The following is a 144,179-nucleotide window of genomic DNA, read 5'->3' as shown; positions in this document are numbered from 1 at the left end:
CACTGGCCTAAAATAACATCAAATAAAAAAAAAAATTAAAAAAAATGTAGAATGAAGAATGTGTACATCATGGTGTAGTAAAGTATTTATTGTAAAATTAATCAAAACAAAACCAGCAACTTTGCAATGTGCCTGGTGTATTTTACGGAGCGCCACACATGACATGCAAGAAAAAATATATTTTTCATGCCATTTTTTTCCATTTAGCCAACTGTTTTTTTCCCTGCATGTACAGGGCTATGTATTATTTCTTCTTTGTTCTTCTGAGTTTGGGCTAAAAATGTGGTGTTGTTTACCACTTGGTGTTATATACCCAGCCAAACCAAGGTGTTTGTGAAATTTTTGTGGATAAAGAGCATCTTGTTCACCCCAGGTGAACATCTTTTCCATGCAGCCTTGAATGAAGAAGCGGTCTGTGGGAATCAAAAAGGAAGAATCTTTGATTTCATGATGTGCACACCTGAGACGGCCAGACTGTGACTGAAATAACATTTTCTTCTACACTGCTCTGCTTGGAGAAGTCTACCTTTAAACCTGCAGCATTACTGTGACAGCATAGACATTTTGTCTCTGCCACACTGTCAAACATGATGTAGATGTGGTGGCAATTAAGTCAGAGTGTATTTCATATTCTAGCTATTTTACTCTCCATGGTAATATATTATTGACTACATTGTAAGGCTGCATGCTACAGGTCATGGCCTGTAGGTTGATCAAAGCAAGGTTTCCAGGCTCAGAGGAGTTTCAAAGTCACCATATTCTCTTTTTTTAAAATGTCTTTTTTTGAATATAAATTAGTTTAGTTTTCACTGAAAATGAAAAATTCCATCAGAAGAAACATTTTCTATACTCACAATCAGTGATTAGTGTTTATTTTTACATCATTTTGCTCTTCTGTTATAGGCTTTGCATGAATGTAAAGCATTTTCAAAGCAATTTTCTTAAAATGGTTTTTGTTTCTGAAGGTCAGGGTGTTGAACATGATGAATTCTCAATACTCAAAACAGATAAGGATAAAACGCTGTGGCCTGAGGGGAAAACGTGGACTAAATAAAGTGTTTACTCAAAAAAACCTATGAAGAGAAGACAATGCTGACGTGCCAGGTTGCATTTTTCACAAGCTTGTTTTTTTTCACAAATTTGCCTTGCTGAAATGCTAAATGGCATATCGTTTGTATTTTACTACAGCTTCTGATAAAAACTAAAATTAAAAAAATTGCACAGTAAAGAGCTATATCATTCAAATGACTGCATTACCATAATGCTCATCAGAGACCATCATAAATATGTTTTTCAAAATCCAAGCACCCCAGCCTACTTATAGATTATTTTATCCTTTATTGTGTCTGTCATCAATGTGAATATTCATGAAATATGCCTTGAACTATAGGAACAGGCAAATGAGTCAGTTTACCCTGTGGGCTTGTCTCTGTATTTTGCTTTTAAAGAGGTCTTACGTATTACTGCATTTACAAGTAAACACTTTGCAAATGTATCTCTTAAATCTGCAAATGGAAACAGCACATTTCATTTCCGTGTCTTGGAGAAGGAAAAGTGCACATAATTGCTGAACACTCAACTCAAAAATAATTCCAATTAGCAAAATTGCCTCCTTCAAGAAGAAACTGTGTCAAAATAAATTGTTGTTAATTATACCCATGGAGAATATTTTTTTGGTAAAGAATCTAATTAATTCTGCTTTTTGTCCCCATCCCTTTGTCTTTAAAGTGTGGTGGAAAAAACTCTGAATGAGACGCTCTGCCAGATCCATCAAAAATGCCATTCATTAAAACATGACAAGGAGTCAGTCTTTCAAGATGGCTTCTTAATAAGCCTGTGTTCGCATGCCACCCAAAGCTTGTTTAAAAGTGAGAGCAAGTCTTTGATGAATAAATACCCTGATGAAGAAAAGGTCACGTCACACCTAAGCAGCCCTGCTGAGAGTCATGATGCTTCTTGCCCTTGTTTTCTCCACTGCTAACCTGTTTCAACTGCTATCACTGCCTCTTTTTATTTTTTTTCCTGTTCAGTCATCTTAGAATAAGATACTGTAAGGTGCATAAAAATCATTGATCCCATGTCATTCTGTTAGTTTAATCTCTGACAAGAATGAGGGCAAGATCAACATCAGAACATATTGATTTTTCCTCCCATCAGCTCTATTTTTCATTAAAAAAAAAAATAAAAATAATAATAATAATAATAATAATAATAATAATATATATTTATATATATATATATATATATATATATATATATATATATATATATATATATATATATATATATATATATATATATATATATATATATATATATATATATATACTAAGTAAGAAGGGGTTCCAAATACGTACAGCTGATAGAACCTTTTGAGGTTCTATATATAACCTTTTCTTCTAAGAGAATACAACATGTTATAAAAGCCTGGAGTGTATAACAAAAAAACTAGTCAACCCTGCTTCAATGGAGCGTAAATTTAACATTGATCTATTTATATTGTTTACTCTTTTGGAAAGTAGTGGTCATACAATAGTGTGTTCTTCTGACTATGCTAAAATAAAATTATGGATGCATATGTAATTTTATTTTGCTACTGTATATGAAAGTTGGCAATATACTTGTTTGACGATTTAATACAACAGACTGAGCTTGAAAATAACCAAATATTATGAGATTCATCAGCCTGTCTGGCTTTGCGAGCCCTGGCCCATACGTGTCTGAGACCAGCGTGTGAAAGGTATGTTTCTGTTAGACACGTACACATTAGCAACACAATGATCTATAACAATGCAATACTACTACATACTGTATAAAAACCTTTTATCGCGGGAACTTGCACTGCGTCATCGTAGATGACACATCGGGGTACCGCTCCTGAAGCTTGAATAAAAAATAGCGTCATGGCGTAGCTAGTGACGGCATACCCGGAAGGTACAAAGGGACGCCGGCACATAACACAGATAGCTTTTCTGCTCTTCAGCGTTAGCGCTCTGTGTTTGTTGTAAAAGGCAGGGGCTGAGGCCCGGGGAGTGGCGTCTCCATCCAGAGGTGGTGGAGGCCATGTGCAAGAGGTTCGTCCCGGTGGAGGTGGATCTGTTTGCGTCTCGATAGATGTCCCACTGTCCACTGTGGTTCTCCATCAGGCATTCGGCTCCGTAAAAAAAAGTGGGCCTGGATGCCATGACACAGACATGACCGAGACTACGTCTGTATGCATTTCCCCCAATCACTCTACTCCCAGGAGTTCTGTAGCGAGTCCGCTGGGACACACTCAAGGTGTACGTGGCTGCCATAGGGGCTTTCCACACAACTATAGGTGATGGACCGCTGGGAAGGCACCTTTTGGTTGTACGGTTCCTCCGAGGGGCGCGGAGGATGAGGCCTGTGGCTCATTCCAGGGTCCCAACCTGGGACCTGACAGTAGTGCTCGAGGGGTTGGCTGAGGCACCCTGAACCTGACCCTCAAGGTGGCCTTTCTCCTTGCCATCACTTCTCTGAGGAGAGTGGGGGACTTCCAGGCGTTGGCAATCACGCCAAACTGCTTGGAGTTTGCCCCGGGCGGAGTTAAGGCAATCTTGCATCCGACCCCGGGCTATGTGCCCAAGGTGCCATCCAATGTGGCACGGTCGGTGGTTCTCCAGGCATTCCATCCCCCGCCTCATGTGACAGCGGAAGAGAGCAGACTTCACTTCCTCCGATGTCAGACCAGTTGTTGGTGTGTTTTAGTCCACCTAAGAAAGGGCTGCTTGTGGCAAAACAGACGATCAGTAACTGGTTTGTCCAGGCAATAGCCACGGCTTATTAAGTGCGCAACTTGCCTATAGCCGTGAGGGATTATTCTACCAGGGGCATGGCCTCCTCGGTAGCCCTCCTTCGGAAGCCTCTTTGCAGGATATCTACGAAGCAGCTGGATGGGCCACTCTGCACACCTTCATCAGATATTACAGTCTGCACCTCCCGGCGCCTCCAGGCGCCAGTGCTTGCCTCCTGAGTATGCCCAGTTTGGCGTCACACCAGGGGGTTACGATTGGTGTGGCATAGTGGGTATTCGTTCCCCGAAATGTCATCTACAATGACACAGTGAGAGTTCCCTCGATAAAGGTCTTGCTCCCTCTCAGGGAACATGGGTTATATTTATAGACTGAGACACTTTACTCACATAAGTGTGTTGCTCCATTCCTCCTGTCTTATCCAAATCCAGCATCGACCGGAGATTTTTTTTTACAAACGATTCCAAAGTGAAAGGAAGTGAACATGTATTCCCCACGTGAGCTGGAACTTCATTAAAAATAAAGTTCAACCACACATTTCTAATATTAGGATCTGAAGGTATAGCTTATGCAGTGACTGTGTTCTTCCACAACCAGAAATTGGTTATGATCTTCCTATGCATGTTTATTGTTGTTGGCTAGCTAGCATGAGCCGATCACCTCCATGAGTCAGTGGGCGGGGCTACTGGATTAGATGTTCTGAAGCGTTGTGTTTTGTATCGCTATGACGTAAGTATGAGGGATAAAACCTTTTCTTTGACTTACAAGGAAGTTTTCAGCTCTGAAACTTAGAGGATTCTTATATTACCATGACCTTTTATATATCAAAAGCTCAAGGGAAAGTTTATTTCTCAATTCATCACCCCTTTGAACAACGTTGCACTGGACCTAAAAATGCTAACTGCGTCGGGCTGAAACTAGACAGGCTAAACATTGTATGATAGGGCTCACAGACTGATTGTCAGGAACAAACACAGACAAGTGGAGTGATATAAACAGCGGAAAATCTCAGTGTTGTTTCGACTGTATGCCAGAACTAACTGTATAATATACAAAATCTCCATCTTACTATGAGGCAGTTGTAAATGGGCAGTAAATTCCCAGAACCACTTCCGTCAACAAAATCCACATTTGGCAATGATCCTAAAAAATGTGCTACTGGAATAAATTGCCCTGAGCTCCTTCTGAAAGCAGTGTATCATTTTCAGCTGCATAGTATTGATGGGAGATTCTAAAATACAAAAACCATATTGATTTCCATTGCCTATTCAAAGACGGAGAGAATAGGGTAGAAAAACTAAGCTATGCACATTCTTTCTCCTGTCTGTTAGGCACACAACTGAAGAATAGCAGACCAAATGTGTCTTATTAAAAAAGAAAGAGAGAAAGACATAGATGCAGAGGCTGTTTTATGAGGGGAGCTTATTTAATTAAAGGTGTTTTTGTGAGGTATCAACCATATGCTTTTTCTTCAGCTAGAGATGAGTCTGTGTCGTCCATGCTTGGATAGAACAGACACGAAGGGAGTATTGATATGCTAATGTTGCTCCTCATTAGCTGCAATTAATTAGAACTGGCAGACTGGGCACCACTGTGTTAGTGGGCCGGTGAGCCATGCTGTTTATCTGGAAATAAGAGGCACTGCACCGTGATGCAAAAAAAGACTGACTGAATGACACAGAGGAGATGATGATGGGAAAGAAAGAAATACCAAGCACCAGACCTATTAATCTTGAGTACCTACAAAGTAGTTTTGCATCCTTCATATCTCAAAAAAGTCTTAGTCTTAGAGTTATAAAAGACAGATAAGCTCTACCAACTCTTTCCAAAAAAGCTGAGCTCTTGGAGGCGTGATGTGCATGGTGCTAAAGAATCAGGTCACACACACACACACACACACACACACACACACACACACACACACACACACACACACACACACACACACACACACACACACACACACACAAACACATATGTTGGTCTATGTGGTTTACAGGGACTCTCCATAGGCTTAATGGTTTTTATACTGTACAAACTGTATTTTCTATCCCCTTACACTGCCCCTGCCCCTAAACCTACCCATCACAGGAAACATTCTGCATTTTTACTTTCTCAAAAAAACATCATTTAGTATGTTTTTAAGGCCATTTGAATTATGAGGACATTTGATATGTCCTCATAAACCACATTTATAGTGTAATACCAGTGTAATACCCATGTAGTTATACAAATTTGTGTCCTCATAAACCACATAAACAGGCTCACACACACACACACACACACACACACACACACACACACACACACACACACACACACACACACACACACTGCCCCTGCCCCTAAACAAAAAACCTCCTGTATGATTTATAAGCCTTTTGAAAAGTGGGGACATGGGAAAATGTCCTCATAAGTCTCTCTCTCTCTCTCTCTCTCTCTCTCTCTCTCTCTCTCTCTCTCTCTCTCTCTCTCTCTCTCTCTCTCTCTCTCTCTCTCTCTCTCTCTCTCTCTCTCTCTCTCTCTCTCTCTCTCTCTCTCTCTCTCTCTCTCTCTCTCTCTCTCTCTCTCTCTCTCTCTCTCTCTCTCTCTCTCTCTCTCTCTCACACACACACACAAGTCACCTCACGCACACATACACACACAGGCCTACGTATAGGATGCGGAGATTGCGTTGCATTCAGGAGCACAGAAACTTGTTATCAACACCACCCCGTGACTTTTAGCAATAAAATAGCTAAGCTACTGGATCACTACATTATATTTCTCAGCAACTAGTAATAGATGCACATCTTCATTGAGAGACTCTGAACAGATGTATTCACAAAGGGTACGAATCTCTCTCTCTCTCTGGATAATTAATTCAAATGCTATGATTCATTCATTCAAATAAATGTAACTTTACGCACTAGTTTCTCTGTGTCTGATTCAAAGCGGGCATAATGCTGGATCTAACAAGCCATAACAGATGAAAATAACCATCATTTGCTGCAAAAATCAGTAACAGATTTAAGATGTCAGTAGCTCCTTTTTAGGTACTAAATCGTCATCGGAGGCTGACATGCTGCTCTTAAGCCCAATTTATACTTCTTCATGAATGTACGCCATTGCTACGTTGTAGCAAGCACTGTGATTGGTCTGCCAGGGGTACACATGCTCCCTCTGATTGTGTTCAATCCACTATAAAACTAATTTAAGTTTACTTAATCCATTTGTGTTGAGATTACATCAATGAATTGTGTTGTATTAACTGAATCTGGACGGGGCTTGTTAGTTCCCAGCATGCTTTACATATGGCTAAATCAAGAAAGAGTAAATTTTGTTATTTTATATGTTAAAGTCATATAAAGTCATATCCTATTTTATGTATTTTTGAACAAAATTAGAAAGGGGAGACTTGATTTTGGACTAAAACAATGTTTTTATGGTTGGCAGAAGGAACTTTTAATGCTAAGCATTTAAGATGAGAATGTGTGCTATTGCTAAAAGTTTACCAACTAGCTAGTGCAGTTTAATAAGTCAGATGTGAATCATTCAAATATATGAAATTAAAGAGGATGAATGAGTATATGATACTAAATACCTGAATCATGTCAGAGAGCCATAAATTAACTTTGAGACTACTTAATTGGGTCACTTAAAATGTATTAATTCCATGGTGTTGAAGTTACATGAACAAATTATGTTTGTTTAGTTTAATTGATTCATGTGGGACTAATTAAATCATGTAAATCCAATGTGTGTGTGTGTGTGTGTGTGTGTGTGTGTGTGTGTGTGTGTGTGTGTGTGTGTGTGTGTGTGTGTGTGTGTGTGTGTGTGTGTTTGGGAAGCTGCACTCTAAATAATGCTGGGTTGTTTTTTAACCCAAAATGCTGGGTTGAGACTGTCGGATAATTTTTGTTGGTATGTTTGATCACATTTTAAACACCATTGGGTAGTTTCAAATGTCCAGTTGTTGGGTTAAACCTGCTGAGTCGCAATGCTTGGTTGTTTTGCTTCTGCCCAGCGCTTGGTTTTTTCATGAGCTTCGCGCCTTGAAGATGTTTAAATTCACTCCCAAACTGTGTTTTTTTTGGCTAATTGATTAACATTACTATTAATATAACCAAAGTTTTACCACAATACCATGGTTAAGCTGTGGTTAGAGTAGCACATTTATGGTAATTTGTGGTTACTATTGTTTAACTAATAAAGGAGCAAAGCCACTGGTTGCAGATGTTTTAAGTTACGTTCATATAATGTTTTCATTAATAATCATTATAATTAGTATAATTATAGTTATTGTTTTTTTTTCTCTCACTGCAACAAGACTTAAGCTTACATACTAAAGTCATATACTTTAACTTAACATCAGTACTTTAAATATTTACCTCAGAATCCGATGACATGCACTTACACATAGTCATGTTTGATAGCATAATACAGTTTGCATTATTTATTACACAGAACTCTAATCCTTGAACCATGATTTTATTATTGTAAAAGTGTAGAAAACATGTAGTTGTTGTTTTGTTTTTTGTTTTGTTTTTTTGGCTAATTGATTAACATTACTATTTATATAACCAAAGTTTTACCACAATACCATGGTTAAGCTGTGGTTAGAGTAGCACATTTATGGTAATTTGTGGTTACCATTGTTTAACTATAATAACATTTTTTTTTGTTTTTGTTTTTATTTGTAGTAAAACCATGGTTCATTTTCATAAGGGGAAATATGTGGATATCTGTGAAAACAAAGGAAAGTCATTTCTAGTAATTTTTATCACTGTAAATTGAACAAGTGACTCAAATGCATCAAAACAAGTGACATGACTCACTTGTCTAATTTAAAATGCATTCAGTTGTCCCTATTGATGAGTACTTGATATTAATATGTTAAACACATACAAAGAATGTGAATGTCACGGGACCACAGGTCTCAAAGAACTGACGATCCGGTAAAAATAAACCAGTTCGACAATTTTGAAAAAAAAATGATTCCCAGGAATGAATCGACTTCTCAGGACCGTGATAACACTCAAAGTTTAATGTTGCCTTCACATGCTATCGAAATGTCCTACTTCCCAGATCAGAGGTGACAAGCTTGTTGCATTCAAGTGCTTTGTTATCAGAATGAACAGGAATCATGGAGGACACCTATTATTCTTGCATTGGGAAAATCTTATTAAAACCAACATGTTATGTAGTGTCACATGCACTGACAACCACAACCATAAACATTTCCGATGCCAGATAATGTAATTTTAGTCAAATGCAGGCAATTTCCATTGTGTATAAAACATACAATAGCCTATGCTTCAAATGATTACTCTACAAGTATATGATGTTTTGCCCAAAAACAGCTAGATTGTCTAGTCTTGTTGTTAATTACATTACATTACATTACATTAACAACAAGACTAGACGATCTAGCTGTTTTTGGGCAAAACATCATATACCTGTCACATCAGTAGTTCCCTATCTCGAGGGAACTTCGAGCTGTGTCAAAACGCTAGGGGACGCCTCTGCGTGCCATGTCATGAAGCACTTGTGTAATCAGTCCAATAGCGGGACGATACGTCACGGGCGGGTGACGTCATCGACCAGGAAGCTATAAAGCATGCCCGGACCAAACAGTCACTAGCTTCTGTGTCTTCACAAAGCGCTCTGTGTGATATTGTATGTCCATTTATTGTGTGTGTGTCAAAAGAGAAAAGAGAATGTCTAGTCAGTTCAGGCGTTGTGTTCCTCCCTGCCCTCGTTACATCACGGGTGGGGATACACACGACCTGTGCGTAATGTGTTTGGGGCTCGAGCATGCCCAGTCAGCTCTCGAGGGGGTTGGCTGTGAGCATTGCGAGAGTCTCCCAATGCGTACATTAAGATCACGCCGGGCACTCTTTGAGGAGAGTGCTTTGGCTCGCGGTCCTCAGGGCTCGGGTCCCGCTGTTGCCGAGGCACAGCAAAGGTCCTCATATACACAACCTCCTAAGCGGGGCTTGCCATTTTTCCCGGACCTCCACACCGAGGTGTCGAGGTCCTGGGCTAAACCAGCGTTAGCCAGAGTTTTCAACCCGTCAACATCTGAATATTCAAACATAAACGGATTGAAGGCTCATGGTTATGCGGCGATGCCGCGGGTGGAAGAGACGCTCGCGAGCTATCTCTCCCCCGAGTCAGCATCGTCGCTTCAAGCCCCGCAGCTGCCCACCAAGCCCGTAAGAACGACATCAGCGCTGGTGGGCAGGGCGTACTCGGCGGCCGGGCAGGCGGCCGCCTGTTTACATACGGTGGCCGTTCTGCAAGCATATCAGGCAGATTTATTGGGGGATATAAATGAGGAAACTGAGGAAGTGGGGAGAGAGACGATAGCTGAAATTAGACGGGAGGCAGATTTGTCTCTTCGTGCCACCAGGAGAGACATTTATGGTTAAACCTATCTGACATAAAGGAGAGGGATAAAAAATTCCTACTGGACGCGCCCGTCTCGCCTTCTGGTCTCTTTGGTGACGCAGTAACCACAGACGTCGACCGTTACCAAGAGGCCAGAAGGCAGGCTGCAGCCTTTCAAAAATTTCTCCCCTGAAAAACATATCCCCCAGGGGCTGCCGGGCGGGGGCAGCCCCAGCCGAGTCAACCTCCTCCGTAGCGCATCGAGCGCAGCAAAAGCAGAGCGTGGCCGCTCGGGCCCCCCCGCAGAGAGAACGGGGGTCCGGGCGACGCGCTCAGCCGGGACCTTCCCGCGGTAGGACGGTTCTGAGGACCGTCCTTATCGCTAGGAAGGCCTCGGCTAAGAAGTCCTGACGCCAAGAGCGCAGGTCTTCCGATGGCAGTCCCCTCCGGGAAAGTGCGGCTCGCCGAGGCGCCCGCTCTTTCCCGGTGCCATCGGGGGGCCGGTCTGCCTACCCTGCCACCATTGGTGCTTCAGGGCGCGGCGGTCCCCGGCAAACGCATATATCCATGTCCGCCCGGAAACATAGCGGCTTGGGGATGTTCGCGCCCTCTCGGGAGGGCCCCTGGGCGGTCAGTTCGGTTGCTACCTGCCGGTTATCCGTTACAGGACACCGGGCTGACCACACAGGAAAATCCAGAGACCAGCCTCGAGAGGCTGGTTCCCTTAGTAGATTTTCTGGCAGCGTGGAAACTTCTGCCGAATGTCTCAGAATGGGTCCTGCGTACAATAGAAAAAGGGTACAGAACTCAATTCGGGTTACACCCGCCCGTGTTCAACGGGGTTACTGCCACGGTAGTAAGCCCCGAGCAGGCTCTGGTAATGGAACAAGAGGTACAGACTCTTCTGCGAAAAGAGGCTATAGAACGGGTCCCTCCCCACTGCAGAGAGTTGGGGTTTTACAGCCGGTACTTCATAGTTCCAAAGAAGGATGGGGGGTTAAGGCCTATCTTAGATCTGCGTCATCTAAACAGAGCAGTAAAAAGAATAAAATTCAAAATGCTCACGATAAAACAGATCGTGTGTCACATCAGGTCCGAGGACTGGTGTGTCACGATAGATTTAAAAGATGCGTACTTCCACATCTCCATCCTTCCGCAGCACAGACAGTTCCTCAGGTTCGCTTTTGGGGGAAAAGCGTACCAATATCGAGTGCTGCCATTCGGTCTAGCTTTATCGCCCCGCACTTTCACGAAGTGCGTGGATGCAGCTCTGGCTCCGCTGCGACTCCAGGGCATCCGCGTGCTAAATTACATCGAGGATTGGCTAGTGTTAGCACAGTCGAAACAACTGGCGGTTCAGCATCGAGATGCTGTTCTCGCCCACATGAAGGTGTTGGGGCTAAGGTTGAACGAAAAGAAAAGTATGTTGGCACCACAGCAGAGCATTACTTTTCTGGGGGTAGTTTGGGACACGAGAACGATGTCGGCTCGGCTATCTCCGCCCAGGGTAAAAACGATCCTGAATACCGTCAACCAGATAAAGCTAGGCCAGTCACTTACTGTCAAACACTTTCAAAGAGTGTTGGGTTTGATGGCAGCAGCGTCCAACGTGATACCTTTTGGCCTGCTGTACATGAGACCCTTGCAGTGGTGGCTCAGGACCAAGGGGTTCTCCCCGAGGGGAAACCCTTTTCGCCTAATCAAGGTCACGCGGCGCTCCCTACGTGCCTTGGTGAAGTGGAAAGATCCTTGGTTCCTTTCCCAAGGTCCAGTTCTGGGGGCTCCTTGTCGTCGCGTAATGCTAACGACGGATGCCTCCCTAACTGGCTGGGGAGCGGTCATGAGTGGCCGCTCGGCCCAAGGTCTGTGGAGGGGCCATCAGCTCTCCTGGCACATAAACCAGCTGGAGCTGATGGCTGTGTTTCAAGCACTCAAACACTTCCTCCCAGACCTACGGGGCCGCCATGTGTTAGTTCAGTCAGACAACACTTCGGTGGTCTCGTATATAAATCACCAGGGGGGATTGAGATCGCGTCGGTTGTGGAAGCTCACGCATCACATTCTGATATGGGCCCAAGGCAAGATACTCTCGCTCAGGGCGATGTACATCCCGGGGGTCCTGAATGTAGCGGCAGACTCCCTGTTGAGGCAGGGAGTGGTGCCGGGTGAATGGAGGCTCCACCCCGAGGTGGTGCAACCAGCCCCACTGGGGCTGGACGCAATGGTACAGACGTGGCCGAGGCTGCGTCTGTACGCCTTTCCCCCTCTGGCGTTGCTCCCAGGAGTGCTGGAGAGAGTCCGCCGGGACGGGGTTCAGCTCTTATTGGTAGCCCCGTTCTGGCCGGGCCGAGTATGGCTCTCAGACATCATGTCTCTCCTAGAGGGTCCTCCCTGGGAAATCCCATTCAGGAGGGATCTTCTTTCACAGGCCGGGGGGTCAGTACTGCACCCGCGCCCGGAACTGTGGAAACTGTGGGCTTGGCCCCTGAGGGGGCCCAGTTCATAAACACGGGTCTATCGACTGAGGTGATAGAGACCATGTTGCACTCCAGAGCACCATCCACAAGGAGACTTTACGCACTCAAATGGAGAGTTTTTGTCGCCTGGTGTACGCACCAGACTTTGGACCCTGTTAACTGCCCGGTCGGTTCAGTTCTCGAGTTCTTGCAAGAAAAATTCTCCGCAGGGTTATCCCCGTCGACTCTGAAAGTGTATGTGTCGGCGATATCTGCGTATCATAATCCATTAGATAACGCATCATTAGGGAGACACCCGTGGGTCACGCGTTTCCTCCGTGGTACCTTGAGGCTCAGACCTGCGGCACGCTCCAGGGTGCCGACTTGGGACCTGGCCATAGTGCTGGAAGGCCTTATATTGGCTCCCTTCGAGCCGTTAGAGGAAGTGTCAGAAAAGTTCCTCACACTAAAAACAGTGTTTCTCCTAGCGATTTCATCACTGAAAAGAGTAGGAGACCTACAGGCTCTATCAGTAGCACCTTCTTGCCTTGAATTTGCACCAGAATTGGTGAAAGCATTTCTCTTCCCGAGGGAAGGATATGTTCCCAAGGTCCCGACCAACGTGCCGGGACCAGTAATGCTGCAGGCTTTCTGTCCGCCTCCGTTCACTAGTCAAGACCAAGAGAAGCTAAATCTGCTATGTCCGGTCAGGGCCCTAGATGCATATGTCCACAGAGCTGCCCTGTGGCGAAAGTCAGAACAGTTGTTCGTATGTTTTGGGTCCTCCAGTAAGGGAAAACCGGCTTCAAAGCAGACGCTTAGCAAGTGGATAGTCGAGGCTATTTCACTCGCTTATGAGTCGGTCGGACATCCTTCACCTATGAGGGTCCGCGCCCACTCTACTAGGAGTATGGCTGCCTCTATGGCTCTTATTTCAGGAGTTTCACTGTCAGAGGTTTGTGATGCGGCTGGGTGGTCCTCTCCGCATACGTTTGTGAGGTTTTACAATCTGGACGTAGCCTCTACTCCGGGGTCCCGGGTGTTTCTGGGTTAAATCACACATACAGACATTTGGGACTCTGGCGGCGTGGGTATTGAGGTCCCCTAGCGTTTCGACGCAGCTCGAAGTTCCCTCGAGATAGGGAACGTCTCAGGTTACGTATGTAACCATGGTTCCCTGAGAGGGAACAAGACGCTGCGTCGAGATGCCATACTCCCGGCATGCCTGTGATCGATTTGTTCGACTTTTTCAGAAGCTAGTGACTGTTTGGTCCGGGCATGCTTTATAGCTTCCTGGTCGATGACGTCACCCGCCCGTGACGTATCGTCCCGCTATTGGACTGATTACACAAGTGCTTCATGACATGGCACGCAGAGGCGTCCCCTAGCGTTTCGACGCAGCGTCTCGTTCCCTCTCAGGGAACCATGGTTACATACGTAACCTGAGACGTTCTCCCCACCACCATGTTTAAAGTTTATGGCACACCCATCTCAGGAAATTGGGTATCAAAATCAAATCGTACGATAATTCCGATATCACATGACGGCAGCATAACTTTCAACGATTGCCGAGTGCTGGGCCAGTGAGGTCATTACATATTTTTTGTTAAGTGATGTTATTCAAAATGCAGTTTTGTTTTTTGTCAAAAAAGCACATGGATACATTCATTCATGAGTCTTATCAAAAATGTTAAACGTAAGTTCATGTTTCTTATACATTTTTGCAGTTTTTACACTAAATTTAGTATATATTTGTTATTGTTGGTCCTGTTTCTGAGATGTCATCTCTTTTTTCTGCAGAGATTAGAGGTGATGTTGCTCTTTTGGTCCTTCACCTTATTCTTCCTGCCATGGTGTACAGAATTGGTCAGAAGGTCCATCTATTGACAAAGTATAAAACTGCATAACTGCTATTCAAATTGCATTGTTTAATGTTTATTTGCTACATTTTATTCAGTGCATCAATTGAGAATGTTGATTAGACTTGATTGGAAATTAAACAAAGGATAGGCTAATGTACATCCAGCCATTTGATATTGCAGGAGACGTTTATTTTGTGGTAATAACTGGCTGGAGATTATAAAATCTATATGTTGCATAGATTTTGGCTTGTAGCATCGGAATGCGCACTGTTATCTCCTTTACTTGACATCAGATTATGCGTCACTATCTCCTTTGTTTACATGAGGCGAGTCTTTGCAATGGTGGACATATTTATAACATATGTACAGATTCTGTAACATAACTGTTCTGAGACAGAAGATTTAGAACCCTAACCGCATCTGTATTTTAAAGGGTAATCCACACTTGTTCATCAACAAACGGGCAAGAGGTCATAACAGGTAATCAGTCCAATCAGGCGAACAATACAGCAGAGGCAGGCAAACGGGTATTCCACAGAACAGGCAAGAAATCCCAAAATCACGAGACAAGAAACCAGGGAAAATGCTCAGAAACGCAGTTGTTACACTAAACAAGACTTTGCAATGAATGACAGCGTAAACAAGGTGTATATAGGCAGAGGCAATGAGGTGAGAAGACACAAGTGTAAACAGTGAGTGCTAATGAGTCTAGGCAAAGGACTGTGGGTAATGTAGTCTATGATAGAATGACAGTATGGGTTGGAGTGCCCTTTGGTAGAGATCATAGGCACTCGCACTGGTGAATTGTGACAGATACATGCACATGTACATTTATATACTGATATATGAACTGGTCATAACCTTATTTTCATGCCTCTAATTGGCCTTCATGGCTTTACATTTAGAGTTTTATTGCCTGTTGGTTTTGGCCATGCACATTTTAGTTTTGCTTTCAAATTAGTGCCAACTTGGGGGCGGAAATTGCTTGAATGGTGAGTTCATTATTTTTCTTAAAGGGTCATTATTTTTCTTAAAGGTCCTTTTTTAACTTTAGTTAGTGTGTAATGTTGCTGCTCAAGCATAAACAGTATCTGCAAAGTTACAGTGCTGAAAGTTCAATTCAAATAGAGATATTAGGTGTTTATCAATGTCAAGGATGCTTCCTTGGAAGGACGGATCCTTCAAAGTCACTTCCTTCAGAGGCTAGGCGAGGCTCCTCTTTAGCATTCGGAGAACACGTAAATGGAACAGGCTAGCAAGTGCACGTCATTGCGTCATTACGTCAGTGAAAAGGTCCGTTGGCCATCAATAACGTTATGTGTAACGTAATTTGTATTTTTTTAATATCAATACAGTTGTAATTTGTACCGGTATTTAAACGTTAAACTTTACTTATATTTACTACGGTTATAGCAAATGTTTGGTAACGTAAATAAAAGCATTGTGGCAAACAGCGAGGTGAGGGTCCGTGAGAGCGGGCCGGTGGAGTGATAATGAGCGGCAGCTGATCGTCACACCGGTCTCGGCTCACGGCAGTGACGGGGAGTATAATTGGAAGAGCATGGAAGACGAGAGAGGACTAGGCCTGGACTTTATGTTATGGTTTGTTTATGTTTTATTATGTGTGTGCGGGCAGTCGCCCGTGAGGGGGCTATTATAAAGTTGTTGAACGTTTGCCGGTTCCCGCCTCCTTCCTTCCCATCTACAAACCCCGATACAAGCATATTTGCCCCGTTCACGCTCCGAGTCCGACTCCGGGAACGTCTGATAGCAAAGCTGCGTGCATAGGATTGTGGGTGATTTGAGAACACGAAGTGCGCGAAGGCTACTCATATGCATCCTTTCCTGTATATGACATATTTTTCGAACGAAGGACTCAGTCCTTGGTTGAATTCCGAGGATCCTCGACATTGGAACAGTCCTTCGTCGGATGTTGATGACGTAGCATCCTTAGAATTCTGGCTTCCGAGGATCCTTCCTTGACACTGAGAAACGCCTTCTGTCTTTTAAAGTTATGGCAGTTTATTGCCTACAAAAACGGCCGGTTTGGACTACAACGAGCTTCTTCCCGGGTTGGTGACATCATAAACCCTTGCTAGTCACCGCAGATGTGACTTTTGCCCGTAATGGTAAGGGGCGTGGCGTTTCCAGACAAACTATGCTTGGCACTTCAGCCAATACAAATACATCAAACTACATTTGGCCATCTAACCAATCTAACCAATTCAGAGAAGCAGGAAGCAAATGAGCCATTCAAAGGACAGTGCAGAGAGAGCAGTGTGGAATAAAAGTAAAATATAAGAAAAATACGGTTTAAAAAAGAAGTATTAAGACGTGTTATACTGCGCCCCATAAACACAACCAAGCCTAGAAAAAAAAACACTGAATCACCCCTTTAATGAAAAACACAACAAAACAGTAAAGTGACAAACTCGCTTACATTTTGCTTTGAAACCGAATCTTCCCGCATCATCTTGTCAGTCAGCTCCTCACTCTCATGATGCTTTTCCACGCTGCGGATCTCGTTCGGCTCACACTTGGTGGTGGTGGTGGTGGTGGGGTGGGGCAGTTCTGCGGTGGGCAACTGATGTAACAAGTGTTGTGGCTGAACACCTGTGACACTGTCAACACTGACTATCGCAGCAAGCCTAATCAACACTGACCTGACTTCAATCGAATAATGACACTTTTGCCATTTGAAATAATCTGTATTGTATTTACTTTCAGTGACGGGTTGGAACAAACATAGTTGGATTTCTCAACCGGACAGAGTCCACAAGCCCATCCTTTTGTCATGGCCATGGGCAACACCAAGCAGATATCCAAATCATTTGTCATCATCAATAGACAGGCTCTGGAACAAAGCAAACTGCTTGCAGCTGTTGATGAATGCTTCAAAGCATTCTATGTGTTTGACATCAACTATCCCAAGCAGTGTGCTTCTGCATGGGAGTTCTTGCAGCAGGTTGTTTTCCAAATGGATTCCTTGTTTGCTGAAGAGAAACTTTCAATTAAGGTACATTTATTTATGTACCTTGTTTAAACATTTTAAAGAACTAACTATGTATTTTTCTTTCTTTCTTTAAACTGCATATTAACTAACTATATTTGATGCAATTTTTTATTATTTTTTATGAATTTCAGGGTTGAAAACTTCCCTATTAGTCAAAGAAAAGAAAAACACCTGAATCTTTAGCCCTGCCCACCGTCTCATGCCACTAACATGACATAGGCCTACATAGAGCTAAACTGCATCAAATTTCTATCTAAGCAGTAAACTTACCACATAAGCTTCATTTGGATTATAATATTATGAATGCATGGATAACCTTTATTTTTAATAATTTCCAGCTCACGTGGGGAAGACATTGCACGTTTGTTCCTTAATTTAACCATTTAACCAGCTCCAAAACTTACAGGATATTCTTATATTACCATGACCTTTTATATATCAAAGTCTCAAGGGAAAGTTGATTTCTCATTTTATCACCCCTTTAAATAGTGAAATATTATTTATTTCTTGATATGCATTGTTCACTCTCTTGACTTGATATTTGAAGGGCAAGCGCTGTGTGTTCGTATGGTTCACAGATATATTCACAGATTGGGCAGGCCAAGTAACGTTAATAATAAATAAAAGCATTCCAGTCAATCGCGGGTGGATGAGAGATGAATCGTGTTTGTTTAATAAAGACGTTTTGTGAGCCCTCGTGGCATCTGGGTGATTAATTCCAGTTGCCGTTTCCCCACTGACCACAGGGGAGCTGAAGCTCATTAAATATGTAAATCTTATCCAATCCAAGCCACGGGCAATTACTTCCAAGTTTTCAGTGCCCCACGCCCATTAAAACTGAGCGTTCAGGAGAGAGCCTCAAAACCATGGCAGAAAATCCATTATGACGTTTTTGAATGTACAAAAACACATAAACGTCAAATGTTTTATACCTCAGACAACAGTATAAATTTTTTTTTTTTTAAATTCCTGACCCCTTTAAAACACACTGCCTTTCACTGTTCTTATTATGTATTTTCTTTATTCTCTGTACCAAACAATTAGATCCTTGGGCCTGCAGAGAACAACACCACATCATTTACCAAGCAAACAAAAGTTGACAATACAATGTAATTAACCCAAAACATAACAGAATTAGTTCACAACCCCACTGAAGCATTTTGCCCCAAAACAGCAATAATATTTGTAATTGTTTAATGCCACAGCTGATATTTTGTTGAATTCTTGCATTTGCATTTCTTCATTCCTAGTTTGCCCTTACTCCACAATTTCATATCTATCATTATTAATTTTGGTGCATTCATTTTCTGTACACATAAATGACAGAGAAAATAGAGATAGAAAATAGAGATAGCCTGGAGGTGCATATGTATCCCACCTGATTCGGGAATAACATTGATTTACTTACACTGAGATGTATATAGAAATTAATAGAGATAATCCAGTTACAGTTCAGTCACAAAGAACAGGTGCAGCCAGTATTTTTACACTGTTCTCTGGAATACCTGACTTTGATTGGTCAGTAATGACATTCCTTGTTCACATATTGCTCTGAAATCACTGCTAAACTGAAGGCCAGCGTATTCATGATCTTCATCTATTTGAAGTATGATCATGCATTATTTATTTATTTATTAATTAATTTGATAAGTAGCTGCTGTATAACAAGTGGGAAGCATTTCTGGCATTAATGACCAAGTGTGCATTATGGCTCAGGTTGTTTTTTGTTTTTTTGCAGAATATTCTATATTCAGATTCTGTATATGTGTTGAAAAATGATTGTAAGTTTTTCTTATTTATAATTTGAAATGTAAAGATTTTTAACAGTTTTGGTGATCAAAAACAAAAAGAGACACTTCTCAAGATATTTATTTTATGTTCCACAGAAGAAAGTGATACAGTCTTAGAATGACATGAGAGTGAGTAAATGACGGGTGAACTATCCCTTTTATGATCAAGTTCTCCTTAACAGAAAATGTTTACAATTAAATGCATGTTTGAAATGTGTGTCATATATATATATATATATATATATATATATATATATATATATATATATATATATATATATATATATATATATATATATATGACACACATTTCAAACATGCATTTAATTGTAAACATTTTTTTTTTTTAAGTGTACATGCTTGAGAATACAGTCAGATCAGTAGCCAAGTTAAAAGCTGTTTTACTTTATATGAAGCCGAGGGTTGCCTTGTCCCTATAACAAATCAAACTGTCTGCAAGGTCCTAGAGCACACAGGGCCCGAGTTACACTTTCAAAGATGAATTTATATATAAAAAAAAAAAATAATAAACTTTTTTTTTTTTCAAATAATTCAATCAAAATCAAATCAGATTCAATCAAATTAAATCAAACCTAATTTTTTTTTTTTTGGGGGGGGGTTATAACGGCTTAGACAACATATACTTACATGTTTATCACTTTTAGCATTGTTTTATGTAACTTCAAGGTTTCCTGTAAAATTACACCAACATTTTGAACCTAGACCACTGTATGTGCGTATGGGAGGCTTTTCAATTTGGGTAGGCCAAATCCAGGTGGAAATGGCAGTAATTAGTAATTAGAGTAATTTAGTGTAAATACATTACTTTTGTGTAAAACAAATGCCAAAGTGATGCATATCTCCAGAAAGTAGAGACTCTAAGCTTTCATATGGTACCACATACCACATGACATCATAGCTCTTGAAAGTCTATATACATGACGATGTCATTCCAGACCCTGTACAGGGTCCAGGAGTTTAAGCGGTTAATTTCACAATAATAATAATAATAATAATAATAATAATAATAATAATAATAATAATAATAATAATGTTCTTTGTTCTCTATTCATCAAATAATCCTGTTTCCCCCATTTATGATCATGGCAAATGCTTCATGAGCACCAGATCAGCATATTAGAGTGATTACTGAAGGATCATGTGACACTGATGACTGGAGTAATGATGCTGAAAATTCAGCTTTGTTATCACAGGAATATATGATATTTAAAAGAAAATTAAAATGGAAAACATGCGATTTCACAATATTACTGTTTTTTACTGTATTTTCATTGAAGAAATTCAGCCTTAGTGAGACATCTCTCTCTCAAAAAATAAAAATAAATAAATATATATATATATAGAACTGACCACAAAACTGAATGGTGTATAAATTATGCTATTGAAATTCAATCGACACTCTACAGTGATCCTCAACTTTAAACCAGATACAGTCTGGTTCCCTCATTTAGTGTCATTTCTATATCATTGAAGTAGCGACCCCAAACCTGTCCTGAAGAGATAGTGGATAAGAGGAAGCACTGAGTCATAAGACTGATTCTCAGAGCAGAAGATGCAGGTGATGATGATGAAGGTTGTCAGAGCAACAAATCCCATGACTGCAGACAGGCAGCCACACCCCAAGGGCTTCCTCTGCCGTCTGTCTCAACCTATGTGCTCTCTCTAACTTCGCCACACTGTTCTCGCATTCTGGCCATTATTTTCTCTTCTCATTTTTCACACTGTCACAACCCTTCACATTCTCTCCTCGTTGCCGTTTTCCTCCAGCAGCACAAAAGATTGATAATCGCTTGGCATATCGATGTGGACATTCTTTCAAATGTCCACATCAAAGGTTTCCCTCCCAAAGGTTTCATCTCCATTTGTCTTACAAAATGTATACATTTATACATGTCATCCTGTCATCTCATTTGAGCATGTCAACCCTCAGCATATCACAATGATAATCAGACCCTGCTGTCTGCGCCCCTACATCCGTGTAATTGGAATTCAGCGTTATCAAACCAAAATTTTCAGTTGCTCATAACAATTCCAACTGTCTGAAAGGCTGCAAAATAACTCATGTAGTAATAATAATAATAAAAAAAGTGTCTGTTTACTTATAACAGATGGCTGTTCTTTGTAAAGAGCATTGACATGCAGTGGAAGCACATACTGAAGAGCTTCACTTCTCTTCTTTTATTAATTCCACCACATCCTTCCTGCACAGCATTCATTTGCTTTCTTATCTTCACACTCAGAGGGACATCCAGTGTGGGGGTTTTATCAGGCGCACATCTTAACCTCTTATCTAGTTTAATAACTTTGTAATGCCAGCAACGGGGTGAATAGCTGTGATGGAATAAATAATGTTGGCAAGGGTGCATTGTGATAGAATAAGTTAAAAACATTTGTAAATCTTAATAGAATAAAAAGGCATGGAGGGTCATGCATCATTCCTCCTAATTTAACTTTAAAATGTAACTGTAAGTTGTAAGTTTTATTATGATGTAATAAAGGTGCAGTAAGATGAAAAATAAATAAAAACACTGTTGAAAAGTTGGTCGGAGTGAGTGCCACAACAAACATGTAGCAATTCAGCATTAGGGGGTAATGGTGGAAAAGAGACAGTGAGCAAAATGGAGATTTGAAGGAAGACTGTTAAAAGAGAGATGACAGACCATTCAAAAGAGAAACTCTCGGAGCAATATCACTGGAAAAAGAAGGGTTATAATTAGGGATGTCCCGATCCGATCATGTGATCGGAAATCGGGCCCGATCACGTGATTTCAGACTCGATTGGAATCGGACGTTGCATCCCGATCAGGACTCGGATATATATATATGTATATTATGGGGTGAGGTGAGCAGGGGTGCCGTTTAAAAGGAGTGCACTTGCACCGTGGTTCATCTCACATCTGATGACGCATCAATAATATGGGTTGTAACTTGAAATTAAATCTTTATGTATGTTTCTGTAGATGGATACACGTGCTGACTCCTCATGCATTACAACAGCGCTAATAAAAGAAAAACTTGGGCAAAACGGTCTATCTGTGTAAACTTTGTTCAATTCATTTTCACCGTCATCACCCGTGTATATTCGCCAGAAGACGTGAATGAGAAGGCGCGCGCTGATATGTCTCTGTGCATCATCCGAAAGCGCGCACTGGTCTCACAGCGCGCAAATATTGAGTTCTATTTCAAGTCTTATGCTTAAACGGACCAACTCACACAAGAAGTATGTCAACATATCCATCTTGATGAGTATCCAAGCAGACATAGTCTGAATATGCCTTAAGAGGACTTTATATTAGTGTCTCCTCCGAATTTGCCTCACTGGCACGACATGCTCAAAACCCGTCTTCGGCGCAATAATTCCGATCTTTCATGTATTCATACTCTTGTGTAATCGACGTCCCATCCTAAATAAATCCGTCTCTTCCGTGATACCCTGAAATTTTGAATATTCCAATCTAATATGATTTCTGACCTGTAAGGTTGCCAGAATAATAATCTTACACGGTGTGTTAATAGGCCAGAGGAGAACTGGCACCCCGACTGAGTCTGGTTTCTCCCAAGGTTTATTTTTCTCCATCATGCCCCGATGGAGTTTTGGTTCCTTGCCACTGTCGCCTTTGGCTTGGCTTGCTCAGTTGGGGACACTAAAAATATGATTAAAGTTATTCAACTTATTATACAAATAAAATTTATGAATTAGGTTTTATTTAATTCTATAAACTATAATACTGATCTGCCAACATTGTCGCTATATGATAAATTAAAATAAGCTGATAACATCCCTATTTTCTCCAGAACGACTGTACAGCCAAATCTAATTTTGTTGCAATATTATCCTGTTTGACACTGTGAAGCTGCTTTGACACAATCGTGATTGTAAAAGCGCTATATAAATAAAGTTGATTGATTGATTGATTGATTGATTGATTGATTATACAGTCGAGAAAGACGACCCAGAGCCTTCCATTAGGTCTTAAAGGGGCAGTAACCTTTACTGCTGTCTGTTTAATGTCAAACAAAAGAAAAGGAATCACTCACTGCTCTTGATTGAATACCTTTTGTAAGGATTAGTCAGTTAGTCAGATTAAAACAGTTGCAGCTATTTTACATTTGATTAGCCTACTTTATTCAATTTCTCTACCTAAAAACGAATGTTAGACCTATAAAAACCTGAAAAGCATTGTTAATTACACTTCAATCAAATTACACTTCAAATATTTTTTCATTTGATTTCATTTTAAGTGTTCGTTTTTTTAAATAAGTTTAGTTTTAGTTAGTTATTTGATGCTATAAAAACGGCTATGTGATGTCATGATTGACAGCTGAGATCGACTCTGAGTGAAGTTGTCACTTAGGCACTAACAGACTTTTTTCTGGATTTTTGGGAGCAGATTATTTAATTTAATTTCCATAACTGTTTATTTCACACCAACTTTATTAATTGTTCTGCATCTGTGAGAGTAGGCCTATGGGTGTGCTTTTGATATCGCCATTGTACTTCCTGCTCTGCTCAACTCCGGTCCCGGACTTTTTTATATTTACTGTAGCACTAAAATCCAAAAGTGAAGAATTTGTTATTTATTACTTGATTGTTCAAGCTACGTCACAGAAGTGCTCTGTTTGTTAGAGTTGTTGAATGTTAAAATAAGGTGAATAAAATAAAAAATAAGGAACATCCTGGTTCGTTTTTCGCTCTTCTTTATTCTTTTTTTATGTATTATAGAAGTATCGGATCGGGACTCGGTATCGGCAGATACTCAAAATCTAATGATTCGGACTCGGACTCTAAGGCAAAAAAACCTGATCGGGACATTCCTAGTTATAGTCAGGCAAGAGCTTTAGGACCCACGTTAATATTAGAAAAGCTTTCCAGCCCTGCGAGACCTGCGCAGAAAGGTCTATAAAAAGACACAGATGTTGCGATGTTTCTGCTCTATACGTGAGTAACTTTTTTTTGAGTAACGGTTTTGTGGTTTTACAAGGAATTCTGTTGTTGTAATGTTAACCATTAGCCTGGATGCCAGCCGAACTCAGCCCCGCCCCCAAAATTTTTAGTTCGGGCAGTTCGGTCTGGCCTTGCTCCATAGAGGAGTAATTATCTCCAAACAGAAACTGTTCGGACCAATGAAATCATCAGGGCGGGCTTTAGACGATGATGGACAGATGATCAACAGTAACGTAATCATGCACGTCATCAAAGGGACTTGGATTATATTCACTCGAATCCTAAACGGAGAGCTTGTTTCTATATGCATTCACACTGTAAAAAGTAATTCAGGGTGTTGTCTGTAGGAATTTATTTTAAAAAGTATATTTATTCCAATAAATTGATTTTCTTTTATTTTTGAATTAATTTAAGTTTTACATAAGTAAAAAGTGTGAATGTTTTTGCAACTTATTATTACCTATCAAAAAAATGATTTCCCTGACCTTCACAATAAATTGTTTCTACAAAACTCTATTTAAGTGTTTATATCTGAAGTAAAACGTCACGACACGCCCACATGCTGCAGCAGAACAACGAACGAGATCGTTGCGCGTTGTCACCTGGCTGTACCGGACCAGTTTCGGGTTTCTGTGGAGTTTTTGAGGATCTTACAACGTGCAACCGATGTAAGTATAGCTATTTACATTGCAAGTTAGGTTTTAGCCGAATGAGCACGCATTTTTTAACTAAAATGTAAAAGCGTCGCCTGTTTCAGACAGCATTAAGTTTGTCAGTTTTGCTGGCGCCGCATGAGGCCTACCGAAGGTCGTGAAATTAACAATAAAAGTTACGTTAACTGTTAGGTTTGTAGTTACTGTTATCCCCGCATGGCTGAAAAATATGAGGAAATGACATAATATATTCCTGGTGTCTCTCTGCAACGTGGTATCATGAAAATTCGTAAATGTGTTGTTGTGTTGCAAAGCAGCTGTTTATGGACCTAACGTTAGTCCGCTTCAACATTGTTTAATCAGTTTTTAAATGCTTTAACTTAATCTGTTGATATATTTGTCTGAAATATTTTGAAACCATTTGATCTAGTAAAAAGATTATATATTTATTTTGCGTTGCATTAACATCAATGATCCTGATATTTTCCTAAATAAACTTTTGTTTCATCTGTGTTGCTTCTTTAGAAGACCATCAAATCTATTGGGAGGAAAAGTTCATGGAGTAGGTAAGCTTTTTAGTAGGTTGAATTGAGATAAATGTTTCAGAGGTTTATTGTTATCTGTCATTTAAAGGAATTAAGGTAACCAAAAGTCAGTTATTGAGTGTCAGGAAAAAAGGAACGGAAAAAAAAGTATCATCCCTTTCTGATTTTTGGATTGCATTAAAATGAAAGGTTGTCAATTCTTGTGTTCCAAATAACAGTTAAACAATTGATGTATTACAGGTAAATGAAGAATTCCGAAGGTGTGCTGCAGTTCCACTAGAATCAGTGTTTATGTCCCAGCTGGACAAGTACTCCAAAACTTCTCGACCTGTTTAGTGCGAAGGGTGGAGCGGTTGGTCAACGCATCAATAACTTGTTAATGGAACTGATACAGGTGAGGCGAAAGTGGTAACAATGTTGCAGGGGCATATTCATACAATACGTACTTTATTCTCTTGTCTTGCCTATAGATGAATATTGCAAAAAACATTTTTGTTTACAGCTGCTAATTAATTTTAAATATAAAAGAAAGAAATATGCCGGTAAGCTCTGTTAAATAGGTAGTACAGACCCACACTGATAATTGCATTGTAGTCATATTGCCTGCAAGATTCAGTTTTTCATTATTCATTTGCCAACTATAGGATCCAAGTACCTCTGTGGTGAATGAGAGATTCTGAGATGTGAAAACATGGGAGAGAGTGGGCAAGAGCTCATCTCTGACTACTATGTAAGTATTGTTTATAAAACATAGTTTTAATTTTTTTGGGGGGGAAGCATTTATTCCTCAGATATCAATCTTATGTCTGTCTGAGTTTAATACGGAGCTGGAGTTGAGGATTGGTTAGCTTGTCTAAGAACAAATACTATAATTGGGTGGAAATGGCTTGTCTGATGGCTCAGTCAAAAGTTCAAAAACACACCTACAAACAACCAAATGTCTGCACAGGAACCAGTTATCAAAATTAATCTTTTGGTCTTCCAGTGGCTAGTAAACTTGATTTAAAATATACTGTCATATTTTTCAACTGCAGCTTCACAGAAGTAAAATCCTTGTTTACATGAATGCAGGAGTCATTATTTATCTGCTGATATAACTGTAAGAGTGGCATTTTCAGATACTTTTACTTAACCACACCTATGTGTTACCAGCTGAACCCCTCTCCCCTTTAAGGATTTAGGCCTTGGAGGTGACTTGTGTATGTGATTTAGTCTCGCAGGTTTGTTGTGTCAAGTGAGACTGTACTGAAAGTTGTACTATGAAGCCATTTCAACAGGCCAGGCTTACTGTGCAGGAGCTGGCTCGACCAAACTTAAAACCTTTTGTGAACTTTTAATGTGTGATTTTATTGAAGGCTTTTGAAGATTGTTCTCTGTTGCCATTTATTGTTCTGTTTATGTCTCACACAGGGAAAAACAGAGAGCAGTGTGCACAAGGACTTGCGCAATATGCAGATATATGTCTGTCGTGAACCAGATGCAGTGGGCATCATCGTTGAGGGAATCCTAGGGCATGTTGCCTGCTTCTGGGTATGACATATGCTCTGAACCTGCAGTATCCACCAAAACTCTGCAAAACATCTGAGATGTTCCAAAGACTTTTTGTGGGACTTGACACACTGCGCCCAAAACCTTCCTCTTGATTCATGACATTAAAAAACAAACTTCTGATTTAGTTGGTCAAATGCCAGCCTCACACTCATAAATGGCAATCTTGTGTTTTTCAGAAGATTGTTCTGAATGTTTAATTGTTAATTGGCTAGTAGAATATGGCACAGATTGTACTTAAAATGTGTTCTTGTATTAATTTATTATGTTTTAATAAATATGAAAAGGTAATGTACTGTACATTTTATGTATCGCTCAGGTGAAGAGTCACTGTATTTTAATGTCAGTGTTAAGAGTACACAGATTGAACTTTGAAGGTGTTCAATGCTGCACTTAAAGATGAGGTCAGAAGTTTCTGTAATTTTTTATGTTACAAATGTTTACATTACCATTATTGTTACATTAAAATTGATTACAGAAAATGTACCCAATTGTTTATGACAGCTGTTATAGAGCAATAAACGTTGGAAACGAATACATCGCTTTCCTTATTTATTAAAGTTATGGCAATGGTAACTAATTATTTAAAGTGGATTAAGAAATAATTTGTCTAAATTAATAATAATAATAATAAATTAATTAATTTGAGTAAATTAATTAATTAAAATAAAAACAATTTTTATTTTAAATTTTACTTATTTTAACTAAGTATGATTTGGTCGATATGCTGCTCATTAACACAATGGTTAAACTCAAATGTTTTACTTTATCTTGTAGACTCTACTTAATTTTTTAGCATACAGTAAAATAGATAATACTGATTTTTACCAACTCAAAAAACCAAGAAGTTCACTAAACTTACAAAAAGTAGTTGGAAAATGTTGCCTTAATTTTTTTGAGTTTTATTTAAGTAACAGTTTTTACAGTGCACCTTCACAATTTCTCTCAGAAATGATGATCATGTTGGGTAAGTACTCTGGGTATCAATAAATTATTTTATATTTTTACAACACCGCCAACATCCGCCAACTACTAGCCCTAAACAATAGCTTCTTGGGGGGTTCTCCGGGGGGAAATGGCGTTTGGAGGGTAAAATGTGTTATTTTGGCAAGGTTGCCTGGAAAAATTCGTACTCATGGGTCTATATATCACATAATAGTCGCTTCAACCCACGGACATATAAAACAACCGCAGAAAAAATCGCGGACTTGGCAACACAGTGCAGTTGAGCTCTGTTGGCGTCGCTTCGTTGCTCTGATTGGTTGTAGGTCTGTCCAATTGATGTCTTTCCTTGTTCGGTTGAAACACGCCCCATAATCACAGCCCAATGGAGCAGTTTCAGACTCATATTCTGACTAGAATTGAGTATGACCACGTCAGACTAGTTAACCATACTTACAGGACAGTTTTGAGTATCATTGTTTGAAGCTGCTGTGCTCCCAACTCTTGCTTGTATTTACTCTTATGTACTGGCTATGTTCATTGTTTGTGCTTCCTTGTCATTTTTTTATCATCTTTGCTTAATTTTTTCGTGAAGCATTATTTTCCTTTGCTTCTGCTATGATAAATATACATCCACTCTTGCATTGTGTGTGTAACGGAGGCCAACTAGTGACGCTAGACTAGAGAATGGGCTGTTTAGCATCCTTGTTAGCGCTCCACCCTCACATGCCGGCGATCGGGGAGGCGGTTATGTGCGGACTGGAAAGTGTTTGTGCATTTTGGAGGCGTAGCAATTAAGAGAGGGAGTGGGTTTGTTTGGGTTGATTTTAAATATCAACAGTTTTCAACAGCAATCCAGCAATAAACTGCACCTTTATGACTGATTTACTCATATATTATTTGTGATCTACACCAGTGCTTCTCAAACCTGTCCTGGGGACCCCCCACCACCACACATTTGGGAGCCCGATCTTATATAAATAGTATAAATAGTATGAGTGTGCAATCCCGTTGAATGTATACGCCAAAATGGGTTTTGGCGTGCATATGATACGCACTTTATGGCGTATTATACGAACCACTCACCACCACCACCCCCATCCTACCCAAATGCATGTGATAAGCACGCCATGAAGTGCGTATCATATGCACATGAAAAGCTGCGTAGTATATGCAAACCAAAACACATTTTGGCGTATACATTCCATGAGATTGCACACTCGTACTATTGATACGCATTACCATGTAATCATGCTGCATTTGGATGTCTCCCTCATCTGACACGCCTGATTCAACTCTTCAGTTGATTGGTAGAGACTGCAAGCAGAGAGTGACTTATTATAAGGAGATGAGGAGATATCTGTATCTCTAACCATTGAAGTGTAACAGCTACCTTAGATCACATCAGTCCATCTTGTAATGGCAACGTCAGTGCCCACCATTCACCATTCGTTTTATGAAAGTTAGATACAGTTCACGTTAATCAGTTCCTTGTGGATTTGTATCTTACTTGAGTATTATTTTTTTTCTAGAAACATATAACTTTAATTTCACTACATTTGGAAGACAAGTATCATGCTTTTTACACCACTACATTTCTATCAAGGTCCTCAAAGCTGAAAGTAGTTTCTGTAGCAGCTGTCAGTGGGTTATTTTTAATTAATTTTTCAGACAGCCTATCAATAATCACTCTTGTAGGATCATGTGAAGTTTCCCAACGTTTTTTTTTTTTTTTAACACTGGTCGGTGTATAGCTAAATGGAAGAAGACTAAAGACATGATTACCATGTATCTGAAAAAGATGTCCAGGACCTCCAGCAAAATATAGGCATTAAAGATCCAGCTGTATTTTTTAACCATGGGCATGGGGTACTTTTTATCCATGTTTGCTTTGCACCAAACCCATCTGGTGGGTTTGCTGCCAAAAAGCTCTTTTTATAGTTTCACCTGACCATCAGGTCCCTTTTAAAGTTTCAGTTGTGTCTGACAACTGAATATGCTGGAGATTGTTTCTTTATGAGCAAGAATGATTTTTCTTGTAACAGATGGCTGTTCTTTGCAAAGAGCATTGACATGCATTTTTCATAGTACATTTCAACACATTGTCCATTAATCAGATGCACAACTCTAGATCACTTGTTGACAATTTAACCCCAGAATTAGGCACGTAGTGACCTTCCAGTTCTGGAGCAGGCGCCAGCTTGCCCATAAAACAAGTCCACCTCCAAAACTGATCTACAATACAGAATACTGGCACTGATACATAGTTTCTCCAAGTTTGGAGTTGGTGGATCATCAACCGAAAGCAACATAGTTATCCAAAACATACAGACAACATGTTCTTCTCCTCAGGCAAGAGTACAGACAACATTCATCTTTATTCTTTAGGTTAGTGTTACGGTAAAATGAAATAATGTAAAATTAATAAAATATAAAATAAATAAAAACATATAATTCAGTCATAAGGAATGAAACCAACTAAGAAATAATTTAAATCATCTTATTATGTAGGAGGCTAGAAATTAAGGCTTTGCTTTTAAATGTAATTGATTCCAGTGGCTTTGCTGCAAGATTGAATTGTGTGTTAGTAATGAGGGACACATCCAAAATGTGCAATGTTTAGGGCTACCTAGGACAGGTTTGAGAAGCACTGATACACAACAAAATTGTTTCTCTTCTAAATTTGATTGCTTTGTTTTCAATTAATGTAATTATCTAAAATGTGCAGTCTAGTTATGTAGGCCGAATGCGGACCAACTGAACACTTGAAGATTTTTTTCAACCCAGGCTCTTTGGAAATACGTGACTCTGCCTACATTTTTGCAACACCCGAATTATGTACCTCACACATTTACCTGCACTTTTGGGGTAAAATGTCCAACGGAGGCGCTAAGTGGTAATATTTTTTTTTTCCATTCCAGATGCACAACATGACATCATGACTGATCTCACAGAATTAATATTTATAGCGTAATTTTATATTTTGGAGTTACTACCCTAAACCTACCCACTCTCAACAATATAAAACACGTCACAGTCACAGGTAAATAAACGTACAGTCACATGTATGCAAAAACTGACCAAAAAACTGTATAAAAGTATTAACTCACGTTGCATTCCAAGTCTTCTGAAGTCATACGATATCTTCATGTGAAGAACAGAGTTGATCTCAATGTTTTAGTCGTTGAAATGATGATCACACTCCTTTGCGAACAGAACACACACGCACTCGTTCATTCATTCATTTTTCTGATTCAAATGATACACACAAGTTGAATGACGCGATCATTCACGAGACACACGAGAGCCAATGGTATTTTACAATCGAAGCTGACGTAATGACGCAATTGGTCACGAGACACACGACAGCCAATGCTGTCAAAGCTGACGTGACGTTTCTTCTGGCGGCAATATTTGAAATGTATTATTAATCTTTGGCGGATGGATTCGACGTTACTGATCGCTTTTGGGGATTTTCTTCACACAAATCAATCGTTTGGCCTCGGAACACTTTATACTTGGAATATTTGTACTTTCTGAATAAATTATGTTTGTATTCGTATCTGCCTGTTTTTTTATGTTTTTTATAATACACAAATGGGTAGGTTTAGGGAAGGGATTGAGTTACGCTTTCAAAATATGTCTGAATATGTGTGTGTGTCCACAAGTTAAATGGATTTATAAACATACTAAATTGTTTTTTTGAAAATGTAAAAATGTAAAACTGCAGAATGTTTCTTGTGATAGGTAGGTTTAGGGGCTGTGTGTGTGCTGTGTGTGTGTGATGGGTAGGTTTAGGGGCTGTGTGTGTGCTGTGTGTGTGTGTGTGATGGGTAGGTTTAGGGGTAGGGGCAGTGTAGGGGGATATAATTTAATGGCGTTGATAAACACGCTAAAAAACGATTATGCGTCTTTATAGCACGCCAAAATGGCATACGAATTGGCGCGTCATATATACGCCATTTCATGAGTTCAGTCTGGGAATGGAGAAAAAATATTACCACTTAGCGCCTTCAGTGGACGTTTCACCCAAGAAGTGCAGGTAAACGTACCTGGAGGTACATAATTAGGGTGTTGCAAAAATGTAGGCAGAGTCACGTATTTCCAACGAGCCTGGGTTGATTTTTTTTTGTGATGTTGACATAACTGAAAGTGTAATTCCCTGCATGCTTTGCAATCGGAAAAGTTAAGTATTTTTATGTGTGTGTTATGTGTGGGGATGTCACCATGGGCTTTTTTTTGGGGGGGGGGGGGGGTGAATGTAAAAAATACTTAAAGTTTTCTGTGATGGTAGGTATAAGGGTAGGATTTGTGTAAAGAGAGTTAACATATGTACAGTATAAAAAACATTATGTCATGGAGAGTCCTCACAAAGATAGTGAACCAGAAAACTTGTTTAGCATCAGGGAACAATATAAAATCCCTGGTCAATTCAAAGCAGAAAAACAGGTCAACATGCGTGGCTATAGCTTAAGCAGGCCAAATCATAACTCTGACTCATTTAAGTTGTCAAGAATGTTCCTCATAATGCCCCATTTCCCGAAACAGGCATAACCATCAAGAAAGATTTGAACTGCAATTCTTGTAAATAAATGAAAACCTTGACTGAAATGTGCACTGTCTAGTAAAAGCCTATAGGAATGTTGATTGAAAGAAAAAAAATACTTACATTGAAATAGCTATGAATGATTTGTTGGCATTGAGAATTCAAATATTGGACAAGATGGAAAGATCAGGCATAACATTATGAATATTATGAAGTGAACTGTTAGTGGGTGGGATATTTAGTGCATCCAGAAAGTTTTCACAACACTTCATTTTTTACAGCATTATTCCAAAATGGATTAAATTCTACAAGCTATTTTCAGATCTCTCCAGAGATGTTCAGTCAGGTTCAAGTCTGGGCTCTGGGACACAAAGTTGTCTTGTAGCCACACCTTTGTTACCTTGGCTGTGTTCTTAGCGTCATTTTCCTGTTGGAAGATAAACCTTCACACCAGTCTGAGGTCCAGAGTAGGGGTTGCACCAACCAGTCGACTAATCGACTAGTTAACTTTAATGCTCTACCGTGACGCTTGTATCTTGACGTCGACTAGTCACTGGCCTATAGAGGGCGCAACAGGATAAGCAATTTCCAGACACCCAGGCTCTGTTTTTAATAGTTAAAAAATACTAATAAATGCATACTCTGAGAGCTCTCCACAAGACATGTTTGAGTATACCATCTGATGCTGAAAATTGATCGGGAGAATGCACGCTTATTGTACACGTAAGTTAATCATCGCGTTAAATTAATGCGTGCTGCATTGCAACGCACACACATAGCCGATCACACATCACATTCAGTAATGCAGAAATGTACTGTCAACACTGTTTTGTGATTTATCAATAAAATAGCTTAGAAACTGAAAAGTTCTAGCATATATTTATTGATAACTAAAACTCACAGCTTCACTATTAGTAGAGAGATGCTGACAGGTAGAATTAATATCTTTATTGTGCTACTTTATGTGTATCTTATTCAGAACGAGCAGAAATCTGTGAGAAGTATAATGACCATAAGACCAAAGAACTGATACAAAAGCTGTTATGTAGGAGCAATAACCTTATGGGCCGCACTGTGTCATGCCATAGCTGTCCTGTGCACAAGAAGACCCGTGTTCGCGTCTCAGCTCAACCTCAGGCTTATCTGTTCATTAATGACGTCATCAGCGACTAGTCGATGTCGACTCAACTTTTATCGAGTTGTCCTACCCCTAGTCCAGAGCGCTCTCTGTACATGGCTGCATTCATCTTTCCAGCTATCATGATTTGTCTCCCAATTCCTACTGCCGAAAAACATCCCTACAGCATGATGCTGCCACCACCATGCTTAACTGTAGGAATGGTATTGTCCAGGTGATGAGCGATGCATGGTTAACTCTAGACATGTCACTTGCCATTCAGGCCAAATAGTTCAGTCTTTGTTTCATCAGACCATAAATACCAGGCCTGATTGGTAGAGTGCTGCAGAGATAGTTGTTCTTCTGGAAGGTTGTTCTCTCTCCACAGAGAAATGCTGGAGCTCTCGTCAGAATGACCATGGTGTTCTTGGTCACCTCCCTGACTAAGGCCCTTCTCCTCTAATCGCTCAGTTTGGCTGGACGGCCAGTTCTAGGAAGAGTCCTGGTGGTTCCAAGCTTTCTCTTTAATCTACGGATGATTTTGGCAACTTATTGGGATCTTCAATGCTGTAGAAATTTTGCTGTACCCTTCCCCAAATCTGTGCCTCAACACAATCCTGTCTTGGAGGTCAAAATACGATCAATGGAGACCCAATTTCTCAACTTAAAGGACTTAAATGATCTACTGCTAACATCTTGGTGCCAGATACCACAGGACACCTGTAGGGGTCTAGTGGAGTCCATGTCTCGGTGGCTTAGGACAGTTTTGGTAGCAAAAGAGGGGAGGGACCAACAAAATATTAGGAAGGTGGGCATTATGTCATGCCTGATCAGTGTATATATACATGCTAAATTATTTGTGGAAAATATAAAATCTGTATTTAGTAGATTTTCAGAAATGTCAATACCTTCAAAAACACATTCTTCCTCTCCTTTTCTTCCTAACTGCTCTGGATCGTGTAGGTGAAACAGAGGCATGAATAATCCTTTTTTTGAGTCCTGTGCCAGCTCTCTGTGTTTTTTTGGGATAAATAGCGGGATAATAAGGCACAGACTGGACAAGAATTTAATTTCACATTTTATTGAACACATCCACACATGTGGGAGAAGGGTGGACGGCAATAGATATAAATGTATTACAGGCAATAAGAGCAGTCAGGGGGTGTGAGGGGCAGATTAGTGGATCCTCTTGTCATGGTGGGAGAACGCATACCTTTGAAAAGCTCTCAGTTATCTGAAGTAAGGGGGTCAAGCGTGGAAGGGCTTCTCTCTCATGTGTTCCGCATCACCAGGTTTGCTATGAGGGATTCTTCAAATGAAGGAGATTTCAGTAATTCCAAAAGGAACGTTTGGGAACCGGCTATCACCAGACCAAGCTCAATTTAATATTGAACATTAGTCTGGGGAGTCTGCTCTGTATTTTCTTCTGCACAAGAGGCATGATCAATGAGCATTATTCGAATAACTCTGTATGCAATTGGATAGTCCTTCAACCAACCAGACCACAAGAGGTGTGATCAACGGGCAATGACTCATTGCTTCTCTATCTGTCATTGTGTTAAATCCACCAATAGTGGGCCAGGTAGATTAGCCAGTCTGTGATTGGTTCCCACAAAAGTGTAACAGAAGCAGTAGAAATGAATGTACAGGTTTCCAGACTGAGTTGCCGGGCGAAATCAAATCGCCGGCAGATCAGGCTGGGTTTACCCAGTCTAGTGCTAGGGATTAACTAACTTGAATAGCGACATTAAAGCGTAACTTCACCCAAAAATTAAAATTACTGAATTAATCACTCACCCTCATGTCGTTGGACACCCGTAAGACCTTCGTTCATCTTCGGAACACAAATGAAGATATTTTTGTTGAAAGCTGATGACTGAGAAAGGCTTTAGATAGGCCTCCATTGACATTAACTCATAAAAGGCACTAAACACTTCGATACATCGTCCATCTCAAGTCCATCTCACTACAGTGGCTGAACAATAATTCTAAAATGCGACAAGTTATTGCGTGCACAAAAATCTAAATAATGACTTTATCCACCAAGTTACTGATGTGAATTCAACGCATGCGCGAGAATATGACGCAGATCCGCCGTTCCGATACATGACCCAGAAGCGAGGAGGAGCGCCGCTATCGCGTGAGGTCTAGGTGAGTCAACGTCCGAGACCTACACGGAAGACAATAACTTGGCGTATAAAGTCATTATATAGATTATTTAGAAAGTCATTATTTTTTTTCATATAAAAGTCTGGTTAGTTGACCTAAGAGACCTTCCAGAATTTCGAATGGATAGTAAATCTGATACCAGAGCTGATCTATTCAATGATTTAAAAACCAGCATTAAAACTTTAAAATCAATTCTACAATGAATGGGGAGCCAATGCAGGGATTTCAGAACTGGAGTAATGTGCTCACGTTTATGAACACCGGTGAGGAGCCGAGCAGCTGCATTTTGTACCATCTGCAGACGGTTCAGTGATGCTTGATTAATACCCATATAAATGGAATTACAGTAGTCCAGCCTTGTAGAAATAAAAGCATGAATCACCCGTCCAAAATCCTTAGAAGAAATAATTTTACTTTAGAAAGTATTGAAAAGAAATGAAAAAAAAAAATGGTTTTGACAATGGTATTAACCTGTTTGTCAAATTGAAAAGCACTATCCAAAAACACTGGCAAATTTTTAACTTGAGGTTTCACAAATGTAGACAAATAACCAAAATTATCACTAGGAGAGCTAGCAGCTTCTGAGGATTTACAAATTATAATCTCTGTTTTGCCTTCAATAAGGTGAAGAAAATTCAGGGACATCCAGGCCTTTACCCCTGCTAGACAAGTCAACAGGGTATCCACACCAACGCTATTCTTTCCTAGAGGTAGATAGATTTGGGTATTGTCTTGGGATTGATTGGGTATAGCAATGAAAGGAGATGCCATGTTTCCTGAAAATCGCCCCCAGGGGGAGCATATACAAGGAGAACAAAACCGGAGCAAGAATATAACCTTGAGGGACACCACACATAGGAGGAGCCACATTGGAAGTAGATTCACCAATCCTAACAGAGAATCCTCTATCAATCAAATAGGATTAGAACCATTTAAGGGCATTTCCCCGAATACCCACCCAGTGCTCTAAACGTGAGATGAGAACAGAGTGGTCAATCATGTCAAACGCCGCACTCAAATCCAACAACACTAACACAGTGGACTTGCCAGAGTCCAGAGTCAGTACAACTTCATTTAAAACTTTTACCACAGCTGTTTCTGAGGAGTGGTATTTCCTAAAACCTGATTGGAACACCTCAATAATCAGTTTTTTATCTAGAAAGCTCTGTACTATTTTCTCCAAGATCTTAGACATAAAAGTTAGATTTGAGACTGGCCTAAAATTTGACAAAACTGTACATAAATTAGACATAAATTAGTTTTTTTGAGTAGTGGACAAACAATGGCATGCTTCATGTCATCTGGTACCATAGCCGTTTCAAGGCAGCCGTTCATAATCTTTAGAACAGGTGGTCCAATTACCTCAAAAATATGTTTAAAAAAACCTTGGTGGAAGAACATCATGTGGTGATCCAGAAGATTTGAGCTGGTCTACCTCTTGTAAGTCAGGCGGCGTTAGAGGTTCAAATTGACTCTGTTGGTGTTGGTGTAAAGCAAAGGTATATCATGAAAAGAAAACGAAGAAGAAGAAGAGGGGATATTTGACCTAATAACCCTTATCTTGTCCATATTATTATTTATTTTTTTAAATAAAGAAATTTGTCACACATACCCAAGACTCGCAGTGGAAAAGTTCAGCAGAGGGGTTAACAGCAACATTTATAGTGGCAATATTATAATATAATAATAATAATAATAATAATAATAATAATAATAATAATAATAATAATAATAATGTTGGTGGAAATAGTATTGAACTGATTAAAATAATCCACACCACTATAATCCTCACAAAATATAGATGATTGAGACACCTCCTTAAAAGCAGCAGAAAATTCAATACCCGTAGTTGGAGTAATCATACGAGACCAGTGAACAGTCTTAGTGGGTCAGACAATTTACATGTGCATCTTTATAAAAAAGTGAATGATTTGGAAAGTGCTGAGGCAAGGTTTTGTGCCATGTAATGGATAAGAGGAAAAGAAAGAAGGAGCCTTTTACCCTGTGAAGCCTTTAGCCCCGTTGTACCCTAATTAGCTACTAGGACTGGACGATTAATTGAAATCAAACCAATTCACAATTGCGATCTGGTTTATGTGCGATTATGAAAGTTTAAAAGCTGCAATATTAATTAAATAAATATATGCTAAGTGTCTAGTGAGCACAGTAAACACTGCTCCATCTGAAAGCACTCCATCTGAAAGCACACGTGTTTGACTCGCTTATAATGTGTTTGAAAAAACAACAAAAACAAGTTTAATATGTTTTCACTCACTTCATATCGATTGTTTGATATTTCTTTTTTGTGAGGGGATGTGGCTTCATATCACAGAATGAGGCAGAAAAATATTTTTTATAGTATTATATACAGTGATAAAGTCTATGTTGATTAGCATTGCATTATAATATGCTTTATTATAAAGAAAATATCAGAAAAGGCTTAAAGAACTAAAATACACCATATCTTGATGCAGTCCTGTTTATTGACTTAAAGGGGTGATGAATTGAGAAGTCCAGCAAATGCTCAATCTCAGATCATGCCAGGCTGTGACGTCAGAGTGACCGCCTCAAGCCTACCCACCGACCCGTGGAGATAGCTTACGTGCATAAGACATTGTAAGCTTGTTTGCTTCATTTCACTGCGGAATCGTTTGTAAACAAAACACAGGTCGAGACTGGATTTGCTGAGAATCCTTTATTTGAGCTGTTGTCATTGTGTGGTCAGACTCGGACATGTGTGGCCCAGGCCTCGGGGACATGTCTTTTTCAAACAGGCTATTAAAATCTTGAATAGTGAAATAACTTTGTGAGCATTCACTGCGTTGTTCTCTCTTGACTTGATATTTGAAGGGTGCTTGCTTATATCCACCTTTTGGGCCGGCCAAGTAATAAAAATAATAATATTCTAATCAATCACTGGTGGATGAGAGATGAATCATTGTTTGTTTGATAAAGACATTTTTCGAGCCCTGTGAGCATTTCCCTACACGCTTTCAAAACAATTCCCACATGTGTTCTGACAAGGGAGCTGAAGTTCATTAAATATGCAAATCTTATCCAATCCTTGCCGGAGGTGTTTACATCCAAGTCTCCAGTGCGGCACACCCATCAAAACTGAGCGTTCAGGAGAGAGCCTCAAAACCATTGTAGAAAATAGCCTATTATTACTTATTCATTATGATGTTTTTGAATGCAAAAAACAAAACAAAAACAAAAAACACATAATGGTCATATGTTGACCTCAGACAACAGTATACATTTTAAAAAAGCCAGTTCATGTCACCTTTAATGTTTAATCAAAGCAATTTCTATCTACAGTGCTAGCTTCACATTAGAGATTTCCTGCAAACATATTACTTCTCTCTGAGGCAAATGTGCCATTTCTGCTCAAGGGTGCCCTCTGGCCTCAAGTATGAACGAAAAATGAGTGTGTTTAGTGCCCAGCAGTGCTCACTCCATCCTATTTTGGGTAAAAAAAATTGGAAAAATAATACTTCCCTAAATTAATACATATGACAATCCAATGTTTTTTTCTTCAGTGTACATGAGTTTTTCCCTCACAGTGGATGCCTAAGAGGCTCATATTTCTTAAAGACAAAGACTTCTTGATGTAGCATACCTCCTGACAAAAAATAAATAAAATTGATATCACAGATTTTTTATTGTAATAATACCAATACTAATAATATATTTTATAATAAATTCTTAGACATTTCTAGTGATTTTTAGTCATAGGGTGACTGCATGTTAATATATAGATTATATAGGTCTTTTGTTTCTTATTAATATTATGTATTAGTATGTATATATGTCTGTGTGTGTATATGTATCAGTTCAGTGAGGATCTCTGAATGATCCAATGTCTGAATGATCCAATGTTGACCTAAATGACTAATGATGATAAATAGAATCCACCTGTGTGTAATCAAGTCTCCGTATAAATGCACCTGCACTGTGATAGTCTCAGGGGTCTGTTTAAAGCACAGAGAGCATCGTGAAGAACAAGGAACACACCAGGCAGGTCCGAGATACTGTTGTGGAGAAGTTTAAAGCCGGATTTGGATACAAAAAGATTTCCCAAGCTTTAAACATCCAAAGGAGCACTGTGTAAGTGATCATTTTGAAATGGAAGGAGTATCAGACCACTGCAAATCTACCAAGACCAGGACCGTCCCTCTAAACTTTCAGCTCAAGGAGAAGACCGATCAGAGATGCAGCCAAGAGGCCCATGATCACTCTGGATGAACTGCAGAGATCTACAGCTGAGGTGGGAGACTCTGTCCATAGGACAACAATCAGTCGTATACTGCACAAATCTGGCCTTTATGGAAGAGTGGCAAGAAGAAAGCCATTTCGTTTAAAGTTTGCCACAAGCCACCTGGGAGACACACCAAACATGTGGAAGAAGGTGCTCTCGTCTGGCGTAAAAGCAACACAGCTCATCACCCTGAACACACCATCCCCACTGTCAAACATGGTGGTGGCAGCATCATGGTTTGGGCCTGCTTTACTTCAGCAGGGACAGGGAAGATGGTTAAAATTGATGGGAAGATGGATGGAGCCAAATACAGGACCATTCTGGAAGAAAACCTGATGGAGTCTGCAAAAGACCTGAGACTGGGACGGAGATTTGTCTTCCAACAAGACAATGATCCAAAACATAAAGCAAAATCTACAATGGAATGGTTCAAAAAGAAACATATCCAAGTGTTAGAATGGCCAAGTCAAAGTCCAGACCTGAATCCAATCGAGAATCTGTGGAAAGAACTGAAAACTGCTGTTCACAAACGCTCTCCATCCAACCTCACTGAGCTCGAGCTGTTCTGCGAGGAGGAATGGGCAAAAATGTCACTCTCTCGATGTGCAAAACTGATAGAGACATACCCCACACACAATCACAGCAAAAGGTGGCGCTACAAAGTATTAACTTAAGGGGGGCGAATAATTTTGCACGCCCAATTTTTCTGTTTTTTATTTGTTAAAAAAGTTTGAAATATCCAATACATTTTGTTCCATTTCGAGGTATCCCACTTGTTGTTGATTCTTCACAAAAAAATTACAGTTTTATATCTTTATGTTTGAAGCCTGAAATGTGGCAAAAGGTTGCAAAGTTCAAGGGGGCCGAATACTTTCGCAAGGCACTCTCTTCTCTTCTCTCTCTCTCTCTCTCTCTCTCTCTCTCTCTCTCTCTCTCTCTCTCTCTCTCTCTCTCTCTCTCTCTATATATATATATATATATATATATAAAGTATCGCATTTTATCATATTTCACATTTAAAATCACAAATCGCAATTTTAAATAGAATAATCGCAAATAGATATTTTCCCCAAATTGTGCCGCCAATTAGCTAGGGTACTTCACGGTAAACTTCGCATAATTATTTTTTAAAAATTGTGTTAAAAATGTATGACCTATATAGTATGAATGTGTGTAGTAACTATTTAGGCATAGTTATTTTGTCACATAGGCTACTGTTCTGTTTTCCACTTTCTATATATTATGGAAGTAGCCCAGCATTCCCGCAAGCTATAGGAGGATATAGACAACTGGTTTGGAGAATAATTGGATAGACTGACTGTTGACCTTTCAATAGCTCCAGAAATACTTAACAGTTTAGGCTACTCAGATGATAAATCAAGATCATATTCACTCACCTGCAGGTCATAGCCACATGATATCCAGGCTGTTAGCCTCAATCCTCCATTAAAACGATGGTAAACTGAATGAGCTCGAGCACTCGTTCTCGTTCTAAACTCTCTAATCCCTTTATTGTACCATTGAATATCATTGTTAGGCATTCTTAAATTAATCGTGGCCTACTTATTTTTAATTAAAGTTGCATTCGTGTGGTTTAAGAACACTCAGGAGAGATGATGAGCTCAGAAGACGTTCTAATTAAGTTGCGGAAGTGTTTTCTATAGATGAAGTGACTTGACTATCATTAAAGATACACATTTGAGCTCTGAGCAGTCCAGTGCGCAGCTGGGACTGTCTTATACACCTTCAGGGGCTTTCTCAGCAAATAACACAACGCTGAATTGCTAATCTCCGTCTTTCTCTCCACTGTTGAAAGATGTTATTATAAAGCTGATAAGCACAAGATTGGCGCTTAGAGGCTGACTTTTGATTTTAATTACAGGGGTTTTGCAAGTTGTTTATTTTCAGTGTAAAAGACATGATTTATTTGTGTTTCAACTTCGGATTCTAAACATATTATTGAAAAATTAGAACAAACTTTCTGTCTGGTAGAGTTGCAGTAACAATCGCTTTGACGCCCCCTGGCGTCTGAAATAAACATCGCACGCTGTAAATGGGAACGTTTATGAGATTGATCTTTTCTTACCTGCTGTGCACCTTCATTAAAGCCGCTTACACTATCAATTGAACTTCAATCACACCGTTTCCGTTGTGTGTGTGCATGGCATCTTTCATGTGTATACCTTATGCATAATAACACTTGCTTGTTTTTATATGCATCTGTGATCAACCAGTATCTGTAGGTATAATAGCTATAATTTATAAAGGACTCTCGTGGATTAATATATAGGCATATGTAGAACAGAATCAGTTTTATATTATTATTACTATTATATTAGCCTAATATGAATTATGGCATAGGCTAGGCTACTAAAAAGTAACTGGCATAAAAGTCAGAAAAATGTAAAAAGTTAGAAATGTTGAAATTATGACATGAATAGGCCTATTAGTCTAAAATTGAACTAGTCGCTTTGTGTCACAACATTTTTGTCATTAATTAAACTTCTTATTTCATATTTATCACTTTTATATAATAATTTCGACTTTTTTATCCCATAATTTGAGCTTTTGCACCCTCACACACAGGACTTTTATTTTCTTATAGGCCTACTTTTTTTTTTCACTCAAAAAAAAAAAAAAGGTTTACACAATACAAATTAATATTCTTCACTTCACACGGTTTAAGTACAACTTTTATTAATACTGAAATCATCACAGTGTGTTTTGTTACATTAGCTGTGACTAAACTTAACAAAAATTAGAAGGATAAATATTACCAAAAAGGAAATGATGTTATCAGCAACAGTGGCAATTTAGCCTTAGGAAAACAGCACAATAAATTAAAGCAGAAGAGTAAGCGAGAAAGCAGAAATAAGAAAGACAGAGACAACAGAACCTGTAGCGTTACTCAACTTCAGTCTGAGGATGAAGGAGGGGACGATGGGGTCGGACGAAAACAAAATGCTCACGTCATAAATACACAAGAATGAAATGATGGGGGAGAAACAAATCAAGTACACCGGCTAAGTGTCGAGCTGTAGAGCTTGCTGTTTAGGGTCTCTTGTGAGGCATGTGCATGCTGCTACTTCTATGCGAGGGGAAAAGAAAATACTAAACTCAGGCTAATGGCATAAGACACACGGCTCAGTTTCCATGACACCCGGTTGCCTAGCCCTCCCTCCACGAGCGCGCGGCGGAGATGACAGCGAGAGGAAATCGCAGTGTTGTGGCTGAACGAGCGTGGGAGACTGGTGTCTTCCAGTGCATTTCTCCATTCTTGAGAAACGGGGTTGGTAAGGAAGATGGTTGCTGCACGCGCTTCGGTCTAAATGAGCATTCCGGCCCTCTGTCGCGCGCACCACAATCATTTAATGTATGTAGCCATTTTAGAGATAACAACGCGTAAGGAAATGAGATGATGCCAGAGGAAAGGCTAGAGTGCAGCTTGACTGAGTGAATATCAAAAAGGCATAAAGTTGCATAAGGCTAACATTATACTCATTGATTGTGCTAACTCTGTAGGATTTGGTCAAAATAGTAAGCCTACTTAATGTAAATATAAAGGATAGAGGATAGCCAATTCACTTCTTTTTTTTTGGCATTCACTTGGCTTACCAACATATAAAATGTAAAGGCAGAACTGAAGACACTTGTTTAGTTTTAAATAATGTCCAATGTGCTACTTACTAATGGTTCTCCTGGTAAATACCCTCAAAATGATCATCTGAAAGGGACGCATTTATCTATTTTATTTTTAGGTGAGAGTGGGAGACTGTCGAGATAGCTCTAAGAGCAAAGGAAGAAGCTGTGAGATAATTTTAGGATTAAAATCAAATCAAAATTGCCCTAAAAAAATCACATTTACACATCAAAGCACATATATTTCTAAACCACTTTCAAATTCCCTGATACTACCTAAAATAACCAGAGGTGCTTCAGGAACAAACTAACCGGATCTCATGAGAAAACGTAACTATTTTACGGGGTAGTTTGCACAATGTGATTCGTATGGAAATGTATGATTTTTAGAAGAAGAAAAACAAACAAGCATGAATGTTCCAGTCTAAACCTAATCATCGGTGGGGTGTAAACAGATTGTATGAATTCATATAATTAGCCAAAACGTAAAATAGTTACGAATTTCCATGAGATTGTTTTGGGCAAACTGAATTCCGAGCTTCACAAATAGCAGGTGTAAGATAACAGGCCAATGAGATCATATTTTCTCAGCTGATTTGTTTTTGTTGCCTTCTAGTGAGCATATCATGACATTCAGCGGGAGACAAATGAACATGAGTAATGTTAAACACTGCAAAACAAAGAGAAAATGTGTTTATAATCACCTGAGAACCAAAATAGTCTATCTGCGGTGTGAGTATGTGGGTATTGAGAAGCTGAAGGCTAAGCTCACAAGTGACAGTGATAGTTTTTTCTATCCGCTAGTTTCCTCTAGAGGGGCTTTTAACTGTCATCTTGCTTCATGACCTCGGGAGCAGAAACCTGCAGAGACTGACGTTACAATAAAGAGACAACAGTAAGCCAACTACCTGCAATCAAGCTTTTGTGTCTTTTTTCCCTCTCACTTCTTCTCCGCTTCGCTTCCCACCTGTTTCTTTCAGCAATTATTCTCTGCTGGCCTTGTCTTTCTCACGCTTACTCATCTCATTCTTCTTTCTCTTTCACTTCTCGTCCACAATCTTGCTTCCTTTTGAACTTGCCTGCCTGTGTGCTTAATGCTGTGAATTGAACTTCTGAGAGCTGCATGTTTGTGATTTTCAGGCAATGAAGATTCACATGAAATATGTGGATATGTAACAGATTTTTTTTCCCCGTTCATCCAGCAAACTTCACTATATTGCTGCCAAGGTCAATGCACTTGTCGTTGATTCTTTACCAGCTCCATTGCAAGACAACATTTATGGAGGACATTTGTTTTTAGTCAAGCTACTAGTACTGTTTAACTTCTTAAACAGTATATCCATATATATATATATATATATATATATATATATATATATATATATATATATATATATATATATATATATATATATATATATATATATATATATACATACATACAAAGTTCTGACCTGCTATTTCATTGGCTGGCAGTTTGGGCTTTGAATTGCAGTAACCCTGTTCTTTCCTTCCGGCCTGCTCTCAATACGGCCTCTGTGTTCCAGATCGGCGGCACTATTTTCGGTGAGATAATACTGTTGTCACAAAGCAGACATACGTTTTCCTTTTGAACACGCTACAGGCATTCCTAAAACAGAGTGCTCTATGCAAAATAAATAATAAAAAACAACAACCCAAAAGTCAGAGTAAGGACCAAGTGTCTGGCACAACAGCACTATTTATGCCTGCAGGGGTTTTAGGGAGTCTTGGGAGAACAGAAAGTCACTCACAAACAGACACTACATGACTAAAACTATGTATTGACCTCCTACATATTAACTCCACATCCAGTATCATCACAGAGCATTGTTTTTCTTCACGTCGGGTGAACCGGGGTAACCAGCGACCTTTCGCGTCATAGGTATTTACTCCTATATAATCTATAACAGGCAGTGGAATGCTTTTATCATAAACAACTGGATGAGTTTCTTCCCAGAGTTCATTCTCTCCACCTCCTTTATTCATCCCTTTCTTCCCTCTGCAGATCCAAAGTTCATTCTTATGTCCCAAAAAAATGGCAGCCAGGTGTGTGCCTTCATTTCAGCTCATTCTCTCCACCCCGCCTACAGATAAACCAGAGGACTGGCTTGAGGCTTGACAAGTAAAAGAACATTCCTGAAAAACTCAAATCCGAAATTAAATATAATGTATCAACCAATTCCTTTCAAGATCATTAGTCACATTTTACAAAAAGGTTCAATTGGTTAACAGTTAATGCAATAGTTATCATAAGCTAACAATGAACAACATATATTGTCTAGGTTAATGCTAATTTATAAATACATACTACTGTTCAAAAGTTTGGGGTTAGTAAGATTTGTTAATGTTTTTGAAAAGTCTCTGCTCACCAAAAGCTGCATTGATTAAAAATACAGAAAATGTAAAATAACCGTTTTCTATTTTAATATATCTTAAATTGATAATTTATTAGTGTGATGGCAAACATTTTCATTAGCTATTACTCCAGTCTTCAGTATCACATTATCTACGATCTATCCTGGTTAATATTTTTTTTATGGAAACCATGACATTTTTTCAGGATTATTATATGAATAGAGAGTTCAAAATAAAAGTATTTATTTGAAATAGAAATCTTTTGATACATTATAAAAGTCTTTACTGTCACTTTTGATCAGACTAATGTGTCCTTAATGAATAAAATTGCTACTTTAAACTGCTTGAAATATTACAAATTAATTAAAGTATAACTTAACATTAACCTAGATTAATTAATGCTGTTCAGTGCTAGTTCCTAATAGCTAATGCATCAATTAATAACGTTAAGAAATTGAACCCCAGTGTAAAGAACTTCCAAGTCATTCTTCATACCTCCTTCACATCCTATCACACTCTTTTTCCCACATCATGACATTGCTACGCACATTTGTCTCCCTAAGTACCAGGGCACATGACCACAGCGTCTCACAGCATTTACCACACATAGTGTGGCCACAGTGAAAACTAGCGGTCTACACAACTGAAAGTGCTCTGCATCCGTTCTATTTCTCCTTTTCTTTTAAAATAAGCCATAATTAGACTCGACAAGAAGTCTTCGAAAGACACCTGAACATCAAAAACGTACAGCTTTAGTAAAAGCTGATCTTTAAAACCTTCCCCCATCAAAGGAAAAAAAGCATTATTGCTCCACATTATCATGGTGGTTTTTAAACCCTAATTCTACAAAAATCCACATACCTGACATTAACATTTCCTACTCATAGGAGCTAGGATGCGATTACCTGCTCGTAAATAATCCAAAACCACGGAAGTGTACAAATAAAAGACAAATCCCTTCCCTCTACGCAACCACGAGCTGACCTGCAGCAGAGCCCTGCTCACCTCCAGACTGCAGACCAACACACAACAAACAGCGATACCACTAGATTTTCAGGATGTGATGTCAAATTTACTGGAGGTGAGGGTGGGGTTAGAGAGAGCATTGTGGAGGGCAAGGTTTTTTAAAGATCCCCTGCGTACCCCATGAGCTTCTCCAGCACTGATTCCTGGGGTCCATAATTCGAGGAGGGAAGTTATTCTTAGAGGGACCATGCGAAGATCTGGAGCAGACCACAAAAATCCCCCAAACATCCTGGACCCTTGTTCTTTCAGTAGTTAATTGTCTCACTACAGATCAACTATCCCGCGGTGATGGGCGTGTTAATAAGACAAACATGCGTTCGGACACGCTAAGAGTTATAGTGGCCTGAGCCTGCTGTTACATATCATTTACTTTTTTTCATTACTGTTATTCATTATTTCTATAATGACTTTAAACATTTAATTTTTTAATCCTCTTTTCATATCTCGTTTTCTAAAGAGAGTCATTGTTTTGTTTTTTTATGGGTTACTTCGCTCTTATTCTCCCATCTCTCCGGGAGGCATCACAAAATCCGGGGCGCTGAGCGATCGTTGGAGACGGTTTTGCGCAGTCGCACCCCTCGACGAATAGACCTCAGCATGTCCTCACCCTCCCGGGGCACTTCGGGGTCCGGCCCGGCCTCGGGACCTGGCGGGGGCTGGTCCGGGAGCGAGGGGAAAGGGAACTGGCCCTCACCCAAGGCGTGAGCGCTGGCCACAAGCTCTCCGATTTTCTCCACCAGACTGTGGCGATTTGCAGCCAGCAGGTGATCTTCTTCACCCTGCTGGCCGTACACGCTCATCTCTAATCCGCCCACGCCCCCTGAACCCCAGGCTGTGTTAGGCAGGCTCAGCCGCTTTGGAGAGGCCTTCACATACTCCAGCGCTCCCGGGGAAGCGTCATCCGGCACATAAAAGACACATTCTTCGCTGCCCACACGTGCGGGAGGGCCTGCATTCCCGCCGGGTGAGTCAGGCACAGTGGGGGTCTTGACTGGCACGATGGGTGGGCGTATAGGAATAGGGCCAGCGTTGGAGAGGGTACGCCTCACCCCGGGCTTCGTAGATGGTGTTCGGCGGATGGTGGCCGTACCGGGGATACCGCCCCCTCCTCCGGGAGGTCCGCCCAGAGCTCCCACTCCGCTGGGAAGGCCTGCTGTGCTGGCGGGACGCTTAGTCTGTATCATGCGGCGGTAGTTCTGGGCGATGTTACTGTGGCGGGGAATTGTGGAGGATTTATCGAATTCAGCCTGGCCGTCAGCCTCAGTGTCTCCATTCACTGAGTAACCATCATAATCGGAGCCTGAAGAACAAAAAAAACGAAAAGAAAAAAATCCCACTTGTCCAATCTCATAAGTTGTTTTTAAATTAATAATAAATACTGGTGATTTCTAACTGTGTATTACCCTGTGAGGGGATGGTATCTTCTGAGCAGGAGGGAGTGGTTGTCTGAGTGCTGTATCCACTAGAGTACTGAAGGGAGTCTCGGCTGCTCTTCTGCTGCTCCATGCTGAGGCCTCGTGTCAGCACCATGGCCAAGTCACTAGCAGCTGGAGAGATCTCCTCACCATGCTACATCATAACACAACACAACACATACAGTTACATCAAGCACAAACTCCACAAATTCAGTTTAGTGTGTGTGTGTGTGTGTGTGTGTGTGTGTGTGTGTGTGTGTGTGTGTGTGTGTGTGTGTGTGTGTGTGTGTGTGTGTGTGTGTGTGTGTGTGTGTGTGTGTGTGTGTGTAAGATAAATAAATAATTGTGTTTGTTTGCTAAAGACATTTACGAGCCCTGTGATCGAGAAAATCACGCTTGATTCACACATACTCCGTCTGCAGTGCGTATGCGGTGCGTATTGCGTTGCGTATGCGGTACCGCACTGCCGTGTTGTGGTGTCACATATGCTATGTTTGCAGCGCGAAACTGATCCGCTGTTTCGTGTCAGGATTTGGACATTCGTGCTCCGAGTGTTTGTCTTTTGTTGTGAGCGCACGGGATGAACATTTGCTTGTTCTCTTGTCATGTGAGCAATCGCTCTTTTGTCTGTGCTTTCATGTTGTCATGTTTTGTGAACATGCATCTTATGAGTTTTCATAAGCTGCATGTTCATGTCACGTTTGGTGTGAGCACATGTCTGTCATTGTGCCATGTGCTCTTGTCTGTTGCCTAACTCTGCCCACCTTGTTTCCTGATTATTGCTTCACTGTCCAGTAGGGTGCAATGTATTGCTTCACCTGATTATTGCTTTACTGCCCACCTGTCTTCCCTCGTTACCCTCTTTTGTTTGCTCCCTATTTAGTGCAGTCGATCCTGTGCTGGATTGTCGCCAAACATTCCTCCTGTTTTCCTGCTCCTAAAGTCAAGTCAAGCCAAGTCTAGTCAAGTCAGTTTTTTTCCAATTCAGGGTTGTTTTTGTTTGTCTTGTTTTATTTTATTGTTTATAATAAAAGCCCATTTCTTCTGCATCTTTGAGTCCTCACGTATCCCTTCAACCAACCCTGACAGATACTATATTAAATGAAGAACACCAAAAGAGGATAATAGATTTTAAACAAATTATTTAGATTGTGGCCATTTCCAATCATTTATGTAAAAACTGTGAAAGTATAAATGAAATGTTTATTTATTATACATAATTTGCTCATTGTGAAGATGCTCTGAACATGCTTAAAATGAAATACATCAATAAACCAATGCGGTGAGGTGGAAATCACACTGTGATTAAAATGTTCATGATGTTGCAAAAAGTTATTAAATAGTTTCTGATGAATGTATGTCAAGGTTGTTAATGTACAAACTAAACAAGCTAGTGAGAGTGTGAAGAGTGTTAAGACTTTAAAAAATATATATATTTAAGAATTTGTGTTAGAATTGTTTTACTCTACAAACTTTTGAAGGCATTTTCAAACTTTTTATTTTACAGAAAGTAGGAGTGGCAGTGTATTAAAATTAAATAATTACATTTTTATAATTCCCGACGTTTCAATAATAGAATGGTGTTTCTACCCTTTATCACAGCTTGAAATAAAAAGCTTGACATTTTTATTATGTTTGTTTGTTTATTTATTTATTTATTTATTTATTTATTTATTTATTTATTTATTTATTTATTTATTTATTTATTTATTTATTTCATGACTTCCAGGTATATAAATCACACTTTTAAAATGTTGTCTTATATCCAGGTTTACAAGACCATGATAACTTCTTATGGCAACAAATTGAAATAAATATGATGTAAGTTTACATTTCAATGTTTAACCATCTTAGCTTAATTTGAAGTAATTAAACATACTAATAATAATATTTTTAAGCCATCTTTTGGCCCCTTAGAAGTGTGCTGTTTTGTACCCACTGCCTTATTAATTTCTCAAGGCCAGAACCATTGATATTTGAATGAAAAAAACAGCCCTAAGCAAACAGGCACATTATGTCTTTGCCAAATAAAAAACGCTTGGCATTTTCAAAATTAAAATCTGCATGATGAATGTTTCATATGGTTAAAGTTACCTTGGCAGCTATAGTAGCCGGGGTCATCCTTGGCCTCTGGGGGTCTTCCGAATGCATCCCAGAATACCCCTGTGACTGAGGAGAAGTTTCTGCCTCCCTCAGCCTATCAAGAGGCTCCTTCCTCCTCTGAAGCGTGCTGGCTAGCGGTTGCTCACTGGAACCTACCTTGGACCAATCCTGAGGAAGTACAAGCGGTTACAAGTTCAAAGCAGTGTAAAGCAACAAATGCAACGGTCTCAGGGGCGGGGGAAGAAGACTGGCCCACGATCCAGCAGTTTGAGTGTCCTTTCAACAGAGAGTCTTAGTACGAGTCTTATGTGCTTTAGAAAATGCCCAATTTCAGTGTTTGTTTCACTGTTTGAGTTGGATAATCTAACAGGTACCTTCCGTGGCCTGCTCGGTTTGGCAAATCTCACAGCCAGAGATTTGAAACCAGGATCAAACAGCCAACAGAAAAGGTGCGTGTTAAAAAGCAAAATGAGGTAATGAATGAGGTTAAGCAAAATGAAACCAAAACGGAGCACTGTCAAGAAGTGTTGATTAGGAGGCACATATTCAACAGACAAGAACGCACACAAAAGAAGAGAAATGAACAAAACTGCAATGAAAAGTGCCAATGAAGACAAACCTTCCAGCAAGGAACCTTGGATGTGGGAGAGGGTGTGTTGGATCCAGGGGAGCGGTTATAGGGTGGGGACGCAGGAAGTATGACAGAGAAAGGCCTGATGGAGCCAGTGTGAGAGAGAGCAGGGCGGAAGGTAGCGAAGGACGAGCCAAACTGCGGAATGGAGAGATAAGATCGAGACCGTCAGAGTAGCGAGGGACCCCCTGCCCTTTACACAGTGCTATGGGAGCCTTTATGTGTGCCTTTGCAGATACATGCTGAGAGTGGCAGGGATGATCAGACCTGATGACAGCACAAAGCTGATACCCGCAAGAAAGAAAGAGAAGACCCCAACCTGCCAGTCAGCATTAAAAGCATCATCATGGGTCACATGGACGGTACAAAATATGACTGACAGTTTCAGCACGTGTATGTCTGATGGACAGAGTGCTCTGGACTTACTGTGGTTGGAGAGCTACACTCACTAACTGACTGGCAGGTCTCAGATGCTTCTGAGGACGCTGAACTTGAGGACTTCTGTAAAAGAGATAATAAAAAACAGGCTATTAGCAGGGGACCCTTTTCAGGGGCTCTGTCAAAGTTTGAATTCCTTGGAAATTTTGGGGTATTATGCTTATAATAATAAATGCACAATTCATAAACAGATAAAATACATTTTAAACTTATAACAGTTTTTATGTCCTACAGCTTGTCATATTTAGTGTTGGCATATGAATTACTACTTTTTTGAATGAAATTCATGTTTATTAATTAATTAACTAATTAATTACTTTTATTTAGTAGGGTGCATTAAATCGATGACAAAAAAGTATTACAAATAAATGCTCTTTTGAACGTTCTACTCAAAGTATCCTGAAAAAAAAATGTATCACGTTTGCCCCAAAAAGCAGCAACTAATGAGCACCAAATCATGTGACATTGCTGACAAATTAGCTGTCATAAAAAAGACAACTAATATTTATTAGTTATTAATATTGTTTTTTTAACTAAATGCATCCTCAAAAGCATTTTAAAAATGTTACCGTGCTTCTTTTTCAGAGCTACAGTGGAGCACATTACTATCTCTCTCTCTCTCTCTCTCTCTCTCTCTCTCTCTCTCTCTCTCTCTCTCTCTCTCTCTCTCTCTCTCTCTCTCTCTCTCTCATTTAAAGGGTATGTTGCCATCTGCTGGTTATTTTCATATCTATAGTATTTTTTTAATACTTTAAGAGCCTGGTTAAATTAAAACGATTTAAAGGGTTATGTATTCCGGTGCTTATGCTACCATCTTAAAAAAAATATGGTAACCCTTTAAAATAATGGTCACTAGTTAATATTAGTTAACTACATTAGTTAACATTAACAAATGTACTGCTCATGGTTAGTTCATGTTAGGTAATACATTAACTAATGTAAACTAATGACCATTATTCTGAAGTGTTATCAAAAATATATGCATGAATTGCCTGGTGTGTTTCTTAAATTTCTATACTAGGTTGGCCTTCAAAATGCTCATTCTTCAGTGTCACATTACGGCCATGTATTTGGTAGATTCACAGGTAGGAAAAAATCCCATGGCTTTTTATCCCATGGTGAGAGAGAAGCATGTGAGCTCCGAGACGAGTGCATTTAACTTGCTTTACTCCAAGAAACGTGCTTAGCAAAGTACCTTGTCTGTGTACATAATGCAAAGCCTATGTTCCACATTCAAAGCTGCACAAGCACATTTCAAACTCTTTCTATAACACATTTTCCAGAGAATGTAAAAAATCTGCCTCACCCACATTCTGGTCAAGAGGGAATGTTTGATATACAATAGCTTCCTGGTAACACTTTACAATAAGTTTGTATTAGCTAACATTAGTTAATGCATTAGTTATCATGAACTAACCATGCACAATGCATCTGTTCAGCATTAGTTCATCTTATTGTTAACTCACACATAAACAGTATTAATGCATCTATTCACGTTAACAATGTAATTAGTTAACTTTAGCTAATGCATTAGTTAACATAAACTAACCATTAACAATGCCTCTGTTCATCATTAGTTAATCTTTGTATTACATAATATTATACTTATATATTACATAATAATATAATCACATTTATTAATGCATCTATTCATGCTAACAGCCCAATTAGTTAATATTAGTTAATGCATTAGTTAAACATGAAACCATGAACAATTCCTGTAGCTTTACAGTTTTTGTAAGGTTGTTTTACTGTACATATTTACATTAGTTTACGTAGAAGTTGACACACATTAAGGATGAACATTTCTAGCTCGCCATCTTACTCAGAAGGTAAAAATGCTGTTGTGTACTTTATCAATATTATTTAATAATAAGGAATTAATAGCTGTATTAATATATGTGTGAGTTAAGATACATTAATGCTGAACAGACGCATTGTTCATGGTTAGTTCATGTTAACTAATGTATTAACTAATGTTAACTAATACAATCTTATTGTAAAGCATTACCCGTTTAGGATACATAATTGAATCTTGTCCACAAGAGGTCACTATAATCTTTCAGATGCAGGGAATCTTGCTACAGTTTTAAAACTCGGAAACAGATATGTGGTAACAATGTGGCTTCTTCAAATGATTATTTGGGGCGTCAACTTCATTTTGTACCAGCCCCCCCCCCCCCCACCCCCCCCCCCCCCCACACACACACACACACACTTGCAACCTTATTTTTAAACAAATTACATATACAGAGCTTGCATTATTAATAGTATTACATAATTGACATAAGTTGATATCCTGATCATATTTTTCCAAACACATTTTACCAATTCCAAAACACAGTCTTAATAATTACTATTAATGTAGTTTATTTATCATTTATAAGTGATATATAATTGTGAAGGAAGGCTGAAAAAAAAAAAACATTTTATATTCAAGTGTGAATAATTAAGTAGGTTGTCTTTTGGGTAAAAAAAAAAGCAAAGAGAATGAACTCACACTGAAAAGTCAAAAACTATTACATGGTCATGAGCAGAATGCAATACTAATGCAAAATGAAGGCATGACCAATGGATAGCAAAATGCTGATTGGTTCAGCAGGGTCATACGAAAACCGGCCAAGTAAAAATGTGACACGTTAACTGCAAAACATTTAAACAATTAAGGTGAAGAATTAGGTGTGAAGCCATCAGGAACGCTGTATTCTTCAGTGGCACCATTTTCCAGAATGGCAACCTACCGGGAGTCCGGGAACGGCAAGCTGTCAGGATCTCAGAGACATTGCTATGGTAAAGAATCCTGAAATATGACCCACACTTAATAAGAACCACAAGCTAAAGTGTTATGAAATACATGAAGACTGTTTAAAGACAACATAATGTATTTATAACCTGCAGCCTTCCTTGACAATTATATATCACTTATGATAAAAATACAAAAGGAATAGTAGGTATTATGGTTAATGTGGTTTGGAATTGGTAAAATTTGCTTGGAAGAAAAATCTGAATATCAACTTGCATAATAATTATGCACACACTGTACATTTGCATTAAATTGATAAAAATGTCAGTTAAAGACTTTTAATTTAGATTTAATTTAGTCTTTATTTACATATAGGATCATGAATTTAGGATCATGTGACACTAAAGACTGGAGTAATGATGCTGAAAATTCAGCTTTGAATCACAGGAATAAATTACATTTTAAAATATATTAGACAATATTTAATAAAGTTGTAGTAATATACAATAATAATAATAATAATAATAATAATAATAATAATAATTATTATTATTATTATTATTATTATTATTATTATTATTATTAATATTATTATTATTATTATAATAGTAAATGATATTACTATAAATATATAGTAATATAGTCATCTGTTTTTACTGTATTTTTGATAAAATGAATGAAGCCTTGGTGAACATTACAGACTTCTTTCAAAGCATCTTACTGACCACAAACTTTTAATCAGTAGTGTGTAAAAAATAAACCAAAGACAAGACAAACGAGTCAGCCATTTTATCCATCTATTACATCAATTGATATACTGTAGTTGCTCTATTGTTTTACATGGGTCAGATTGTATGATATATCAAACCAGAGAAAATGAGTTACTATATTGCTTCTATTTACCAACATTTCTTTAAGACAACAGGAAACACACAAAGCCCAAATAAACCGAAAATAAATACCTGACTGGTTATATCGGAGGGCATGGGTGAGGGGGGTTTGGAGTAGACGTTGGCATCCTGGGAGATGAAGCCAGAGTCGTGGGAGGAGACGCTGCTGAGGCGGTGTGCAGCGGTTGTTAGCGGTTGGGCCAGGCTGCGGTAGCGACAGGACGAACTGGGTGAGTGAGTCTGAGAGCCACCAGAGGATCGAGAGGCACTACTATGGGCGCTGTTTACACTGCTGCAGGGGCAAGGGAAAGTGTGACAGGGCAAAGGACCAGGGTACAAGGGTGGGGTACGGAGGGTCAAATATGGGTAGGTTATATGGTGATAAGTGTGAACAACAATCCCAAGGTCAGAATGAGCATGAGAGGGTTTTACAGGATGACAGATGAGGTCAAGCATTTTGTGATTAATGTAAAGGAAAATTATGTGATGATAACAAAAGTTGTCAGTGAAAAGGAGAAGGAGCAACAAAGGTCTCAAGCAGGGGTTGATGGGTAAGAGTGGAGGTCAGGGTGGGGGGGGGGGGAGAGGGAGAACATATGTAAGACAAAGTTTGACAGGTGTGACACAGGGGGCCTAGTATGGAGACTGAAGGCTCTGTTCAGATGTGTTGGCGCTTCGCAGCCGACACACTTGAATCAGCCCACATGACTCCATGCGAGGCGGCACACACAAACACAAACAGGTACTAAATGACACTATTATAAAACAAAGCTATAACTGGCCCTGGAGCCAGAGAAAATTGCTAATGGTCTAATCAAAAACTCTAAAGGGGCTGGTTATGTAAAAGCGATCTTGAAATGCTTTCACTTCTTACTGAAGTAATTGTTTCATCATATTCCAGGTTCGAAACAGTACAGCAATATTAGAGATTCTGCTAATGGTGTTTAAAATGGATTAATTGATTGAATATATTCATTTTAAAAGAGTACAGCACTGAAGTTACGTTCATCAGACAAACTAATTACTAGAGAATTAGAAAAGCGATCATATTAAAGAAGCTACTTTAGTCTAATTTTGTTAATTGTAATCACAAGGACTCAATGGATGAATAACATGAATCAATAAGCATTAAACTTTTGCCGTTGAAAGCAAGGCTTTTACAGGAATGCAAAATAACATTGTAATGGCCGCGGTGTCTTACGACTAATATGCAGTCAGGGGGTTACATGTGATGTCACATACAGTGAGATTGTGTAGAGCAGCAGCAGTAGCCTCTTTCTTGTACTACACACATGCTTCCATTCAAAATATACACACACTATTGTATAACACACAAAATATAATCCTGTTGGAAAATTAAGTTATTAGCTAGTTTCTAGCTAGTCATTTAGCTTATACAAGATGGACATCCACTTAAAGTTGTTAGTTCACCAAAATTCTGTCATCATTTACTCACCCTCTTGTCGTCCCAAACCCGTAAGACTTTGCAGATGCAAATTAAGATAGTTTTAATGAAACCTGGGAGATTTATGTCCCATTGAAGGTCCATTCAGCCAAAATGTTGATGCTTCAAAAGGTTCATAAAGACATGCAAGTATTGTTTACCATATTTTATGTGCTCAATATATGTACAGTTAATATGTGAATAAAAGCCTACATTAAAAATAAAAAGCGATTACAAAAGTGTTTTTCTCTAAAAGAGAACTTGGATTAAAAATGGTTTACTTTTATAATGTCTTTATGAACTTTTTGAAAAGTAATAGTTTTGCTGTAATGTGTCTTCAATAAAGGGACTGGAATATTTTAGGTTTTGTTTAAAAATATCTTGATTTGTGTTTTAAAGATGTAAAAAGTCTTAAGGCCCCGATATACACTACCGTTCAAAAGTTTGGAAACATTAATACTACAAATGTTTTTGAAAGAAGACTCTTCTGCTCACCAAGCCTGCATTTATTTGATTTTTACAATTTAAAATAACTTTTTTCTATTTGAATATTTTAAAACGCAGTTTATTCCTGGGATCAAAGCTGAATTTTCAGCATCATTACTTTAGTTACAACATCATGTCTTCAGTCACATGATCCTTCACAAATCATTCTAATATGCCGATTTAATAAAGAAACATTTGTTATTATTATTATCAACAATGTTGAAAACAGTTGTGTGCAATTTTTGGTTTCAGTATTATTTAATGAATAGAAGAACAAAAGAACAGCATTTAAGCTTTGGAAACATTATAAATGTCTATACTGTCACTTGATCAATCATTGATCATCCTTGCTGAATAAATGTAATAATTTCTTTAAAATTCCCCCAAAAAATTCTTAGTAGTACAATTTTACAAAAGCTTTCCATTTCAGATAAATTGAACTTTAATCTTTTGAACTTTCTATTCATAAAATAATCTTTATTTGTTTTACATAAACTGCTTTCAACATTGATAATAATAATACATGTTTCTTGAGCATCCAATCACCATATTAGAATGATTTCTGAAGGATCATGTGACACTAAAGACTGTATTAATAATGCTGAAAATTACTCTTTGCATCACAGGAATGGGGGGAGTCTAGGGAGTCTGCTCTGTATTTTCTTTAGCACAAGAGGCGTGATCAATGAGCATTATTCAAATGACTCTGTACGCAATTGGATAGTCCTTCAACCAATCAGACCACAAGATCAAGGGGCGCCATCCATAATCTATCAGGTGGATAAGCCAATCTGTGATTGGTTCCCGCAAAAGTGTAACAGCAGCAGTAGAAATAAATGTACAGGTTTCCAGACTAACATTGTTTTTCACGTTTATTATGATGAACTGCTTGATTTTAAGCAGTCTATTGTATAACATGCTATAAACGGAACGTGGATTTAATAGAGTGCCGAATTGTAGAGCTTGTGCAAACATAACTTCGTTGCTATGATCAGATGCTTTTCTTATGCTTAATAAAAAATCCTTGCTGTTTTCTCAATGTTATTGTGTTTGTTATTGAGAGGAAAGCACGCAAGCAAATATTTACACATTCATCTAAACGTCGCTCTCAGCAGTGTGTGCGCCATTTAATGTTCGCTAACAGTATATCGCTAGTCACGTATTTCAAACCTTGTTTTACCCCTAAACGAAGAACAAAAAAGAACTTCACTTAGTAGGTGAAATCAATATGGGGGGGAGTAAATGATGACAGAATATTCGTTATTAGGTGAATCATCGCTTTAAGATGGTATGACCAGCTGGTATCTGGTGTGTTTGCTGGTCAAGGATGCCCTACCAGGCTATTTAGCTATTTATATGTTGCAGTAAACTGTAGCTACTGTATTTTAAAACAGCAATTTGTAAAGCAATTACAACAATGAAAAGCCAAGCAACAAATATATCCAGCAGAAAAAAAGGCTAATAAACAGAAATAAAGATTGAATAAGTGTGCTAACATCACTCTCTCTTTTTTTTCTTTAACAATCTTGCTCTCACCTGCACATGCTGCTTTTCCTGGAGCCAGAGCTGCTGGGAGAGGAGGGGGGAGTCTGGTAGGACCAAGAGTAGTCAGAACCCTTAAGGTCTTTTATTACCTGAAAGAAAGAGAGACATACAAATGTAATATTAATGGTCTTACTTTGGTTTGTTTCTGTAAAGCACTGCACATGTTACATGATGACTGAAGCATATAAGGAGAATGTGCACCTGCTCGCTGGCTGGGGGCAGTTTGTGGGGGTCTGAGGTTAACACGGTGAGGTCATCGATAATGGCCTGGAGATGAGTGATCTCTCCCAACATGGCAATTTCCCCATTCTGACATTTACACAAAGGCAAATAATAAACAGTTAATAGATCAAAATTTCTATTTCAAGAAGTAATTAATCATCACACACTGTACACACAAAGTAGTAGCCTGCAATTGTTACCATAAAGAGCTATTTCTACCTAATTTAATTAAAAAAAATTGGCGCAGTAAAAAGTTCCAGCTGAAACATCCTCCCCTTAAATGATTATTTAGCTCCGCCCACATGATAAGCCTTCGTCCACTCTGTTTTATTTCGGAAAGACTCGGTACAGCCAATCTTTCTTTTATAAATATGATCAAACTAAATACTTTTCAGAGATATAAAAGATGCAATACTACTCTACAGGTACTAAATATTGACATGAGATTGACGGAAACTGTGTTTGATAACCCCTCTCATTATTTTTTCATCCTGTCTTTTGCATTAAAGGGGTAATGAATTGAGAAATCAACTTTCCCTTTTGATATATAAAAGGTCATAGTAACATAAGATTATCATGTAAGTTTCAGAGCTGAAAACTTCCTGTTTAGTCAAAGAAAAGCTTTTAAAGTCACCAGGCCCAGAAAACGATCTTGGGCTTCATTCTTTCTTACGTCATCGTGCTACGAAACACGCCTCTACAGAACGTGTAATTCAGTAGCCCTGCTCACCGACTCATGGAGCTGTTTGGTCGATCACAAGCCAGCAGCAAAGAACATGCAAAGAATATTGCAAGATATTGTGGAAGAACACAGTCGCTGCATAAGCTTCCTTCAGATCATAATATTAGGAATGTATGATTTATTTTGAATGAAGTTCCAGCTCATTTGGAGAAGAACGTTTGTGTGTTTGCAATCGCTTCATTTCACTGCGGAATCGTAGACACAATGTTGTGCCTTCTATATTGGATCCAACAGGATTGGTGCAACAAACGTATGTGAGTAAAATGTAGTAGTCCCGGGGCTGTGTGGTTTCTAGACGGGCTATACCAAAGTGTATGCCAGTCGGTAGAAATTCCTTCTTGACCTGGGTGCGCACGTGTGTGTGTGTGTGTGTGTGTGTGTGTGTGTGTGTGTGTGTGTTAGTGTGCTTGTTATTGTGACATATCAGGACAAAAATGTGTATAATGACATGTGTATGACATAGGTATTACAGAAAAGGGTGACATATGAGGACATTACCCCATGTCCCCACTTTTCAAAATGCTTATAAATCATACAGGATGAGTTTTTTTGAAAAAGTAAAATTGCAGAATGTTTCCTGTGATGGGTAGGTTTAGGGGCAGAGGCAGTGGCAGTGTAAGGGGGATAAAAAATACAGTTTGTACAGTATAAAAACTATCACGCCTATGCGGGCGGGCCATGTAATATAGAAATACTATTGAAATCAATCAAGGGTGGATGAGACTTAAATCATTGTGTTTGTTTGATAAAGATGTTTACGAGCCCTGTGATCAAGAAAATCATTGCAATACGTAGCAGCTTTAATAATCTCTCCTTCATGTGAACTGGCACTGGGCTATAGATATGACAGCAGAGCCGAAGCTTATTAAATATGCAAATCTTATCCAATCCTAGCATTGGGCGTTTACTTCCAAGTCTCCAGTGCAGCACACCCATCAAAACCCAGCGTTCAGAAGAGAGCCTCAAAACCAGTGTAATAAATAAATAAATAAAAGTGTAAAAAATAGCCTATTATTTATTAGTTATGATGTTTTTTGATGTCTTTTTAAACACCACATGAACGTCATTAGTTGACCTCAGACAACAGTATAAAAAAAGAAAAAAAGCCAGTTCATGACACCTTTAATAAATGTTATATAGTATTTTCCTCCAAACAAGCTTTAATAAAAAGTAAACTGAGGATGAAATTAAATGTGCTCTCAAATTCTCTTAACTCTTTCGCACCAGCATTTTTTTTAAAGTTGCTAGCCACCATCACCTTTTTCGATTATTTTCACAAAAATGTAATGGCCCCCAGAATTTTTTGTTGTATGAATATCTGACCATGCAATACATCAAAAGAAAGTACAGAGCCTCTGCTTTAAAAAAATATATATTCTATAGCTTCAAGCATTCTTTTTTTATCATAATCAAGTTTCATAAAAAAAGCAACATTTTGAACAAAAAGTTGAGAAAATAAAGTTTTTATTTTTCAAAGACTACAATTTGCATAGGCAATTCTATTATCACTTGTTTCTGCTCCTTTTTCGTCTGTGTTTTGATCCGGAGATGCTCTACTCTTTCAGAAAACATGTAATAGTGCTCCCTACCGTATAACAGTGAAAACACGGAAAATGTCAGGGAGACAATGTCTCATAAATGTAAAATTTCCTTTCTATGGCGGAGAAAGAGTTCATGAGCGGAGCTCTGAACAACTGAGCAACTGTACAGTTGTAAGTGTAAGTGATGTTGAGTTGAACTGTACCACTACAGGCTGCAGGAAGCCAATGAAGGTGCAGAAGCGCCCTCTCTCCTCCACAAGAGCTCGCCGCACCGCCTGCTTCTCTGTCTCCTCCATCAGCAGGTACATGTCATTCACATCCTGCATGGCACTGTCCAGCTGAGGCTGAAGGTCCCCCCGGCCTAAAGGGGGCAACAGAGAGCATAACAGAAAAGAAGGGAAGGAAGACAGGGAGAGGGATGAAACAAGGTGGAGAATGGACAGAATGAAATATGGCCAAAGTATCAGACAAAATAAAAGGTCAAATGGAAAAATAAGAAGATTGCAAAGGCCAATCAGAAGTAAAAAAGTGACACAAGAGGGAATGCACCATTAGAACAGAGGATCATTCTCTCTTCCAGCATCCAACAATACAAACATAATGTGAACACAGAACAAAACAGACTACTCCGACTAGCACCTACACAACAGATGGAGACAGACGCCTCTGAACTCTGCGATTGAACATCTTCTACTCTTAATGAAACACATGGAACCTCCCAGAGGAAGTTTAAAGGTTAACTCATGCAGACTAGGTTGTTAGAGATGGTTGTGACCTTTGCTGAGGAAGCAAAGTCTGTTACCCGCAGTAGAACTGCTTCCAGGAACACAGGCAGCATGCATGCTGGGACGGCATCAGCAAAATCATGCACAAAGCAAACCCTCAGGAGTTATAATGAGAGAAATCACTTGTAAGTTGTCAAGCTAAAGAGTCATGTAGGGGGTTAAATCCGACGGCCACAGAACTGTCTGCATACGTGTTGAGGTCTTTTTCGAGTTGAGGCCGGGTTAAAGGGCCATGCAGAGAAACGAGTGAGAAGAATCTAAGTGAGCCACATCTTTGCATGGAAAAAAACATACTTACCCTGTAGCTCTATAGAGGGAGAGTAGATGAAAGAGAGAGAGAGAACGCAACACAGGGGAATCCAAGAACAGAGAGGGTAAAGAACAGAGAGAAAGAGATACAGAGAAAGAGAGGAGGGAGAGCACTGTGTTAGGGTTAGTATTAGGAAGCAATTCAGCTCATTTCACGGCCAAATTGTTTCAGAAAAGCCAAACCACCACAGCAAATTGAATCAAAACAAAATAAAATAAAAAACAGCCAAAAACATACGATTTAATGCGCAATGGATCCAAAAGAAAATCAAATATGTAGTCTTATCAAACTGAATGGTCTTAGAAGAAATGAGATGCCGGACTTGTAACAAAATAATAAAAGGGAGCTTTTGCTTTAACACTGGACTCTTCCTAGTAACACATAGGATTGTCATCCTATCTTCAAAAGCAGAAATTATTGGCTGCCGGGGTACGAACACAAACTGCTTAGCAAATGAGGTGAGAGTTGCAGTTCTGCATTTCAGCCAGCAGAGGGGGTTGCTTACATTACAGAGGATTGTTTGCCTGCTATAAAAGGGATCAGTAATTTCACCAAGCACATTCGCATTGTGCACTCTATGCAGTCTATGCGTCTTTAACATCAGCTCCGAAATTCAACTGTCCATCATCGACCATTAGAGCCACTAAAAACACAGTGAACGCTGATGGCATCCAATCAGCTGGTTGTTCTTAACGTCTTATAAGACAGCCAGGTTTGACCTTGAGGAAATGTCCTTGAATCATTCCCAACACATTTCTGCTTTGTAATACGGCAATGTTATGTAATATTGAACCGATCCATCAAGTTCACTGACACTGTTTAAAACACTGTTATGCATAGTTGTGTGCTACTATAACAATATTTCATATAATAAATAAAACAATTTGTTTGTCATGTTTCATTTCTTACTGAAAAGAATGTGTGTTACCTTTCCTGGCTTTTTTCTGTAATTTCACGGTGTCCGAAGATTTTTTCTTTATTTCATGACGAGACCGTTTGTACTCTGTGAAAACAGAAATGTGTGAAAATTGTCTACTTTTTAAGAGCTGACATACTGTGCATATGGACAAAAAAGTGCTTAGTCACCTTTGGCATGGTCCTTGTCCAGTTGATTGGCTGTCTTCTTCCAGTCTTCAATGCGGTCCTGTAGAGGCGTGATCAGGCTCTCCATCAAAGCACTGAGAGCAATGGAGAAAGGATCATGTTCTCATACGTTCATAGCTGAGTCAGGATTCCCATTCAATTACAGAGAAATATGAACAATCACAAGGAAATATCATCAACCCTGTGGGGGGTTCTGATCATGCGAAATGAAAGCTTTGGTTTACAGTGTGGCTTAGAGTTTGAGGCTACCATTCATCAGACTGTCAGAGGGAATTGTCTGCAGATGTCCACTAATGACGTGGGAAAAGTGTGAGTATCAGACTTTGAGAGTGAGTCTCCGATTATAGTGTGCAAAACAAATATGAAATAAAATAGGCATTTAATATTGATTGATTTACTGATCAAACTGCATTGAAAATAAAGTTAGAAAAATTATTTGACCACTAAATGTCACAATAAACCAATCGGAATCAACCATTCACATATGATTTGCATATAAAATCTACAGCTATTACTTTTGGCCCTTGTTTGTATGTTCTTGTGTTGTGTATAATCATATGTATAAGTATATTTGTATTGTATATAGACTACTAAACTATAACACACAGGAAGTAGTAACAGGAGGAGTGTGGCCTTACTTAGTAAAATGGCGTAGTTTCGCCTCAATGCTGCGATGCCTCATACACATGCGGGTCAGCGCTGATCCGATATCTCTGGTGGCACCTAGAGGATGCACAAGTGAAAGAAAACCTGTCAGAACAACACTGAAATTATTCCATTGAAATTACTTTACTCACTCTTTACGCACTTTAATCACTCATTTTAAAGATCATCAAGTGTACAACTTCAAGTCATGCAAATATTTAATTCATGACAACTCACAGAATAGTTCTAGCATGTTATCGGTAATGACAATGTTAATGTATTTGGTACTGGTGGACTAGGTATGCTGTACACTGCTGCTGCAGAGTAAGTACGCCCTTGCTACTACTTATAAATACACAGACACGCTGCTGACATCGCCATATGGAAAATATGCTTCTGCTGCTGCTGCATAAATAGACATACATACATCCTAGGGAGGTGGAGCTGGGGAGGTGGAGGGTTTCAGAGGATATCTGTTGCAGGACTAACTTACAGCAAACATTGAACCATACTATTTAAATGTTGAACAAGCAATCTCATTATATTATGGTAATGCCATACGGTAATTATGTAATTACATGCAGACTGTATTTAATATACCTTTTAGCCTCCACCCTCTAGAGTTTCATGACTGAATTAGGTATTTATCATAAACACGGACCAGTAATTTATGCTTACTTCAGTCCAAATAAAGCGGTTTAATCTATCAGATTCCCCAAAGTGTGTCTGTAGCCGCAGTATAATTTAGGCTATTTTTAGTAGCAGGTTGGAAGAAAAAAAGAAAAGAAAAAAAAAAAACGTTTGGAAAATCCTGACCCCAGTATTTATAAGAGGCAGTGTGCTTTCTTCCAAAGAAGGTGGCCTGGACAGCTATTATTTTCCTTAAGTGTTAAAGATGTCAAACTGAATTGTTGAACTGAGAAGTCTGTAAGCGTTGCCTGGAACCACACAAGCATGTTAGATTTAACTGTATCATGGCCTTACAAAATAGGATATATTTTTTATTTACAATATAAAAATCAGCTTATTTCAAATGACTGTCACAACTTAATATGAAAAAAAGAAAGAATACAATTTTTAAAGATGATATTTTGAAATATGACTGGCAATCTAATGCAGTGTCATCATATCAATAAACATTAAAGCTGCATGTTTTGTTTTTTCACGGTGTGGCTGCGGGGAATGGTTTACCCGTCTATTCTCCGCATTAGTATTTTCAGCTTATTCTCAGGGTGATGAAAACCTACATTCCAGCATCAAATCCTGGTCTGTACCGACCTCAGATCTCCAGTACCAGAGGGATGAGATTCAGTCCGATTAGAGCAGTTCAGTAATCTAGGCTTTACAGGGTTAATCTAGGCCTGTCAAAGAGGCACACACCCCAAATCAACCCTGGCCCTTAAAAGGTAAAAGCTGTGCCTTAAACATTGGGTTGAAGAGTGTCACAAAGCTACTACGTGACTATGTAAGGACTATGGGGCATGTTCCCACATTTCACATGTGCACACACATATTGTGCATTTAAATTGATATATTGATAATTTAATATTATGTTGGGTATAATATATTTAAGAGTATTGTGTAAACGTGTGTTTAAAATGTAGTGTAATTGTTTGTGTAATTGTTTGGTGTTTGTTCCGTAGGCATGGTGTAGTGTAGGCACTGTAATACTCAGTATGGGGGTGGCATGAGTGTGTGTGAGGTACCGCCACTTTGTATGTGTGCAGTGTGTAGTTCAACAATAGACTGTTGCAATTTGGCACAAACCTGTCCTGTATTGTCTAATTTTTTTTAAATGTACCAAAAAAAAAAAAAAATTGTAACGTTATTTTTTCGGCACCGTGGGATTTTGTTCTACTTTATTGTGTGAAATGAATTTAGCATTCAGATTCCTGTTGTCCCAGTCACCTCATTGCCTCTAAACATAATGCTTGTTCTCATTTATATTTCTTAATTATCTACACTGTCTCAGATGTTTCTCCTACAATTTGAGGAGAGATAAAGACATTAATGTGGCTTGAAATGAACTGTTGACAATTGAGAGTATAGGGATATAAAATAAATCTGAATACCATAGCTCAGATTGCTTAGAAGAAGTTGATGAGAAACATTTGAGTTATTATTGAAACATCAGACTTTTTTTGTTAGTGTCTTGAGTCTTGACTTTGTTGAGACCTTTTGACAGAAAAAAATGGAACATGTTCCTGGAATATCCACATCCGTATTGATCCCGAAACAACATTCCAATTAGATTTGAGGGATAGGTTAGTGGTTAGGTAATTATTTAATGTCAAGTTTAGGCTTACAACACAGGCTAGGTGCTTCACTATTCTTATCCTTAAATTAAGGGGAAATGATAGATGAATAAGTTATGGGTAGGAATAGGGTGACTATTCAACAAAAGATGTTGAATCAGGAACATATCTTCCTTGGCAAAATCACACCAACTTGCATTGTCATGCCTTTGACTCATATTGCCAGTTATCTATTATCCATTGCCAGCTAACTATTGTCATTTTCCAATAGCAGTAAGGTGTTCACTAACACAGATTTTCTACATGGCTGATCTGAGCGCAGTAAGTTAAACATGCATGCATGCAGACACACACACACACACACACACACACACACACACACACACACACACACACACACACACACACACACACACCGTGTTTCTCCAATGAGAGCCTCCAGTAAGCCACGAGAGAAGCTCCATTCATAATTAACACATTCCTGCCTCATGCCTCCTGTTCTACCCAGCAACCATTCATTAATCCATCCAACAAACACACACAGCAGAGTGAGATGATACAGTGTCTAATGTCAAAGTGCCACCATACCTTACGATAGTGAGAAAACTACAAAAAGACAAAAACCAGGAATGAGTAAGCGTGAGAACGGAAAGAGCAAGTGAGGTTGCACATTTGAATTACCTCTGAAATTAGATGTTCTTTAGTGTTTGTGTCTTTTTGCAGTGTTTCTGTTTGTTTTTACCTTCCGCTATATCCCCCCCCCCCCCCCCCCCCCCCAAAAAAAAAAAAACTTTAGTAAAATTTTTGGATTTTATTGGAAATGATTAACCCGTTTCATTTCAAATTAAAATACCTTGTAATTTTTATTTTAAAAATCAACTCTTCAAGTCTTCCAATGAAAATGACAGACTTCTCCTTCCAAACATTTTGTTTTCCCTTAAACCCTTCACTAATTGTCTGCAAGCTGACATTCATATCCGCCTCCATCCTATTAACAATCGATGGATATTTTTCAATAATTTGGATGTCCACTGAAATACAGAAGAAAAGATCTGATGCCACTTCCATTTTATGACGACTTTAACATAATGAGACAGCTAACATCTGGATAATGACACAAGTTCTCCCGTCACATACTTAGTCATACCCAATGAGTGTCTCACGCAAACCAGATTTATCTGACGACCACTTAAGAATGTCCGGATCAGCGTATGCTCCGAAGCAGTGTACTGTTGTTACCGCAGTAATCTGGACAAAGTGGCAGTATTCACACAGTGCTGTCGCCTCCATCTGTTACAGCAGCCTGTGTTTACTATTGTCCTCATCGCTAAGACCCACACTGCCACACTAGCCCCCACATATTGATTTTCCCCATGACATTTAGTCACCACAATGTGAAAAACGACCATCCTGGGGAAAGATGAGTTGAAAGTGTTGACAAACTGGTGGACTGTTGTAAAAGAGTGACTAAATTCATCTTCCTCATGAATGACTTTATTTCACTAATCAATCTCTCAGTGCCAAAACATTCACTTACCAAGTCTAAAATTTTCTAAAAAAAAAAAAAAGACATTGTCAATACAATGAATAAATCAATATAAATTTAATGTCTCATAACAAGTCAAGGCATTGATAAAATAGCTCATCTGCAGATACAAAATTACTACTATATCATTTTTAATTTAAAGCCGTGTATTTTTCGATATTGGATATGCACTACTGATCAAAAGTTTTATTTTTATTTTTTTATTTTTTATGAAACTAATTACCGAGGATGCATTAAAGTTGATCAACAGTGACAGTAAATACATTTATAATATACTGTTACAAAAAAATACTGTTCTTTTAAACTTTTTATTCACCAAAGAGTCCTGAAAAAAAAAACATCAAGGTTTTCACAAAAATGTTAAGAAGCACAACAAGATTTCTTGAGCAGCAAATAAGCATATCAAAATTATTTCTGAACAACAAATATGACTGAATTTAGTTTTTAGTGTATTATTTTTTTATTATTCAAACAAAATAGACTGTACTTTTTTTTTTTTTTGTTGGTTTAACTTAAAAAAGTAAGTAACCTGGTTGCCTAAAAATTTTGAGTTTATTGAAAATAACACTATTTGGCATGTTTCACTGCGCCATCACAAATAAAACACACAATTACCCAATATGCTTACAAAATCTCTTAATAATATTTTAATAAAAGTTATCGAATCTAACTCAAAATTTTAATTCCAATGAGTTCAAAATTTTAAAGGCAGCCAGGTAACTTTTTTTCTAAATATTTTTTTTACAGTGTAGCATATACATTTTATATCAGGCATTTATTGGTTATTGGCCATAACATGGGGTGGGGTGGGGGACACACCTTCTAGACTTACTAACATTCTGGCTGATACCAATTTCGATGCATCCCTACTGGTGCATCATGACCCATATTGCCCAACAAAATCACTCTTCCAGCAGTGCGCTCCATATACACCAAAAGTTACTCATGGCAGAATATTTGCTCACTCACCAACACCTGATAATAACCGTGCGTGTGTTTCTGTGTCAGCTTTATCTTCCATCATTTTACATTTGAGACAAAAATGAAATGCCTGTTGGGAATTCCTTCTGTGGCTTCGGGAACTTAATTGAATAGAGTAACTGGATAAACAGGGCTATTTACTTGGCTGAGGACCAGCAGAAAGGCATACAAATCGCTTACGAGAGAGAGAGAGAGAGAGAGAGAGAGAGAGAGAGAGAGAGAGAGAGAGAGAGAGAGAGAGAGAGAGAGAGAGAGAGAGAGAGAGAGAGAGAGAGAGAGGGGTCTACTCTATAATGTTGAGTTGGGTTTTCAGAAACAGCTGATGTACAGCTACATTTACTTGCCGCTATAATTGTTATTTTGACTTGCCATCTCACTGTAAACAAAGCAAATCTGAACTTGGTGGCAGTCAATGCATAAAAAAACAGCTAGCAAGATGAACATAGAAAAGTGATTCTCTATTAAACCAACACTGAATACATTCCAAATGCAAAGCCATGTATATCCATATATAGTTACAAAATCAAAATATTAATAACTTGGCAGCTCTACGTGAGCAAAATTAGGCCAACACAAAAAGTATGTACCCTTATAAACCAAAAAAGAAAAAAACATTCAGCCAATTTCACTCATGTTAATCAAATGCCATTTTTTATTGTATCAGTAAACAAGCAGAGGTGGACAAAGTACACAACTCTATTACTTGAGTAAAAGTAAAAGTACTACTGGTCAAAAATTACTCCGTTACAAGTGAAAGTTGTAAAAACAGATTTTTACTCAAGTAAAAGTACAGAAGTATTTGTTTTCAAAAGTACTTAAGTATAAAAGTAAATTTCCTTTTTTATGCCAATGCATTATTTTATTATTGTTGTATTAATGCACACTGTCATCATGGTTTAAGCCATTCAGTGATGCTCCATCTGACATACTAGCATACGACTAACTTAAACTCATTTAAATACTTGTTGTGGCATGCAGCGGGGCGAGGGACCGTGAGAGCGGGCCAGTGACGAGTGGTAATGAGTACCAGCTGCGCGACACAACGGTCTCGTCCGCCGGCCAAGTGACGGGAGCATATAAGGAGGAGCGAAGGCAGCGGAAGACGAGAGAGGACCAGGCCTGGACTTTATGTTGAGTTTTGTTTGTTTTGTTATGTATGTGCGGGCAGTCGTCCGTGAGGGGCTGCCCGCGGTTTACTTTCGTTTTGTTTATTTATTTATTTTGAAATTAAAAAGTTGTTGAACGTTCGCCAGTTCCCGCCTCGTTCCTTCAAATCTACAAACTTTATTACACTTGTTACAAAGCTCTTTACAAAGCTGCTGTCACTTTAAGGACGAATGCACAAATCCAAATAACTTAAATCAACTTAAATAATAATATTCACGAATGCACAAATCCAAATAACTGAAATCAACTTAAATAATAATATTCTGGCATAATACAGATAATCTGAAATGTTTAAGTTATGGCCAATAACTGATAAATATTTGCTATACAGTAAAAAAGTATGATAAACTTATGATACACACTATTTTGCCTACATAAATTAAAAATTAATAACGCACAAAAAATGGCATCACAACATTGTAATGTACAGTATAAAAAACATATTATGACTTTTTATCATATAATGACTGTGGTGGTACCACCACAGTCTGGGCTTAAAGGAAATATCGGAATATTAAATATTTCTCTGCCTATATATTTCTTCCCCTCCTCTCCCTCTCCCACCATTTCTCCTACTGTCAGCATTCTCACTACTCACCAAACCCCGCACCACCCCTTTCCTAGAAGTAATTCAGACATCCCTTTTTTCTCCGTCACGAGACCTGATGATGTGTGGCGCATGTTGCCTCATGACTCCCCGTTGAGCTGCTGAACATGAAAGTCTGTCAGAGAGACTTCAGCCTGCAGGGCTTCAAACCCGCACACAGACCAGCCTTCACCTCTACAGAACATTCCTGCCCTTATTTCACCAGACATAACCTTTGGCGTACAATATGTTTTTCTGCTAATAAGTACGAATAATGCAGGTGCTTTAATATCTAAATCTAAAAAAAAAACCTGATAGTTACAGACAGAGTCAGCAAGGATTCTGACAGACATGAAAACTATAGTGTGAATAGGACTGAATTTAATTCACACTGAATTTACTAGTAAAGCATTTTAGCGTTTTGGTAGCATGGTCTCAAATCAATGGCCACCAACAGTAAAGAAGTATTAATTTACATTATAATACACTGCTGATTTATTGGCAGTTCTGTGAGCTGAAAGTCTAAAAATGAAATCTGAAAAATAAAATAAAATAAACAAAAACACGCACACAATTCCAGTATTACTTAAATACACACATGCAGGGTACCAAATGATCATTTATTTTACATTAGTATTATTATTAGACCTTCAAATCAATTCAATAATTCAGCGAGAGAACTGAGCTTATATAACTCACATCAAGCAATTTTTTTTCTAAACTATCAGTTAACCTCAATGAGGCAAAGGTGCTATCATTATTTCCACTTGATGCAAATATACCATACGCGAGTGTTTTCTTTGCCGTGTTCCTATGGCTGTATGCCCTTCATGCTTTGCCATAGCAACAGGAAATCTTCTGAAGGATTTGTGCCCGCCAATGTTCTTCTCTCTGCACCATTCATATAATGCAGCCATGCTCTCACACAAACACACAAGGTTTTATTGTTATATAACAACATGAACATACTAATTTACTTTATGTATTCAGCTCACATATATAAGAAAATGCTAATGGGGCTTTTTCATTATTTACACTGAGCACAGACTAGGATCAGATGATCTTCATTTGAAGATTAGAAGTGTGATTATGTTTGTTTATGGAACAAACATTCCTTGAGCACAGTATGAGTTTATGTAGAGACACTAGTACTGACACAAATACAGGCCACATTAAGAACTATAGATTAAAGAACTGGGTCCAAGGGTCAAATGGGGTATAGTGGGTGCTTCTTTGTTTGTTTACAGTAAGCCTAGTAGTGTAAACAACAAAAGATGTCTCTTTGCATCAGACATTTCTAGACAGAGAGCCCTGATTACACAAATTATACAAGAAAAAAACAATAACAAAAATAAAGCAGAAATATTCTATTACTCAAAAACTTATTTTACGTAATTTTTATTCTCTGGTGCTGCTTGCAAAGCATTCAAAAATTGTCCATTTCCACAAGATGAACTTTGTTTTCCATTCGTTTTCCAAATGTGGCCATTTTTGACTGCAAACAGTACAAGTGTGACAATTTTTTTAGTATAATTGAACCATTATGAATTATCTCTATGATTTTTTTTTGTGTGTGTGTGTTCACAGAGCAAGTGCCAAAACCTTTTCGTACCATTCCGATGAAGTAAAACATCCTTAAAGCTTTCCTGTAGCTCAACAAGTAGAGCATGGCGCTAGCAACGCCAAGGCCAAGGGTTTGATTCCCAGGGAAAGCAAGAATTGAAGAATTGACAAAAATGTAAAATGTGAATGCAATGTAAGTCGCTTTGGATAAAAGCGTCTGCCAAATGCAATGTAAAATGTAAAACAACACAAAACAGAGGGTTCCGTAAATATAATTTAACATAAGTGACATGTAGAGATTTGAAGCGTTTGACGCCTCTGTACAAGTCATTCCATAGATCAGTATCGAGGACTGAATTTTACACACTATGCTAACAAAATGTCAACCAACTTTCATCTTAAAGCCTCTTGTTAATTTGTTTTGTATCCCATAACCGAGGCAAATTCATTTCCTAAGGCAGTACTCAAAATCAGTCTGAGGACAAAAGATTCATTTCAGGCGATTTAGTGTGCCAAGGTTGGGGCGTGTTAACATTATTCTGAGACTGAACTGAAGACAGGAAAAAATGCGTATAACAATGTTTGAATCACAGCAAAACATAATTTTGCCAAAATCGTCGAAGATAATAATTCTTATACATTTTTCTTTAACTATTTTCTTACCCTAGTTGTTTTAAAGTCGGTATGGAATGGAAATCCACCCTATCTATTTTATAGACGCATGTTATTAATCTTGTTGCAAACAATTCATCCATGCATGTCTCATAAAAAATAAAACACTTAATTTTGAATTAAAATACCACAACTCTTTCGGTGAAAACAACAGACTATTTACATGGCAGAGTAACAACATCTCTTTAGTGACGGATGTTTCACTCAGATGTAAGAAATTCTACTTCTGTTACATTGCGAATTTAAAAAGAAATAGCCCTTAAAACAAGTAAAGCAATGAAGGTAAATATTGTCCCCACATCACTTCATAAATTTGCAGACACTAGTGCGGTTATTGTAAAAGAGGAATGAATATACAATTGAACAACAGTACTGTGCTGTTGAAGGGCACATGCTGAAGCAAAGAAAAGCTAACGGAAGAAGAGGAAAGACAACAAACGATGACTGCAGCAGCACATGAAATAGCATAATTCATGCAAGCCTTGATTCTCCTCTCAGCATGCGTCTGTACCTCAGAGCTTCTGCCCCAAAACTGCTTCTGATTAGACTCAGAATGCACAGCAGAGAGAGAATCGCTGACAATTACTGACACCAAAATCTACGTCAAACCTGACGCCGCATGAATTTCATCAAATAAATAAAAGAGGGAGTACATGCATAAAAACATGAAATGAAAAGACTGTTGAGACCATCGGGTAAGGAAGCGGGGACAAGTTGACCCAATTTGCATTGATAATCATTCATAATCAGTAACCCAACGGAGCTGGATAGGGAATGTGGACGTGAAAGAGAGCATGCCTGTGCACAAAAGCATCAACTCTAGCAAGTGAAGAAATTAAGAAATTTTGCTACTGTAATGTAAAATAAATAATATACAGTACTTTCTAAGAAATAATCTTAAATAATCTTAAACTTAAAACTTAAACTTAAATAAAAAGAACAAACTTTTTTTTACAATGCAGCTGTGTCCCAATAGCATAGATTTCAGTCTTAGATAATAATAATTATTACAACTGCTACTACTATCTTTGTAATCTTAAAAGATCATCATCATCATCATCATCATCATCATCATCATCATCATCATCATCATCATCATCATCATCATCATATTTAAATTGCTAGGCTTCCTAAAATCATCAGGGTAAATACAATGTGGACTGAGAAAATATCACAACTGAAAAGAGGTTTGAGTCCACTTTTAAAGTCCAGGTACAAATCAATGCAAATATTTTATTCTCTTTTCTTCTGTCACTGAAAGGGGGTGGGGGCTCTTAATTTTGCTCTCAGGGAGTGATGCGTTTAAATTAAAAATGTGCAAAATTCCTTACCAGCCGAGCATGTTCAACATTTAACCCCTTCAAACTGGGTCATAGTTGCCCTGCACTTGGGCCGTCCATTTTTGACCCACATTTTTGTTGAGTGTTCAGCAGTTTTTGCTTTTATTAAAACAACTTTCAGTCCATTCAAGGTTACGTTAACCCTATATGGATTGTGGGTTATATTACGCTGTTGCTTGTTCTGCCAGTAAAGATCCCTAATACTAATAATTATCATGCAAGTCAGTGACATGTATATGCATGTATATATTTTGCTCTAGTCTAGCAGATGAAAAAAATTACATATGCAGTGTTGCAGTGCAGAGCCACTGGCTGAGCTCAATTTCTGGACAGTGACACTTAAGGTCAGGTGAGGCGATGTGTTGAGTCAGAGTGTGTGTGTCACTTTGCATTACAGTATCTAGGCTGACTACAGCGGTGAACTGTACCTCACGCCATGGTCGACACCTGGTCCCGCTCACTCAGATCTCACACTTAAGTCATTCTGTGATTTAGCCATGACAAATTTAACACATTAAGCATCCGAAAAGGAGATCTGGATAATCTAAAACTGGTCTTAATCCTATACGTTCACCTAAAATATTGTATTGGAAGTATTCAACATTTTGCAATGACTGACATTTTGTATTGACTGACATGCAGACAGTGGGCTGACATGCAGGGACATGTAGATAGGCTGTCTCTCTGGATGATGCTGTTTGGATATTTTATTGGCTTATCCTCAGAGAACACTTATACAATGGTTGGGTTGCACCAGCTATAAGATCTTCCTTAAACTGATGCATTAAGCTCCCATTATGTTACTGTTGTTTATTAAGTTTGAAACTAACTCTATCAGCATTTTGGATGTATGACAGAGATACAAATATATATATATATTATTTTGTTTATATATAAATATATAATATATATATATAGGAGTTGCTAGGCAACGTGGGGGAGAGGACGCTGGCGTTGTCTGTTCGCCGCTTCTCCACCCACAACAAATCATGTTAATGTACTATTAGATTTACATTTTATTTTATTTCCTTATGTTTGTGACTAGTCTAACAGTCAGAGCTACAATTGGGACTGTTGCTGATTGCTGGCAGCCACTGAGAGGTCGTTGTTCGTCGTTTCGCCGTTTTCAACCGCTTCTCTAATGTTTACGTTTGAATTGCTGCGGTTGGTTTCTGGTTTGGAGGACATTTGATGTTTCTCGCCGCGGGTGCTCACTGGTGGTCTCCCTTGGGCTTGGGCTGCATGGTGGCTGAAGTTTGCACCGGGCTAGCGTCATCCGGGCTCTCGTCGTCGGCGTCCGGCATGATGTTGGGATGTTCTGCTTCTCGGCTGCGCCGCTGTTCCGTCCTGCATTGCGACCGTGGAGCGGCTTGGACATCTGCGCCGGCCCCGGTGTGTCCACAGAAGTGCCCGGAGGAATGTTCTGCCTCCTGCATGGTGCTGCAGCGATCCCCATCGTTTGAATCATCATGAAGAAGACCCATCATCTGGTCTTCAGCTGTCGTGCCTCGGCGATGTCATCGGGACACTGCCGCTGGGAGAAATCTGAAACATGGAGTGGACCACAGTGTGCTGCGGAGCTAACAGTGTGCTGCGGAGCTAACAGAGACTTCCACCATCAGCTGTTTTCTGTCCACCATCAGCTCTGTTTCTGTTCACCATCAGCTCTGTTTCTGTTCACCATCAGCTCTGTTTCTGTTCACCATCAGCTCTGTTTCTGTTCACCATCAGCTCTGTTTCTGTTCACCATCAGCTCTGTTTCTGTTCACCATCAGCTCTGTTTCTGTTCTGTTTTCTGTGTTGGTTGATTGTTTGTAGTATTCTATATTTTTACTTGTTATTCATTTTTTGTTGTTATTCCCCCCCCCCCCCCCCCCCCTTTGTTGCACTTTGAGATTCTTCGGAATGAAAAGTGCATTATAAATAAAATCTATTATATATATATATATATATATATATATATATATATATATATATATATATATATATATATATATATATACATATATATATACACACACACACACATATACACACACTGTAAAAAAAGGTCTGTAAAGGGCAAAATGTTTACTTTTATTGTATTTTATGAATACTGTATAAATATGAAGAAATTTTCTGTAGTTTTTTTACAGGTGTTTATCTCTACATATACCACAATGCAACACGACTGTGATGTCACCGCATATCGTGTTTAATTTACCCCACCACAAACAACTCTATGATATTTTAAATATTTTTACACACACACACACACACACACACACATATATATATATATATATATATATATATATATATATATATATATATATATATATATATATATATATATATATATATATATATATATATATATATATATATATATATATATATACATATAGAATGTTGCATTAAACAATTTCGTAAAGAAAAAAAAAAAAAAAAAAAACAATTCCATAGTGGATTCAAAGTGATCAAGGGCTTAGGGCGTTCCAGTTCAGTCCATTGCAAATGTTCGGCCAGTAGTGGACGCTCATGCAACGTAAGCAATGACGCACATCTGAGTGAAAGAGACGGAGGGAAGTAGGCGAGTGAAGGGCATAATAAAAACAAACTGGAATGCAGAAGTATGAGCTCAGAATCTTGGGACATGTGGTCTTCACCTCACAGCCGGTGAAAAAGAATCAGGATAGGACTCGGGCAGAAATCATGTCCATGGATGCGGTTAATAAACGTTACTGTCGTATGAAGCAGATCAGGACAGAGCGTTGAGGGTGCTGCGCAAGGCAGAACACAGCTGCCGGCGCCATTTCCGCTCATGAGTATGAGGTAACGCAGCACTGTTTATCATATTACATACATTTAAGTGTGTTGAAAGTTATATTATGGCATTACTCTGTGCGTTCGCTCAGCAGCTGCGGTGACACTTGTTCACACTGCTAAGAGTAAAGTGATTCTGCCAAATAAAACCAGAAACCGAAGGTAACGCAGATATGACGCAATTGATAGGCGACCCCCTCATACGTCCCAGTTCCTTGGTTAAAATAGCAATTTTCTCACAATTTACAAATAGTTGGAAACATTTGGGATATTATAAGAACTCAGCCTTGTGGTTTTTGGATATTTTACTGTAAAATACTACATAGTGCATCTTTAACGTATGTGAGGTAAAGTATGAATTGATTCAGCTGTTTTTTCCTGTTTGGAGGCTTATGCAAATTAAAGTAACTGTGAAATCAAAATTGACAATTCTCTTGCTGATAATATGTGCAGGGACGCTAGGGTGGGACAACCTGTCATTCACATGAGATCACAGCAATATCTGAGCACAGCAACAACCTAATCTATTCACGATGAACAAAAACATGTCCTGGGCTACTTTTTTCTCATTCAAGCCGTTTTTTTCAGCACAAGAAAAGATGATCAACTTCCATTTAATCCTGATTTATTCGTTTTTTAAAGTTACGTTTTAAAAGTTTAATGGTACAATGCTAAAACATTCAAAAGTGTACGTCTTTTTTGTTTCCATTTATGCTAAGTAACTTCATAGCTGGGTTAACAGGCCCCTGAACGCAAATATCCACAAAGCGCCATTCTATTTACATAACATTTGTGCATTTAATGTACGGTGCGCAATCATCTTACTGCCGTCCGCATGGATAAACTCTGTTGAAAATCCCAAATGTGAGTGAGATTCCAAAAATATCAACAATCCATATTCTTTCAGCCCCAAGAGGAAATCTGTGTCTAAATAGCGAGGTCAGTTCATATCTGAGAGGAGCCAAGAGTTTCCAATCTTCCATCAAGCCATACTGTCCATTAACACACATCAGCAGTTAAAAAAAAAAGTCTAATTATGAAGGAAAGTAGGTCTGCAGGCCTCAATGTCCCTCTGATTGAGGCCAACAAACCCTCAGAGACATTAACGCACCAATCATGTGCCATCTAATCGAGACATGAAACTTTCCATCACCAAAGTTAGAAGCGTAGATCCAGATCAGCCAGGCCCTCTGGTCATTCATTACCACACAACACTAGGTCAGTGTGCTCCTCTCGCAACCTTCTGGTCTCCCCGACCAGGCCTTTTTTTTTTTTAGATGTGAGAAAGCCTTATTCAGCATCTGTCACGAAATCCCTTTATATCACAGCAGCTCAATGCAAATCACCACTGTCATCCCAGGCACCCCCCAAAAAAACATAATTGACCACTTTCAAAAACTCAACGTGGATATTCATTGACCTGAAAGATGAACAAAACCAAACAAGACTCCTCAATTGCTTAGTTGAGTGTGTGAGATTACATCAGTTGTGTTGATGTGCACATTGTTCGTTTTAACACTCCAAAGAGAACTCGCATTAAACACATTAACCTCCTAGTCACGTCTTATCAACACTCTTGAGCATCAGAAAAAATGTCTAACTCTAAACCATCATAAGGCTTTGGGTTTGATGCTTCCCAGATTTTAAACGCAATGCAAAGAACAAAGCATCCATGGACAAAGTCAGCAAGAGTTTAAAGGCATTATTGGATTGTTTTAAGGTGAATGCTGGATGAGCCTTTTCATTAGCTGGTCTAGCAGCTTTATGAACTATGCTGTAACGCAGATAATCAGGAATGTTGGCTTAGCTTATGGCTAGCACTTCAAAGCTTCTGATCACCTGCTTTAATGTGAACCGAAACAGACGATTGGCCCCGAGGTGCAAGACAAATTCCAGTGGGCCAATCAGAGCAGCTGTTAACTATGGTGGTGTAATGGAGGGTGATTGGAATCAGCTGGGCTGCGGGCCATGACAGGGTCTGGGTTTGATTAGCAAGCGCTTACCCAGCCCTCCTGAGGCTGAAGGGAGAATGAAACAGACAGAGGGCAAGAAATATTTACTCTAAAAGGAAGTTCTTGGCAAAGGACACCGCTATGGCTAAAAATACTCCAACGCCACTGCTGACACCAGATGTCCTTTTCATTAAAAATATAAAGTACGGGGGAAAATGAGGGGGACAAAATAGAAGTTTTAGCCAAACAAGATTTTCATAGCACAACCCCTGCCAATTTCTTGGCTCTGTCTTAACCCTTCCACATTTGAACTTTTTTCTTTAATCTTCTCTTGGATCACTCCACCCCAACTTGTTCACTCTTTCTCTTTTCGTTCTGGCTCTTTCGGATATTTGCCAAAGTATTTCAGGAAACATGATGACCTCATGGCAGACGGATCCATGTACAGTAGGCGGTAAAAACAGCATTCGGAGGACATGAGCTCACCAGCACTAAACAATACAAACGCTCACTTATTTGAGCTGTTGCCATAGCATACAGTCCAAAGTTTCTATTTTCTTCACCCATTCCCACAGTCTTTGGAGACACTTTTGGAGATAGAAGAACAAATTTTCATCAGTATGGATAGTGTGAAATGCTGAACTTCTTGAGAGGAAGGATCTTGAAATATGACCCTTTTTACCAGGAAACGAGGCTCCAGTAAAATATTTCTTATCAATTTTTACGGGATGATGAAAATTACTGAATAAAGATTAGAAGATCATTTCCAGTAATATTATTTCAGCAATCGTATAACATGTTCCCAATCGTTCCCAATACAGCTTTGTATGGTTATAAGTATGAAAAGCACTCTGGAGATAAAGGATTTGGTGGAAATCTCACCCAATCTCAAGGGACAGAAAATGACTAGTTAAAAGGATGTGACCCACTGATGTTTCATGTCAAGCTTCCTGATGCACAGATAATGACTGAGGAATGGTGCTGAGATGAGATCAGGAAAGACTGTGTATGTTGTATGCATGGGAATGAGAAAAGAGGAAGTGTGTTTCTGCATCTATCAGGACAGGACAAGTGCTGACGGGATGGAAAGAGGAAGACTCACAGACAGTCTCCAGGGCAAGAGAGGCCAAACCAGGGGTAGAGGTTTGGGTGGTCATCTCTAGCATCTAGCATGGGCTGGTTGATGAAGAAACCACACCATTATTTAGGTAAAAATCATGTTTCACCATTAACGAACATTCAAATAAAGCCGTGTACCTATGTTGAATAATAATAATAATATTTCACTAGTGACATGTTTAATGGAGGGCTATTTACAGTATGAAATTTATCAGCTACTGCAGTCATGTTGGAAAATTACATCAATAACACAATGTCAGTCACATGACATTTACGGCTCAGCTGACAGGCTCAAAAAAAAGTGTTTCCAAAAGCAGCTTCCAATTCACATACTTCTGAGGCTGAAGACACCGGCCAAGCAACTGCCACTGAGATGAATGGGACATTAATGGATAGCTTTTCCCAAATCTATTAGAACTAGGTAAAAGCCTCCAGACTACACATATGGAGAGCAGCTCTGAGAAGGAAGAAAAACAAGCCAAAAACTGTTTTACCTAGAGACACAAGATGAACAGATTGATAAAAAACAGACGCATAAATGAAGCATTAAAAAAAATAAAATAAGATAAGGCTAATAAATTTATTCGAATTTGGTTTACTATTATTATTATTATTATTATTATTATTATTATTATTATTATTATTATTATTATTATTATTATTATTATTATTATTATTATTATTAATAATAATAATAATACTAATAATATTGTGCTATGAAACAGTAATGAACCCCTAATAATGAGCAATTCATCAGCTAACAGGGAAACTTATCAAAACTTTGGCTAACATTACAAAGTTCTATTAAAGTTATGAACAAATATTATTCCAATAGCCTTAATATTATTGATGTTCAAAGATATCTGGTCTTTAATAATGTTCTCAAAACTTAAGCACAAAAACATTATTTATACATTGTTCATTGAAAGTTTTACTTTTTCTGAACCATTTAGGTTGGATGTTCATCTAACATTTTTTAAACATTACAACTTGCTTCAGAACGTTAAAAACATTAAAGAGAAATGTCTTCAAGTTTGCAAAATGGTATAATGCAATGTTCTATTAACATTCATATAACCAAAAAATAAAAATAAAACGTATTAAAACATTAAAATAGCGTTTTTATAACTTAACTAAATGTTTTTTAAGAAAATCATTTTGTTAGCTGGGTCAGATGAGAGAAGCTTTACTGTGCAGAAAAATCTAATAATCTACAAAAGGCAAAATTATACACACATTTATACTACATACTTTACACTCTTATTTTATTTTACTTTACACGCTTACTTTACACTCTTATATATATATATATATATATATATATATATATATATATATATATATATATATATATATATATATATATATATATATATATATATATATATATAAATATATATATATATATATATATATATATATATATATATATATATATATATATATATATATATATATAAATATATATATATATATGTTATGAGATGGTGCATTGATTGGTGTATTTATAGTTATGCTATTGTGGGAATTTTCTCAATGAAATATATTTTTCATGAAGTCACTAACAATCTGGCTAAAGCAGCATGCGTCAGTATGTTTTTTGTGTGTTTAAAATACCACATGGGTTAGAGTTAAGATCACCACAGTCAGTTACAGTGGGATTATAGCAAAGCTAATAGTTAGTGGATATTACAGCACTATGGCAAGTGTGTGTGTGTGTGTATTACTATGTCTGTGGTTGTATATGTAATCCTCTTTGTCACTGTGACACACAGACTGAGTTTTTATGAGACCTGGCATGCCTCTACTTATATACGCCTGTGTGTATGGGGCAAAGTTCAGCAGATGGTGCGTAATCATGGCAGCCATCAGGTTTTGAAGTAGACGGCACATGTGTGACGTGTGAAAGAGGCATGCGTATCCATGTGCATTTACACTCACATACAATGCTGAACTGATCATGCAGAGCTGCAGCTAGTTGCAGTGTATAGAGTTATATATATATATATATATATATATATATATATATATATATATATATATATATATATGTTCTGGTAGGTCGTGTTAGTCAAGATCGCAGCAGCTGACTGTCAGCTGATCACTTATACCTAAAGGAATACGATGTCTATCACAGCATATGCACACACACACACACACACACACACACACACACACACACACACACACACACACATATGCTGCATATATGTCACATTTCTCCTGAGCTAATTACCCTACTCCATCCCTAACTAGCATCAGACTCGCATCAGTCAGGATTTCACATTCTGATTCCCCCTGAATCAGACTAAATTCCCAAGTTGGGTTATACATTTAAACATTGGCATTAATGCTATCTGCAATTGTTGGTTCTGTTTCTGTTCTGGTTCTGGGGGGGTGCAATCCATTCTTGGCTGCATGGATGCACAGGGAGTTGTTGCCCAGAACAGAACCATACCGCCAATCTAAACTATATCTAAACAATATCTAAACTATTTGACGATAGTGGTTCTGACAGAAATAAAGATTCTGGGAATTTGTCTGATTGTTCAGAAGAATAAAGTCAAATTATGTTAGGGTTATTAAAGCAATTGTTAAATATATGAACTACTCAAGTAAACAAAAAGTTGCTGTCAGCGAGTTCATTACAAGGAAGCAGAATATAATTCTGGGTATTTCAGGCATTCCAGACAATCCACAGGGTTAATGGGATTCTTGCAACTCCTTCAATTTTGGTAAATCCTTGACATCTGCAAAGCAAGTACTGTAGAATTATTTGCAATAGTGTTAAAAGGACAAGAGTTGACGATCTAATAACATGGGGTATTTAAGTCTCTATAGCCTACTCCATATCAAAAGACAAAAATGGTAGGTGACAATAAATGCAACAAGAAACTGAAGAATATACATGAGAGATTTTATTTGAAAGAATAGGAAGCAGCTGATGAATAAGCAGAGGAAGACAAAAACAAGACATTTGATATAAGTTCAGTCTGGGAAAATGGTGAAATGCCAACATGTTTTTAAATGCTGCTGTGGAAAGCAGCGAGGCGAGGGACCGTGAGAGCGGGCCGGTAGAGTATTAATGAGCGCCAGCTGCGCACCACACCGGTCTCGTCTCACGGCGGAGTGATGGAAGCATAAAAGGAGGAGTGACCACGGTGCAAGACAAGAGAGGAGGACAGGGCCTGGACTTTACGTTGAGTTTTGTTTGTTTTATTATGTGTGTGTGGGCAGACGTCTGTGAGGGGCTGCCCACGTTACTTTTGTTTAGTTTATTATTTGATTAAAGTCTTTGTTGAACGTTCGCCGGTTCCCGCCTCCTTCCTTCCCATATTTATGAACTTTATTACAGCTGCTATTTTGTGTAAATTTAGCATCATTGCAACATAAGTTTTAAACACTTTCCCCTCTGTCATGGTTCCAGATTTCCCTCTTGCACTGGGCGGAGGGGGCTCCCTGAGAATGGCCTTGCTAACAGCAATCCCATCTGGCTGAGCTCCAGCTCTCCTTTTTCTACAGGCTGTGGGAAAAAGTTTCCGGCACTGCAGAGCTCTGTAATCATTTCACCAGGACTGAAAACCCAGAGCTCTTGCTGACCTTTTCCGTGTCCAGCGTTTCAAACTTGACAAGACAATGGTACCAAACCAGACAAACACACCAATGGCCAAAAAGACCATTCACAGGAAAACTTAAGGGACACAAAATCTGCACCCTATTGCGCTACATGTGGAGAGATTCCCCGCAAACCCTGCAGAGTGAAAAGAGCTGCCAAACTCCAACCTATCCCACTCTCTCTGGGTCTAATCAGTATGCTTTGATATATGATGGGGTCATGTTTTATGGGGACATTCCCTAGACAATGATTGTAATACTGTACAAACATTATATTATCTCCTCTAACCCCTCATCATTCTATAAGGCGTTTTCCTCATGGGGACCAAAACATTTTCATTTTGTTTATGGTTTACCTGTAACACACACACACACACACACACACACACACACACACACACACACACACACACACACACACACACACACACACACACACACACACACACACACACACACACACACACGTGCGTGTAGTAGGTTATGTCATTTTGAGTATTGCTGTAAAAATTCTCAATTCTAAGACGATTTGAAATGTTATGTTATGCTGATGACAATAATCTGATAATTTGTAATAATTAAAAAAAAAACATTTTCTGTTTTAGATGTTTGATGCCTACTGAATATTCAGCTTCAAGTATCCCAGTAGTGTCTGTGCATTAGAGATGTGTATTTCTAGACATGAACACATGCAGCAAAAGAAGCCAAGTAAAACCAAGATATGATCTCACACACACACACACACACACACACACACACACACACACACACACACACACACACACACACACACACACACACACACACACACACACACACACGGGCATAAAAAACAACAAAGCCCAAATCAGGACTGTGAACTGCAGAGGCGATTGCCTTGCCAACACACCCAAAGAACTAACAGAAATAGAAGGGAAATTCAGTGAGAGACAGAGAGAGATAGGTAAAATCAGAGAGAAACAACAGGAAAAAGTAAAAATAACAACACACATATTAAAAAGAGAGAGGAGTTGCCCAAAGACATAGGGAGAAGCACTACAAATGTGCTCCTTCCGCTGGGAACAAGATAAAGAGGACAGGAAAGAGACAATAATAGTAAAAGATGAGGGAGGTTAGCGATTGAGAGAGCAGAATTGGGATTACAGTACAGCCACTTCACATATCCATCAATAAACCTGTCAATGTCTATTCATTTTGTCTCCATTCATGCTCTAATGATCTCATCATACAGATCTATATTCATTCTCTCTGTCCATCAGACCCTGTCTTCTCTCAATCCACAATGCACAGTGCTAATGTAGTGTGTGGACTCTGAACTTCATGACTTAAACAGTTTATAGCTTTTCAAGACAATAACAGGCACTGTTAGAGAAGCACACGACCCTTCAATACATTATTTTGCTCTCTGGGGTGCAGGGGTAGGGTGTAGAAATATATGACACACTTATTGTGGTGGATTGACATGTACATGTAGTGAGAAGAACACAAAGGGCACAGTGCAGACAAAGCAGAGGTAGATCAAAAGCTCCCTGATTGACATATTCAGTTCGTGGATGGCACAGACGAGGAGGAGACATAAACACAAGACGGAGAGAGAGAGAGAGAGAGAGAGAGAGAGAGAGAGAGAGAGAGAGAGAGAGAGAGAGAGAGAGAGAGAGAGAGAGAGAGAGAGAGAGAGAGAGAGAGAGAATGCCAATGTAGGGTTAATCAAATGTGTGATGATTGCACCAGCTGAGCCAGCAGTAGAGCCTGTAGAGATAGATCACGCCTGAATGCTGATTCTTAATAGCAGGGATTATGCTCAGTCCGGCCTGGGCTCATCCACTGATCACCCTTTAACACTCATGCCCCACGTACACACAGATATAATCATATACATTCTGAACATAACCCATCACGGTCATCTGTCATTATCAGTGGACTCATACAGTGTAGAAGCTTTTAAAATTGGTTGTTAGGCAGTTTGATCCTGTAAGTTCCATGGCAACATTACAAGGCATACACACAAACTCCACTGGCACAAACAAATGAGATTTTTTAATGTGAAACGTTGCTGTGGAATACACACTTACAGTGCTCTGAAGACTAAAAAGGAAACAGCACCTCCTCAAAGAAAATAATTAAAAACACAACAAATAAAACAGAACAAAGTGTACAAAGCACAACGTGAAATTCTTCCAACTGGAGGTAGCGTCTCTTTTGCTTCCTTAGAACTCATTGTATTGTATTCTCAAGGCGTATTCACAACATAACATAATAAAATTCAGCCTGATTTTAGCATGCTAAAGTGCAATGAACTCTTTTATTTCAAAAGATCAATGGAATCTCCTTATGATCTGACCCATATAACTGTTTTAAATGTAAGTTTTATCTGCACTGTCTTCTCACATTGGTTAAAGTTAAAGAGATAGTTCATCCAAAAATGAACATTCTGTCATCAATTACTCAACCACATGACATTTCAAACTTGTGGGAAACATAAAAGAAGATATTTTGAGATATAGAGGTTGGACAACGAAACTAAAACACCTGGTTTTTAACCTCAACAATTTATTAGTATGGTGTAAGGCTTCCTTCTGCGGCCAATACTGCATCAATTTGTCTTGTAAATGACAGATACAAGTCCTGCACAGGGGCCAGAGGGGATTTTAAAGCCTTCCTCTTCCAGAACAGTGGCTAAGTAGCTATGTGATGCTAGTGGAGGAAAATGTTTTCTGACTTGCTCTTCCAAAATACTCCAAAGTGACTCCAAATATTTAGATCTAGTGGCTGTGTAGGCCATGAGAAATAATGAATTCCACTTTCATCAAACCATTCTGTCAAATCTTGCTGTGTGTATTGGTGCATTATCATCCTGATGCGATGATATTGCAGCCCAAACCATCACTGATCCCCCCTAAGCCTCTTTGGGGTTTCACCAGAACGAACGAAGGGGTATGATGAATTTCTGCATACACGACTGCCATGCTGCTAGAATGTGTCTACAAAAACATTAATGTACCAGCCGGCTTGGATCGGCACGAAATGGAGTGGTTAACAAACAAAGAGAAAAGTTTGGAAAAGCGCATTCATCAGTCTTCTATGTTCTGTATCATTCAGTATCATCTCTGGAAGGAAACTCGAAGGCTCATAATTTTTCGAACTGAAACCAAATGCTGTTTTATTAAGTCAAAATACAGCGCAAAACAACTTTAGGAGTGAGTCATTTGTTAAACGTGCTCACGTGATTTCTGTTAGATATAGCCTATGCACTTCACTGCTGTTCATACTGGTTAAAGGCCCACTGAAGTGCCTTGAAACGTGCAGCATTAGTCAATGTGTTGATGTAATTTCCCCTGAAATTTCCATCTTGTGCAATCAAACCGCTGCAAATGATCCAGAATGCTGTGGCACGCCTTGTATTCAATGAGCCCAAAACGGCTCATGTCACACCTCTATTCATCTCTCTGGATTGGCTACCACTCGCGGCCCGGATCAAATTAAAAGCTCTGACTCTTTCTTATGGATCTTCCACAAGCTCAGCACCTGCATACTTCAACTCACTCCTACGAGTCTACACCCCCACCAGAAGCCTTCGCTCAGCAAATGAGCGAAGGCTTGTGGTACCATCACAGAGAGGCATGAAATCCCTCTCCAGGACTTTTTCTTTCATTGTTCCTGGTTGGTGGAACGATCTTCCGTCTTCCATACGCGCAACAGAATCACTCGCTTCATTCAAAAGACAGGTAAAAACTCTCTTCCATGAGCACTTAATCTTACATGAAAATAAAAAAATCTCCCGTCTATTTTTTCTTCCCTTCTCTGGTTTTTGCTACTCTGAGTAGTGTACAAATCTTGGTATTTGGGGCATTTTTTCCGTTTCTTTGCCTCTTCTTGACGGATCGCTTCCTGTACTCCTGAGTTGTAAGTCGCTCTGGATAAAAGCGTCGGCTAAATGCATAAATGTAAATGTGAATGAAATAGCTCCAGGTGTTAGCAGCTCCTCCCCTTTTTTAAAACAGCCAATGTCTAGATTCTTTCTGTTTAGTAAAGCCACAGTTTCATCCTAATCTCTTAACTATTTATCATCATAATCCCCTCCACATCGCTGTGAAATACAGCATTCTCTGCAGAATTTAAATGTTTTGTTGTCTGTGCCAACTGATCCAACTGACGCATATGATCTGCTCTGCGCTCTCGTGTCTCTAGTCTAGACCTTATGTGTGTGTGTGTGTGTGTGTGTGTGTGTGTGTGTGTGTGTGTGTGTGTGTGTGTGTGTGCGTGTGCGCGTGTGTGTGTGTGTGTGTGTGTGTGTGTGTGTGTGTGTGTGTGTGTGTGTGTGTGCTATTTGTGTGAATGGCAGAAGTGCGCATGAAACTAACATGAAACCAGACTTCATTCGCCTCAAATGAAAGCAGATTTATACTGTCAGAATCGTTTCCTATCGCATGTATAGTGCGCTATGTGCCATTCACCATGTTGGAAATAGTAAATGTGTGAACAGCTGACCGATTTCAGTCGCAGCTTCAGCGTCTATTTATAGTGTAGGGGCGGGATGCTTCAGATTCTAGAGAGCATTTGATTGGACAGAAGATGTAATGGGAAGATGAAGATGCTCCATCTCTTCCATCTCAGATAGGGGTGCCTGAATTTAGCATCAGGCAGATATAGGGATCTATTTATCACCTTTTTATTTAAAACATTTTAATTTTCTTTTAATTTTTACACATGGTATTCTTATTTCTTATGCATATGTTATCGCTATTTTAATTAATTTCTATGTAAAGCACTTTGAATTGCCATTGTGTGTGAAATGTGTAATACAAATAAACTTGCCTTGCCTTGCCTTGCCTTGCCTTGCCTTGCCTTGCCTTGCCTTGCCAAGTCTGCGATGATCAAAATCTGTGATTCATTTTAACGGAAGTTAGAGGCTGTACGTTTTGAATGCTCCTAAATGCAAATTTTGTCAGTGTTTAAGAACAGGTTAACCTTAAGGCTAACATAGTCATACTAAAAGCTAAAAAAATTCAACTTCACATGAACGTGCAAAACAAAGGGGTAAGGGAAAGGGACTGGCTAAGGGGTAGAAATGGGATTGGGCATAGGTCTTTCAAGAAAATGCTTTTCATCTGAAGCCCATCTCATCTTAACTCTCTTAAAAGCTGAGAGTGTCTCTCGAGTGGGAAACTAGGCCATCTCCACCTCTCTGAGTCAGCCATTTGTTTTTAAGAAAGTGCAACAAAAACAACATTATTGTCTTTAATTAAGCTGCGTTCACAATGCTCATCTATTTGCTATTTGCTTCTCTTCCTCCCTCTGCATCTCTCTCTCTCTCTCTCTCTCTCTCTCTCTCTCTCTCTCTCTCTCTCTCTCTCTCTCTCTCTCTCTCTCTCTCTCTCTCTCTCTCTCTCTCTCTCTCTTTAGCCGCTCTGTGAGGACACTTCCTTGTGTCACAGGCTCTCTTTGTCCCTGCAGCCAGCAGCATGTACGTGGGAAGCGGCAGAAACCTCACTCCGCTGCCAAGGCAAGTCTCCCGTCTTCTTAATGAGAGCGGTGGGTATGTGCGTGTGAGCGCATGGGAGTATGTGCAAGACTGTTCTGTTCTGTTACTAATGACAAGAGACACATCCTCTTTGCAGCTCGCCCACACTGTAAGTCCCAATTCAGATTCATTTCAAGTCTTCCCCTACAGCTTCAAGGTTCGAGCTTGTATCCTCTGCTGAACCCTTGCATTCATTCAACGCTGTAAAAACACTGAAACAACTTGTGACAACAAGCAGCTCTGCTTGTAGTCTACCATGTTACTCTTTGCCACTCTGCAAACACTGTAAATGACTGCAACATTTTTCCCAGTTTCTTAGCAACACTATAAGCAACAGGGGCAACTCTGTCTCTGTTGCTAGGCAACAATGCAGCGATCGCCCTCCCCTTGCAATGAGCTGGCTGGCATTGGGGTGCAGAGTCTACCTGTGTGTCTTGTGCCACTGCACCTCATCCAGTGTTTAACATCAGCTTGAGGGAAAACAGCCGATATCCTGTAGTAAATGCCAAGAGCACCAAGAAACACACACACTCATGCAAGGATTAGTCTATTATTACAAAGGTGTGGTTATATAGAGCTGTCAGAGCCAATCAGAAAATAGAAATCAAAGAGAAGCAGAAGATGATACAGTTACATAAGGGATTCACACTGGGCTTTCCAATTCAGACCACTTAGATTGCAATAATAAATTCTTTGCGGGTTTGGGAAAAAAGCCATTCCATCCAAAATCAGTCTATGTATAAAAATGAGTGTCTTTCAATACGTTTTTTACATCTCTGTCAGCTTCTGAACTGCTTTATGAATCCTCTCATGGGCAAGGAGCTGGAGGGTCTACACAGGATGCTATCTTAATTAGGACTATAAATCAAACCACTGTTAATATTTAATTGCCATTAAGGCATAATCGAGCCTCAGAATATCCATATTGTACATGCTGTTTAAGAGCATGTTCATGTATGGATGCAAAAGCACTGTCACGCCTGGAACTAAAAAAGCACAGGAGAGCTGGATCCAAATGCAGATTCTTTATTAAAATAACAACCAAAGAACACAGGAATATAGGAACCAAACTGAGCACATGTTAGTGTAAGGAAACCCAACAATTAATACAGAAAAAACACTAATATACACACGGGTAATTAAACAGGGGGACAGGAAACAGGAATAAAACTACAAACTAAAAGACTACAAGACAAAACCACACTGTAAGGGTTGATGTTACATGACACCATTTTCAACTGAAAACAGTAAACTTGTTATACATATTGGCCATTTGTTTACACAACAACAGCGTTTTGGGAGCCTGAAATAACACGTTTTTGAAAACGGGTTTCATAGTGCAAGTTTTCGTCAACAAAAACATGAATTTGTGAAAACGGAGACGTCACGCACAAGCATATGTAACATGTTCGCCCATGTGTATGATGTGTGGTTACGGGATGTTTCTTGACAAAGTGACATCACCATCTACTGACCTGGCGTGCACAATATCCTACATCCCTTTTAATAATTTTCGCAGACAAAGTTGTCATCTGTTTAAGTACATCATTGCCATGTAAACCTAGCCTGGATGCCAGCCGAACTCAGCCTCGCCCACAACATTTGAGGATGGGCAGTTCGGTCTGGACTCGATCCATAGAGGAGTGATTATGTCCGAACAGAAACTGCTTTAGACGATGATGGACAGATGATAAACAGAAACGTAATCATGCACGTCATCAAAGGCGCTTGGATTATATTTGTTCAAATCCTAAACGGAGAGCTTGTTTGTATATGCATTCAACTTCACTATTTCTCTCTGAAATGATGATCATGTTGGTAAGTAACTGTGTATCCTTCAATTATTTTCTTTTTTTACAACACCGGCAAAGATCGTTTATAGAGCTGCCAAGTTGCCGAGCTGTGTAAGTTCTCGGGGGGTTTCTCCGGGAAAAAATGGTATTTGGGGGGTAAAATGTGTGTTATTTTGGCAAGGTTGCATGCTAAAATTCACATTCATGCGTCTATATATCACATAACAGTCACTTTAACCCGCGGACATAGAAAACAACGCGCAGACCCTGAGTTCTGTTGACATTTGACAACTAACTTAATACAAGCATTGCTCTAATTGGTTGTAGGTCTATCAAATTTATGTCTTTCCTGGTTCAGTTGAATCACCCCCCATAAACACAGCCCAATGGAGCAGTATCAGACTCATATTCTGACTAGAATTGAGTATGACCACGTCAGGCTAATGTAAACCAGTGGTTCTCACGCCGTTTTGGAATCTTCTCTGACACCTGGCAAAACCTGTGATTGGTTGTTCCTGAATTAATCAGTCATTTTGAATGCACATGAGCAAATGATTCAATGACTCAGTCATAAAGAAAAGTCACTTGTCGCCACCTGCTGGTGTAACAATGTAACTTGGAAAAGGCCATGTTTACCCATGCACTGACAAAAGCACTATTCGCATGAGGTTAGTATTACCTGGTGACTTCTAGTCATTTGTAATATTTGCGGAGGTTGTCTGTGATCTTAATCCCATGCGAATTAGCCATGTCTTAAAAGTAAAAATTCCCCTGCAAATTACCTACCTTATTTTGCAGTGATAATATTAGTCCCGTACGAAATGGCAGCTCTGTGCTTTGGCCAGGATTTGGCAGGGATGCAGTAAAAAACGCTGAGCGCTCAGTGCGTGAGCGTGAAATACTCGCTCAGCGCCTCGGTGCGCTCCTCCAGGCGTTCTAAAAATGTGGCGCTCTCATTGAAAACAATTGAAAACGCCAGCCAGCAGCGTGAAAAAACGCTTTAGTGGACACACGGCCTAAAAGTATGTACCTTTTAAGGTACTAATATGAACCATTTTGGGGTGATGTACCTTTTCACTTTTGTACCTTAGAGTACTGCCCATGGGCGTAGGTTTAGGGGGGGACGCTAGGTACTAGTCCCAATCAACATTTTAAGATGGCAAAATTGTCCCCACCAATATTTTAGCAAACTCCTTCCTGCTGCTATATATGGTCCCGTATTTACAAGCAAAATGACGCGTCCCGCCGTATCAAACCGGGAAGCAATGCACAAGCTTGGGTTTTAGCGGCTTTGCTGCTGCCATAGCGACGGAGTCTCGAGAACATGCGCTGTAAACTTGCGCGGTTTTTAAAAAAACATGTCGAGCTCGCGTCCACCGTTTAAATGCAAGAGGATTTCCAGATATAGGGCTGAATAGAAAAAAAGGTATCAGTGGGGGTCTGTCCAGTAACTTACGATGAACCTAAGACAAACTGCAACCTTTGCAGAGAAGCATTTCGGTGTCTCAGACTGTCTGACTGAAAGCAGCAGTGATGACGTACACATCCGTGCTTCTAGGTAGGCCATTTAATGGATAATATATTAATATAATATTCCATACATTATCAAAGCTTGGCAGACTTATTTTTCTAGACATTAGACCGGTTAATTAATAGATTATAGCCTAATTAATGTTATTAATTTTTATCATTTAGCTATAGGCTATATTAATAATAAATAATCCTGTCATATAAAGTTTGATTAAAAAAATATTTAGATAAAAATGGGACAAATAATTGCATAATAATATAGTCATAATAGTAAATTATTAAAGAAAATTTAATTTAATTTTTGAATTTCAGAACATTTTTGTCAGTAAAGTGCTGGTTCGAAATAACTGCTTAAAGAGACAGTGCACCAAAAAAGTAAAAATCTGACAATTTCCTCACCCTCAAGTTGTTCCAAACCTGTATGCATTTCTATTATGTTGAACTCCTACCATGGAAGGAAATGGTGCCCCCAAAGCAGCCTGGTTACAAAATTTCTTCAAAATATCTTCTTTTGTGTTCAGCAGAACAAAGAAACTCATACAGGTTTGGAACATCATGATGGAGAGTAAATGATGGCATAATTTGTTATTTTTGGGTGAGCCATCCCTTTAAAATGCACCAATATAGGCTACTAAAGAGTTATTTAGAAATAAATAAAATAATCAAATGTAAAATACTATTAAATGTGTTCTGTTGCAAGCTTGCATAGGCCTACTTGATTCCATGTTTATTGTTGAGCTGTTGTCATTGTTTAATTGTCACTCTTATCACTACTATCACTCTTTAAATGCCAAGTTCATAAATGATTTTCAAAAACTGATTCAAAACTGATTTGGAAAAAAAAACTTACACACAAAATAACTTATTTTCAATATAAAAAGTGATTGGGCATGATTATGTAGCATTATGGCTTTACAATCAAAAAATGTGGTTATAATGGAAGTCAATGGGGCAAAAACAGCCACAAACAGTAAATGAGGGAGAAACAAAAACTGATCCTGTACAAAAACTAACAATGCATCAAATCTAAAGTTGTTACTAATCTTTGAGATGCTCAATAATGTGATAAGAGGTAAAAAAAAAATATCCAGTCCACAATCATTTTTTATATTGAAAATAAGTAATTTTGTGTGCATGTTGTGTTTTTTTCCAAATCAGTTTTGAAAATCATTTATGAACTTGGCAAGTAAAGAGTATTTTGTTTTATTATTATTATGGTACTGGATTGGGCCGAAAAGCCTCATAAATTAATAATCGTATTAATTCCTATACTATGGTGCATTTCCATACTCAGTAATAAATAATAGACTATATAATCTGGGCAAACCTGGTGGGATGTCCCCACCAAAGCTGAGACCAAACCTACGCCCTTGGTACTGCCCCAGTGACAGCACTGTACCTTTTTTTCTGAGAGGGTTCTATCTTGGTGGTCTTTATTACAGTGCGTACAAAGGTGGAACATGCAACATGGAAATCTTTGCTTATGGTTTTTTTGTTGAGGAGCTAATTTCAAGCATCCTGTCTTTAGTTAATAGTGTTTCTTGATTATAAGGTTTTAACGATAATGGGAGGGTGTAGGAGTGCTGAGCTGTACAAGTCTCTCAGTGAGAACAGGTGTTCCCAAGAGGAAGTCATGAGTGTGTGTGTGTGTGTGCGTGTGCATGTGTGTGTGTGTATTTGGGGAGGTATACGGGGAAAGCTGAGTCAGGCTCACCACGCTGGCGGGAGGTCCTGCACCATCAAACCGCCCTGTAGAATTAAAGAGCAGCAGTAATTTTCCTGTAATAAGAGAGTGTTGATGGAGAGCACAAAGCCAGTGATGATTTGAAAGAAGAGATTCTATCTTCTTGGCTTTTTTAATACTTTTTTTTCTGGCAGCCATTGCTTTTAAACATATATCACAAGGCTGTGCTGTGTGTTGTGTATTTTCCCTTTTTTTCTAATCACACAAAACCTCTTGTGTCCTTAAGCTGACATCATATTAATAAACAGAGCCTGCATTTTCTAAAATATTCAAAAAACTCTGTCTTTTTAGTTAATGCATTCTTTTAATGAGAGAAGAATAAACAGCTCTAAAAGGAGATGCCATAATAGTGTCCGGCTGTACTGTACTGAAACGGGATCATTCAAGGTCATCGGCTGTCAAACTCTTGGCTATGGGGAGATAGTATGGCAGACACAGATGGACTTCACTTGATCCTTCAGTCATTTAAATGCAGCCTCAGATTGTGACAAAGGAATGTAAAGCACTTAAGAGTTACGACAATTATAAAAGTAGTTACTTGGAGATCGGACAGCAGTGAATTATGGTAAATTAAAAACTGTACATTTATCATTCAGAATTACAGCTGCTCCCTTTCATTTAGTTTACATGCACACGTTTGACGTTCATAAAGCTGAACAGATAGGAGAACTGAAGAATGCTAATTCAGCTTAAATGGCGAAAGATAACGGATGCAAGAGTGGACATAGTGCATTTACATTGATAATATAAAAATGTCATAAAAATAGCACTATGTTCATATTTCATGATTGTAATTTTTTTTTTTGTAACATTATAAGTCCTGCCATCACTTTTGATCAATTTAATGCATCCTTGTGTCGTAAAAGTATTTTTTCCGTAATTCCTTCAAAAATTATTTTAAACAATCTTACGGACCTCTACCTTTTGAACAGCAGTGTACATTTTAAACTGTTTCTAAAGGCCAGTATAAGTTCTTTAATGCTGTATTATGTTATGCTAATATACTAATAATTAATAAATACATCCTGAATGTATCACCAAATGGATGATACTTCCGTTATTCATCTGGTGAAGATTAATATGGAGTCTTTAGAAATGCAAAACTATAATGTAATGCAATCTAGGCAATTACATTTTAGTTTCGCAAGTAATTCCATTGGAGTTTTACTTATTGATCAATCATTTTTTTGGAGTAACATCCCCAAGACTGTTCGTATGTTCAACACAACTAGCCCTACTTTGCCGTTTTGTTCTTGTGTTTCATTATGTATTATTTATGCTACATATTTGTGTACCACTTTAAGCAGAATTTACTATCTCTTGTTGATATTACAATGCGTGCCTTGAAAATCTACACTGGACCCTATCAGAAATAGACGTGTTAAGGCGACTGAGAATGTTCCTCTCAGACTGTTTGGCTGGTGTTTGCTTACATGGCTGTGTGAATGGTAACACCCTGCTGCCTACACCAGTCTACTTAAAACATCTGGGGAAACACTAACCCCCATTACACACACAAACACACTCAGACACACAAACTGATCCTCCAAATAGCTTGCCGGTTGCTGAGCTGGCAGACTTTTTTTTCTCTTCTTCATGTTCTTTTTGACTATGAAGGGGCAGCCATTTTGCCCCCTGGTGTATGAATCAGATTTATGATGTTCATTATGGTTGCTACTATCCTGCTCATGCAGGCAGGGCAGTAAAACACCCCTATGAAGCGCCGGACGAGCTTTCTGCACCGCGCACACATCTGCAGACGCCTTTTTTTTTTACGAGCTCCCGTGCCAGGCTTCCAGGACAGACTGTGATCTATCAACATTTATTCCCACTACAGCCAAGAACAGAGTGGGAAAGAGAGTCTCTGTGTGAGAGAATAAGCTCGAGGAGAAAGGGAGAGTGAGAGGCCGAGAGGAAGATCGAGAGGACAAGCCAAAGCACTTTTTGTTTTGAGTCTGGCTCATGAATTAGGGTTTTCACACACACAGCCAGACTCCCTCCACTGAATCCATCCATACAGAACATGATTATTATCTAGGCCTCCCGATGCTGTGTTCTTTCCCCCTGCCACTTATTGTACACATGTGAAAAAGCCAAAAAACTTGGCTAAAGCCCTGATTTTCCTTAAAGGAAACAGTGTGAGACCATAATCTCAAAGGGTTAATTCACCCCCCAAAAAATCATCATTTGATTTGATTGATTGTCTTTAGTTGTTTTATTTGTATATATATATTATGACATGAGGGTGAGTAAATGATGATTTTTTTTTTTTCAGGGTAAACTGTAATTCCTTTACGTAATTATATTGCCAAAATGAGAACACAAAAAAAGTGCTGGAGATGAAGAGAGTTAGCTAGACTCAATCTCAGCAGGAGAAGAGGAGGAGGATGAGCTGAAGGAAGAAGAACAGTAAAGAAAGTAAATGAAAAGCAGATTATAGGCAGTTATTGGCAGGAAGCATCAGTTTCCTCCCTCACTAGCGGCAGACCCCCATTGAGAGGATGAAGGCCTGGAGTGTGTTTGTGTGTGTGTGTGTGGTTGTGTTTGCTTCCGTTTCGTTGCGGTTCACTGCCATACCCTCCTTATTGCTTCGTGGCAGTCTGTGGTGTTGTGATAGAGAGGGGGTGAAAGTTGCCCCAAACATAAACCTTACCAGCTAAACATGAATATGCAACCCATGCTCATTGGGAAAAGGTGCTTGTGGAAACATTTCTGGCTTTGTACACGTTCCTTTGCGTGTGTGTATGTATGTGTGTGTGTGTGTGTGTCTCTCTCTCTCTCTCTCTCTCTCTCTCTCTCTCTCTCTCTCTCTCTCTCTCTCTCTCTCTCTCTCTCTCTCTCTCTCTCTCTCTCTCTCTCTCTCTCTCTCTCTCTCTCTCTCTCTCTCTCTCTCTCTCTCTCTCTCTCTCTCTCTCTCTCTCTCTCTCTCTCCAGGGCCCGTCTGTGAGGTGTGTCGGAACTTGGTGGCCATTCTCCCTTTGGCATTTAACAAATTTACATCTGTCAGGTCACATGATCACTGAGCAGTATGTGAACCCTCCTTCCCGTTAGATAGACAAGAGCTCAACCATCAGGTTACCTGATCTAGCATATTTCTATATACTGCACATCATCCTAATCCAATTTTAATGGCTGATGAAATATAAATTGGTGTTCATTCTGAAATGTAAATCTGTGAAAGCTGTTGTTATCCTTTCAACTACAATCATTCTCAGTCTATTCTAAGCCGAAGGCTGGATGTGGGCTGATGTATGTCTTAATCACAACAGAGGAAATTTCACTCACAAGCTTGAATATTTATTCACTAAAACAGTGTTTAAAAAGAAATGAGTCTTATACAGAAGCATGTGACCTACTCCCTCTGGAATAAAAGGAACAAAAGATGTCACTGGGGCGATACCTTTTCGAAAGGTACATCTTTGTATATAAAGAGTGCATATTGGTACCTTAAAGGTACATATTAGTACCCAAAGTGTAGTTATTAGTACTTAAAAGGAACAAACGTGTACTCTTTGAAAAGGTACCGCCCCAGTGACAGCTTTTGCACCTTTTTTTCTAAGAGTGTACATCCAGGACACTTGCTATGTGCTACATACAGTAACTATACTGTAATATATATATATATATATTATACAATCTATAATTTACTGGCTTCTTCTCATTCTGGTAAAAGCAGTGAGTTACTCAACAGTTAACATGAGAATTGGGATAAAATTATATATTTATTGAAGTTTATGCCTTAAATAAGACCATAACCCTTATCACGAGTGGTAAGCTCTTTGGGTGCATAGACTACATATGAAAGCGATATATATCGTTATTTGAGAAGTTAATATTATTGGAAAATATTGCACTGATTGAGAATATGGATTCTGGAGTGTATGAGTATAATTCACATTGAGAGAATACGAAAGCTTGAGAAAAATTCACATTTTTGAACACTGTATGAGACAAAAAGACATTTATCTGTCCAAATTGATGTGTGTGTGTATATATATATATATATATATATATATATATATATATATATATATATATATATATATATATATATATATATATATATATATATATATATATATATATGCTCACTTTTTTTTTCCTCTGACTATTTAATGCTCCTTTCATTTCTTTTTCTCACTCACTCATTTTCCTTTTGCTTTTTGCACCCCAACAGCTTCCATCTGAAGTTCATGTCACAAGTGGGATTGGATGTGATCCTTGTTGCCTTTTTAAGGCATACAGCAATGCTCCCAGCTCCGTCAGCTCATTAAAAACACAACATGCCCGCACGCACCCATAATAACGCAGATCATCATCCTCCTTCAAACACAGTCTTTACCTCGGGCAAGCCACAAGACAAGATGAAATGAAAAAAATCCCCCAACCAAGAGAAAAAAAGCCCAAAACAGTAATATAATCATAATGAGGCTGGTGGTTTATTTCCAAACAACTTTTTTTCATCAGTTGATTCCCCTTGAAGATCTTGACTCTGTCAAATCATTACTAAAGCACCACGCTGTAAATAACCCAAAACACCCAGCACGCCTCTCTACAGCTATGAGCCACGTCTTTGTTCCCTCTCATTCATTCATTATTGTCATGGATTTATAACATCCGTTTGTTTTTACCAAACTGTTTCAAAACTCACCAGAGATAAAGATGAATAATGGAATTATGTTTAATTATTTGCTGATAAAGTTAGGTCAGCTTTTGTCTTATATGTACAAAAATACGAACATTAACACAAATATATCCTCACACACTTTGTTAGCCAAATGAGAGCATTAAATCTAGAGGGTCTGGCTCTGTACCTTCTATAATCCTTTGTTTTGGACAATCTGTGTCTACAGTATCGCTTTCTCCAGTAGTGTTTTCTGCTATGCATAACCCTCATAATGGGATAGACATACTGCATGTTGGACAGAAAGCACGCGCACACACGCTCTCACACATCCCTAATCATGCCTACCTCTTGTGTTGGTTGCCATGTCCGCCACCTTCTGAAAGGCATCCAAAAAGGCCACTGCCGCTAACACGGTGGTTCTAAAAAGCACAAAACCAATGGGATAAATCAATGTCTTTTCTCAGCATTCAATAAAACCTTCCTCACATGACAGGTGCGGATGTGAGCCGGAGACTGAACTTACCGGAGTTGAGAGTGCAGCTTAGTGGCCTTGGCACTGAAGTCTTCCCAGACAGGATATGAACACTGCAAAAGGACAAAGACACAAGGCGAGTTATGAGTGTGTACTTTGTGTAAATATGTGTTCAATGTACAAGGCAGTAAATGTGTCATCATTTTTTAAGTTCAGTGCATTATACACGAACGCTCAAAACTTTGGGGTCAGTAAGATTTTTTTGCATGTTTTTTTTTAAAAAGAAATCTATTATGCTCACCAAGGCTGCTGTTATTTATGTCAGACAGTAATATTATGAAAGATATATATTAATTTTACTCCACTTCAGTTTCACAAGATTCTTCTGAAATCATTCTAATAAATATGTTGATTTGCTGCTCAAGAAACATTTATTGTTGTGCTGCTTTATATTTTTGTGGAAACGGTGATACATTTTTTTCAGGATTCTCTGACGAATAAAAAGAAAAGCATTTCTTTTAAATAAAACATCTATATATGTTTTATATATATATATATATATATATATATATATATATATATATATATATATATATATATATATATATATATATATATATATATATATATATATATATATATATATATACCGGTATATATGTATATATATATATATATATATATATATATATATATATATATATATATATATATATATATATATATACCGGTATATATGTATATATATATATATATATATATATATATATATATATATATATATATATATATATATATATATATATATATATATATATATATATATATATATATATATATATATATATATATATATATATATATATATAAAATTTGATGTATTTAATGGAGTCTGTATAGTAATTGCAGCAGGATGTTAGATATAGATAAAGCACTGTAGTCATGCAGGCCTTCACAGATATAATGTGTGTGTATCTATATGGATATGATAATTTGCGAGGATGTGGTTTGTCCTGGGGCAGGAACAGGAGTGTCGCCTGATGATAAGGGGACGAGCCATGTACATCTCTGCCTAGTTGCCACGGAAACACAGCAGACAAAGTATTCTGTGTGAAGTCTGCTTTACAACAGGCCATGGGCTAAATGCAATATCACAGTAACCGAGCAGAAACTAACAAGCATGACGACTAGTACACACAATCTTGTGACTGTCATCCTGAATTGTAATGGTGTTTTTCTTGAAATCACTTCAGCAATGATCTTGCTTCAAATACTGTCAAAATACTAGAACAGTGATTTATTTTGAAACACTCTCCCAAATATTGAGTCAATTTTTATTCTAACTGAATTAATTTTTTTATTTTTCTTATATGAAATTTCTTTCTTGAACTGTTCAGTTTGGGACTGAAATTATTTTCAGTTTAGCAAGATATTTTACAAAATGTAATAACAAAACAAAACAACATTTAGCTGAAAGAACAGGTAGAAATAGTTCTTCAAAAAACTATTGCAGGTTACTTTTAACAATGACTTCTTTGAAGTATCGTGTAAACAGGAGTGTAAAATATAGGCATGTGAAAATGCATTAGCATTTCATTATGTATATATATATATATATATATATATATATATATATATATATATATATATATATATATATATATATATATATATATATATATATATATATATATATATATATATATATATATATATATATATATATATATATATATAATCTCATATCTTTTTTTCCCCATTGAGAACATGGAGGTTATATTGTAATCAGCTCTCAAAATATTACAAAAAGTCATGAAGTGTCACCTTGTTATTTTAATGTTAAAGGCATAGTTCACCCAAAAATGAACATCTGATGTTTATCTTACCCCCAGGGCATCCAAGATATAGGTGACTTTGTTTCTTCAGTAGAACACAAATGAAGATTTAACTTCATTTCATGTTTAACTCTAACCATTGCAGTCTATCAGTCGTATAATGCATGTGAATGGTGGCAAAATCTATCACCATTAGTACAAAAAAAAAAACATGCTAATCCAATTTAAACCCTGCGGCTTGTGACGACACAATGTTGTCTTAAGACAAGAACCGATTGGTTTGTGTGAGAAACCAAACAGTATTTATATATTTGTTTACCTCTAATACACTACTAGGTCCAACAGTCTACAGTGAGGTTAGTGTACACGATATGGCGAAGAGAATCACAGAGTATAGTGTCACCACCTCACTTACCGGAAGTGATTGTGCGCTGTTGGACATTGTGGCATATTAGAGGTAAAAAAATTATATAAATACTGTTTGGTTTCTCGCTCAAACCGATCATTTTGTCTCTTAAAGGGTTAGTTCACCCAAAAATGAAATTGATGTCATTAATGACTAACCCTAATGTTGTTCCACACCCGTAAGACCTCCGTTCATCTTCAGAACACAGTTTATTACAATATATTTTATATTTAGTCCGAGAGCTTTTCTGTTCCTCCAAAGAAAGTGTACTATGTACACTATACTGTCCATGTCCAGAAATGTAATAAAAGCATCATCATAGTAGTCCATAAGTGAGATCAGTTAGATTCTTAGCGGATTGATTCAGAATTTGGATCACCAATGTCACGTGATTTCAGCAGTTTGGCAGTTTGACACGCGAATCATGAATCAATACGCTGATTCATAACCATTCGAATCTTTGTTTGCAGATTGAAAACAAACACGGAAAAGAAGACAATGCTGAGTAAAGTTGTAGTTTTTGTTATTTTTGGACCAAAATGTATTTTCGATGCTTCAAGAGATTCTAATTAACCAACTGATGTCTCATATGGACTACTTTGATGATGTTTTTATTCCCTTTCTGGACATGGACAGTATAGTGTGCATACAGTTTCATTGGAGTAACAGAAAAGCTCTCAGACTAAATATAATATATAATAATAAATATAAAATATCTTAAACTGTGTTCTGAACTGAGGTCTTACGGTGTGGAACGACATTAGGGTGAGTCAGTAATGACATAATTTCCATTTTTGGGTGAACTAACCATTTAAAACATCAATGTGCCAAGCTGCAGGGTTTAATATGAAATTGTATGCACATGTTTTCTTTGTTTTACTCTCATAGTTCTCTTACTCTTATGTCTTACCATTCATATGCATTATACGACAATCTTACGTTAAAAATCTTCATTTGTGTTTTCTTTGTTTTACTCTCATAGTTCTCTTACTCTTATGTCTTACCATTCATATGCATTATACGACAATCTTACGTTAAAAATCTTCATTTGTGTTCTACTGAAGAAACAATGTCACCTACATCTTGGATGCCCTGAGGGTAAGCAGATAAACATAACATTTTCATATTTGGGTGAACTATCCCTTTAAGTATGTTTTTGAGATATTAAACCCAGGAATCTTTTGTTATCAATCAGCATGACTCAACATTCTAAAGTTAGATTGTGATCTCACAATCATTGTTTCATCTCCACTTCCAGCATTTTTAACAGTATCTCCATGAATAAGCTCCTTGCCACAGCTGTCTTTGTTAGCATCTTTAAGAGCGCTGAGCTCAGTTGGGCTTTGAGCAGGGCAGGTTCAGACCGCTGTGTGTCAAGGGGTGAAATTAGCCGCACTTCAGAGCATAGCTGGAGGTCAAGATTGTGCTCAGCAACTGAAAGAAGACCCCTCCCCTTCCTCATACACCCACACATTTCCCAAATAGCCCCTGTGCCATGTCTCACCTTGCCCCACAGTCAAAAAAAGCAAGAATGATTTTGAGATAAAGAGAAAAGAGACTGACACATGGGGACTGGAGCAAAATAGCCTAGAGCACTGTTCGGATTTGTTTTATACATGACATCTGGCTTACTATTCTTAATTTAGGACCATTTCATATACTGAATCGGGCAGAATCCGGATATCTAATTTTTACTATGGTTTTATTATGGTATTAATTAACCATGAGGTTATGGATGACCCAATAAAATAAATCATTCAGTCTCTTTCTCTTTTTTTTTTTAAATCATCAGTCTCTTTTTATGAATTTAATTTAATTTAATTTACTTTGTGTGCCCCTATTATGATTTTTCGATGTTAAATTTGATCTGGTATGTTATGTACACATTTTGTGAATGTAAAAGGTGTGCAAAGTTTCAAATATCAATGTGCCCAATAAATTGAGTTATTATTGTCTCCCAAAAAAAAAAAAGAACTGATTCTGAACTGACTGAATTGAGTCATCAGTAATTCCAGACTTCCTGCAAAGACCTGGTTTGTAACAAAATTGCATAATGCCAGTCGATGTTCTTTATTGGCTGCAAAGCAAATCCACTTTGCTTGCACTTCCAAAGGATGAGGAACTGATACGGTAAAACCAACACCATAGTTACTGTTTATATCATTGTGTATAGAGTTGCTGAGGAGCCTCTGGAGCTGAAATTCAGATATGGTAATGGCCATTTCAGTTCTGACACACTGTAAGCGGTTAGCTTTAGTTTAGGTAGGCTGCCTTGAAGGTAAAAATAAATGAGGAGTAGAATATGTAGAGTTAATCCTTAAACGCATACCTTGAGTCCCATTTACTAGCCTCCTCCTTCTTCATTTTTTTAAGTTAGACATCAACCTTCTTAATATTCCTCAATCAATTAATTATAAACAATATAACAAGAACAAAATAATACCATTGAAGAATTCAGATGCTAAAGCTTCTAAGTCCGTCTGATGGCTTTCTTCAAAATTAGCATTTTTGTCAGGTACCTATGTATAGGTTTCTACCTAAGTATCGGTACTTCTGAATGGGCTGAGCATGGGATTTAGTGGGTTTGAAGTGAAAGTATTTGATGAACGTATACTGTATGTAGAGAGCATTCATTCAGTATTGTTATCTCACTTTTGACCCAGGTGGCTTTTCGAGGTTTTTGCATTGTCTTCAATTATAAAAGAATGCACATTTTCCAATCATTTTTTGGAAAAATCGTATAGGGTCACTGATGACCCAAAGTGTTTAACAGTCCATGTATTTTTGCACAACAATATTTGAATCTTTGATGACCTTTATTCCACAAGGAAGCTATGTCTGATACACAATGATGCACTGACGTTTCGCTCATTGTTACCGCAGGCAGAAAACAAAAGACTAGGAAGTATCATCAGCAAGGCTCTCATTTACTGCTGAGCAAGAACTGAACGCAATTAAATATTAGTGTCACTGAGTGTCACTTGAGTGTGGATCTTGTGAAGAAGCTGTCAGTGATCAAAATATTGATTTTGAAGATACTGTATGTTACAGATGAAAATTATGAGCCAAATACTGAATGTAATGGGAAATAAGCTCTGACGAGGACAGTGATGATGGTATAAAACGTCTGCTCAAACAGAACCCTTCCAAATATGCTCTATTTTATTATTCTGTAATCGTTACACTAATAAAAGAAGTTTTATATTACCGTGACCGTTCGAGATCCATCCGTGTTAGATTTAGATCTGGCTCGCTATAAAGGACTCGGTTATGTAATAATGATTGGTGAAACATTCATGCAATTGCTAATAAATAATATTCAACAGTAGCAGATTACTACTGAATAGACAACTATTCAGACAAGCTAAATAGCCCAAAAAAACGTATTATAGGTTTAAATTTGTGTTTAAGAAGGGGGTTAAAATAAAATGTCAAATATGTCAAACAAGAGAAAGAAAGAAAGAAAGAAAGAAAGAAAGAAAGAAAGAAAGAAAGAAAGAAAGAAAGAAAGAAAGAAAGAAAGAAAGAAAGAAAGAAAGAAAGAAAGAAAGAAAGAAAGAAAGAAAGAAAGAAAGAAAGAAAGAACGGTACAGCAGAGGACAGTGGATGAGTGCAGAAGGGCCTAGTCACTGGTGACACTACAAAAGCTGCTGATACGCTGACGATGATTGTGAGCGTCTCTCCTTTGATCCAGCATCTCGTCCTGCTTGTTTGATGTCTGCTAATTTGCTCTGAAATCTGAACACGTTACTCCAGAGGGGACCCCTGCCCTGTTTGAAGTGCTCTAATCTGAGGCACGAGACAGAGGTTCATCATCTTCGGGGGGCTTGTGTGAGAGTGATAAGGCACAAGACCCGTCCCCCTCATCCATCTCCGGACATTAGCATATTCATAGGCTAATCCAATAGCAGTACAGAAATGTTTCCAATTATGCAAATACTGTTAGCTGGCTCTTTTTCACTAAAGTTATTTCCCATCTTTCTATCCCTGTCTTTATTCAGTCTCTTTCTTGACATGCCAAGTGATCCACAAACAATTGGGTAAGTACCTTTCCCCACCATTTTAGATAAAACATGCTCAGATGGGCCCTGTAAACGAAGCAGGCTATTTTCTGTTTTGCCAAACCGAGTGGAAAAACGATATTAAAGGTGAATTTTAATAAGGCCAAAAAACTGCCAGAATTCTGGCAGACGATAAAAGCTAAAGGCAGTCTGTGCACTCCATAAGCAACTGTACAATATAGTAATAGTACAAAATCTGCCAACACAGCTGGCAGCTGCTGGATTTGGGTCAATGACAATTGACAATTAAGAGAAAAAACTCACAATAAATAAATCTGAATGCATGTGCCAAGTACTTAACTGTATGAAAACATGTTTTAACACTATTATGAAGATTCACATTGCTCATCATGTTAGGTCTATCAACCCAAAATGTAAAGTAGGATGAACACATATTGATCAGCCACTGCATTGTTTGCTCTCATTCGCATTAAATACTTTCTGTCAGACATTATCCCAGGTTCTGTTGTAGAGGCGTACAGGGCAAACAAACCCTGTGCCTTGATAATGTGAGGAGGATTAAATTCAATTGATTATGATGATGGCGCTTTTAAAGGTCAGCACAACGTGTTCGGAGAAATACTCCTTGCTCAATTTGAGCTCCATCATTATCAATGATCCTCAAGCAAATTATTTGTAAACTTAACAGTAAGACAGTATGTCTGCTATATAATTCCTCCAAACCAGGCTATAAAAGTGACACATGCAACTAAAAGAGGCAGTCTAGCCCCATATATGTCTAAAAAATCACCAGAGAAGACTGATTTTGTGGCTATTGATCTGGCTTAACAAAGGAAGCCCTCGCTGGCATTATTCTTGCTAATGGAATCCCATGAGGAGCCACTGCCTCAGATCTTAAAGACACATTCTGTCAAAGTTCAAATGACTCATTTTCATTTATGATCCCAAAATGAATAGCTCACTGCTGCCTTAATTTCTCTTTTCTTCCCCACTGCTTTCACTGCTGATTGCGGAAGACAAAAGCGGAGCTGCATTAGACTAATTCCCTTTCTACAACTGAATCAATTCAAATGCTCAAACAAAGGCTCGAGCCATTAAACAATAATGGATTTTTTATATCATAATTCATATACTTATCTAGAGTATCACTTTTGCAACTGAATTCTGTTGCCAGTCTTTTCTTACATTGTCCAAGCTGAATTATTCGCTATAAATGTCTTTGCCTATTCCATTCCGTGCCGATCCGGCCCAGATGATACGGATATGGTTTCATTTTCCACTTTGAGGCTGATACCAGCCTCTCTTTGGAAGGTAATACACATTTGCTCAGTCGTTGCATTGGTAATGCAAGAATTTACAGGCGATATGAGATGTACAGCAAAAGTGGCTTATGATTAATATTTTTGGAGCTTAATGTGTTCTTAAGGTCTTAAAGATGTTATGGCAAGAACTGTTTTAACACTAACATGGCTGTTGAGCTGAAGTTCGCTTCTTTTCAACAGAACCTATTTTTATGCAGATTTTGAGATATTGCCTAAAAACGCTGGAAGAGCAAGATGTGAATAAATTGGATTGGATAACTGAATTAAGCAGAGAGTCAGCTTTATTGCACAGCATCTCAAATGTTGTTTTAGTTATTCCGCTATGCCTGTTCACAATCATCAGGCACCCAAACACAAGATAACACGACAGCGTTTATTGCGTTTCGTCTGAGGCCCAATTCATTTATGATATAAGATAGAAGAGCTACAGTGGCTTCTCTGATTGCAGCAACTTTAGTTTTTATTACAGATATGTTGACCCATTTTCCCAGGAAGTTAAAATTTTGTTCACTTGAACACATGGGATGAGACAGTTTTATGTGATAATTAAATTTGCAACTTTGGATGGAAACATAGCTAATGACATCTTACAACATTGAGACATCAAAAACTCTTATTGAGGGCTACAAAGTTTGAAAGGTAGAGTCATATCACATATTTTAGTCATCATCAATTACTATTTGAAAGCTTAAACACTCATAGTTCATCTTGTGATTTGGACATTGTGTTACCTTGGAAAGAGAACTTAAAATCGTTTTAATACGCTCTATTTTCGTAAAATCAACTTCAAAATTGGAACACAAATTAGATGTATGGGTTTGATTTTCTAGATATTTTAGATTAAATATGATTTTGTAAAATTTATATTTTGTATTCAACCTGACAGACTAGAACAAAATTGTTGAATAAAGTCATTATTTTTGTTTGTTTTTGTGTACAAAAAGTATTCTTGTCGCATCATAAAATGAAGGTTGAACAACTGAAGTCGCATGGACTATTTTAACAATCTCTTCACAACCTTCCTGGTTAAACCTTATGCTGCAAACTTGTGCGAAGTCCCAAGAGAAGCCAGGATATCCTGGTATATTTTTCTGTTGATATGAAAAATCAGGTACATTTAGCAATATAGGGGGTGAATTATGTTTATGATACTATGATGTTATGTTATGATGAACTATATACCTTTCTCCACTGATGTTCTATAATGTTCAAAGCGTTTCTTATATGGGTGTGCACGAATAGTTGAATATTCGATCTGTAATTAATATTCGAAAACTAAAAATATTATTTGAATTTTACTGCTTTGATTTGCTGGCTATAAATGCATATGTGAACTTTTGATTAAATTCATTAATGAAACTGAGTTATCATAATATCACCACCACAGCGAGAATCACATTAAAGGGTTACTTCAGCGCTGGGAAGATGAATCTGTATTTAAACTGGGTCATCAATGAAGTAGAAATGTGAAATTATTTTTGAATTTGGTGCCATCTGAGAAAAGACAGTTCAATAATATCTGTCTGCAGAGCCACAGTTTCAACCAAGCCACGGTTTTGCCTGCGCATGCGCAGTTTCACTACAGCGGTTTCACGCTGATACATTTGATTTTTAAATCTTAATTCTGTCCTAAAACTATCTATTGATTATGGTTGCTCCTGCTGTTATGTTTTTTGCATCTGCCCGGACGCCTTCACCTTTACTGATATAAAACAATGCTGTCATGAAGACTTAAATATTTATTTTACTTTTTTTTTTTCTTCCATAAACGAACTGCCTAGTATAATAAACACACAATGTACTTTCAATGCCTGGTATAAAAAAACGAACTTTCGAATAGACATTTCAAAGGTTTTTATAATTATTAAATTATTAGTCCAAGATAACTAATTCCTCAAGTTTATTAATTCTTCCTGGGGTAAATGCATAAACTTGAACACAAATAAAACGTACTTTTAAAAAGGCTAAAAGTGTGAGCATATTATTAATTTGTTGGAGACATAACCAAGAAATGAATTTAATTTACATGTATTTATTACATTTACAATTTACATTTTAAACATTTCGTTATTTAACCATTGCAGTTGATCACTAACTAATAACTATAAAATCAAACAAGTGCAATTACATTAAAATAAATAAATAAAATTGCAGTTGTATTCCCTTCCAGTGCCGTAATGTATCGCAAAGACATAATGACGCAATGCGCATGTGTGGTCCAAACTGCTGTGGTAAACCTGTGGTTGGGGTAAAACTGTGGCTGGATTGAAACTGTGGCTCTGCAGACAGATATTATTGAACTTGTCACGAAACATCAGAGAGCCACAAAACGGTATTTCTTGTTTACATTTCTTTAAAAAATGACACCATTTTAGAGTGTCAGTGTCCTCTTTGCGCTGCAATTTTTTGTGCTGCGTGAGAACGTGTGGCGTGAGCAAGCGGCAACCTCCCTCAATTAGGCCTGTCATGATAACAAATTTTGCTGGCCGATAAATTGGCTTACATTGCTCACCATAGCTCCGTTTAAATGAGTGCCTGTAGCTGCCAGCTGAGCTCTGAGTGTGATCTCCATCCCCCATGCGCAGGTTCAAAATATGCGGAAATGGCTCCCTCTGCTGGCTGTAGTCTTTAGCCTTTGGCAAAACATTCCTCCTATGATGCAAATATCGTCAATTTGCATCATAGGAGGATTTTTTCCAGAAATAAAATGCATAAATCTCTTTGTCTCAGGGGGATATAAGGGGAGGAAGCACAATCATTTGAATATACTCCAGGGTTTCTACTGATACAAGGCCATATGTTAATCGCTGAAGTAACCCTTTAAATCCAAACAACAGACGAATGAGTAACAAAATTCGTTAGAGTAACAAAGACCGTTCGCAAAGACCCGCCCCCTTTAGTTACTGTTGCTATGTCCAACAAGCCGCGCTCTCTCTAACACCCATAGTCTGTAAAAAAAATATGGATGTAGTGTCCATGACGTCACCCATTGGATTCCGATAAGCCGTTCTGAAGCTTAAAGAAGGGGGCGAGCTGGGCGTTGCCACCTTGTGAGCGAGTCCATAAGTTCCTGTAGAGATAGCAATACACATTCTACTTTTTTTGCCAAATAAATGAAAAGCATATTGTTCATTTATTGTGCCTATTTAAAATGTTTTCCATTTTTAGTGTTAAATAGTCTTTAGAAATGTAAGTTTATTGATCTTTGAAAAGGTGTCTCGACAAGTTGCTGTGCTCAGTTAAAGCTGCTTGTGAACCGATCATCTCTTCCTTCTAGTTAATTTCAAATAAACATGATTTAACTTCTGAAGGAATGTTGTTTCAACCACGGAAAGACTTCAGTACACACCGTTTTTCAAGTTCAAGTCCACCGACATCTATGTATTTTCTTGTTTTGATTACTTTGTCGGACAAAAATGGCAGCTTCGGTGGATCATGATTGTTCAGATCGCCTGTCAATCAAACTCCCAGCGAGGGGTGGCTCATATGACTGAAACAAGTAGTCCCTGATCAATAGCTCATTAAGAAGTTCTTAAGAGGGCTAAGAAGTTTTCATTAGCAATATGTGAGTTGAGAAGCTTAAATGTAGATGTAAATGGACTACATTTATATAACGCTTTCAACAGACCTAATGGCCAATGGCTTTATATTTTTGCCTCACATTCACCCATTCATAGACCGAAGACGATGTCAGCCACGTAAGGCACTATTCAGCTTGTCGGGAGCAGCTGGTTAGGTGTCTTGCTCATAGACACCTCGACACTTGGTCAGGTGGAACCGGGGTTGAACCACCATCTTTCTGGTTTGTAGGCAACCTACATGAAACACTGAGCCACTGCCGCCCCCGACTTAGATGATACATATGTATTTGTTCTATGTTCAAGTATTTAGTTAAGCATCTATAATACTGTTCCCCACTGTCAATGCTAACAGTACTGTTTGAATCATCTCACTAATTAATCTAACAGAATAATGTAACCATGCAAAGTTTGTATTAATACATTTTTTTAAATGGGCTTAAGAATGTACACAAAATGAATTGATATTGCTAACAGATTGTCAGTTGTGCATCTTGTTTCTTAAAAGGATAGTTCGCCCAAAAATTCTGTCTTCATGTACTTTCCCTTATGTTGTTCCAAACCTGTATGTTTCTTTTCAGAAAAGAAGATATTTGGAAGAATGTTTATAACAAAGCAAATAGAGGCAACCAGTCAACCCCCCCCATAATGCACTCTGGCTTTGTATTGTCTGAGAGTCATGCCAAGACTAAAGGCAGTAACTTCCATATTATCAATTTTTGGTGGCTGATTACCTTTTACAAAATCATTGTACAGTCCCTGACAAAAGTTTTGTCGCTTGTGTACAAATTGACCTAAAGTGCCGCTGAAATATATTTCTAATCAAGATTTTTTTACAAGAAATGGCTCATTTTAATCCCACCAGCTTTTGTGATAATGTTTCAGTGAAAAACGAAACTTTCAAAAAGTATTCTAATATTCACAGCTTGGTAAAGCCCACTGAGTCAATTTTTGCAAAGACATAAGTGTTGTCACCTTGTCATATGAACTTTACCTGTGACTAATAATGGATCAATTAGGTCTCAAGTGTGTATAAAAAGAACCCCAGTACGCTAGACCTTCACATCAACTGCAACTAGACCTCTGCAAACATGCCTAAGATTCACCCTGAGACTAAAGTTTTGATTATCATGAGGCTGAAGACCAGATCGACTGCTGATGTGGCAGACACCTTCAATGTGTCTCAGCATCAAGTACAGAGGATAAAAAAAAGATTTGAAGAGACTGGAGACGTTTTTGACAAGCCCAGGTCAGGCAGACCCCACAAGACAACTGCTCGAGAGGACCGTTTGTTGGCTTGAAAATCCAAGGCCAGCCCATTTTCCACTGCAGCAGAGCTCCACGAGACCTGGTCACCTGAAGTCCCTGTGTCAACCAGAACAGTTTGTCTCGAAATGGCCTCCATGGTCGAATCAGTGCCCGGAAGCCAGCACTAAGCAAAAGACAATTGAAAAACCGTGTGGCATTTGCCAAGGCCCACAGCCTGCTAAAAGGATGGACACTGGAAAAGTGGCAGAAGGTGGATTTTTCAGATGAATCTTCTTTTGAATTACACCACAGTCGCTGCAAATATTGCAGGAGACATACTGGAGCCAGAATGGATCCGAGATTCACCCAGAAAACAGTGAAGTTTGTTGGCGGAAAAATCATGGTCTGGGGTTACATCCAGTATGGGGGTGTGCGAGAGATCTGCAGGGTGGAAGGCAACATCAATAGTCTAAAATACCAAGAAATCTTAGCTACCCCTTATATTCCCAACCATAAAAGAGGCCAAATTGCAGCAGGACGGTGCTCCATCGCATACTTCCATCTCCACATCAAAGTTCCTCAGGCGAAGAAGATCAAGATGCTCCAGGATTGGCCAGCCCAGTCACCAGACATGAACATCATTGAGCATATGTGGGGTAGGATGAAAGAGGACGCATGGAAGACGAAACCAAAGAATATTGATGAACTCTGGGAGGCATGCAAGACTGCTTTCTTAGCTATTCCTGATGACTTCATCAATAAATTGTATGAATCCTTGTCAAACCGCATGGATGCAGTCCTTCAAGCTCATGGAAGTCATACAAGATATTAAATTTGAATCTCACAGCACCACAACTTAATTTGCTGACATATTTTTTGTATTTGCAGTAAATTTGTTCAATTTCTGTATAGGCAACAAAACTTTTGTCTTGCCAAAATTTGACCTTTCTGTCTTGATTAAATGATAAATATTTTTTCTGTGAAAATTATTTATTTCAGTGCATTAAACATCATTTGGGAGGGTTTTAGCTTTTCATATGAGCTATTTCTAACACCAATTAATTAATTAAAAGTCAGGTTAATATCAGGTATTTCTAGAAAATAGATAAGTGACAAGATTTTTGTCAGGGACTGTAGTTCACTAATGATCATGGCATTTATTATTATAGCCATCTTCTTATGACTATCATGTGCATGTAACATGACACAATACCTCTAGTAAATAGTATATTCAATTGGTGTGCAGCAAAACTTACAGGTTGACTACTAGGTGACACTGAATTACATGAATAAATTCAAGATAATGGCAGCGTTGACTGGATCAGATTGGCCAAACATAGGCTAAACAGAGTAATTTATTGCAATGTTTTTAATGTTTTTATCTAGTAAAAAGGATACAATAGGCTACATAGCTTATTTACATTGATTTGAAAGAAAATTGCCTAGCCTAAAAGAACAAATTTTAGATTGATGTGAACGCCAAGTAGGAATAATTCTCAGAATGCTTGTGGATTAAACATCTCCTATGACGTTCATTGCCATGGATTTTATCAGGTTTACAAGAAAAGGTAGGATATGGATTTTTTTTTAGAACTGTTACTACTGATTTTATGTGTGATCACACGCTGTCACGGTATTCGAGTACACACTCGTGCAACTGGGCAGCCCCAGACTGCCTGAAAGGCGTGCTGAGTGAATATTCTGCATTATGAAAAAATGTATGACAGTACACAGGCTACACCGTAACTTAACTTTAATGGACAGGAAAACAAAGGCGGGATACCATAACTGCATGTCGGCACTGTAACTTAAATTTGCCGCATGGCTAAACAAAGGCAGAGTACCGTAACTCAGTTTGAGCGTTCCAAAACAAAGGCAAAGAGCGGTAACTGCTGTTACGGTGTGCTGCCTTGGTTTCTCCTGGGATTTTGGAAGTTACTGTTAAGACAATCCATAATTTTCTCGAAAAAACTACGGAATTGACTAACGACATTTATCCACATGATAAAGGGGGTCTTGAATGTTCCAAAAATGTCAATAACTCATTTTCTCAAAAACAAAGTTACGGCCTTCTGCCTTTGCAGGGCAGTATGGTAGTCAATGGTTGCTCTCTCTGCTTGGTTGCAAACTTTTATCCAAATATCTTATTTTGTGAAAATAAGAAACTCAAGAAACTCATACAGGTTGAGGGTAACAACATAAGGGTTATTAAATGATGACATAGTTTTCATTTGTGGTTGAACTATCCCTTCCCTTTAAAGACTCGAATTACATTGGCAGACAAGCAGTTCTCAGATTAAACAGTGAGATTGTGTGATTCATAATTTATGAGCAAAGTAGCTTACTTATTCTGACATGCTAATACAAACCAGCTTTAACACTTGGATGCTTGTTTTAGATAAAGGGGTCTAAAAATAAGATTTCCTCCATTTGATTTCTTTTTTCCTCAGCTATAACTAACGAAGGGTCAGCTATAGAGCCTCTGAGACTCTTGATATGCTCTTGATAAGTCAATCTCTTTTTCTCTGTCACCTCCTCCACTTTTACAACAAGCAGATAAAGGGATGAATGAGAGAATCAAGGAATGCACGTATTCGGAGAACAGACATCAAGGGGCTAGTGGAAGCCGTGAAACATGATTGGCTGTTCTGCTTCCGCTGGACTCCTTTGAAGCGGCACTGATTGGCTTTGTGCCTTTGTGGGCAGAGGACAGAAACTGCCAGTGTGTTCAAAGCTGTCAGGCCCTCAGTACAGTACACAAAAGTCTTTGGTGCGAGCGAACGAACGGATGGATGAATGAATGACTGAATAAACGAAAGATGGAAGCAAATCATCTCTATTTCTGACATTTACCACAGCAGCCTGAAGCCATGCCCTAATGAATAATGGAAATCACTTAACATGAGCTCTACGCAAGCTCTCCTTTTCTAGTCCTGTCTCTCTATCTCTCTCTCATCCATTCTCTAATATAAATGTGTCTTTCCTTGAACTGCTCATTTTCATTTCCCTTTCCACCCAATTCAGATTCTTCTCTAATATGCAACCGTCAGTAATTTCCATTCTTTTCAGTTTCCTGATAATAACAGAACATACCAAAATAAGGATGAGAGCAGTCAGGCACAGACAGAGACTGATTTGAGTGTAAACATTCATTCCTTTCCCTTTCTGACATATCCACCCTACCAACCCGACTCAAATCGGTTCGTGTTTTCCTGCCTCATGTTCTAAGGGTACTTAGTCTGATTGAAAGCTATATGACAGAAACCACTCAGATACACTAGATGTTGTATTTCCTGATGATGTATGTAATTTAAAAGGAAGGGAGGGTACTGTGATTGACTACCAGTCAGAGAAATAGTGCTACTTTAATGACAGGGCTGTCATCAAGCTGAAAGAACAGGTGCCCTTGTGTGCAACAATTTCTGTCTATAGCTCCGGCTAGAGCAAGTGAGAAACACAAGGAAGTATGTCTAGACTTGCAATGAAAAAAAATAAATCTTTTTTTTCCCTTTAAAGCTTTTTTTTAACGCCAAGGACCAACAAATATAATGCTCCTCTTGTAAAACATAAACTATAAGCTAGCTAAATACTTATAAAATGTAATTTTTATATATTTATTTTCACAATATATTTTTTTTTGTATCACAATACAAAACCTTTATTGCCAATTAATACTTACTGTTATTAGGATATTAAATGGAATTTGTTATTAACCTTTAATTATAGCAATACGACATATTTTTACTATTTAAAATAATTATTTTAACATTTTCTTCAGTGTGAGATGATCATTCAGAAATTATTATAATGTGTTGAATCTGGTGCCCAATTGTAGTCAAATATAATTGTTACTCATTTATTAATAATGTTTCTTATTATCAATGTTGAAAACAGTTTTGCTATATATTATTTATGTGGAGACTCTTGTAGGAGCAGAGCATTAATACTTATTGGTTCACTGTCACATATGGGCACAGGTGATCACTTCCGTTTTATTTTTTATTTCCTTTGGCTGATTGTTTGAGCTAGTGTTGGAAGGGGCGAGCAGCGGGAACCAACTTTCTGTTGACCGTACACTGTAAAAAAAATATTGTTGGTTTAACTTAAAAAAGCAAGTGACCTGGTTGCCTTAAAATTTTGAGTTTATTGGAATTAAAAAGTTGAGTTGATACAATAAAGGAAATTGGTGTAATAAATATAAACTTAAAATATAATTATATTTTAACAACAAAAATGGAAATGGAAATAGCACAATTTGGCATGTTTCACTGCATCATCACAAATAAAACACACAATTACCCAGTATGCTTACAACATCTTTTAATAATATTTTAATAAAGGTTGTTGATTCTGAAAAATGTTCATTGTATTAACTCAAATTTTAAATTTCAATGCACTCTAAATTTTAAGGCAGCCAGGTAACTTATTTTTTTGAAATATTTTTTACAGTGTATTGCATTGGTTTAACCCTTTAAGACCTAAGGGTATTTTTACAATTAATTTTTCGCCTGGTTTAATTTACTAAAAAGCTTGTAAAACATCAACCCTGTTGTGCACAGACAATTGACACACCTCTTTTTTTTCAAGACAAGTTGCACTGTCAGTATATTTGTGTTGCATTGATGTCACCTGAATGTAAAAAAAGTTATGGGACCATAAAGACAAATGAAAACATAAAACGGAAATTGAATCACTCAAATATTTATTGAAAACACACACAAATAAATAAAAGCTAAGCATATTTCCTCTGGAAAACAGTTTGTTCAAGTCTTTGGAGTCCTGGAACTCAGGAATAAACATAAGAACTTATACAGAACAAAAACTATTTACATTTTTCCAAAAAAAGTCCAGGCGTTTTTGGCCTATTTTGGATATTTACAGGTGCCAAGCCTCAAAACAGTTCCTGTCAGGAATCAAACAGAGGGCCACATCACAGGCTTTGCATTTCCAGGGGGTGGCCTGTTTGACCTGCCTTGTCTGTTTGCAATTCACACATTGCCTTCTACCATAGGATACCACAATAACAGAGCTGGGGTTCATGCGTAATGACGCACACCAACGTGGCTGACGGATCAGCCTGTCATTGGTCAAAGCCTCACGCAAAGCGTCATGAGATATCCAAAATGGCAGCTAGCATCGAGCTAGCGGCAAAAATGACGGAACATTTATAAATTATGGACATCAAGCGGATAAATCTTGGATGTAAGCGTTTTGATTTATTGCTGAACAACTCCGAAAAGATGCATATGTTCCAGGCTGGATAGAAAACCTGTAAAGGCTACAAAGACACCAAAGACACCCCCGTGATGGCTAGCTCGTTAGCTTTCTGCTGGGAAAAACGGTAAGAAAATCGATAAAACTTTCATTAAATAATATAAATATTTATCGGAGGTCCCGTGTGACGTCGCGGACGATGCCGTCGGGCTCTGAGGGTTAAGTCATGTCTTCATATACGTGGTTGAAATGAAATCGAAAGCAAGATAAGATCACAACTCTTCCTTTTGTAGAAAATGATGACCGAGTGCGAACGAATTATCCCAATACCTAACCTCCTATTGGATGTCGCAAATAACTGTGATACATTTTATTTTCAGGATTCTTTAATGAATAGAAATATCAAAGAACATAGAATATAAGAAATATTTTGTATCATTATATATGCATTTACTGTCACTTTTGGTCAGTTCAATACATGCTAGAATAAAAGTATTATTTATATCTCTTTCGCTCTCTTTTTTTTATTTATTTTTTATTTTTTTATACAATGATAATAAAAAGAAATGTTTCTTGATCATTCATATTCACAGACTTCCAAGAAACACTGAGGTACTCAGGGGATCCTTGAACCCCGTTTCTGTTCAGAGACATTTAAATATATTTCTAATGTCAAGAATGGGTTTAAAGAGCAGTCTGGGTATATGTGCCTCTCCTGTCCCTTAATTGCCACTGCATTTAAAGCTCTTTGTTAACACCCCTGATCCCTGCACCATGTGTGAAAGGCAGAGCTTTAAAAATGAAATGCAGTTTGATACATATTCAGCTGCAGGATCAGCTGAGCTTAAAAGGCAACCCAGATGGGGCTCAAACCCACAATCCTCAGCTCTAAAATCTGATGCCCTACCAAGAGGCCACTGGGCTCATATAACAGTATTCCCAACAGCAAAGATTCCCGCTTTGAACCTGAGCAGTAAAATGTTCATTTGACACATATTTCAGTGCTTACCCATAACCATCACTTTTTGGGAGATTTTCCTCATGTCAGCAGACATGAGAGATGAGATGAGCTTGACAGGCCAAACAAAGACGCACTGAGTATTCCTGGAAAATTGCCAAGAAAACTCCTCCATCCAAAACAAGTTGATTCATCTTTAACAAGCTTAACAAGGGGCCAGTGAAAACGCATGCTCATTTAGATGCCGCAAACCTGTTGTCTCAGTGCTTTCCCAAATTAAGAAATAAATGAGTGGACATGAGTTGAGTGGTCACGAGGATTCTCAGCCTCATTGCTTGAAAAAAAGGCCAGTTCACACCCAGAATTATAAGGATCACTAAAATTACAACTATATTAAACCAACGCATGATAACATTCTGTCTATATAAGCTGTCTATTATAAGCATATATGCCATCTTCAGCTTTAAAGATGTGAGGGAGGATGTTTCAGCCGGGACTTTTTACTGCGCCGAGCCAAAGTACTCTCAGAAGTGCTATTCCGCCATACGCACCACGTTTTATTTTGTCACCATACTTGATCGTTCAAATATTCGTGTAACTGTATTTAAATAGGGAAAACGTGGAGGTATTTGGTACTTCTAACTTGATCTCTGTTTGGTACCATAGTTAATGAACTGGGCTTGGTGGGCTAAGCTAAATGCTATCAGAATTTCACCGCAAGTCAGAGCGATTAAGTGCACACACTGAGAAGAGAGAGGTATGTATCAACTCGTTTTAGTTAAGGGAATAACATAGTTTAACATGAAAAAGCGGTGAAGTATCCCTTTAAGTCATAAGATTCTGATTGCCTGTCAGTGTTTTCATCATTCACAAGCTGGAAAAAATCACTCGGAAAGGGACTCCAACAATATTTGTCCTTGTTATTGTTATAGTTATGTGTTGAGCATAGATATATTATATATAATTCAAATACTCATACTGAACTGCTCTGAAAAAAGGAATAAGACAACGATGTTGGTTAACCAAAATTTGGTTTTCAGTAAGCCACATGGTTGTCATTCTGGCCATGTGCACTCTCTCTAGTTTATTTTATTTGTCCACTAATAAATGTCCAACAGTGGATATACATGTGTGGCAATGGAGCAAGGCTGGTGGCTTGATTTTCTAATGAGTGCCACACCGGTCTTTAGTCTCATGGAGGAGCTCCGGAAGGATATAAGGAAGAGTGTTGACAGCGCAAAATGAGAGAGGACCAGAGGCCTATACCATGAAGCCGGTTTAGTTAGCTAGCCAGATATGTTTAAGCTTAGCTTTTGCCAATCCTGGGTTTAAGGTACCATTAAAGTGGTTTGGCTTTTAGCTGTGTTCATTTCATTAGTAACTTAGATTTCACACACGGGTAACCTGCTCCAGAGCAGTTTATGCCCTGAATAAGAGATCAGCAGTGAGTAAAGTGACACACTTCTGATGCAATCAAGTCACTCCCTCTATTTCTACTCCAAATTAAAGGTCACTTCATAGCAAATGTTTTTTAAAGACTAAAGAGTCTTTTAGAGGCTTTTAACAATGCTTATTTATAATAATAATAATCTGGAATGATTTGGAAAATTTATGTAATTATTATACCCTTAATCAATTACACATTTATCATTTTAGTTAATCAATCATTAATAGACACTTTGATCAAAATTGATATAAATAGCCTATATAAAGTCTTAAAGCCTTAAAGTCAGTAAATAATGTTAATAAAAAAGAAGCTTACCGAGCTGAAATGTTCAATTCTCTCTATATATCAACTAAACTTCATAACTTTTACTTGCATTTTATTTTTTCTTGAGGTTGTCTTCTTTCATAGACAGCTCTTTTCTTCTTGCTGTGTAAATTTGTTTAAATTCTTAATATTTTTCAATCATGTAATAATCTGCAGAAGAGAGAAATGAATCTCACTGCTTCTCTCGTGAGAAGTGAATCTCAGTTCCACTGATCTATAGCGTGTGATTGGCTGTTCACTACTGATGTCACAGCTAAACTCCTGAACTCAGGATCAAAGCATGAGTTGACAGAGAAAGCTGATGATCAGTATCATGGGACCAACAAAGCCTGAATTGATGGATTTGATTTTGTCAACTCGAAACTAATCCAGTAACCCTGAGTTTGTTAAACTACCATCATGGTACATGCCCCAGGCCTGGACTTAATGTTGTGTTTTTTTGTGTTTATATGCAGAAGTCCTCTGTGAGGGGCTGCCGCTTTACTTTCGTTTTGTTGTTTGTTTCTTTTATTAATAAAACCTTGCATTGATCGTTTGCCGGTCCCTGTCTCCTTCCCTGAGCTTTTAAACATGGTTACAATATGCATCACAGGAGCATTGTGTATCTTTTTTCTTGTTTATTTCTGAAAGTAAATAATTCAAATTCCCACCTCTGTGCCATTTCTGCCACATCTCAAATTATATTAGCACTCTGTTGTAGAAATGACAGTGGAGGAAATTACATGATTTTAAACATTGTTTGAATAAGATTGCTTGCTATTTTCAAAGCTAGCATTCTATTTATCTCAAATACACATTCAATCATTTATATTAAATCAAAATAAATGTTTGCACAATTTGACAAAATAAAATAATAAGGCCCAACAAAATATTTCTGTTCATAAGACAGAATCATTTTTTTTCCTTACTGACAAGTCCCACAAAATTATAATCTCTATAACAACATGTAAAAACACAGCCAAGTTGTTTTTAATGTGATATTCAAAACACTAAATGAAAAGATGAAATTCTGTCTAAAAGTAATATTTATATTTAAATTGAGTTCTACTAAAAATCAACCCCTGGAATACAAAAGAAACACCAAAGAAACAATCCTATATACCATGATCTCAGTTTCCCAGCAAACATTCAAAGGATTATACTAAAGGCATAGTTTAGATTTAGTAACCAGGCAGAACGAGATCTAGACCAAGTGCGTGAGTCTATGCGAGTGTCTCTACTCTAAGCTGGTATGCACAACTCAGTGTGAGGCATGTGAATGTAAACAGCAGTGATATACAGCAGGTCCAGCTGGCAAACAGACAACTGTGTGCTTGTGTCATCATCACGTCTAATGCTGGTGTCCCTCTCGCTTGCTTAGGGCCCTTTCCCCTAAAGAAGGGGGGCAAGAATGTGGGCCTAAATATGACAGCCCACTCCACTCCTCAACCCCTTCCATCTCATTTCTCCATCCCCCTCCCTTCAAATCCGATCATCCTCCCCCCATGATCCGGAGCCATACTCATAACAACCCTTTTACAGCAATGTCCTCCCAAGAGCCAGTCACAAAAACACACACGTACAGCTCCGCATCGAAATTAAACTGATTTTGAATTAGAACAGATATTGATATTCCCAAAAGAGCCTTGTATGGCATATTATTCCTTTCTGGTCCTATTTGGCAGGAAACAGTAATCATTCACGTACAGTTATTTTTTTCCCACAGGCTAGTTTCCACCCTGCAGATCTGCTGGGTGAAGAGGAGCGCTAGTAGAACAGTGAGCTGAATCTTTACTTCATTGATTCAGGTGGGGAATAGGGGCCTCTTATTTATTCCAGTACTGTTAGGATCTCAGAGATGAGACAAAGATCATCCAGCTGACATTCTGGTGATGAGACACATATGACAAGTGAGCTGGCATAGCCACAGGCTGCCCACAACCCACAAACAAAGACACGCAAAGGAAGAAGCAGAGAGAAGACAGTGGTAGATGTTCAAATCTTGGCTCTTGAACAATAACTTCATTTTTGCTTCATTGCTGAACAAAATGCCTGCTCTTTTTCCGAGTAACCATCCTAAAACTGTTGAACTTGAACAAGTCATCCACTACATTGCTTGCCTGCTTTTCCCATCTCAATATAGCAACATGAGAGAGTGGCGAGGGCTAACCGCATGTCTGCATTGCATTCACGCGGCGACGGGGTCCAATCACAGAGCGAGCTTGAGCGAGACCAGGAACTGTGCAGCATCTGAATCAACCTACATCTTAAAGGTGAAGCCTGGGTCTGAATCTTTAAGTCACCGCTCATTCAGTGCAGAACTGTGCCAGACACCGAAATGAGGGGCTCTGGGGGCGAACATCATCGACCCACTGTACCAATGCCACTGTGTGTGCTCAATAGACAGACATATAGACAGACATGCATGTTGGCGTGATAGCTGACCCATATTTTGCAATCCCCTATTTAACAGCATGGAAGCAAATGGGACCATGAGCATGCTGGAGAAGTAAGAGTTAAATTATGAATGAGAAGAGAATATATATTTAAGCAGAGCAGAGATCAGATGCAGATAGAGTGGGTGTGTAGTTTAAAGCTGTTAGGTCTTAAGAAAATCACGTATTTTGTCAATACAGTAAAACTGTGATATTAACAAGCAGCTAAAGATTCTCAAGAGAGAAGTCACGTGGTCGGTTTCGCTGGCTATGTTATTGCCAGATCGTCAGAACCTATAATAATGCATGGAAACGAGTCCCAAAACCCGGCCAGAGTGTCCTTTTCACGATGTGTTTAAAATAAGAAACCCGACAGAAGATCGATACGGCGAGCGCGGCCGCTCTTTTACCCTCGTAGACCCAATGATATGACGGAACGCTGCAATCCGTCAGACAGACGCAACACATCTCACGGTGTGTGACACGGAATGGCGCGCGGTCGCATCTGCTTAATCAGCAGCAGTTCAGTCTGTTTCCCATTGTGTGAGTGAAACCCCCTCCATTTCCTCTCTACATGCACAACATTCCCGTTAGGATACAGTGTATTTAGCCGCACTGGTATAAGGGCAAAATGTATAGAGCCGAACGATACACAAGATGCTTCATAATATAGCCTATGTAGTCATGCATGCGTGCGATAGAAAGCATGCGTCTATCTATCTATCTATCTATCTATCTATCTATCTATCTATCTATCTATCTATCTATCTATCTATCTATCTATCTATCTATCTATCTATCTATCTATCTATCTATCTGTATGTCTATCTGTCTGTCTGTCTGTCTGTCTGTCTATCTATCTATCTTCTGTAAGGATATGTCATGCCGCGGTGGTCCCCCCTGTCATTTAGGTCTAACATAAATAGGCGACTGTATATATATTCATATGGTTATTCCTCAATTAAGCCACTTAACGGGTTTCAGAATTTCACCATCTGCATGCTGGTCACGCTCATGAAGAATACACGGTGTGTTTAAAGCGTCGTGTCAAACCTCTCACCTTCATATCATTGACAATTGCCTGGAATAATCCACCAAGAGCCCCGCACTCCTTCTCCACAGACTCCACGTTTATATTATCCATCTTCACCGAGTCTAGAGCAAAAAAAATCCTTGTGTTTGATTACTTCCACAATATCCCGAAGAGACGCGGCTTGAGAGCTAAAAACAGGAGTGTGTGTGTGGGTGAGAGCTAGATTTCGGCTGAAATCGCTGTCTTGAGCTGTCGGTTTGCTGCCCAGAGGACTGAGGCAGATGATGGGGAGAGACGAGAGAGATGTGGGTTACTCTCTCTCTCTCTCCTCGGCTCCGGATCTACTCTCCGCGGTTGGAGGAAGTTAGGCTCGTGGATGGCCCCGCAATAGTCACGGTCATCTTCGGACAACGAGGCGGAATCGAGCTGAATGGATGTGAGAAGCGGAGAGTGTGTGTGGAGCGGTGCGTTGGTGCGCCACCCGCCCGGCAGAGACTGGTGAGTGAGTGTATTGAGCAGCAGCGGCGCAGCGCGAGAGGGCCAGTAACTCGATCTATGCGAATCGTATTGGGCAGAACAGTTTCTCTTGTCACATGGAGGCCGGAGGGAGGAGAGATGGGACACAAACACACAACACACGACTAGACCAAAGCAAGTCTGTGCAGTCTGAAACTCTGAAAGACATGCATTTCCAAAGAATTATAGGTAATAGGGCTATATAAATATTCAAATTCTGGATAGGCTCAATTATTATAGGCTATACATTTTTTTATCCTATATATTCAATATTTCACGTTATTATTATTATTATTATTATTATTATTATTATTATTATTATTATTATTATTATTATTATTATTATTATTATTATTATCCAATCTGTCATAATGCAAATTGTTCTGTGTATCCAGTTGGGTATGATCAATGATTAGGCTAGCTAAAGGTGCAGTTGGTAGCCAAACAGTTTTGTTGACCATTGACTTCCATATGGAGCTTCCCTTTTTCAGTGAACTATTCCTTTAATGAAAACCCCATCAGTTTAGACATAAAGGGTGGGATTCAATCTGCATATATTTAGCGACTTCATTAATGCCCTGATAAATGCTAATGAAGCTGAAAGACAATTTAATGATTATGTCTTACTGCTGTGATAAAAAAAAAAAAAAAAAAACAGTGGAAGGGGGAGGATGAAACCCTCTTGCAAAGGTTCAAAAGCAAGGTCACAGTGCCTGAGTGGCCTTTGCTTCCAAAACCGGGTGTCATATTTACAGAAATACCTTAAGGGCCTCTCCCTCTTAACTCCTCTGGGAATTCTCTCACATTACACCTCTACTCTGCTCTGCGGTTTGCTGGAATTAAGTCAAGACACTGTTCATGGCCTACACTGCTGCCAATGCACATTGGCTATACGGACATATAATCAGTTCTTTTTATTGCTACTTTGCGTTATTGTAAGTCAGAAAAGATCTGCCTGGACAAATGTAAATGTCCCTCACTCTAAACCTTTTTCTCTTTTGCCCTCTCTCACTCCCAGTCCGTGCTGATCTTCACTGTCTGTGCCTATAACAAAGTGCCCCTCCATTTCATACATTACTCAGCAAGACAGCTAGACTGCCAGCATCAGCATCAAATTGTCCTGCCAACAACCATGCCGAACCACCTGCTTCAGCCATCCTTCATCCCCACTGTTATTAAAATACATGCAGTACCATTTATCTTACACATTACCTTTCTTATTTTTCGGAAACTTCTGAAGTGTTTAGAATTCAGTATCTTCACATTCACATCCACATATCTTACAGCATTTTACTGTCCACAAACACATACTGTACTTGGCACCAAATGATGTTCAGGGACTCAGCAGTTCTGCTGTTGTTGGAACTTGTTTTATATGTAAGTTAGCGATGACACAAAGCTCCAGAGATCTACAGAGTGTGAATTAGAAAGTTACCAGAGAGAGAGAGAGAGAGAGAGAGAGAGAGAGAGAGAGAGAGAGAGAGAGAGAGAGAGAGAGAGAGAGAGAGAGAGAGAGAGAGAGAGAGAGAGATTTAATCAAAAGCAGATTACAGGTGAAAAAGTTTTTTTGAGATTTTTTTTCAACGTGTATAATTTCTAAAGTTTTCTTTTTTTATTCTTTTTCTTCTGTGTTCCTCCGAAGGTTATGTTTAAAAAACTGTAAATTATGACAGTTTTCATTTCTGGGAGAACTATTACTTTAAGCATTAATGTTTGGGCGAATGAGACTTGGGAGTCTACTGAAAGTTCATAATTGTTTATTATAATATTGAGGTTGATTGTATTTAGAAACTAATGCAAATCCCAATATTTTCCTCTATTTTAAAATATTGATTATTGCGTAGCACTACCGTATTGCATATTATTTTACCTTCGGCTGCACTCAGCACATACAGATATGCATTCCAATCCCAACTCTTCTTTTTCCTCCACACATGGTAATACAAAGCTTTAATATAGCCTTAACCGAATTCCAAGTACATTACATCAGATTCATTTCAAGTGGAACATAAACCCTCCTCCAAACCCCAATTCTTTGGGTCTTTGCACTATTAATACTTTAAATGGAGAGAGAATAACAAGGGGAAAAAACTAATTCATTTCATCAAACTATTTCTGGGAAAGATTTCAAAATTTCAAAGCCAAGGAAAACCACTGTCTCATTTTTTGGGGGTCTTTTATTCAGTCTTCTAAATGCAGGTCAGTCACGTCTTCAGTGTTATGATATAATTTAATATGTATACAACATCAACATCCCATACTTGCTCAATGATGCATTAACAGCACCAATGTTATTTTGTGCACTCGCCAGTCACAAGGGGTTATTAGGCTCCACAGCTTGGCCACGACCACAGGGCATTGTGACAATTCACTTTTTGCTCTTTTCCACTAACAATGAACTGTGTTTACAGTTGAAATCTTGCTTTATGAAAATTCATGGGGGCACTGTTATAAAGGTTTGAGGCAACAAGGAACTAGGCCAGAGATACTTTGCCCAAAAATAAACCAACATGTCTGGATACTAGAGCCACATATAAAGCAAGTATTTAATGACTATGGGTGTGACATTGCACTGTGTTCTAGTAGCTTTTGTTGATCTCTTTTTGTTGATCCTATAGATAGACACTGACTTGACAAAAGTGATTGAATGCTAAAATATGATCCCTCGTTTGTTAGTTAAGAATGTTTATATTGAAACCCAAAAACAAGAGTGGGATATTTTTTTTTACAATGGTGCAATAGACAAAAAAAAGAAAAGAATACTGAGTAACATTTTAAACACAACATTGCCAGTTACCTTCCGGATCGTAAAAATAAATAGTTCCAAGCAAAGTCAAAGTAGAGCCTTTGCCATGCACGTTCCTAAAATAAATCAGATGAGTGAATGATTCTATGATATAAGATAAGATAAGAGATAAGATAAGATAAGATAAGATAAGATAAGATAAGATAAGATAAGATAAGATAAGATAAGATATTTTAAAATGTCAGAAAAAGGAAGAGTTGTATGTGGTTCTGAATTCTGCATCAGTATTTTGAACAAATTGTTTGAGTGAATGATTCAGTTATTCACTCATAAAGGCAGGCTGCATATTTCCTTACTATATATTTTTCTGTGATTTTCCCTTGGGTAGAAATGTTTCTGTGCATGCGCTTGATTGTTGTCTGCTCACTTGTGTTTGCCGTGTGGTTAGAATTAGAATTTGAATTTTTGAGGACACGTTTGAGCTGCCATCGGTGCAGTTGGAACTGGAAGCCTTGGACAATCAGATCCACAACCTCCTAGAGAGACCGATCTCAGGGACCGATGATCAGCGCTAGAGACATCGCGGGCTGGCGCTCACAAGTCCGTAGTAAGTAAGGTTATCACTCTGATTTGTTACATTTATATAGCGCTTTTCTAGGCACTTAATACGCTTTACAGGGAAGGGGGGAATCTCCTCAACCACCACCAATGTGCAGCATCCCCCTGGATGATGCGATGGAAGCCATATTGCACCAGAAAGCTCGCCACACGCCAGCTGACTGGTAGAGAGGAGACAGAGTGTACATTAGAGATGGTTGCACCGATTAGATTTAAAAAAAGTTAGAGAGAAAATACTGCACCATGGTACCACATTATTACTCACGTAATACTAGAGCGCAAATGGAAACAAACTAATTTAGAGGACTTCAAAATCACCTGAACAAAATATTCCAGTACAGTTTAGCAGTAATGGCTTTATGAATTTCTTCACAAAAAAATCGAAAGCATCAGAAATACAATTATAAATGTAACCTGGGACATTGTTTTATGATTCAGCATCAACTATCACCCCTCAAGAACAATTGCATTGCTTTACAACTATAGGACAGGAAGAGCTAAATAAACGTATCATTGCTTCTAAACCAACAACATGTTTATTAGATCCAATACCCACTAAACTACTGAAAGAGCTGTTACCTGCAGCAGAAATGCCTCTTCTCAATATTAACTCATCTTTATCTCTAGGTCATCATGTCCCAAGACCATTCAAAATGGCAGTTCACGAGTTTGTGTGCCCATAATCTTGAAAGTGGAAGAGGTAAACAGATTTGGCTGGCTGGCTGTCTGCTATAGAGGCGCTCGAAGAGGATATTCTACCCAAACTCTGATTGCCCCCCTATAACAGGAAAATTGAATGAATAAAATAATGAATGAATGAGTCATTTATATAGTGCTTTCATATGTACTACTATACACCCAAAGCACTTTACACTCGTGTCAGGGATCTCTCCTCAACCACCACCAGTGTGGTGTACAAAATTGTACAAAAGGAGGAGCAGGGGAGGAGGAGGGATGCTTCACTAACTAAAAAGGGGAAGAGGTAAGCTGCTGGTTTTATACCTTGGTATTAACTGAAAGATTAGATGGGCGTACTCCCCTGAAATTACGTTTATTAACTTCACTTATTAAGTTATTATCATTAAAGCTACACTGTGTGATATTTTCCCCCATCTAGCGGTGAAAAGGTATATGACCATCCAGTGAATAATAGTTTCTGTTCCTCTCAATTCTGATTTCGTTTTAACTCCTACGGTGGCCGATTTAGTCCAAGATTAACATGGCAATCCCCTTCTTCACATTCCACACGGCGAAAAGGCGAAGCTTGAATTTACGGGTATGTCCCTCTTTGGCTAATGCACTCTCAAGATGAAGGGGCAACATGGCGACCAGCATTCGAACCCCTCACCCGTATGTATTTTCAATGGCATATTATAAACTTACCAGAATACTTTATTACTTGAAAGAAGTAAATATACATTAATGAGCACATGTATTTTTGAAAGAACTAAGTGTTTTTAGCTAAGAATGAACTAAAAAAGTTACACAGTATAGCTTTAAGAAACTAGATCCAAATGAATTAGCAAATTACAGACTCATTTCAAATCTTCCATTTCTGTCTAAAATACTAGAAAAATTGTCCATTAAATTGTGCTCTTACTTACAAGAAAACAATAAAAAAGTCTGGATTCTGACCCTAGATTGGGTTAACCCAGCCTGATCTGTTTGAAATCAATTTGATTTCGCCCTGCAACTTTCTACTGCTTACACTTTTGCAGGAACCGATCACAGACTGGCTTATCCATCTGGCATGCTATTGGTGGGTTTTACACGATGGCAGATAGAGAAAATACTCTTAGATCATCTACACAATTACACTGGTTATCAGAGACAGACATTAAAGTGGTTAAGATATCTATCAGAACATTACCAATTTTTCTATTTAAACGGTAAAGAATCTAAGATTGGTAAATTATGGAGTGCCGAAAGGATCTGTGTTAGGGCCTCTGTTATTTTCAATATATATGCTGCCACTTGGTAATAATATTATAAGAAAACACGGAATTAGTTTCCACTGTTGTGCCGATGATACTCAACCAGATGAAATCTCTAAATTATACAAGTTAACAGAGTGGGTTAAAGATGTAAAGTATTGGATGACCTGTAATTTTTGTGCATTTTCTGTGATGCTGCTTTTAAACGATATGTATTATGAAAAGCGCTATACAAACAAAGAGTGTTTGAAAAGAATAGTATGTCTGAATTAACAGTATTTATATTGTAAAAAAGTACCTGGATGACTTTCTACTTCTGACAAGATTCTGAAGTGTGCATCCAATGAACACTTTACTATCCCATCAAGCCACGGGTGAGGATTTGTGAATGGCAGTGAATCTACGCAAACTGATTCTGATTTTTCCAGATTTAATTCACACATTCGTATTATATGGAACATACTGTTTAAACAGTTCTTATTCAAATGTTACACCTGCTCAGATAAAATGCAACTTCAGACGCATCCACAGATTTATTTTTGTTCCAGAATGAATTCACATCAAGATGTTGGGTCTGGGAACTCACCATTGGGGCTCAATCCGAGTGGCGGGATAAATGGTTGTCTTTCAAATTCATGAAAGTACGGAAAGTTTTGGTTGGCAAAACTCCAAACACATCTTACTTTCTTAAGAATGACGTACCGTTCTTTGTTCTTTTCTCAAAGAGAAGCTTAAAGGGTTACTTCAGCGATTAGCATATGGCTTGTATCAGTAGAAACCCTGGAGTATATTTAAATGATTGTGCTTTCCCCCCTCATATCCCCCTGAGACAAGAGATTTATACATTTTATTTCTGGAAAAATTCCTCCTTTGACGCAAATTGACAATATTTGCATCATAGGAGGAATGTTTGGCCAAAGGCTAAAGACTACAGCCAGCAGAGGGAGCCATTTCCGCATGTTTTGAACCCGCGCATGGGGGATGGAGATCACACTCAGAGCTCAGCTCAGCTACTCATTTAAACGGAGCTTTGGTGAGAAATGTAAGTCTTTTAACTTCTCAAATTAATTTTTATGAAAGTTAAGCTTGCAAAGCTATGAACTGAAATGCGCCAGACTGAACTCGCGTTGTGAATGTATGCCGCGAGTGTAGTCGAGATTACCTCAGCTCTCATCACGAGAGCTCATCAGCTCATTTATCTGACTCCTGCAGTTAGTGCTATGATACTCGCTCACGTTCAGTTTTTAATTGTAGTGTCTTCAACTCAGTCACAGTAATCCAGTTGGTGGCTTTGGGAATGGCCTCACAGGGCATAAGCATTCTAGGACTTGTAGTCTTTCATCCCCATGAGACAAAAATACATTTTCTGTCTTTTCTCAGTCTAGAAAGCGCTAAATTCAAAAATAATTTCACATTTCTACTACATTGATGACCCAGTTTAAATACAGATTCATCTTCCCAGCGCTGAAGTACCCCTTTAATGATAAATCTTCCAGACTTGTGGCCAAGACCGATTCGAAAGACCGCCATTCACCAGCTTCTTTGTTTACAAGTAGCATGCAGAACCTGCTGTCATTATGTTAAGCCCCGCCCACCGACTCTATACACGATGTGATTGGCCTGACCAGAGTTTGGTTTTTCCAGCTCACAATTTAACAGAGAGTTTTTAGAACCCTGGCTGCAAATTAGATTTGCTGCCGCTAGGGTGCGTGTAGATTTCTAGAATGAATCAGTATTTTGAACAAATCAGTTGACTGACTGATTCAAGTATCCACTCATAAAGATAAGTGTCACCAATTTAAATATTAGAGGCCAAAAAAATATTTCATTAGCACATTTCTGCATTATCCCTACTTACCCATCCTAGCCGATAAACTAGGTCAGAATGAGTCACAAAACCCACTCTCACTCTCTCTAAATAACCCCTCCCCCCTTTCTTCTCTCTATCCTTTCCTTAGCTCAGCTAGACAGTACAGAACCGCCCACGGATCTCTTTCTTATGTTTGAAGTCTATCACACTTCTCTGACTAAGTAGATGATTTTCCACAGGAGATTTGACCAACTGCCAACAGCAAACCAGCAATGCTCTTCTGAGAAGTTTGACGTCAGTCTTCAGCATCTTTATGTGCAAACTGTTACATCCATGTGAATTGTCTTATGGACACATCAAACTATCAGACATCTTCACAGACTTAAGAAATAAACGCTTCTTTCATTTCACTGTGCAGACCACTAAATGCAACATAATTGTGTTTTCCATCATTCATCTCTCCATACACATTTAATCTATTTTGGTTTATATGATCCTTGTAAAAGGCCACCTCTCAGCACAGTGGCAGATGGAGATTTCCATAAAGTGTGGTGTTGTGGGTAACTGAGTGGTCTCTTGAATAAGGATCATTAGACTCTTGGGTTTCTGGTAACAAATCTAGCATGACGGTCCTCAAGAACATAGAAGTCAGAGACGGGTTTTTAATGTGTTTCTTACACTTTGGATGCATTGCAAACCTCATAAGAACAAAATAAAGATGCTCTGGCAACAGTTTATCTGAAAACATACGCTTAAGAGTGCCTCAATTCTTGCTAATTTACTCAAGAAACAGGAGTTTTTAAAGAGTAAGCACATTATCCTTCCCTAATGAGAACACAAAACCCTCATTATACATTTTTTGTGGCATAAATGAAAAGCAGAATGTAGAAGTTGACCACTGACTCTAATTACAATTAGGCCATGGCTACATGTGATCATATACAGTATATCAGAATTTAATTTTGTCAGCTTGATTTATTTATTTATTCATTCATTCATTCATTCATTTATTTTTGACTGCTTTGAAGCAGCAAAGCTAGGGGCTTCGGCAGATTGACAGCTGTTCCACCCAATCTACTGAAATGTCAAATAAATACTGACAATAACTAGAAACTGTATTTTTGTAACAGCTTATATACATTCACATCATAAGGCAAAACAAAAGTAAGAGGAAGTAACAAACTGTACATCAGTAGCTTGCATGGCATATTCTTGTGTGATTTTATATGTTTGGAACTATCCTGCAAACACTCAATTTGCAACCATAAATGTGGATGTGTACAAGAAAATGTTGTCTTACAATAGCTAAAAAAGAGGTTCATAATATTCACAATGAAATCTGAGTGTAGATACCGAATAAAGGTCAATCTACTCTGCCGAGGCAAGGGTGGCAACCACAATCTAGCATTACTATCATTTACCATTTGACATTTCAATAAAATTTCACAAGCCTTATCATGGCGATTGTAGAGGTGATCAACAATTTCTCATTTAATACTTCTGCACATTGGTATATCTGAGCAGCCTACAGTATGCAGGCTTTTGTTTAAACTGATGTTACACTACATCACAGTGTTTGTTTGGGCATTATCTGTATACCTAATGCTATTTTAGAGTAACTTTAAATTAAAATATATAACTAGTTAATGTTCTGCATGTATATACACTATTATATTTCACCAATTTTATCGAGCAAGGATACATTAATCTGCTAAAAAAAATGTTTGATAAACTTTCCATTCATCACAGAATCCTAAAATATGTATCATGTTTTCCACATAAAATAGTAAGCAGGGTAGAATCCCCAGCCGGAAGCCTGTGACGTAAGTGCATGGTGGATTTGAAGGAGGGAGGGAGGGGCTATGGTGGAGTTAGAGCCTGATAGACTCAAATGAGTGGAGGGAAGAGTCATTGACGAAATCTGTGGTGACAGCAGAGCAAAGACTGGCCAAGGCAGAGCCAGAGGGACGAGAAAGCCTGGTGAAGCCATAAGGACGATTGACCCAGGTGGAGCCGAGGGGACACAGTCTTTTAATCTAGATTAAAGACTCTTTAGCTCTTTTACATCTCTTTAGCCAAGCATTCACATAATGTCTCATATAATGTCTCACACAATATCCCTAAAATGTTATGAACAGCAGCTATGCTAACAATAACTTTCAATTTGCTTATCTGTTTCTACCTCGGGATGGGCAACAAGAGGTTACACAAGCTCCAGTATGGTTCCAGCCTCCTACAGAAATTTCAGATGACTCCAACCTCTGCAAGGACTTCAGATGTCACCAACTCTGAATCAATACAACTGCCAAATTGTCTATATATTATCATTATGATCATAACTTGAAATAATTGCTTTAATGAGTTCATTTTTTCTGCATAAATGAATACATGGTGTTAGCTAACTACATGATTTGTATGACTTGTGTTATTTGTAAATACCATATGATATTTATAAACTGTACATTTATGACATGTGACATGACATTACTTGGACACAGTCCCCTTTGATTGAAACAATGTATTTTAGGAAAATCACTATATAAATACATATGAATTGAAATGACAGACAGCTCTTATATCAATGGACTCAAATCAAATGCTTATATGACAGAGACAGAGAAACATCATGGAGTTATTTTGTTCTACTAAACCATGACCCAGCTGATTGTGACACATTTATTAATCTTGGTGATTAAAGGTAATTATAGAAGTGGAAAATTGATAAGATTCATGTGCTGTTATTATTCTTTTTTAATACAAAACAAAAACATAATTGCCTAATAGGACAGATTAAACATATTGCCAATCTAGACAATTACATTAATGTAAATAAATGAATGTGATCTGGTTAAAATAGTTTTAAATAAAATAATTATTCAGAAATTCACTTGATTGGTAGTGAACCTTTATGTTATTGCCTAATGCCTATCCTAGTGTGTGTGTGTGTGTGTGTGTGTGTGTGTGTGTGTGTGTGTGTGTGTGTGTGTGTGTGTGTGTGTGTGTGTGTGTGTGTGTGTGTGTGTGTGTGTGTGTGTGTGTATATATATATATATATATATAATATATACACACACACTCTAAAACATGCTGGGTTAAAAACAACCCAAGTTGGGTTGAAAATGCACTAACCCAACAATTGAGTTGTTTTAACCCAATGGTTGAGTTGTTTTAACCCAGTGGTTGGGTTAAATGTTGCTTAAGACAACCCAATTGCTGGGTAAGAACAACTCAACCATTGGGTTAAAACAACCCAATTGTTGGGTCGGTGCATTTTCAACCCAGCATTTGCATTTGTTTTTAACCCAGCATTTTTTAGAGTGTATATATATATATATATATATGCTTAAAGCTGTTTTAAAAGGAAATGATGTCAGTTCATGCAGTATGATTCTTAGAAGAACGAACAGATTTCTTCCACACAGGGGTTCTCTCTCACAAACATAGACACACACCTGTGAAAGGACATGAGGAAACAGGAAGAAAAGTCACCTTCATCCTTTAAACAGCTGGGTAAAGCAGCAACACTTTTCCTCTTTTTGTCTTTTAAATTTTACTCTTCTTGCTTTGTCTCTCCAATGCACCCACCCTCCCTTCACTTCTGTTAACCCCCATAACACACATTCCTCTTTTCATCCTCTCACATCCTTATATCTTTGAGACGGCATAAATGCGTCATGAAGCATGTTTGGGGGTGAGGATGGAGTTGCAGTGCCAATCTGCATGCATAATTCCCTGTTATATCAGCTGAGCAGATGGGCCAGATCCTGTCCCTGGTGATTGACCTATCTAAGCGTTGTGGGTTTTTGTTTGTTTGTTTGTTTGTTTATTAACACTCCTTCTCTTTTATCTGTTAATCATTTGTCATTTCACTTCTGTTTGGAGAGGTTTTCATAATTTTTTTTTTTTTAATTTCTTTATTATTATTTTTATAATTTTTTTAAAATATAATTTTGTGTCAGCTGTTTGGTGGACATCTAGTGGAGGAAAATGAAACCAAGGCAGTAGACACTCTGTCTCCAACATTCCTCCTTCCGGTGTCTGTGTGCTGAATGTAGGTCTTTACGCGCCTACAGCGATCAGCAGCAATCAGTTCTGCCCCAGTTACTGAGGCGTCACATAAGCACACATTCACAACATACAGGATGTGCATGCAGAACATAGATTCATGCACACTCATGAATACACACATACTATGTATGCACACACACGTAATAGTACTATCAAAAACATCTTCAAACCATGTTTGTTTGGCTTTGCTACGTTAGACTGAATCTTTAAAAGTAGTTTATTTAATTAAAGCTTCAAATTAAATTATTGAGAAAATGCATTAATATGGATTTTGGAGTCTTCTTATACATACAGTTGTGCTTATAAATTTACATATGCTTAATATGTAATAAAATAAACTTCTGAAGATACATTACTGTATTGACTCTTATTTTGATATTCTGTTCTGTTTCCTTTAGGATCCTGTTTCCGTTCTTTGCTTAGTTTCCTTGGTTTCTAAATATGTCCCTGTTTGTTTCTGTGATAATCATCAGCTGTATCTTATTTAGTTCCTGATTATCCCCTTCCCTCACCATTAACTCCATGCAGCTTTTTGCCATTGACTCTGGCTTTCCGATCACCAGCTCGGCACAATGATACGGATTCCCCGGCTTCACCTCAAGCCCCCACCTTGGCTCTGCACTTCCTCGGCTCCACAGTGGTCCATCAGCCCTTGCGGCCCATCGGCACCGGCCTCTTTTCCTCCGGCTTCCCCATCGTCCTCAAACCCTCTGTCGTCGCCACTGTCTGTCAAGCCTCCATCTTTGGATTCCAGGCTGTGGATGTTGCCCTGGTCTGTCGCCCTCTCTGCTCTGCCGGTTTCTCCATGCACCCTGATTCCACCTAGCCTGACAAGCCAGACTTACATCAAGATGTTTGGTCTGGAAACTCACCATTGACAGGGCTCAATCCGAGGGTGTATAAACGGCTGTCTTTCAAACTCCCTCTGCGCGCAATTGGATAGCGCTACAACCAACCAGGGCAACGTGAAGCGGAGCTCTTTCATAGATTAAACATTTGCTGTATCCGGTCAGCAAAACTCCGAACACATCTTCCCTTTTCAAGAATGACTTTAGTGCCGTTCTTTGTTCTTTTCTCAGAGAAAAGCTTAAAAGCATGGAAATGCCCTTTCACTTTGAATTTTGTAACCAAATTGACAGATTTTGAAAAGCTGGGGCTTTTTTTCTTAACAGAAGTAACAATGCACAAATCTCTACACATAATTCATAGGGTCAAATAGAGCCTACAATAATATCGCTATAAAATACGTTTTTGTCAGGTTAACTTCAACAGATCTATAATCAACACAAGCTATATTTCTTCACACACAGAAGTTGCACATTAGACATATTCCTGCCCTCTTTTGATTGACAGAAAAAAATGGCCCTGATCATCGATTGTTTTTAAACAATCAGCCGATGGCTAATAGGGAAAATAATTGCTTTTAACAGCCGGTAGACTACCGATTATTGGCTGATACATCGTTGCATTCCTAAAATAGGATAATATGAGGGAATATGTTGTTTACACATCTATGCCAAATATTTATAAAGAGTTAGGCCTTTTCTCTCTCCATGCCCTGTGGAGCTTTCTACCCTTTGATAATATGTGACCTTATCTTTGCCCCCTCTGAGGGTCATCCAAGATGGAGAGAGTGAACCCCAGAGGTGAGGGATCAATGTAAGGATGGAGAGGGGAAGCCTCTGCAGTTTACCCCCTCGCTCAGCCTGAATCTTAACTGCCTCCCATGGGAGAAATTAAAAGAGATGGCAGGGTCGCCCTCCCTCCTCTCTCTCTCTCTCTCTCTCTCTCTCTCTCTCTCTCTCTCTCTCTCTCTCTCTCTCTCTCTCTCTCTCTCTCTCTCTCTCTCTCTCTCTCTCACTCACACACACACACACACACACACGTAGTGTTTCCATGTTTTATGGGGACTTTCCATAGGCGAAATGGATTTTATGATGTACAAACTGTATTTTATATCCCCCTACACTGCCCCTAAACCTACCCATCACAGGAAACATTCTGCATTTTTACTTTCTCAAAAAAACTTCTGTATGATTTATAAGATGTTTTCCTTATGGGGACCACAACATTTCCCCACAAGGACAAGGAATTCAATATTGACATCTTTGTGGGGAAAATTGGTCCCCATAACGTAGGGATTGCCAGCCCACACACACACACACACACACACACACACACACACACACACACACACACACACACACACACACACACACACACACACACACACACACACACATTACACAGAAATCATGTGGACAACACATCTATCACATCATATGTATGTACCTCAATAATCAGCATACCCCCTCTGTTAAATAAATAATGGAGAGGGATCCCCTCAGCGTGCATATAACACATGCTCATTTGCATGACATCCATGCTTGCTTCTAATGAGGAAATAATTAACTAATCTTTATTCTCAGTGTGAAAAATGATAGATGTTTAAGATTTTTTATATCTTTGTGACTATTTTATTGATATACATTAACTGATGTTGAATGTATTTTTTGTTGTTGTCACAGTTTAGATTCAGATTTAGATTAGTGATCTTACCACTGCCACCAGGTTCTAACATATCTGCGTCAGGTACCCAGTTTTGCTTGAATTCCAGCATCCCATTTATCTTTTTTTTAATGATCCAGTTGGTTCTTATGTTTAATTGGATCTGAAAATGGGTTGTTATAGTATCTTTTGCAGGATTAGTGTGTCTCAAAACTGACTTACTGAGGGGAAATGCTTCAATGGTTACGTTTGTGTGGAAATGAGTCATGTTTATTTGTAAAGTTATTTTAGTTAAGTGATTACCATTAAAAATATGCATGATTCTGTATGATTCTGACATACATTGACTAATGTTGTATTGAAAATGATGTTATGGTGAAATCCTTAATTATTAGACTCCTCGGCAGAAAGTGGAGAGTAAGGATTAGAGAGTGTTAATCCTACTTAGAAAAGCTCTGACACTGTTTGTTTGCATTATATAATGTTTTCTTAATCATATTCAAAATGCACCAAAGGCACTGGTTTTGCAGTGAAAACGTCTCAGGTTATGTATGTAACCATGGTTCCCTGAGTGGGGATGAGATGCTGCGTCGGAACGCTAGGGGAACGCCTCTGTGTGATGCGTCATGAAGCACTCGTGAAATCAGTCCAATAGCGGGGAGATACGTCATAGACGGGTGACGTCATCGACCATACCCGGACCAAACATAAAGCATACCCGGACCAAACAGTCACTAGCTTCTGAAAAAGCCGAACAAATCAATCACAGGCATGCCGGGAGTATGGCATAGCGACGCAGCATCTCGTTCCCTCTCAGGGAACCATGGTTACATACGTAACCTGAGACGTTCCCTTTATCGAGGGAACTCGAGCTGCGTCGAAACGCTAGGGGAACTTAATGCCCATGTCGCCAGAGTCCCAAAATGTCTGTCTATGTGAATTTCGCTCAACCCAAAAACACCCAGGACCCTGGGGTAGAGGCCACGTCTAGATTGTAGAACCTCACAAACGTGTGCGGAGAGGACCACCCTGCCGCATCACACACCTCTTGAAGTAAAACTCCTGATATAAGAGCATGGACCCTTAGTGGTGAAGGCTGTCCCGCCGACTCATAAGCGAGTGAAATAGCCTCAATTATCCACTTACTCAGTGTCTGCTTCGACGCCGGTTTTCCCTTACTCGGGGACCCAAAACACACAAACAGTTGTTCTGACTTTCGCCACAGGGCAGCTCTGTGGACATAAGCGTCTAGGGTCCTGACCGGACAAAGCAGATTCAGCTTCTCTTGTTCTTGATAAAGAAATGGAGGAGGACAGAAAGCCTGCAGCATCACTGGCCCCGCTACATTAGTCGGGACCTTGGGCACATACCCTTCCCTCGGGAAGAGAAATGCCTTCACCATTCCAGGTGCAAACTCGAGGCAAGAGGGTGCCACTGATAGAGCTTGTAGGTCCCCTACTCTCTTTAGGGATAAAATGGCCAGAAGAAATACCGTTTTTAATGTAAGAAACTTTTCTGACACTTCTTCTATCGGCTCGAACGGGGCCAACATAAGGCCTTCCAACACTATGGCCAGGTCCCAGGTAGGCACCCTCGAGCGTTCCGCAGGCCTGAGCCTCAAAGTACCACAAAGGAAACGCTTGACCCACGGGTGTTTCCCTACTGACGCATTCTCTAAAGGCATGTGGTAGGCCGATATAGCCGCCATGTACACCTTCAGAGTCGAAGGGGATAACACTGCGGAAAATTTTTCTTGTAGAAACTCGAGTACTGAACCGACCTGGCAGTTAACAGGGTCTAAAGTATGGCCTGTACACCAGGTGACGAAAACTCTCCATTTGAGGGCGTAAAGTCTCCTTGTGGATGGTGCTCTGGAGTGCAACATGGTTTCTATCACCTCAGTAGATAGACCCTTTTCTATGAGCTGGGCCCCCTCAGAGGCCAAGCCCACAGTTTCCATAGCTCCGGACGGGGGTGCAGTACTGACCCCCTCGCTTCCGAGAGAAGGTCCCTCCTGACGGGAATTTCCCAGGGGGGACCCCCGAGGAGAGATTTGATGTCGGATAGCCACACTCGGCCCGGCCAGAATGGGGCTATCAATAGAAGCTGGGCCCCGTCCCAGCGGACTCTCTCCAGCACTCCTGGGAGGAGCTCCAGAGGGGGAAAGGCGTACAGACGTAGCCTCGGCCACGTCTGTACCATTGCGTCCAGCCCCAGTGGGGCTGGATGCGTGAGGGAGAAGAATAATGGACAGTGCGTTGTCTCTTGAGACGCAAACAGATCCACCTGAGCTCGCCCAAAGTGGATACAGAGACTCTCCACCACCTCGGGATGGATTCTCCATTCCCCCGGCACCACTCCCTGCCTCGACAGGGAGTCTGCCACTACATTCAGGCTCCCCGGGATGTATATTGCTCTGAGCAACAGCATCTTGCCCTGGGCCCAAACCAATATTCGATGCGCCAGCTTCCACAACCGGCGCGATTTTAGCCCCCCCTGGCGATTTATGTACGAGACCGCCACTGTGTTGTCCGACCGAACTACCACATGGTGGCCCCAAAGGTCTGGGAGGAAGTGCCTGAGTGACAGGAACACAGCCATCAGCTCCAACTGGTTTATGTGCCAGGAGAGCTGATGGCCGCTCCACAGACCCCGAGCTGAGGGGCCACTCATGACCGCCCCCCAGCCAGTTAGGGAGGCATTCGTCGTTAGCGTTATGCGACAACAAGGAACCCCCAGAACTGGACCTTGGGACAGGAACCAAGGATCCTTCCACTTCACCAAGGCACGTAGGCAGCACCGCGTGACCTTGATCAAGCGAAAGGGATTTCCCCTCGGGGAGAACTCCTTGGTCCTGAGCCACCACTGTAAGGGTCTCATGTACAGCAGTCCAAAAGGTATCACGCTGGACGCTGCTGCCATCAGCCCTAACACTCTCTGAAAGTGTTTCACAGTGAGTGACTGACCTAGCTTTATCTGGTTCACGGTATCCAGGATTGTTTTTATCCTGGGAGGAGATAGCCGAGCCGAAATTCTTTTCGTGTCCCACACTACCCCCAGAAAAGTAATGCTCTGCTGAGGTGCCAACACACTTTTCTTTCCATTCAACCTTAGCCCCAACACTCTCATGTGGGCAAGAACAGCATCTCGATGCTGAACCGCCAGCTGTTTTGACTGAGCTAACACCAGCCAATCGTCGATATAATTGAGCACGCAAATGCCCTGGAGTCGCAACGGAGCCAGAGCTGCATCCACAGACTTCGTGAAAGTGCGGGGCGATAAAGCTAGGCCGAATGGCAGCACTCGATACTGGTAAGCTTCGCCCCCGGAAGCAAACCTGAGGAACTGTCTGTGCTGCGGAAGGATGGAGATGTGGAAGTAAGCATCTTTTAGGTCTATTGTGACACACCAGTCCTCGGACCTTATGTGACACACGGTCTGTTTTATCGTGAGCATCTTGAATTTTAATTTCTTTACTGCTCTGTTTAACCGACGCAGATCTAGAATAGGCCTTAACCCTTCATCCTTCTTTGGAACTATGAAGTACCGTCTGTAAAAGCCTGACTCTCTGCAGTGGGGAGGGACCCGTTCTATAGCCTCTTTTCGCAGTAGAGTCTGTACCTCTCGTTCCATGACCAGAGCCTGCTCGGGGCTTACTACCGTAGGAGTAACCCCGCTGAACACAGGCGGGTGTGACCCGAATTGAATTCTGTACCCTTTTTCTACTGTGAGCAGGACCCATTCTGAGACATTCGGCAGAAGTTTCCACGCTGCCAGAAAGTCTACTAAGGGAACCAGCCTCTTGATGGGTTGGCAGACCGGCCCCCCCGATGGCACCGGGAGAGAGCGGGTGGCCCGGTGAGCCACACTTTCCCGGAGGGGACTGCCATCGGAAGTCCTGAGCTTCTGGCGTCAGGACTTCTTAGCCGAGGCCTTCCAAGAGATAATGACAGACCTTAAGTCTGCCCTACCTCGGGAAGGTCTTGGTTGAGCGCGCTGCCCGGACCCACGATTATCTCTCTGCGGGGGGGGGGGGGGGGGGGGGGGAGTGGCCACGCTTTTGTTGCGCTCGGTGTTGACTGGAGGAGGACGTATTTGGCTGAGGCTGCCCCCGCCCGGCAGGGATATATTTTCCGGGGAAGGAAGCGCTGAAATGCGGTCGCCTGCTTTTTCGCCTCTTGAAATCTTTCTACTACCATACGATGCTGACTCGGGGGAGAGATAGCTCGCAAGCGTCTCTTCCACCCGAAGCATCGCCGCATAACCATGGCTCTTCAACCTTAAGATGTTTGAATATTCGCAAGTTGCTGGACTGAAGACCCTAAACGATGCTGGCCTCGACCAGGACCTCCACACCTCGGTGTGGAGGTCCGGGAAGAAAGGCAAGCCCCACCTTGGAGGCTGTGAATAAGACGGCAAAAATCGCTCATCCAGTCTACTTTTTGGCGAGTTTCCTGCCGCTTGGCCGGCCATTCTAAACTTAATCTGGCCACGGCACGAATCACAACCTCCAAGAGCTCCTCCTGTGCGTGTGTGTGTAATGGCGGTACAAGATCATCACATTCATCGATACTAACAACATCCAGTTCCTCGGAACTGGAATGCTGCTGTTCTTGTGCCTCAGCGCGAGCGGAAGAAACCGCAGAGCATGCTTCCAACTCATGAACTGAGGCATGAGATCCAGCGGGTAAGGGCAGAGATAGGGGATCACCCGTCTCTAACCCCACCACTAGATCCATCTGCGATCCCCAGGACACGAGCCTTCGCTGCACCTCGGCAACAGCGGGACCCGAGCCATGAGGACCACGAGCCAAAGCACTCTCCTCGAAGAGTACCCGGCGTGATCTTAATGTGCGCACTGGGAGTCTCTCACAATGCTCGCAGCCAGCCCCCTCGAGAGCTGACTGGGCATGATCGAGCCCCAAACACATAACACATAGGTCGTGTGTATCCCCACCCGTGATGTAACGTGGGCAGGGAGTGACACAATGCCTAAACTGACCGCTTGCCATAATATTCTCTTTGTTTTCTTTGACAACACACACAATAAATGGACATACAATATTCACATAGAGCGCTTTGTGAAGGCACAGAAGCTAGTGACTGTTTGATCCGGGAATGCTTTATAGCTTCCTGGTCGATGACGTCACCCGCCTATGACGTATATCTCCCCGCTATTGGACTGATTTCACGAGTGCTTCATGACGCATCACGCAGAGGCATTCCCCTAGCGTTTCGACGCAGCTCAAGTTCCCTCGATAAAGGGAACCTTTAGTACATTTGAGCTGTTTGTGTGTGTGTGTACGTGCGTGTGTGTGTCCATGCGTGTCTGTGTGTGTATTCTGAAAGTATGCCAACCATTTCATTTTTATATTATACCCTCATGCTAAAATGCTTCTAAATCCATAACTCATAATGACAAAGTGAAACACTTTTGTGATATGTGATAACTTGATAAGGAAAAAAAACCTAAATATCATATTTCAGTATTCAGACCCTTAACTCAGTAATTGAAGTACCTTTGGCAGCAATCATCAGCAGTGTTGGGAGTGACGCATTACAAAAGTAATACATTACAGTAATTTATTACTTTTTGCTGTAACGCAGTAGTGTAAGGCATTACTAATCAATTTTCAGTAATATTTTACTCGGTACATTTCCAGTAATGCTTGCGTTACCCCCCCCCCCCCCCCCCCCCCCAAAAAAAAATACAATAAAACGAAAAAGGAAAAAATGGTGCGATACATTAACGCATGAAAAATGCAAGTTATTACCTGTTCGTGGTCATTCAATAGCCGCGTGCGGTGTCCAGGTTAGTAATTAAATACTAATGACAGCTTCTGATATATGTATAGCGATTTACTTCATTTTCCTTCAATTCAGTACTTCAATTCATCTCCCTCTTGCTGGTGTACATTTGGATATTGTGTGACATAGTCCAGTAAAGGGGTACGTGTTTATTGCGGATTTTACAGTAGTGCCGCAGGCATGATTTCAGCCTCTGTGCTCGCGCTGGCCAGTGGAAAAGTATAAAAGACGGTTTAAAGGCTCTGTCGTTTCAAAGAATAGCACAACGACAAGCGCGTCGAAGGACGGACGAGAGACAAGGCGCGCGCTGCTGAGCCAAACTATAGGCCTGATGCCTATAAACAACACTTGATGACAGAATAAGACTACTGCTACTACTATAGTAATAAAGTAATTTAGTTCAGTTAGAGAACAGACTGTTCTAATAAAAACGGAAGGTGTCTGCTAAGCATGGTGTGCGCGCACTGGCGCGTTTTCAGTTCATATGGAAGCTTAACTTTTATAAGAATTCTTTGAAAGCACTCGCTTTGCATCCGCTCCCGTTATTAATGCCCAAGCGGCAGTGCGCATGTTCCTTTCGGTTAAATAGACTAGTGATTTAAAAGCCCAGAATGTCCCCACCGTCTCATCCCTACTGTACATTCACGAGATGGATGCGCATTGCCTAGTTTATCAGAGATAAGGACAACAACGTATGATAGTCAAATGCAAACGCAGTCAAATACAACCTTTTTCTAAAACCGAAATAACTATCTCGCAACTATGTCGCAACAATAAGAAAAGAACAAATGCGCATATTGTCATAACTTAGACTTTACACAGTTCTGTTCTGTCTATGAACAGAAGCTATTCCCAGATATTACCAGATAATCACTTTACCTCTAAAATAATACTTATAACAGAGTTGGATCGTCATGATTTCTTGCATTGTCTTGAGCATTCACTTTTTTGCCAATTCTCTATTGTTACTCTGGATGGCCCATGTCA

General features: G+C 38.9%; 1 protein-coding gene and 2 long non-coding RNA genes across 6 annotated transcripts; 2 read left to right on the top strand and 1 right to left on the bottom strand.

Moving 5' to 3' along the window:
* Positions 1–24,569: 24,569 nt before the first annotated feature.
* On the top strand, positions 24,570–27,515 carry LOC137083902 (uncharacterized). Of its 2 annotated transcripts, none has more exons than XR_010906659.1 (4): positions 24,570–24,900; positions 25,411–25,451; positions 25,671–25,824; positions 26,841–27,515. It is a non-coding gene; the product is annotated as an uncharacterized lncRNA (long non-coding RNA). The 2 variants fall into 2 exon arrangements; XR_010906657.1 differs by lacking the exon at positions 26,841–27,515 and adding an exon at positions 26,075–26,104.
* Positions 27,516–45,078: 17,563 nt separating this feature from the next.
* On the bottom strand, positions 45,079–123,802 carry mtss1lb (MTSS I-BAR domain containing 2b). 3 transcript variants are annotated; one of them, XM_067437532.1, is made up of 14 exons: positions 123,212–123,802; positions 99,435–99,496; positions 99,257–99,330; positions 64,089–64,173; positions 63,433–63,524; positions 63,275–63,349; positions 61,455–61,612; positions 58,948–59,055; positions 58,738–58,835; positions 55,344–55,476; positions 51,627–51,701; positions 50,561–50,737; positions 48,455–48,620; positions 45,079–48,351 (listed from the first exon to the last, which is right to left on the bottom strand). In XM_067437532.1, the coding sequence occupies exons 1-14, from the start codon at positions 123,293–123,295 to the stop codon at positions 47,573–47,575; spliced, it is 2,166 nt and encodes a 721-aa protein (XP_067293633.1). In that variant the 5' UTR covers positions 123,296–123,802; the 3' UTR covers positions 45,079–47,572. The 3 variants fall into 3 exon arrangements, with proteins under 3 accessions (XP_067293633.1, XP_067293625.1, XP_067293642.1); XM_067437524.1 differs by having other exon boundaries at positions 55,344–55,563; positions 123,212–123,801; XM_067437541.1 differs by lacking the exons at positions 63,275–63,349; positions 63,433–63,524; positions 64,089–64,173; ... (1 more) ...; positions 99,435–99,496; positions 123,212–123,802 and adding an exon at positions 62,054–62,265 and having other exon boundaries at positions 55,344–55,563.
* LOC137070427 (uncharacterized) lies at positions 123,568–125,219 on the top strand. Its single transcript, XR_010904273.1, has 2 exons — positions 123,568–123,682; positions 124,719–125,219. It is a non-coding gene; the product is annotated as an uncharacterized lncRNA (long non-coding RNA).
* The last annotated feature ends 18,960 nt before the right edge of the window (positions 125,220–144,179 follow it).

This window comes from Pseudorasbora parva, chromosome 1, assembly GCF_024679245.1.
Source record: "Pseudorasbora parva isolate DD20220531a chromosome 1, ASM2467924v1, whole genome shotgun sequence".
Taxonomy (NCBI): domain Eukaryota; kingdom Metazoa; phylum Chordata; class Actinopteri; order Cypriniformes; family Gobionidae; genus Pseudorasbora; species Pseudorasbora parva.
Note: the sequence above shows the minus strand (reverse complement) of the source record. Positions and strands in the feature narration are given on the sequence as shown.

Bases quoted from the DNA above. Each gene is read 5' to 3' on its own strand.
- mtss1lb (XM_067437524.1), bottom strand. From the start codon at position 123,295: ATGGATAATATAAACGTGGAGTCTGTGGAGAAGGAGTGCGGGGCTCTT. The intron at 99,497-123,211 runs GTGAGAGGTTTG...GTCCTTTTGCAG, and splicing joins CAATTGTCAATGATATGAAG to TGTTCATATCCTGTCTGGGA. The intron at 64,174-99,256 runs GTAGGCATGATT...TGCATCCTCTAG, and splicing joins CATGGCAACCAACACAAGAG to GTGCCACCAGAGATATCGGA.